This window comes from Akebia trifoliata, chromosome 11 (assembly GCF_017979445.1).
Source record: "Akebia trifoliata isolate Shusen 1 chromosome 11, ASM1797944v1, whole genome shotgun sequence".
NCBI classification, from domain to species: Eukaryota; Viridiplantae; Streptophyta; class Magnoliopsida; order Ranunculales; family Lardizabalaceae; genus Akebia; species Akebia trifoliata.
This window is the reverse complement of record NC_141385.1, coordinates 44,452,147-44,578,790: the sequence shown is the minus strand read 5'-3', so window position 1 is coordinate 44,578,790 and position 126,644 is coordinate 44,452,147. Positions and strand designations below refer to the sequence as shown.

The window sequence follows — 126,644 nt, the reverse complement described above, 5'->3', positions numbered from 1 at the left end:
AACATCTCTCCTCAACCGTTCAATATGCCCAGCAAACCATGTCCACCAATTTCTATATTCTGCCACGTGTAAACGAAGCTACTAATGCACTTGTAAGCACACACGTGTTGGAGCTTTATATCTGAGTAAGTAAGAGGTGTAGGGCCCACACCCACGTCTACAATGGGCCCAACCTTGGATTTATTTGCTGGGTAAACCAGAGAGTACATGAGCGATTGGGTGGGTCTGTACGCGTTAAAGTAATCTGACTTGACACTGACAGTGGGTACAACTTCTTAGTTGATCATTTACACATACCACCTCCACGTTTTGGTGACCCCTCCTTTTCCAAACAATCATAACATACCCTTGACCGTAGTCTTCTTTGAGAGAATTAAAAAAATACCCTAAATACCTCATATTTCAAGGCCTCTTGCAAAAAAAATTATATTCTTTCCTCAAGTAAATATGAAAATCTGACGCATGTTTCTCATCTCTTTTAAAGAAACACGTGCGGTATTTCTTTACAATTTTTAAAAAATGTACTCAATTTCATATGTGGCTAAGATCTCTTTATTAATTGGGGGAAGAATTCACATGAATCAGATTTTTTTTTTTTTAAAGGAACGTATCAAGAGAGAATTGGATTTAGTTACACAATGTGTGATTGGTAAATGAGGATTAAATTTTTTAGGAAGCTATGGAATGTATTGTCAAACATTCAACATAATTCCACAAGATCTATTTTCGTTATAATAACAGATTCTAGCCAATTGAAAGGATCTTGTGAAAGAATCTTCTAATCAATCCATAGATCATTTTGATTCCATTAGTAATGAAAATTCGGAATATCACACATAGATAAATTAAAAAGGGATTTAACAACTAATTAACAAAATCAACTTGGGACTTACCTAAAAGATATATGATGTATCCTGAGATGGGTTTTATTTTCATAGTTGGATTTCATATTTTAATAGTTAAGATTTCATGTTTTTCATGAATTATCGATACCAAGGATGGCACCTCGTAGGGATGAGTAACCACCCCTACCTCCCCGCCCCCCATTGAACTTTAAAAATGAAAAAAATTCAATGATCTATGCTCCCCATGTTTTGATTGATAGAGATAGCTCGTGTTTTTCAACTATATGCATCCCTTGTTGAGCGGAGCCATGTACGGATTGGGGTAGTTTAGTCCCCTAGGGGGCTTTTCAAATCGAGGACGTCCTTGGGAATGCAACTTTGAACCTACCAAGTGCCAAAACTTTGAGAAACCCTCCTTCACGATAGTGGCACTTTTATGTTTGCAAAATAATGATACATCCTTCAATGTTTTTATGAATATTTGATATACATTCTTATTTTCTTCAAATTGATGACATGCCTCTTGACTTTGTTGTTTCCCTATCAACTGATGAAAATAACTTGATGCCCTCATCGTCATCATCATTATCATCATCGTAATCATTACTATCACAACAATCATTACCATCGTCAACAACATCATATCACAAGTATCATCACCACCTTTATTATTTTCATCATATCATAGAGGTTATAGAGGACTAGTTTAGAGAAGAAAAATAATTGTTTTAAGGTATTTTCTTCTTTGGTTGATAAGTGAAGACCAAATTCAAGGCATATGTCACCAACATAAAAATATGGAATATCTGAAAATTTTACCAAAACGTGGAGTGAACAGATGTTATGTGAAGGGGAAGATTCCTTCAAAACTTTGAAGTGGGTTGGTTGCTTCAAAGTTGTTTCTTTGTAGGGGAGGAACCACGTAGGGCACAAAACATTAAAAAAATGTTTTCAATTTTGAGATTCTATCTTCTTCAACCTTCAAATCTCAAGTACAAGATTGAATTTTTGTGTGGCAAAATAAGAAGTTTCTAATTCTTTTCTCTTCTCTCCCCACCTAACAATCCAAATGAGAGAAATGGAGAGAAACTCATTTATTTTCTCTTCTCTTCTCTCCATTTCTCTAGATCCAAACATAGTGTAAGATTTTATCTCTTTCAACCTTCACACATGAAAAGCAAAATAAGATTTTTGTGAAAGGTGAAGAAGGTACTTTGGGGTAGAAAAATCAAGGCTTTTGCTTATCACACATTAAAAACCTTGTATTGAAGATAAGGTTGAATAAGTTCAACATACTTTATTCTATAAGTTAGCAACTTTATTATCGACTAATCATTCTTCATAGTGAGAAAGCTAACAAAAGAATAGAAGGAAACCATTATGTAGGTCGACCATCATTAATATTTAGCCCCCACTAACCAAACATCTTGGCTCCTGATGGGTACTACTCTTCGATTAATTATTTAATTTTTTGTATTTTTTTTTTTTTAGTTTTGAATCAATAAGAAGAAAATAAACATAATTATTATTGTTTACAATTTTACCAAATAAATCAACAATTAAAGATGATTGATTTTTACGAAAAAAAAATAAAGATTTTAAGGTAAAATAAAATCGATGATTGCCAAATAAATCAAAGGTTTTAAGTTAAATATCAAAACGTTGATAACACATTTTAGTCAATCATAAAAGACCGTAATCAAAGTATATGACACAACTTAGGTGTTGTGATAATCTAACTACCCCACGTGGCAAACTCAATCGTGACAAGTTTGGAACCATAGATCTGCCCTCCTCAGGATACACGGTTCCCTCGAGATTCAGTTTTTTATAATGAAGCGCAGCTGTGTATCTCGAGGAGCACAGATCTATAATTTCCGAAATTGTCACGTCAGGGTAGTCAGATCATCACGATTCTAAATGAAATGCAGACGAAATGAGCCACAAATGAAATGAAATGTAAGGCCTTGTGAGTTGTCAAATACTATAAATACATGACCTTCGGCTATGTTAAACATTTATAGAAGTAGTTTCTGTAGCATAGAATTCCGATGTGTGTCGTCAGATAACACCAGTTCTGGTGACCAGAATTTGATGATGCTGTAGAAATTCAAAGTGGATAAATGGCAAAAGGCCGGAAACTCGAGTCGAACCGACACGAACAATTACTAGAGAGTTTATGTTACAATCAAGGTCAAGTATCCGGTACAGAAGTATCGGAATTTAGTGAAGAAGAAGTCTGGTCAATGGTTGACCACGTTGTTGACCAAGATGATCACATGAGTTACGAAGTACTAAGTGATTGGAGCTCCCATGAGTCAGAAACTAATGAAGACCGTTCGATTCCATATCTGGGTGGTCTATCATTGGCGTTTAACGATGACGATGGGAAGAACTCATCATGGACGATCGTTAACATGGAATCTCCACGTCAGCAACATATGGCCACATCAGCACCGATGAACATATCTGATTGGCCCAAGATCCTTCATGTTGACTCGGTTGAATCGTTTGATGACTCGGAGGAGGATGACGAGTTGGAAAGAGTTCCGCCTCATGAGTACTTGGCAAGGGAGTATGCAAAGAACCATAAGATGGCGGCAACTTCGGTTCTTGAAGGGGTTGGTCGAACCCTTAAGGGGCGGGACATGAGCCGGGTTAGGGATGCTGTGTGGAGTCGGACCGGGTTTGATGGTTAACTATCAACCGTTTTAGTGAAACTTGTAATTATTGTAATTTTTTTCTTAGGCGTTGATTCGGTCGAGTGAACTCGCTCAAGTCGAGTCACGCTACAACCGTTGAGCCTAAACACAATTCCAATGTGTAGTCTCCCTGTATTATTATTAGTAGCATTTTAGTGAAATTGGTGCAATGTGCGTATGTTAGCAATGACCCCACCTTTTAATGCGAGGGTGATGATGTGATTGCTTATGAAAATTACAACATTAATTATATATCTTTTAAAAGAAAAATACGATTTTTAGATATATGATTGGACATTTCTCTAACTTCAATTTTTTCATTTAAAGTGATTTTTTTTTTTTTTTAGGGTTGATTTTGTAAATCAATTTGATAGGATAACTCAAAAACTAACTGACATAGATCTTTCCTCAAGATGCACAACTGCACATGTTTTATGGGGACGTGTAGTTGTGTATCCCGAGGGAAAAAATCTATGACTCTTACAAGATACATGTCAATTGAGTTATTGAGTTATCTTGTCAAGTTGAATTACAAAATCCTTACAATTTTTTTTTTATTTTTTTATATGACGAGTTATCTAAACTTATGTCTGATAATAGGACTAGAAGAGCTAAATGATAGGCTAAGGTGTGTGGGTCCCTTCTCTTGGGCACGAGCAACGGTCGCACATCACAATCATCAAGTAAGTGACGGTGCGCCCTCGCGAGTGGCCGCGAGGAATTAATGCTCTACTCATACTGGGTATCGAACTCACGACCTATGGACTTTTATCGCCTATCAATTCAAAATTGTCATTGAGCCAATCCCTCAGGATTCATTTAAAGTGATTTTCCACACTTAAGAAAAACGTTTTTCCCACTCCATTTTAAGGAAAATGAATTTTCCTCCTTCAAAAGTTATATTCCACCTTCCAAAACTAAAATCCAACTCTCCTTCATGACACTTTCATAGGTGCTATCAAATGATTGAATTTATTTTCATTTTCTCATGGAATTCATCTTCAATGAAAATATATTCTTTGTAATCATACAAACTTCTACTCTTTGTTGAAAAAGTTGAGCTTGTCATCTCAAACTTGGAAGTATTGAGCGAGATAGTCAATGTTCATTTTTCATGACAATGATTTGTTTTGAGATTCAAGATGCACGTATGAAATTTTGAAATTATTGGTCGATATTAAGTAAACTCGATCGAATCAATCATGTTTTTTATACATTAAATAATTAATTAAATATTTATAGAAGGATAATATTCTAAATAAATTTTTGTCTTATATAATTAAAAATTTTCAGAATGGGCTGATTTTTTGTGAGGATGATCTCTATGGTGAGGAGATCATCCTCACAAAAAATCAGCCCATTCCGAAACTTCTAACCCCATAAAAAATAGTTACAAACTAACAATAAAAATTAATAATCCACAATTTTTCAACTTATAAATTAGGATTAGAAATTTTAAAAAGGAGGATGATCTATTCATCACCCTCACAAAAATCAAATCATTCCAAAACTTTTAGTTCATATAAAATAAAACGTATTATCTACAATTTTATCTATCGAACCTGACCCTTTATCTAAAAATACGACTTTACGACTAAACATCTACCAATCCACTTAAGAATAATAAATAATTATGATCATTAAATATAAATATATCATAATAAATAATTAAAAATCCATTTAAACGATTTGACTCCTTCCTTCATCAATCATGATGCGCAAGATAGCACAAAATAATGAACAATGTGGGTCCCACAGCCAAAGAGGTGCTTTTAAGGGAAATTGATGGATAGTGTCAGAGGGGGAGGGAGAGGTTAGCTATTTGTATCAAGAAAGGGACATGGAGTTTTGTATATTAATGAGGACCCCACATCCATCAGCATCATACCATCACCATCATCACCATCATTCATGAATTTTCGATTTTCAGTGGGACCCACACATCAATCAGCATCAGCATACATCATCACACATCGATTTGACATAATTTGTTTTTTTTAGTTTTCTATTAAAACACGGGACCTACGTGAAGAAAATTGTGAAAGTTGTTTTTGACTTTTTTAACTTGCGCTTTTTCTTACATACACCGTACTCGTACAGCTTGTTACCTTAAACCAAGTGGAATGATGTAGTACGACTCTCACCCACCATAAACTATAGCCCACTGATTTATAAGCATTTAAAATAAAACATCTCTCCAATCATGATCAGAACTTGACAATACTGGGGTGTGGGACCAAGTAACATTTTGGACATTTAGCAAAAAAAAAATTCATAGGATTATGACAATCGTTAAAATAAAAAAAATTTTAATTCTAAAAAATATTCTATTTGTTAAAGTAACTCGTGCTTTTGAACAAAAATGCCCTTCACTTCATCTTTTCTATTAAATCTTTCGTAAATTACAACTTCCTCCCTCCTAATCATTTTCAGATTTTACAAAGGAGAGAATTCTCTATTCTTACTCCAAAACCTATCAAATAACTATTGGAATCAACAAAAAAGATCTGATTGTGAGGAACAACCAATATCTTGCTGATCTTGGTGAATCTGGTGTTCCATCCATGATTTATTGAATATTTTCATCAAATGTTATCCCTCTCTCTTTCTTTTAAAATTCTTTGTATAATTTTATCCTCATAGTTATATAAATGAAAAATGGTAGTAAAATTTGAATGATTTTGATAATTTTTTGAAGCATAGATCATAAATTTTATGTAGTGTCGAAACTCAACATTAGAATATAACAGTACTATCGTCAAAGTTCAACATTACCTATCATTGAACCTCGACGAATGACTAACATAACATTTCTTCTATAAATAAAAGTTGTTTACATCGTCGGATCTCAATGATTGTATATTAACTATAAGTTCAAATATAATAGTATTGAAGAGACTCAACACTAAATTCATAACAAAATATTATTATAAGTAAATAAAAATTTTGGAGCGTCAAACCTCAACGATTATATATTAAGTATAGGTTCGACAATAGTTCTATTACAGTCCAATGTCAAGCCTCGACATTGTAAAATTTTTAAGATCTATGCCCTAAAAAATTCGCAAAATCCTTCAGATTTTTTCTACCATTTTTCATTGTTTATTTTTCATTTGTATAACTATGATGATAAAATTATACAAGATTATACAAAGAATTTTAAAAGAAATGAAAGAAAAAGATGAGAGAGGATAACGTTTGATGAAAATGTCCAATAGATCATGGATGGAACACAAGATTCACCAAGATCAACAAGATGTTAGTCGTTCCTCACAGTCAAATATTTTTTGTTGATTCTAATAACTATTTGATAGATTTTGGAGAATGGAGAGTTCTCTCCTTTGCAGAATCTAAAAATAGTTAGGAGGAAGCAAGTTATAATTTACAAAAGGTTGAATAAAGAAGATGAAGTGAATGACATTTTTGTTCAAAAACACGAGTTACTATAGCAAATAGAATGTTTTTTAGTATAAAAAAAAAACGTAACCCTTTTTTTCCATTGTCATAAACCTATGGAACTTTTTTGCTAAATTTTCTAAAATATAATTATCTAATGAAGCAATTGATTATCACCACCATCATCAAACCTTCTCCTAAGGATTTGGGGTCAGATAAACGAATCTTGTTCATCCGTTTTACTCTAACATAACCTTATCTTTTGGGTATTAAAGGTGTGATCATATCATGGTTTTAAATCTCGTCCGGGCCGAAACGACTTATCCAATACATCTTAGGACCGTCCACCAACGAGATGGGGATAGACAAGTCAAACTTATTGGATGAGATTTAAAATCATGGTTCATTTGTCTCATTGTTGAACGAGACGACTCAAATATAGTATAAAACTCATTCGAGACAACTTAGTCTCATTCATGGATGAGACGAGACGTCAAAAATGAGTTTTAAAACCATTGATCATATCCTATTTCACTATTTCAATTTGCATGCATTTGGATCTTCCACTCGTTCTTTTAGAACTTCAACTTGAATATTTTCTTTTAAATAGGGTTGTGACTGTAATCAATCGACCGATAATAAAAAAAGATTGTAATGAACCTTCATTGACCATGCTCGAACCATCTGAGTCCGATTGGAGCTACTCCCACATTTTCTTAAAATGCATTAATTTATAGTTTTATCTAACCTAACATTTCCACTCATCCTCAATCTCAACATCCTCATCGCAGACACTCATTTTATTAACTACCTGACCATCCAACATTTAGCTTCATAAAGCATAACTAGTCTTATTGCAATCTAGTAAAATATTCTTTTAAATTTGATTGGTATATTTTAATATTTCGTTCGTAAAACACTCAAGAATCACACCACAATAACCATCCAACTTCGATTCTATGGGTAACACTTACCTCCAATCTCTCCATAAAGATAACAAAAGTGGTGGCTTCATGGTATTTTTGGATAATCAATTTTTATCGAACAAATCTATTCTAAGAGTATGTACTATATTTACACTCCACATCCTTGCTCTTGGTTCTACTTATTCTAAAACCCTCACCTCCAATCACCTTCATCAATAATTTTAGTTTAGTATTAACTCTTCTAATCTTATCAACTAAGATTTTATTGTACCAGAGATGTATCGATCTTGATTTTCAGGCAGTGACAGTGTGTAGTAATCCTTCCATCACTAAGAAAATACAAGGTAATGATGGGTCAAACAAAAAATGAGAGGCAAATCAGAGTTGTTTGTATCGTTCAATGGATTTGGAAAGAAAAATAGAGGATCATTCGATCCATTTTCATAAAAGGTAAATTGCAATCCACGTCTTGATGAACAACGATAATAAATAAATCCTCCACACAATAGTAAAACAGTTTCGCATTTTTATTGTATAAATGTGGTGTAGGTATGAAACATCATCATAAGCATTCTACAACAAGAATTCCAAAAGTAAACAAAGTTAATATATCATTCCCCCACCAATCCAATGAGATGAACCTTAATTATAGAATCAATCAACTAGCTATGCAAAGTAACTCACCAAAGAAATTATGGGTTCTCTCAGCTGTCTTTTTCATTTATATTCTTGAAAGTTGACATGGCCAGTTGCCTGTGCATGCTCCACAGCCTCCTGCATATTTTCAGACACAAATTTCAGGAAAGTCGGGGAAGAAAAGATGGGGTAGAAAACCGTTGCAATTATATATTTTTTTTTTAACTTACTTTTTGGCCGATGACACCGATTTGGCAAACCCCACATCGTAAAGTGAAGTTGGCAGTATCCGTGTAACTCCTCTTCCTGAGGTCAACAAATGCCAAGATACATTAAGGTTGAAATGCTGCTAACTAAAATTTGTAACATTTACTTAAGGGTTGGGATCCATTGACTCCTAAGAATGACTCATGAAAAAAACACATGATCTCAACCCTTTAAGCATAAAATCCAATGGTTAGAGATTTATGAGTATCTTGATAGCACAAATCTTGGAGATACTTATCCCGAGGATAAATCTCAACCATTGGATTTTGCTTTCAAAGTTTGGGATCATGTGGTTTTTTCATGAGTCATTCTTAGGAGTTGAGGGATCCTGACTCCTTTACTATATAGTGTCATTCATGTTCGAACTAAGGTCACTTAATAGATTTATCATTCGAGAAATCTCTTTTCATTGCATGTATACGTACAAGTACGCACACAACACAATATTTTCCTTGGTGTTTGGATCCCTTGGATTGTAAAAGTGATTACTGTATACAGATAGGGAAGCCATTTCTTCAATCGATGGAGAGAAGTTTACCTATGTGCATCCTTAACAAGATTAATAGTAAGCCCTTCAACTGGTCCGATGGTCCTATCCCTACGTACACTGAATACTGTTTGGTCGAACTCCTCCGGAGCTCCCTCAGAGGGAGACATCTAATAAATAAAAGATAAATGGAAATCAAGTAACAAGCAAGTATAAATAAAAAGTATCAGCTGTCGGAAAATCGACACTCCCTGCTTTGGTTCTTATTTGATAATGTATTGGGAAAAAAAAGATGTGGAAAAGCAACATACAGCTAATGCATCGTAATGAAGCCCATCATAAATCAGCATAACCCTTTCGGGATACTTCATTGCCTGTTGTAATTTTCAATAGGTAAAAGAAAGTCGTCAGTATTGCCCACAACAGCTAACATTGTTTGAACTTATAGATTCAATGGCATTACCAACACTGACCTGACCATACAAATCACATCGCGTGGTTTGGATATCATATGCTGCGATTTCACGTCCATAGTAATCTGCTAATATTGAAAGCTCAATGGCACCTTTAAACAAGATAAAACTTGTAATTAGAACACATAGCATCTCTACATTCTTATGTCTGTTAGTGACATACAAAAAACTTTGAGATCACACAATTCGTATATAGTATGTTAGTGAGAATATCAGGGAGACCCAAAAATGCCATGTAACATGCAGGATTTTTCTACATCAGTTGTAAAATGTAGGACTCAAAATTTCAAAGAGCATTTGAGAGTGGTTTTCTTTTTTTTCTTTTGCAAAGATTTTAAATAGAGAAGCTTTGTGTTTCAACGAGGTTTCCATAGGTTTAATGGGCTCAAGCTAACACATCCTAGCAACATATCAAGAGAATAGCAGTAATGGCAAGTAATGGGAATATTTCTTCTTTCCAATAATTTTTATTTTATCTGTTTTATAGGCAAATTGTGTTACAATTAAAAATGATCAATTAAAGAAAAAGTGAGAAGTAACAGCAGAAATATGGCAGGCATATATTCCCAGCAAAAACCTCAATTTAAACTAGTGAGTGGGAAGCCTTTTTGAAGAGATGATCCTTTACCAATAGGAGGTAGAGCATCTTATATATCTCAACCTTGCTAAGCAGTTAGCATGATACTGCGGCCTTTTTCAGTTGGTGCAGTCATTCAGTTCATGCTGGATCACCTACACTTCATTTGAACATTATTTATTTGATTTTGAAACATATCAAAGATGGCCCACAAAAGGATTCTTCGATCATTCGATTCTAGTGCTCAAAATCCTGATCTATATCGATTGCGACTGAGCAGGCTCTCTTCATGATACAAGTACAACAGGTAATTAGGGACCACAAGAGCAGTCCAAGCCATTGGAAGATGTAACCAATATACTCACTCCAGTTCTGAAGCCAAATATCCGGCACAGCCTCAGGTGCAAGTGAAATTATATGGCATGCTGCATAGATTGTTTATCTTTCATATTCTTTATGAATCATGAGAATCAAATACATCTCATACAGCACTGCTTCTGTTTTTAATTGAACTAACCAAACAAAATAAGAAAGAAAAAAAAAGTGCCAACTTAGCTAAGTTGGTAAGACATGTGAAATGTTGTTCCAACGTCCTAGGTTCAAACCACCTTGAACCCACTTTCACCTTCCTAGCCACTCCTTTATCTATGAAAGAAGAAGGAAAAGAGTTGTTTAGCACTTTGTAAGGATAAACAAGTAACATAGCTTTCCAGGCACCAGTTAAGGTAAATACTAGTATTTCAGTGTATACCAAACCTGCCATTAAGGATAAGTTCTTAAAAGTGGAACTTTGGAATGATTGGATTACATGGTTGCTTAAAGAGGGACTCTTGAACCGAATTTATCAATGTTACCTGCACCTAGACAAGGTCCACCGATGCTTGGTTTTTTCTATGAGAAAGGGTAATTTTTGGGAAACTCAAATTTGATGTACACTAGTTATATATTGTTTCTGATAATGAATAAAATGCAACATCAAATCAGAAAATTTCATCAATTAACTTCAAGTTGGACTTAAACAAAACATTTAGCTTTGTGGTATCAAAATTAGAAAGCCATCTGCTGAAACTAAACGTCAACAAAATTATTGGATTCTTCCAAAACAAAATTTTCATGCTTCAGATGCAGTACATAAAATGCAGCATTTGGATTGTCATTAGTGTAAATAATGATGAATTCCTTGAGTATTCACCTGCTAAAATGTAATGCCACCTTTTATTATTTTATGTCCCTAGCAATGGATAATCAATGATGAATTCATGACTTCAGTGCAACAATATAAATGGATGGGAGAGGTACTAGGAAGATTGATGATGTCGATTGTTGCCTCAAATATTTCAAGTTCCGGATTTGTTTGATCTATAATAGAAATGGGTCATGTCAATCGCTAGGTTTGTATCAAGGTTGAATGGAGAATCTCCTGAAATTTGGGCTTCAGAAGAGCCTTCAATGATTGGGAGATGGTTTTATTTGTCAGGTTGCTAGACAAGTTAGAAGCATATCCTATTAGTTGTTGGGTTGCCAGACAAGTTAGAAGCATATCCTATTTCAGCCATTTGGGGTCTGAAAGTCCTGTCAAAGGTATCCATTTTAATTTGACTTGCTCCTTTGGGAAGAATTACCACGTTGGATCTTATCATCGAAAGAGGTATGCCTATACCAAATTTTTATTGCCTCTGTAAACAAAACGGGAAATCGACTAAGCTCTTCTTATTCATAACAAGATTGCATGGAGATTTGGTCACATTTCTAGTCTTTGTTTGGCATTGTGGGCTATTTTCCTCGCCCATTAAAGCGTTATTTGAAGGTTGGTTACCGCAGGCGTTATTTGAAGGTTGGTTACCGCAGGGGTATGCTTTTTTGGCATCTAAGAAGAAAATGTGGAGTCTTATCTATTTGTTGGGGATTATAGAAAGAGAGAAATCTTAGGATATTTCTACACAAAGAGCATTATCCCTGGGAAATCATTATTTCTGTGTTGGGGCTCTATATTTTTGGTGTAAAATGTTCAAAGAAGTCAAAGGAGTCTTCTTTGAAGATTCGTGGGGGAGATGGGATTGGGTTTGTTCCTTAGAAGAAATTTAGGAATCTGTTAGGGGGTGGTGGTGTTGTGTTTCTTTATGTATTTTCCAGATTTTTGTGTAAGTTTGGTTGGTCACCTTGACGCCCTTCTAACAAAATTTGATCTTTATCAACGAGGAAAAAAAAAACATCACCACTGCAAGTAAGGACTCAAACCATCAGACAAATAACAGTCAATTAGGCATATCTTGAATCATTTATTTAGTGAAAAAAAGAAAGAAAGAAAAACAGATATTCGTCACACCTCCCCACTTTTCAGAGTCAAGAATCCAAGCACAGTACTCCTCATTTGGTTTTCCAAGAAACGCTTCAGAGTATTTTGTAGTGTCACTTGCCACCGTTGCAGCTATAACCTTCAGAAGTCAACAAAACAATAACCAAGTGATGTTTTCAGAAATATGGGTAAAGGCCATAAATATTCATGCATGAACATAATATAAGAATTTAGATAGAATTGAATGAACAAACGAGACTTCGTTCAGCTGACCCAGAATTTTTGGCATAAGGCTTCGATGATGATGGGTGGGGAAATTTTTCCGTGCATTCAAAGTCAATGAACAACACGTTTAATAACACACAAGAAAGGTAAGCAGCTTCTGCTGAATCACCTTACCGTTTCTCCAAAACATCTATGTACAAGTAACCTGAATATCATAATAAGAACTAATAGGAAGGACATGAAGCAATAGCAAAAACAATAAGCACTGATCCATTAAAAAAACAACAATAATTATCACATAGACCAACAGATGAAGACCACAATTGATCTTCCAAAACAAGTTCAAGTAAAATGTAATCTAAAATCTTCAATTACATAAAATGTAAATCATCATTTTGGTGGGAAAGTGGTCCGGCTAGAGGGTTGTTTGGGAGTGGGGTTTGGAAAGGAATCTTAAGAAGAATGCCATTATTTAGGAAAAAAAGTTAAGTTTAAGGTTGGGGGCGGGTCTAGGGTGAGATTTTAGGAAGATTGGTGGTGTGGGGATGGACCACTTTTGGAGCAATTTTTAGACCTTTTCGATTTGTCTATGAAGAAAGGCCAAGTAATTTCTCTATTTAGAACCATTGTGAATGGGGTAAGAAATTGGGATCTCTGGTTTAGGAGGACGTTCAATGATTGGGAGTTGGAGAGTTTGATTCATTTGGCGGAAAACATTCATATGGAGGTTGGAATGGACAATCGAAGATTGTGGGGTATGGTGAGGAATGGTAGTTTTTCTGCGACAACAATGTACTACGCCATCTCTCCAAGATGTTCTATGGATTTCCCCGATGTGCTTGTTTGGGGTGGGAAGGTACCTTGAAAATTTTCAGCTTTTATTTGGCTAGCGAGTTTGGGGAAGTTGTCAACTTTGGATCAATTAATTTTCATTTCTCCAAATCAAGTTGTCTTTGTAGATCTTGTGCAGAAACATCAAACCACTTGGTCCTTCATTGCCGGGTTGCCCATCAAATTTGGTCACATTTCTTATCTCTTTTTGGATTAATGGGTTGTTTGCCACTTTCATTCAAGTCGTTGTTCAAGCTTTGGCTAGATTGGGGAGGCTCCCTCTCCCTATCCAAGAGGATTCTTGGGTCCTTGGCCCCTTTTGTGATCTATTGGGGTATTTGGAAAGAACGCAATCTTCGTATTTTTTAGGGGAAGGAGTCCAACATTCATGACTTGATCTTATTTATTTTGGCTTTCTTGTTTTCTTGGAGCAAACTCTTTAAGGAGTTCCTAGGGATCTTCTTCGAAGACTTTATTGTTAATTGGGATAGGGTTTGTCGGATGACATTGGGGTAGTTTGTTGGGGTTTCTTTTTCAGCTTTTTTTTTTTTTTTCCTTCTGCTATTTTGGGTTGGTCCCCTCGACCCCCCGTTGTATCTTTCTTCTTATCAATAAATTCATCTTTATTGATAAAAAAAAATCATCATTATCTACTTTAGTTTTTCTTCTATCTTCATCTATGCTAAACTCATTCAATAAACATTTTGCTTCCTAGTTGCCTGATATCAGTTCCCTAAAGTTAGTTGTTCTTATTGTTGTATTATAAGAATTGTCCCTTGCATTTTGTTTGGCACATTTTGGTCATGTGACACTCTTTAAGGAGAATTCCACTTTAGCAACTCAGAACTTCATATAGAGTGTAATGCAATTTATAAGTGACATATATGTACACATGAGATATTTACTACATTAGAGAACTTCAACACCAAAACTTAACCCAATGGGGTGAGTGTAATCATCTGACCAATAACATTCTAAGGGAGAATAACAAATTACGAACACCACCCAGAGAAAAGTCTACATATATATATATATATATATATATATATATATATATATATATATATATATATATATGCTAGGTGGGGTTAGTGCTTGGCGTAAGAAGGGATTCAAGGGGTTTGAACCTAAGACCTTGGGAACAACCTCTACAAGGTCTAGCCACTTAGCTAAGTGGCCCTTCTTAGAAAAGTCTACATATCATGGTTCAAACAATCAAAATCTGGATGATTTTGAACTTAGATCCTTGATACCCCACGAAATGGTGGGCCCAGATCCCAGTGCATGCCACGTTTATGGTTATCACATTTACAAATCTTAGCTACAATCTATAATATCAGTCTATAGTCTGAGCTCTAGACTAAAGTATTACTCCATACCCCATAAAGAGTGATTGATACTTTAGGAAATAAAATATGTAGTAACAGACTAGGAGTGTTTGGGAGATATGAAACAAAATTCAAGTTTAACTCCTTGTATTCACATCCAACTCCCATAAGTGAGCTTTGGTAACATAGATAATATACAGCCTGAAAACATGCTTTCATTCTAAACAAATATCCATTTTCCTTCTATCAGAAGCTACTTAAATCACTAGAGTGAGGGGGTAGGTTGAGAGAAAAAAGAGCAAAGGAATGATACAAAAGAGCAAAGCCCTACAACAGAACAAAATATTAACAGAAATAACTTCTCTGAAAAATCTCTAGACAGACCAAACACTATCAAAATTGCCTCCCATGCAAAACTGAGTGATGAGAAACACTCTTCTACAACTGACAATGGCAAAGATCCCGGTTAAACCATATGAGAGAGCAATATTCATAAATAGGATGGTTATCAAAGTGAATACAAGCTTCCTATTTGAGTGTTCTTTCATGCCATGCAGCAATAAAAAGCCACAAGGAGCAAGTGAAAATTTGAAAGTTATTTATCAAAAAAAAAAAATTGAAGGTCACACTAATCACTACAAGACATGAAATACAACGAGTAACGTAGACAAAACTATCACATTTTCTTCCTATTTATCACATCAGTTGGGACTCAATTAAAAACTCCATCCACATCTTGGTTCACCAAGATGCTCTTCCTATTTGAGCTTTGAAAGAATTTCTAGTTCATTAGTCGTTGAAAATGTTATTTGGGCATAAATTCATGCTACAAGGTGTGCGGTTATGGTAGAATTAAGTATTACAACAATCCAATATTTAAATAACTAATCAAAGACATAAATACAACACCGCAATGATACGCTCCCGTCTACCTATTTAGGTTTACCTTTAGGGGCTCCGTATTGTAGTAAAAACATATGGGAGGGAGTTATCGAGAAAATGGAGAAGAAATTGAGTACTTGGAAGGCTAAATATCTCTCCAAGGGGGGTAAGGTTAATTTGATTAAGAGTACTTTAACGAGTATTCCGATTTACTTCTTATCCATGTTCTCATTGCCTAGGTCGGTGGAAGCTAAGATTGAAAGACTCGTGAGGAATTTTCTGTGGAATAATAATAGTAGTGGTAGAAAGTATTATTTGGTGAAGTGGAAGATGGTTTGCACTCCTAAGAAGAATGGAGGATTGGGGATTAGAGGGATAAGGTTAACTAATAAAGCTCTCTTAGGCAAGTGGCTTTGGAGATTCGGAGAAGAAAGAGACAACTTGTGGAAGAGAGTGATTCGGACTAAATATGGAGAGACGAGATTTGGTTGGTATACTGATGAGCCTAGAGGCACTTATGGGTGTAGTGTGTGGAGAGGTATTCTGAAAGGGGTTGATAAGTTTGATAGGGAGACTAGATTCAAAGTTGGGTTGGGGGACAAGGTCACATTTTGAGAGGATATTTGGTGCGGAACTTCATCTCTGTCTATCCAATTTCCATCTTTGTACGCTTGTTCTTTTAAAAAAAATAATTCGGTAAGGCGGTGTCTTATTCGAGACGGAAACATAAATTTTTGGGAGCTGGGATTCAGGAGGAATTTCAACGATTGGGAATTGATGGAGGTTACATCTCTTCTAGATCTCCTTGATCAAATCCAATTCAGAAAGAACGAGCAGGACAGAAGGAAATGGATCAAGACTAAGGATAAGAAGTTCTCGGTCAAGTCTTTTTATTATTGCTTGTTGTCGTCGGGTGAGGTATCTTTCTCTCCCTCTGTCATTTGGTCCACTCTTGTTCCTTCTAAGGTATCTTTCTTTTTATGCCTTGCTTCTTTGGGTAGAATCCTCACTTTGGATAATCTGATTTGTCGGGAATGGATTATCCCAAATTTTTGCTATCTTTGCTCGAAGGATGGGGTCTGTCAATCATGTTCTTATGCATTATTCTTTCTTCTATGTTATTTGGATGTTCTTCTTATCTCGGTTCCAGATAGAATGGGTGTTTCCTTTATCTTTTTTTGAGCTTTTAAAGGGATGGAGTTCCAATATCTTCTCTTCTAGAAACAAGTATCTCTGGGCTATCCTTCCATCCGCCATTGCTTGGGGTCTTTGGAGAGAACGCAACAACAGGATATTCCATAGCAAAGAGAGCTCATCTCACCAAGTGATTTTAGAGATTTTGGGACTACTTTTCCTTTGGTCAAAGATGAGTAGGGATTTTGAGAGAGTGTGCTTTCAAGATTTTGTATTTAATTGGGGAAACATTTGTGACTCGTAGCTTTCCGCCGGTTTTGTTTTTTTTGTGTTTTGTTGTTTTGGGACTATCTCAGCCTCCTCCTTTCCTTCTCTTCATTTATATGATTTACACTTACCAAAAAAAAAAAAAAAACACTAAATTTTTTATCGAATCTGATGCATAGAAAATATACAATCTTACTAATATATTAAACATGGTGCCCTAAATAGTAAATTATTAAGATTACCAGTGTTGTCAAATGCGGTCGCATATTCGCATATGCTACAGTCGCATATTCCAAATTATGCTATCTACTAATATGCGATGGCATATTCGATGGCATATGCTATTTATGCGATGGCATATATTTTTTTCATTTTTTTTTTTTTGTAGCATATGCCACCACATATGTGATGTGCGAAATCGTATATGCGAACAGCATGTGCTGATTGCACATAGTCGCATATGCTATTTAACAACATTGAAGATTACAATATTTACATTAAGACTATTTACAGCAAGATGCTTATTTCTCTCTCCTGATGACAAAATAAATAATTGTTTCGTTTAAATGTCACAAAAAAACAAGTGGTATCACATGATACAGATAAATTGCATCCAAAAAGTACCCATGAAGTTCCCATATGAGTATCAATGTCACATCATGGCATCAATTTTTTTTTGCTAGGTGTCACATCGTGGCATCAATGTTCCCTACACCTTATCCCAAATATAGGGGTCGCCAACATAAATTCTAATTTGCCATTCAACGTTATCTACACTATATCTTCCTCCAAGGAGCAGTTGTATCTCATTATTTTAGATAATACACTATATACGATAAACTTTCATGCAAATAATATGTACATATATATATGAGGCGAACATACGAACATACATAGCACTTGTGTAGTACTAATAGGTCAGAAAAGACAACATGGAAGTAATCTTCCTAGTCAAGAAAACTTAGATTGATAAACCAAGATTCGGAGTTTAATTTCGGGCCTATTTCTTCATGTTACCCAGTTTTTCCAAGACAAGATATGTATAATTTTGAATGACTTCAATATGCATTGGCGATCCTATTTACAGATAAGAGAGTTAACCTGTCTTAATTCCGGAGCTTTGTGTCTGTCATGTTCCATAACATATCTGTAAGGAAATATGAAAAAAAAAAAAAAAAAAAAAAACAAAGACGAAAAATCAGATCCAACAATTCTTACAATCACCATTTAATCACAAAACCCAAATATAAAATTTGAAAGCTCACCCGACCGCATTGAAGAGGCAACTATTGTCCGCAGGAATGACCCTTCTCACAACAATACCTTCCATTTTATTGTCAAATATACACCTGAAGATATAGTAACAATAAAATTCCTAAGGAGAGATGATTCAAATGCAAAGTGAAGTCCAGTATTTAACTAAATATATCCATTAATTCTACATTAACAAAAAAAAATAGAATTGTGGAGATACCAAACTATAGTTCTGATTTTTCTGAAAAAAGAAAAAAATAATAATGCAAATAGGGACCTAATAAACAAGCAATGTTAAGTCTAAAAGAGGGAAAAAAGAGATAATAACCAATTTCACCAAAAAATGTAAATAAATAAAAAATACCAATGAGAAAAAATTAAGGCAAATGAAACTAAAATCTGATTTCAGAACCCAACTTCACATACAAACAGATGAAAAGGAAAACCCACAAATCTAACTATGAAACCTTACAATTAAAACAGATATATTGGAAGAAAATTCTGTATATAAACACCAAAACCTAAAAACAGAAACAAAATAACCCAACACATAAGAACATAGGTTTTCTCATAAACAAGCTCAAATTCAAACCAAATAAGGAAAACCCACCAAACATGAACCAAACCCAGATCTAAAAACAACTTATAAATCAATTTAAAGAATACCCAGATCTAAAAACAAGTTTCATAAAACAAATTTAAAAGATTTTTACAGAATGAACTATGTAGCACCAACCCTTTGTTCGAAAGAAGATCTTGTATTGTTTTATGGAGAGAAAGAAACAGAGATTATCTGAGTTACAGAGCTTAAAATAAAGGTCTCGTTTCTTGCTTTATTTTTTCTCTCTCCTAACGCATCAACTTGTCTTGGAATCTACTTTTTGACGCATCTCTATCCGGTTAAATTCGAAGCGTGCGCCATTTTTATTTTGATTTGGATTCTGTCCCCACAAGTTATCCTAGTTTACTGTGAGTATAAATCTTGTACTTACGGGAGTTGATTAGCTATCCGACTCAAACTCAAACTCAAACTCAAACTTTTATACACTAAATATGATCTGATTGGTGATTTACATCCATTGATTCATAAAGGGCTTTCTCAACAGGCCCACAATTTAAAGTACCGAAATCTAATTTCTTTAAATTAGAGAAAATTACTTAAAGAACCTGCAAGGATTTATTTCTAAATAATCCCTAAATTTTGTGTTATAACTTGATAGGACATTTAGTAAATTTTTTATTTCTTAATGGTCTCTCATTATTGGCGAACTCAACATTTTTTATTTACTATTGAGTTCACAGCTTTTTAAATAAAAAGTGGTGAACTCGATACTGGTAAAACCTACCCTTTTTTTTCGACTAAAATACATGAAAAAATCGACTAAAAACTTGAGATAATGACTTGTTTAGATGATTTCAATCCTAAAGAACCATTCTTGATTGATTTTCATCTAAAAACTAATAAAAGAAGTGAAAAAAATCCTAATTTTTTACATGCATCTTCACAAAATTTTAAAAAAAAATCTTTGAAAATGACTTCTTCCTTCTTAAATCCTTTTTAACGAAATGGAGTCTGCAAAACTTAATTGAGATGCCAAAAATCCAATTTTTTTCTTATGAAAACGATGAATTCGAACAATTAAGGCATTCAATCGTGATAAATGTGGGAGATGAGGTCTAGCGACTCTTAGAAAATAAAATTTTATTGAATGGACTATTAAGAGACCATTTAAAATTTAGGGACTATTTAGAGGGAAAAAAAAGTTCATTCGAAAGGGTTCTTTAAGTAAATTTTCCATTAAATTATCAATTACACTAATTTTTAATGTTTAGATCAACCAGTAGAAGTCCGGAGTAGGTCTCCAAGAGCAATTCCAACACACAACCTATCTCACTACCCATCCATTTTAAACTGTTATTTTGGGTCGTGAAATTCAAAATAGGGGTATCCAACACACGATCAATCCCACTACCCATTTTGGGTCGTGGGATTTTCCCAATCCAAAATGGGTAGCTACATACAACTTCTCCATTTTTTTAGGGAAAAAAATCAGATAGTTACATAAAAAATATTACAATTTTAGACGTTTAAAATTTGGTTTGAACTAAAAAAAATATTCAAATATTGTTGGATAGCGAATTCACCATTTTTGTCCAACAAAATTAGATTTTTTGCATTCCACTTGAGTTTCAGAGACTACATTCTAACACAAAGGATTTAAGAAGAAAGAAGAAGCTATTTTCAAACATTTTGAAGACGTGGCCAACAAATTGCACACCATTCATTACCAATTGCACTCCATCACTTAAAAGTTCCCTTTACACTCCATTTAAATGATTAGACTCCAAAATAACTTTAAAAAGAATTGCACTCCTTTTTATTAAAAAATTTTCTGTTCTTCCTCAATTATGTCTAAAGAATTTATTGCTAGTTCAATAATTTTTGCAAGAAATATATTTTTTTTGTTTCGGAATCATATTTATAAAGTTACGTTTTCTTGAAATACATAGGTTCAGATTAAATTTTAAACGGAGATTAGAAAATTAGTGCTTTAATTAAATTGGAGACAAAGAGACACGAACAAAATCAATCACAAAACACAATCAAAGTAGAGCACAAGCAAAGGATAAAAAAAAACTTAAACCCTATAAAAGATTATGTATTTGAGTGCAAGCAATAGGTTAAAATAGAGGTCATAAAAATACAAAAAAACATATATGATTTTTTAAGGTCAATGGGCAACCAACCGTTAGTGGTGTGCAACTAATTGGTCCCTTTGAAGATGTATGTAAAAAAGTAAGGGTCTTTTCAAACTTTTGTATTTCATTTTTGGATGAAGATTGATAATGATGGTTCTTTTGGATTGAAGTTATCTAGCCAAGTCATTATGTCAAGTTTTCAATCGATATTTCCATTTATTTTAGTTGAAAAAACTCAAAAAACGAAAACGGGTAGACTTTACTAGCGCCGAGCTCACCACTTCTTTTATTATCGAGTTTAACATCTTCTAATAGTTGTTGAATTCAACAAAAAAAAATGTTGAACTCAACAATAAAAAGCTGGGAATTCGACAATAAATAAGGTGAGCTCAACATTGTATACAAATTTTGGGATCTCAACTTTATGATTCATTTTTTGTTATAAATCGTCAAAATAAATCAAAAAACACATCTAAATATTCAAAATTAGAAGTATATCATTTTCATTCGTCATTCATGATCAAAACTTGTCGAAAATGATTGCAATCTCCATTAGAAAACCTAAATATATGAAGAAGATGAGAAAAATGGCAGTTTGAGTATTTCAAGAATATTGTCAGGTGAGATAAAGTTGAGGGGCCATTCAAAAATAAAGAGTTTATTAAATGGACTATCAAGTTACCATCCAAAACTTAGAGACCATTCAGAAAGAAATCCCTCTACTAGGATTTCCTATATTTGACGTCTTGAAAGGCAAAATCATATTCCAATGGTTCGGTCTATTTACAATTTTGCACACTCCAAAATGGCCAATGGCACCCACTTAAGTGACTTTTCTTATAAGTAAAAAAGGTAAATTACCATTTTCCCTTTTAGTTTTACTCATTGCACACATCATAACCTGATAGAGATAAGGTGGATGCATTATAATAATGTGCACAAGATACACTATATCAATCACCACATATCTTGCAAATCTTAGATTTGTATCAATTATGATCAATTAGATATATTTTATTGGATTGATTGATTATCTTTTCATATTCTTAAATATTTTGGATCTATATAAATCCAATGAGATATGTAATCATCATTTAAGAATTATCAATAAAATCATTTTACTACATGATGTCAGAGCTCAAGCTTCTCTGAGCACATCAATCTTGGAGTGTCGTTTTTTGGCGATGACGCTATTGCCATCGCTGAACCCAAATCATTTTGTTTCTTTTATTAATATTTAGCTTCTTTTTTTCAATAAAAAATCCCACATTTCTCTATGTTTTTACAATTCTCCCTACTTTACAAGTTAATGCCTCACAATCTCGATTTTCATTTTATCTAAAAAAAATATGAAAAAATTAGAGCATGAAAATGTCGTTATACAGACAATACATCAAAGAAATGTTACAAAACCAAATAGCAAAGAAGAGAACAATACATAAAGCAAAACAAAAACTAAATCAAACAAATAAAACACTCAACTACTCATTTGTATACCATGAAACCCCAATTGAAAACCAACTTGTCAGAGATATCCCCTTAAACTCGATGGACCATTGAAACTTCTAGAGTTTAATGTTGATCAAAATACTATGAGTGACCTTTTCTCTACCTTCAAACTCTTTGGCATTTCTTTCCTTCCAAATCCCCACCCACCCAATCTCAAATGAAAGTCATAGAGAAATAAATCTAAATGGAACCTTTTTAGACAATATTACTTTAAAGGGATATTAGCTAAAGCAATTGAGGCGTCATCACTAAATCCTAGAAGAGGCTAAGAGTACATATAATTCAAGAAATAATGAAAAACACAAATTGTGCTTCTACAATGATCTATAACACCCTAGTTTGAGTTTTGATGTCCAAGAAGCACAGAATTAAACCATTTAACATTAACCAATTGAGAAATCTTGCGAAAAATCTTACAATCATGAAAGCACTAATTGCTAAAATTTATGGATATTAGCTAAGCAATCAAGAAGTCTTCACTAAATCCTAAAAGAGGCTAGGAGTAATTCAAGAAATAATGAGAAACACAATTTTTGATTCTATGATGATCTATTACACCAAAAAAATATATATATTTGTAACTTATGATCCACAACCTGATTTCTAAAAAAGATGAATTTTAGTAGAAAGCTCTTGACGATGTCATCCCGTTGATCACCATTATTTACACATCCAGGCACACAAGATATACATTTAATGACCAATGCAAGTTTATCACCTTGCTTCTTATTGAATGAACAAACAAAAGAATACAAAGTTCTGACAAAAGAATATAGAGACTTTCATTTACAAGTGAACTGAAGAAGAACAAACATTTTTCAAGATAGAAAATAAGCTTGGAGATCATGTACAAAAGAATACAAAGACTCTGATGAATGAACTGTGGTACTATCTTCACAGATATTGGCATATCCATTATTTCATGAGCATTGACAGTGATCTATTATCGCTGTACATCAAAGTAACTGAAAAACCATCAGCCAAAAAAATTCAATATTCTAAACAATCTAGGAGACCCATATAATTTCTGTAGACCGTCCCAAAATGAAGGCATGTATTTCAAACCAACTAGTGACTGTGTAGAGAATGGCAGACATCCCGCTCCAATTAAAAGAGCCACCTTGAACATATTCTTGTTGTTTCTTCACCAAACCAGAGAACAACGGAACAAAAGAAACACCAAAATGATTCCCCACTTTCCTGAGGCTTGAGTTAGACCCAATGACAATGCCTATATCAGCTTCAAGCAAGCAAAGTAAGTCACTCACCGAGTCTCCAATGTATACAGATAAGGTCGTGCCATCATTCTTCACAATGTTCTTAAGAAGTTGAACCTTGTCTATAGGTGTCTTCAGAATTGTAACAATTTCACCAGTAGAAATGGATTTTTTGTAAGTGAACTCGTTCGTGTGTAGACTCAAACGATCTAAACCTCCTGCTAAGATGAGAAATAAATTTCTACTTACTGATTACTACAAACAAATGAAACACATATGAAGGCTAAATCATGAGACTTCTAGAAAAATGATCAGTGAAACACCTTTTATAGTGAGAAAAACCGTTTTGCTTAAGAATGTTTTTATCTGATGAAACCATAGGCAATCCAAACAGGCCCTAAATCTCAGAGGAACAGACAATGAATTCAAGAAACCATCATTAACTAATTAAATTCTAACACAAATAGTGAAAATGTTCAATTTTTGGAAAAGCTGTGCTACATTACAAAGCAACTATTTACACAAATAGTGAAGGCTAACCTGATGAAAAAACTGATCTAACGAAATCTCCACACCAAAAATTTGAAAGTATATGGACATCTGCATTGTTTACAATCTTCTTAAAGAAGTCTATGCACCCATCTTGGAGCTTGAAACTTTTACCAGCTTCTTTTATAACTTCCAGATTTAAACCCTTCAGTACACCAGACTCAAACACTCTTGAATTTGCTTGTTTCTTGAACTCCGAATATTGCTCAAGTGCTAGGTATAGACCATCATAGCTAAAATTTTCTACTGCAAAAGCATTAGGTAGGAAGAATAAATACGGGATTTCAGTAAGTGATTAATTGCCCATGTCAGAGAAAAAAAAACTAATTGCATCTCTAAACCATAGAAATGTATGGACTGAATCTCAACTAAGAAATGAGCCTAATAGCCTTTTTACCTTTCTTCCAAGACACCATTCTGTAGATGCATTGCTCATACCCTTCGGTATACTGTGTTGTAAGAACATCCCATATATTATTTAGATCAGTTTTTGTTAAAGCGGCAGAGGATTCAGAAGTAGTGCATGTCATATCAAAATCAGAAAATATGATGAGATGACGCCCCTCAAGGTTACGCCTTCCACATAAAGGGACTACAGTTTCCTGAGGAATCGTTAGAGAAGAAAAAACATGCATCTCAAGGATCATAGCTTGATGGTAAATCTTTTCTAGGTATTCAAACTCTTCCTGTGTCAAAGAGCTACTTAGTTGATCAAGCAAGTTCTCAGTTTGACGAGTTGCCTCCTGTATTCATTCAGAAAGAAAATGATAAGTGAGACATTTGTGCAAATGAAGCTAATATATGCAAATAAAATACAAATGTGTGCCTGCATGTGAATCAGTTTAAATGACAAACCTCAAAACTTTGAGAGGAATAATGATCCCTCCATTTCTGGCAGAAACAAATTCTTTCATTAAGATCCAGAAGTACCCAGATGAGCTCTTTACTTAACAAATTATGGAGCTTCAAGCGAGGCATCACAGAACCTATTGTGTAAGCAACAATTTTCATCTTTTCATCAAGAGGTGCAGTAACAATCGCGGAAGCTGTTGCTAATAAGAAATGTGTGCACCTCTTTACTTCTGAGTTGGAACACTTCTCATGCCCCATATTAGAACCACATTCCTGCAAATTCAATAGGACCATATGAAATTTGGGTTCATCTAAGACTACTTCCAATCTCTTTAATTTTTAATCATTAAAGTTTCTGTAAATTTCCTTTGCAGTTAATTCATGAAACCCTCATGTAATAAAAATGGGAAAGTAGTCTTGAGAGTGACAAGAAATGCTCTCTATCATTCTCTCCTCTTAAACTGCTTCGAATGCAGATGTATTTTGTTGATGTGAAACCCAAATATCACTGCTAAATCCTCACCCAAATTATTCAAATAGAAGGTTTGAACAATTTGGTCAGATCTCAAAAAAAGATGAAGATAAGAGAATGAAAATGTCATTATAGGGACAATGCATCATCGAAATGTTAGAAAACCAAACTGCAAAGAAGAGACCAATGCGTCTCGGAGGTTCAGAAATTCAAGAAATTGAGACGTTAGCCTTTTCTTTACCTTCAAACACACCGGCATTTCTTTACCTTTTCATTAAGCAATTGAGACGTCATCTCTAAAGAGGCTAAGAGTACATATAATTCAAGAAATAAACCATTTAACACAACCAATTGAGAAATCTTGCAACAAAAAAAAAAAAAAATCTTACAACTAAGAAAGAATTAATCTCTAAAATTTATGGATATTAACTAAGCAATCAAGAAGTCTCCTGTAAATCCTAAAGGAAGCTAGGAGTAATCCAAGAAATAATGAGAACCACAATTTGCAATTCTACGATGATTTATAACACAAAAAAATCTTAATTTGCATTCGGATGCTCAAGAACCACTAACACAATTGAGAAATACTGCGAGAAATCTTACAATTAAAAAAGAATTGTATATGTTGCGCATGGTCTCCTTAACAACATTCCCCGCTAATCGAATCATATTTCTGTCATCTCTACTAACAGTCCATCTTTCCAGAATCTCAAACCTATAGAAAAGAGAGAGAGAGAGAGAGAGAGAGAATGAAACCAAACAACTTATGATCAAAAGAACTCTATATCATCCAAACCAAGACAATTTTAACTTGAAAGAAATGTGAGAAAAACTCACGCAGTCTGAATAGCTGTGATGAAAAACTGATCTTGGTCGGCGTAATTGCAGAATGTCTTCAAATCCAAAGTTCCGGAAGCTAAACAAATCATGAAAGGGGTGTACTTGGCAAACGCAGATTCGTTATTGAATTTGTCCCAGAGTCTCATGGCGACACCTTGTTCTTTGGGTTCCTGTACCATAGGTTCCATTGCAACTGTAGATTTCGATTCCATGGTTTCTTGTTCCAATCAAGAAATTCTGCAGAGGAGAGAGAGAGAGAGTAACAGAAGAATATAAGAAAGAAATAACAGAACAATGTCACAAAGAAAGATTTCGCGCGGAAAGTTGTTTGATTTCTTTCAAACATAAAAACTTCGTAATTTTGAAACACCCCTATGGTTTTGGTAAAAACTAGAGATACTCCCTGAGTTTTCAAATTTATTGTAATGGGACACTTATTGACTTTTTCTACTATGAGAGTCTAGATATCTTGACCATCTAATTTTACTACCAAAAATTATATTCTTCTATTTAATTTTATCCAAAATCATATTTTATGTTTGGGGCGGGCTATGTACACCCCACTTTTTTGCTGTATAAAGCTACTTAAAAGTTAAATGTCAATAATGTATAAGCGCATAAATACCATTTTGAGTTTTATTATGTTTTACTGCACACACCCAACAAACATAACTTTTCCCTCCTATCGAAAAATCCTATTAAAGTTCAATCGAATCTGAATTTTTTTTTTTTTTACCATTATTTGATATAATTAAGTATTTTGATAAATGGAAGTGAGTTTTTATCATCTTTTGTTCTTGAAATTTTTTTAATCGTTTTGCAAATGAACCATTAAAAATCGATTTTATCTTTTATTGTTTGCATCAATTTTGTTTTTTTTTTTTTTTTTCCAAAATTCCCAGTATGTTCGATAAGTCAAGACTAAACTAATCAACAATATTTCAGTAGGAACATACCAAACACATTTTTTCACATGAGATCCCCATGTAAAGAACTGTTTGGTGTGTTTCTACCGTATGATACCGTATTTTTTGAGTATGTTTCTATCGAATTTATCATTTTAGATTGGTAGTTAGATACTGAACAGATCTTTCCACGGGATCCCATTTGAAAAACGTTTGGTATGTATCTACCAAAAATTATTGAAACATTTAGTAGGTTACTATTAAGTTTTAAAATAAATTGGTGGGTGTAACTAGCCAACAAGTTTTTGCTACAATGGGTGTATATAGTGCGCCCTTATGTTATTTCAAGTGTTTCACACCCATTTTAATTATTTGTTTCATACCCATTTTAATTATTTCATTCCTTTGCATGTTGTGAGTGCCAAGGATTTGTATGGTCAACTTTTGTTCCTAGGGCCTTATAAAATCGATATTCTTTTTTAAATTCTTTTTCTAATGAGAAAATTGCTTACTAGTTGGATTTGGAGTTGGCCCTATTCATTGAGAGTGAAGGTGTGAATGATCAATTAAAAATAGATTTGATTAAGAACACTTTTTCTAAGGACAAATAACTCTAATAAAAATTAAACCTCAATGGAAAACCAAATTTTCGGAGAGATTGCAAATTACTATCCATCAAAGTCTTGGAATTTAAAAAATGTTATTTCACGATTACTGAATAGCATTGCTTTTTATGCATATTAGCTATACAATTGAGACGTTTTCGACTCAAACAAGAAACACTGAACTACTCCTCCGAAATAACAATGAAAGTCCATAGTTTCGGGGAATGTCTGCTTATGCTCAATGACATTCTTGGACCATTGAAACATCATTACTTTTTAGGGGCATTAATGAAAAAATGTGGTCAGAGAGATTGCTAATTTTCCATTGAAGTCTTGAAATTTACAAAACACTTAGCTACCGCAACGCAATTGAGACTGAGACGTCTCCACTAAATCAAGTATTTAAACAAATAGAACTCTATGCAAAAACTGATCTAACAAAAGCTCCACACCAACAATTTGAAACTATATGGACACGTGCATTGTTGTTTACAATCTTCTTAAATAAGTCTATGCAACCATCTTGGAGCATGATTTAAACCCTTCAGTATTCTCCGAATGATTCTCAAGTGCTATACATAGCCCATCATAGTTAAACTCTTCTATTGAAAAACCATTAGGAAGAATAAATCCAAGATTTCAATAAGTGCCGAGATGATGAGCTCTTTACTTAAGAAATTATGGAGCTTCAAGCGAGGCATCATAGCACCTACTTGGTAAGCAGAAACTTTGAGTCGACCATTTGCAGATTTAGATTAAGAATGTAGACTCAATGTAGAATCGTTCTTGGTTTGGGTCCTATGTCTTATTTTGATGCAAATACCATAGGAGATCATTTGAACAAGTCTACTTTAATGCCAAATTATCGGTAATGATGCATTGTAACGAGTTCCAAAAATGACCCACTTGTAAGTGTGTGGGAAGCACGTAAGTATTTTTATCACTTGTGAGTTTGGATTCCATTACTTTTTAAAATGTCTTTATTAGTAATTTTAAGATTATTATAAGTGTTTCAATCGAATTAGGAATTTTACTATTTTAGAGAAGTTTTCTATTTCAGGTAAATTGTGGACTATAAATGGACCATTTGTAATAGTTTAGATGGAATTTTTTAATTAATTGAATCCAGATTAGAGATGATTTTTTCTCTTTTTTTTTTTCGCGTTCTTTTTCCAATTGCTTTGTATTTTGTATGTATCAACAGGTTTTTGATGCCCAATTGTCAGCTATTCTCTTGAGAATCAACGGATTAATTGGAAACCATTTTCAGATGCATGATTTCATATTTTCGCTGGAAACCATTTTCATGGCCAAAGCAATTTCCCCTTGGGCACAAAAATGTTTTCCCACCCCAACCCCCAGGAAAATGATTTCCCGCACCATAATGTTATTCTCACGACTACCCTCACCCTCAAAACTAAAGTCCAACTCTCCTTTTGATATTTTCTCAGGTGCAATCAAACAATAGAATTCATTTTCCCAAGGAATTGATATTCCCTGGCACACAATTTACATTTCATGACACTTCTTATTGAATCAATAAGCAAAAGAATACAATGTTCTGAAAAAGAATACAGGGACTTCGATGTACACATGAACTCAAGAAAAACAGACATTTTTTAAGATGGAAATTAAGTTTTGAGATAATATACAAAAGAATACAAGGATTTTCATGAATCAATTGTAGTACCATCTTCAACAGACGTGGGCACATCCCTTATTTCATGAGCATTGACGATTTATGTTGTTTGGAGGATAAAGAAAATGTGCACGAGGAAAGACACTGGAGCAGGATTGATTTTCATGAACTTAACTGAAAAACTATGACGATTTAGGCTGTCCCAAAATGAAGGCATGTATTTCGGCCCAATTAGAGACAGTGTAGAGAATGCCAGAGAGCCCCTTCCAATTAAAAGAGTGGCCTTCAACATGTTCACGTTGTTTCTTCACCAAACCAGAGAACAACGGAACAAAAGAAACACCAAACTGATTCCCCATTTTCCTGATGTTTGAGTTCGACCCAATCACAATGCCAACATCAGCTTCGAGCAGGCAAAGCAAGTCACTCACAGAGTCTCCGATGTATACAGATAAGTACGTGTCACCTTTCTTTACAATGCTCTTGAAAACTTGAACCTTGTCTTTAGGAGATTCCACATTCGTAATAATTCCACCAGTAGAGATGGATTCTTTGTAAGTGAACTCGTTCGCATGTACACTCAAACAATCTAAACCAACTGCTGAACAAAACCAGTATAGTAGTGTTTAAGATACTATCTATTGAATGCAATAGAAAGAATAACAGGAAGGATGTGTGCTGCCAGAGCAAGCATAATTATGCTACATAGCACTATAAAGATGCAATGCGAGAATCAGTGTAGTATTTTTATAAGAAAACTTTTTTAGCCTAAACAGGTCCTTTGAAAAAATTTATTTCCAGAAAAAAGATCAGCCAAACAAATGTTATCCAAATGAGCCTTAAAACTCAGAGAATCAGAGAAGTATTCTCAAAAGAAACACAATCACAACCAATCCAAGAACACACCATTAACTAAATGACTTAATTTTTTTTTTTTAATATCAGAAGTTAGCATAATTTACATAAAGCAGCAAATCAGATTGTCACAATCTTAATTAATGAACACAAATAGCTTGGAAATATATCCTAATTAAAAATGCTATGAGAACATCAAGGGAACTAATGAGAGTACCTGATGAAAAAGCTGATCTAATGAGATCCCCACACCAACATTCTGAAAGCATATGGACATCTGCCTTGTTTACAATCCTCTGAAAGAAATCTATGCAACCATCTTGGAGCTTTAAATGTTCACCAGCTCGTCTTATATCTTCTAGACTTAAACCACTCAGAAACTTCGACCCAATCACTCCTGAATTCACTATTGTCTCAACACTTGAAAATTGTTCTAATGTTTTGCTTAGGCCCTCATAGTTAAATCCCTTGACTGAAAAAATCATTGAGAAGAATAAATAAGGCCTCTCAGTAAGATATTTCCCATTTCAGAGGGAAAAAAACAACTATTAAAATCTTTACCTTTCTCACCAGACAATATTTTGTCAATCCAATTCTCATACTCTCTTTTATACCATTCCCTAAGAGTATCCCATTTCTTATCAATACATATTATCATCTCTGCTAAAGTATCAGAGGATCCAACAGTAGTGCAAGTAAAATCAAAATCAGAAAATATAAGGAGACGACGCCCCTCAAGGTTAGGCTTTCCAGATAAGGGGACTACAGTTTCCTGAGTAATCTTTTGAGCAGAAAGAGCATTCATCTCAAATTGCATAGCTTGATGGTAAGTCTTTTCCAGGACTTCAAGCTCTTTCTGTGTAAAAGAGATACTTAGTTGATCAAGTAAGTTCTCAGTTTGAAGAGTTGCTACCTGTAGTTATTCAGAAAGAAAATGAGAAGTGAGACATTTGAGCAAATGAAGCCAATGTGTGCCTGTGTGTGATCAGCAAGTGAATCGGTTTAAACGTGAAATACAAAGAATAAAAAATAAAATTTTTTTTAAAAAGGATCAATGCCTAATAATAAAAAAAACCTCAAAACTTTCAGAGGAATAATTATTAATCCATTTCTGGCAGAGTTGATTTCTTTCATTAGGATCCAGAATTTCCCAGATGAGCTCTTTACTTAAGCAAATATGGAGCTTCAAGCAAGGCGTCATAGCACCTATTGTATAAGCAGCAGCTTTCATCTTTTCAGAAGGAGACGCATCATCATTCGGGGAAGCTGTTTCTAACAAGAAATTCTTGCAGTTATCTACTTCTGAGTCGGAAATATCAAAACTAAATCCCTGCAAATTCAATTCTTTTCAGAATATTTATAACTGTAAGATGATCTCTCACACATATACATGATGAATGAAGAAAAGAAAAAGTTTAATTCTAATTGTACTTCTATTAATGAAGCAAAGCTAACATGCTTTGTTTTTGGCATTTCTTTCCTTCCAAATCCCCCCAACAAATATCAAATGGAAGTAATACAGAAATAAATCTAAATGGAACTTTTTAAGATGATATTACTTTGTTTTGACGTCCAATTAAACCATTTAAGATAAAACCAATTGAGGAATCTTACAATTACTAAAGAACTGCATATGCTGAGCATTGTTGTCCTACTCTATTTAATCACTAAATTTATGGATCGTAGCTAAGAAATCAAGATGTCTTGCACTAAATCCTAAAAGAGGCTAGGAGTAATTCGAGAAATAATGAGAAACACAATTTGCGATTTGCCAATGATTTATAGCACCAAAAAACAAATATTAATTTGGGATTTGATGTCCAAGAACCACTAAATCAAACCATTTAACATAACCCAATTGAGAAATCTTGCAAGAAATCTTACATTACGAAAGAATTGTGTATGCTGAGCATTGCTGTCCTAACACTATTTAATCACTAAATTTGTGGATATTAGCTTAGCAATCAACAAATCTTCATTAAATCCTAAAAGAGGCTACAAGTAATTCAAGAAATAGCGAGAAACATAATTTGCGATTCAACAATGATTTATAACACCAAGAACCATAGAATCAAACCATTTAACATAACCCAATTGAGAAATCTTGCAAGAAATCTTACAGTTACAAAAGAATTGTGTATATTGACCATCATGGACTGAACACTATTCCTCAATGCCCCAAATCCAATCGCATATATGCCATCTTTACCAATCCATTCTTCGACCGTCTCCAACCTATAAAGAAAATAGAGAAAATTTGAGAAATTGAAATCAAACAAATATTAAAAGAAGAAAAATACTAAATCATCCAAAGCAAGACAAATTGAACTTGAGAGAAAATTTGAGAAAAAACTCACACTTCTGGAAAAGCTTCGATGAAAGAGGCATCTTGGACTTCGTAATTGCAGAAGGTATAATAATCCAAATCTCCTGAAGCAAGACAAATCATGAAAGGGGTGTACTTGGAGAACGCAGATTTGTTCTTGAATTTGTTCCAGAGTCGCACTGCGACACCTTGTTCTTGGGGTTCGTGTACGGTTGCTTCCATCACAACTGTTCACCAATCAAGAAAGTTGGAAGATCGAAAGCAGAGTTGCAGAAGAGAGAGAGAGAGAGAGAAAGTAACAGAAGAATATAAGAAAGAAATAACAGAACAATGTTACAAAGAAAGATTTCGCGCGGAAAGTTGTTTGATTTCTTTCAAACATAAAAGCTCTGTAATTTTGAAATGCCCCTCTGGTTTTGGTAAAAACTAGAGATACTCCCTGGGTTTTCAAATTTATTGCAATGGTACACTTATTGACTTTGGTATACTATGAAAGACTGATAGAATGACCAAAAATATCGTCATCTTTTACCTCTTGTCGAAAAAAAAATAAGTTGATGAATTTGAAACAATAAGTTGGTTTTGGGTTTTTTGGTAGATTTTTTTGCGAGCAAGCTGAACGAATCTTATTCTTCCATGTTCCGAGTGCCAAGGATGGATTTGAAATCGTTATTCTTTTTTAAGGCATCCGATTCTCCCCCACATTTTCCGTGATTACCCTTTTGAGAATTTAGATTAAGGACAAATAAGCTAAGCTAGAATCAACTTGGTTTTTCGCCTAGTAGAGCTAATGGAAGTCATGACTGTCTTTCATATAAAAGTGTTGAGTGCATATTTTCCTCCATTCTCGGGTGTGTCATACCCCACTTAAGCCCCGTGCCCTCTTATATATTCTAGTTATGAGTATCATTTTAAAGAACTCCACATCCCGATTTCTTAAAAAATGGATTTGGTAGAATGCTCTTGACGATTTCATCCCTTGAGCACCGTTATTTATACATGTCATGGCACACGATACACATATCATTGCCAATCAAGTGCCTCACTTTGCTATTTGTTGAATCAACAAGAAGTAGAATACAAATGTTCGGAGTACTATCTTGAGATCATATACAAAAGAATACAAGGACTCTGATGAATGAATTGTAGTAATATCTTCACATTATTCCACGAGCATTGACGATGATTATCTATTGTGTTCGGAGTTCTAACAGTTGAAAGAATATCAAAACACAAAAAGACCAACTAGTGACTGAAAAACCATGTATCAGCCAAAGAATTCAACATATTCTTGTGTGGAAGATCCATATAATCTTGTGTAGAGAATGCCAGACATCCCGCTCCAATTAAAAGAGTCCATGGTTTCTTGCTCCAATCAAGAAAATCGAAAGTAGAATTGCAGAATTGCAGAAGAGAGAGAGTTATAACAGAACAAGAGATACTGGTAGTAACAGAAGAACATATGAGAGAAATAACAGAACAATTTCGCAAAGAAAGATTTGGCGCCGAAAGTAGTTTGCTTTCAATCATAAAATTGTGTAATTTTGAGGTACCCCTCCTTATTTTGGTAAAAACTAGACATACTCCCTGGCTTTTCAAACTTATGGGAATGGGACACTTATTGACTTTGGTCTTCTATGAGAGAATAATAAAATGACCAAAATATCATCATCTTTAATCTCTTGTCAATAGATTTTAAGTGTGTCAATATGTACCCAATACCTGATATATTTTTACCAATAAGTTGGCTTTGACTTTGGTCTCCATCGAGTATTCATTGTATTGGCATATTTTCGTTGGAAACCATTTTCAAGGCCAAAGCAATTTCCCCTTGGGGTGCAAAAATGTTTTCCCACCCCACTCCCTGGAAAATAATTTCCCACACCATAATGTTATTCTCACGACTACCCTCACTCTTAAAACAAAAATCCAAATCTCCTTTTGACATTTTCTCAGGTGCAATCAAACAATAGAAGTCATTTTCCCAAGGAATTAATATTCCCTTGAAAATGAATTCCTTGCAATCAATATCGTCACTTGGAAGAGAGTCTCTTAAAATTTTCAAAATTTGTAACTTTTAATCCACATCACGATTTCTTAAGAAAAATGGATTTCTTAGAAAGCTCTTGCCAATACCATCCCATCGAGCACTGCTATTTATATTTCATGACCAATTCAAGTGCCACACCTCACTTCTTATTGAATCAATAAGCAAAATCTAACAAAGTTTTACTTTTGTTCTCTTAGAAATTTTGACGAACTCTACACTTTCTTCAAGATCTTTCGATTGAGCTAAAATGGGAGTTAACCCTTAAATTCACAGGACCTTGAAAAGGAATAAAGAAGGGATTGCACATGGAAAATGGTATTCCCTAGAAACACAATTACCCCAAATTTTCATTGGAAACCATTTTCATGGCCAAAGTGATTTCTCATAGGTGGGAAGATGTTTTTCCCATCCCAAATTTCTATTCTCACAACTACCCACACCATCAAATGGAAAAATTCATTTTCCCAAGGAGTTTATATTACCTTGGAAACAAATTCTTTTCAAAAGCTAACAACTTTTGATCCTCATCTTGATTTCCTAAAAAAAATTGGATTTATTACTAGAAAGAACTTACCCATATCATCCCATCGAGCGACGATTTACATTTCATGACCAATTCAAGTGCCACACCTCACTTCTTATTGAATCAACAAGGCAAAGAATACAAAGTTCTGACAAAGAATACAAAGACTTTCATGTACAAGTGAACTTGAGAAAGAACCAACATTTATCAAGATAGAAAATAAGCATTAGATCACATTCTCTATAGCATCTGATTTTAGCTAAAGTAAATTTACTCTGGCTGCCTCATTGACTATTATTAAATTAGAATATTTAATGTCCTTGTACATAATTTACAAGTTGATTCTCCTTGTACGCGGAAAATATTTTCCCTCCTGAAGTAATTATCTTTAGTCTATCCCCAACCCTCAAAACTGAAAACCAACTCCTTTTTTGTCATTTTCTTAGGTGCCACCAAATGGTAGAATTCATTTTCCCTTGAAACCAAATTCCTTGCATCCAAGTTAATTTAAGTTTGAGATGAAACTATTTTTATTACTTTCAAGCAAAGCCACCTTAGTTATACTAGTTACAAGTGTCATTTTAAAGAAAACAGTGCCTGTTAGAACACCATTATTTACACGTCCTGACACACGATATACATTTAATGATCAATGCAAGTTTCTCACTTTGATTCTTATTGAATGAAAAAACAAAAGAATACAAAGTTCTGACAAAAGAGTATAGAGACTTTCATGTACAAGTGAACTCAAGAAGAACAATCAGTTTTCAAGAAAGAAAATAATTGGCGTATCCATTATTCCATGAGTGTTGACGGTGATCTATCATTGCTGTACATCGAAGTAACTGAAAAACCATGAATCAGCTAATTTTCAATATTCTGAAAATCGAGAAGATCCGTATAATCTTGTGTGGACCATCCCAAAATGAAGGCATGTATTTCGAACCAACTAGTGACTGTGTAGAGAATACCAGATTTCCCACTCCAATTAAAAGAGCCACCTTGAACATATTCACGTTGTTTCTTCATCAAACCAGAGAACAACGGAACAAAAGAAACACCAAAATGATTCCCCACTTTCCTGAGGCTTGAGTTAGACCCGAAGACAATGCCTACATCAGCTTCAAGCAGGCAAAGCAAGTCGCTCACCGAGTCTCCAATGTATACAGACAAGGCCATGCCATCATTCTTCACAATGTTCTTGAGAAGTTGAACCTTGTCTGTATGTGTCTCCAGATTCATAACAATTTCACCAATAGAAATGGATTCTTTGTAAATGAACTCGTTTGTGTGTAGACTCAAATGATCTAAACCTCCTGTTGCTCAACAAAAGTACAGTGTCATTTTAAAACACACCGAATGAAATAGCTACAAAAGAAGAAAAAAGAAAAGAAAAAGAAAAATATATATAATACACTTACTGACTCCTACAGACAAATGAAACCCATACAAAGGCTAAATCTTAATAAAAGACCCATTAGAACTCTTGAGATTTCTACAAAAATAATCAGTAAAACACCTTTTATAGTCAGAAAACCATTTTTCTTGAAAAAAGTGTTTTTTTTCTTACTTCTGATGTAACTTTGGCTATCCAAACAGGTTCTAAATCTCAGAGAAACTCACACATAATCTAGGAAAACCATGACAATCGATTCAAGAAAACATCATTAACTAAAAAATATGATAGCATACAATCTTATTTAATAAACACCAATAGCTTGCAATTTGAAAATAAAACATAAATGACAGAATCGTTGGCTTTGGACTGATTGGAATGAAGGAACAAGATTCGTTTAGCCGACCCATATCTTTGGGATAAGACTTTGTTGTCGTTGTAGAATTATTATGAACCATTTTCCTACCATCATCATTTGGAACACTCCATTTTAGGAGTCTTAAGAAAATCTTGTTCTCCGTTACTTACCACCAAACTTATCTTAAAAAAAAACCTCACGAAATGCTTCTTGCAGCAAAGCAAACTTATAGAACCATGAATGACCAGGACCTACACAGCATTTGCCTGTCCTGTACTCCTGTAAACACTTCTCTCAAAGAATTCCACTTCTCTTTGGTGAGACCTTAACAATAAGTGGACCTTCCATCACTCATTTTAAATGAGTCACCTCAACCACTTATCAAAGATGGAGAACAAGCTTGACATGCTAAACACTCGATATTTGTGATTGTGACATTATTCATTTGACATCTTGTGTACGTATCTTCCCTGTACACTTTGGACCTGGGATCCTTGGAATGATAATGATTCAATTGCAATAGTCCATTTTCTTGATGGTGAGAATAAAGAAATAAGCACTTACATAAGTACACATTACAAAGCAAATATTAACACAAATAGCATGGTTTCTAATAATAAAAGGCTAACCTGATGAAAAAACTGATCTAACGAAATCTCCACACCAACAATTTGAAAGTAAATGGACTTGTGCATTGTTGTTTACAATCTTCTTAAAGAACTCTATGCAACCATCTTGGAGCTTGAAACTTTCACCAGCTTCTTTTATATCTTCAAGATTTAAACCCTTCAGTACTGCCGACTCAAACACTCTTGAATTTGATTGTTTCTTAAACTCCGAATGTTTCTCAAGTGCTATGCATAGATCATCATAGTTAAATTCTTCTACTGCAAAACCATTAGGTAGGAAGAATAAATACAGGATTTCAATAAGTGATTAATTGCCCACGTCAGAGAAAAACCATAGAAGTGTATGGATTGAAATTATTGAATCTCAATGTTTTACCTTTCTCACTAGATAATATGCTGTTGATGCATTGTTCATACTCTTGAGTATACTGTGTCTTAAGAGCACCCCATACATCCCCTAGATCTGCTCTTGTTGCAGAACATATTGTGATCTCTGCTAAAGTGGCAGAGGATTCAGCAGTAGTGCATGTCAAATCAAAATCAGAAAATATGGTGAGATGACGCCCCTCAAGGTTACGTGTTCCAGATAAAGGGACTACAGTTTCCTGCCTAATCATTTGAGCAGAAAAAAAATTCATCTCAAGTTTCATAGCTTGATGGTAAATCTTTTCTAGGACCGAAAACTCTTCCTGCGTCAAAGAGATACTTAGTTGATCAAGCAAATTCTCGGTTTGAAGAGTTGCCTCCTGTATTTATTCAGAAAGAAAACGATAAGTGAGACAAGACTTTTGAGCTAATAAAATACAAATGTGTCATTTTCAATCCATTAAACATGAAATAGAAAACGGAAAATGGATCAATGACTAACAATATCACAAACCTCAAAACTTTCTGAGGAACAATTATCAATCCATATCTGGCAGAGACGATTTCTTTCATTAGGATCCAGAAGTGCCGAGATATTAAACTCTTTACTTAAGAAATTATGGAGCTTCAAGAGAGGCGTCATAGCACCTATTGTGTAAGCAGCAACTTTCATCTTGTCAGGAGTCGCAGCAACAATCCCAACAGCTGTTGCTAACAAGAAATTTTTGCATTTATCTACTTCTGAGTTGGAACTAGTAGACCACCTGCCGTCCATATTAAAACCACATTCCTGCAAAATCAATTCTTTTCAGAATACGTGTAACTGTATGATGATCTCTCACGCATATGCATGATGAATGGAAAAATTTAAAAGACATACATTGAGTTTCAATCCTTATTAGGTTCTTCTATTAGAAATGGGCCAAGAAGATAATGGCAACAATTTCATCATGCCCACTGCTACAGTCTCATGACTAGAGAAACCAATATTAATAATGCAAAGCTTGATACAGAAGATTAAGGATGAAATCCAGCCCAATTGGATCACATGACCATATGAAATCTGGGTTCATCTAAGACTACTTCCAATCCGTTTAATTTTTAGTCATTAAAGTTTCTATTAATTCCCTTTGCAGTTAATTCATGAAACTCTCATGTAATATAAATGAGAAAGTAGGTGGAATCTATTTTTGAGAGTGACAAAACATGCTATCTCTCTCATTCTCCCCTCTTAAGCTGCTGTGAATGCTGATGTATTTTGTGGATAAGCCTATATATCGGTGCTAAATCCTCACCCAAGAACCTTGAGAATAATGATTGAACAATTTTGATGAAATTAAGCTGAGACTAACTAGATTAAATAAATGCTCTCTTCTTTTTGAGTATTACACAACACTTTTTTCTGTTAGTCTCCAATGAATGTGCTCCCACGTTCTACTATAAATGGGTGTGCATGTTGGGCACTTAGTTTGATCAAATCACAAAAAAAATATTTAAAAATATGAAGAAGATAGAGAATGAAAATGTCATTATAGGGACAATACATCAAAGAAATGTCAGGAAACCAAACTACAAAGAAGTGAACAATACATCTTGGAGGTTCAGAAAACCTACATAGAGCAAAACAAAAACCAAATCAAATAAAACAACACTCAACTACTCCTCTGTATTTACAATGAAACCCAAATAGAAAACCAACTTTTCAGAGAATATCCCCTTAAACTTGATGCTGTTCTTGAACCATTGGAACATTGAGGCTTTAATGTCAATCAAAATACTGTGAGTGACCTTTTGTTTTTTGTTCAAACACTTTGGCAAATGGAAGTAATCTCCAAAAGATACGACCTCTAGAAGAGAGACCTATAAAATACCAAATACGACATACATCCATAGTAGAATTGAAGAAGATAATCCAAATACTATGGGACAATAGAGAAATAAAGGGTTCACAGATTTTGCATTTCTCTTGCATAAGAAACATAAAATTTAAATAAAACTTTTTTAGACAAGATTACCTTACAGTTTAATGGGTATTAGCTAAGCAGTCGAGATGTCTTCACTAATCCCTAAAAGAGGCTGAGACTACAAATAATTCATGAAATAACGAAAAACAAAAATTGCCATTCTAAGATGATCTCTAACACCAATATATATATATATATATATATATCTATCTTTATTTGGGTTTTAATGTCCAAGAATCTCTGAATAAAAAATTAAAGAACTGTGTATGCTGAGCATCATCGTCCTAACACTATTGAGATGTCATCACTCAATCCTAAAAGAGGCTAAGAGTACATAAAATTCAAGAAATAATGAGAAACACATATTGCGATTCTGCGATGATCTATAACACCAAAAAAAATCTTAATTTTGGTTTTGATGCCCTAGAACTACAGAATTAAACCATTTAACAGAACCCCATTGAGAAATCTTACAGTTACAAAAGAACTGTGTATCTTGAGCATCGTCGACCAAACACTATTCCTCAAGGCTCCAATCGCATATCTGTCATCTTTACCAATCCATTCTTCCAACGTCTCAAACCTATAAAGAAATATGAGAAATTTAAATTTAAAAAAAAACCTAAATCATCCAAAGCAAGACAAATTAAACATGAGAGAAAATTTGAGGAAAAACTGACACTATCGGAAAAGCTCCAACGAAAGAAGCCTCTTGGGCAGCGTAATTGCAGAAGGTCTCCAAATCCAAATCTCCTGCAGCGAAACAAATCATGAAAGGAGCGTACTTGATGAACGCAGATTCGTTCTTGAATTTTTCCCAGAGTCGCATTGCGACACTTTGTTCTTCGGGTTCCTGTACGGTTGCTTCCATCGCAACTGCAGATTTTCAATGGTTTCTTGTTCCAATCAAGAAAGTTGGAAGATTGAAAGCAGAGTTGCAGAAGAGAGAGAGAGAGAGAGTATAACAGAGCAATGTAAGAAAGAAATAACAGAACGATGTCATAAAGAAAGATTTGGCGCCGAAGTTTGTTGCTTTGGAACATAAAAACTTTTTAATTTTGAGGTACCCTCTGATTTTGGCAAAAACTAGAGATACTCCCTGGATTTTCAAACTAATGGGAATGGGGCATCTACTGACTTTGGTCTTCTATGAGAGACTAATATCATCATCTTTAATCTCTCGTCAAAAACAAAAAACAAAATTTAGAGATTTTTCATCTTGGTTGTGGGTAGCCATCTTAAGTTGGGTACTCAATGTATTGACATGTGCATTCTCCTATAGATTTTTTTAGATAAAACTATTTTATTTTGGGAGTAAGCTGAACTATATTTGTTATTATTGAAGAATGTGTAAGGTAGTTGGCACACCATTCTCTCCCAATTAACATTTGGGGATTTAGATTAAGAACAGATAAGCTAAGTTAAAAGAGGTGGAAATATAGACTAAAGCTAGAATCATTCTTGGTTTAGGACAAATGTCTTATTTTAACACAACCCTATCAACCTTTCGAAGAGACCCTTTTGAACAAGTCTCTACTTTAATGCCAAATTATACATAATGATGCATTGTAATGAGTTCCAAATTAAAATGCAAAATGAACCACTTGTGAGTACGTGGGAAGCACGAAAATAACTATTTGCATGAGATGGTTGTTTGCTAGAATACATGAGGTTATCTCAACGAGAGAGAGAGAGAGATCACACATCATTTTATTGCCTTGAGGATGTAATATGAATGGTCAGGGCTCGCATCTTTGTAGGGAAGGGATATTTTTGTTTTCCTCTCCTTCAATTTTGTTTTTTGTTTTTTTTTGTTTCAACTTTCAAGGATTTCTGCAAGAGTTTGAAGTCAATAGCATTTCAGTCATTTTTTGTTAATCTATCAAAATTACCCAAAAAATCGATCAAAACTCTGTAAATTGCTACAGTGTGTGCCTAAAGTAATTTGGTCTTATAGCTCAACTTGACCAAACTCAAGATGAGTAGAATCAGTCTTCTAAATAAAAGAAAAGAAGAACATGAGCAAGGAGAAAATGAAAGTATTGACCCCAAGAGACAAAGGCATACAATTTCGCATCATTGTTGACGATATAGACATACATATAATCCTCTTATGTATGCTAGTTATGAATATCATTTTAAAGAAAAGCATCTCTTGGAGTTTTCAAAAACTCCACTTCCCGATTTCTAAAAAAAATGGATTTGGTAGAATGCTCTTGACGATTTCATCCCATTGAGCACTGTTATTTATACATGTCATGGCACACGATATACATTTCGTTGCCAATCCAAGTGCCTCACTTTGCTATTTATTGAATCAACAAGAAAAAGAATACAAATGTTTGGATGAAAGAATAGGGAGAGTCCCATGTACATGTGAACTCAAGAATGAACAAACATTTTTCAAGACAGAAAATAAGCTTGAGATCAAATACAAAAGAATACAAGGACTCTGATGAATGAATTGTATCTTCACATTATTCCACGAGCATTGATGATGATGATCTATTGTGTTCGGAGTTCTGACAGTAGAAAAAATATCAAAACACAAAAATACCCTGGAACCAACTCTTCCCAAATATAGAATGATTTGTACATCGACGTAACTGAAAAACCATGTATCAGCCAAAAAAAAAAAAATTCAATCTGAAAAATCTAGAAGATCCATATATTGTGTAGACCATCCCAAAATGAAGGCATGTATTTCGAACCAACTAGTGACTGTGTAGAGAATACCAGACATCCCACTCCAATTAAAAGAGCCACTTTGAACATATTCTTGCTGTTTCTTCACCAAAACAGAGAACAACGGAACAAAAGAAACACCAAAATGATACCCCACTTTCCTGAGGCTTGAGTTAGACCCAATGACAATGCCTATATCAGCTTCAAGCAAGCAAAGTAAGTCACTCACTGAGTCTCCAATGTATACAGATAAGGCCATGCCATCGTTCTTCACAATGTTCTTGAGAAGTTGAACCTTGTCTGTAGGTGTCTCCAGATTCATAACAATTTCACCAGTAGAAATGCCTTCTTTGTAAGTGACCTCATTGGTGTGTACACTCAAACGATCTAAACCTCGTGCTGCTCAACAAAAGTACATTGCTTTTAATAGGCCATTTTTGTGAGTAAAAGATCATATTAGCAACTGAAAAAAGAGAATATGATAACTTAGCATACTCTACATTTACGTAAAGCAGCCAAAGAAATTGCCGCAATCTTATTTGATGCAACTACCATAGGAAACATGATATGTACATGGAGTATAGGATAATTGTGAGGAAATAAAGTAAGGGTAGTTTCCAACATGGTTAGAAGTCTTAAGAGATAGTGAGTGGGTGGTTTTCAGTTTTCACAACTGTAGGGAAAATTATTGAGTCATATTTGGATTTGGAGATTGACCATCTCAAATTGGTCTAAAGGAGGTCCAAGCTCCCTTGAACGTGAAAAAATCTGTTTCAGGGCCAAATGCCAGAATAAGAATAACACCATCTGTAAGTCAGTGTATGGACTTTGAAAATTCTCAATTTTTGGAAAAGCTGTGCTACATTACAAAACAACTATTTACACAAATAGTGAAGGCTAACCTGATGAAAAAACTGATCCAACAAAATCTCCACACCAAAAATTTGAAAGTATATGGACATCTGCATTGTTTACAATCTTCTTAAAGAACTCTATGCAACCATCTTGGAGCTTGAAACTTTCACCAGCTTCTTTTATATCTTCCTGATTTAAACCCTTCAGTACACCCGACTCAAACACTCTTGAATTTGCTTGTTTCTTAAACTCCGAATGTTTCTCAAGGGCTATGCATAGACCATCATAGTTAAATTCTTCTACTGCAAAACCATTAGGTAGGAAGAATAAATACACAATAAGTGATTAATTGCCTAACTGCATCTCTAAACCATAGAGGTGTGTGGATTGAAATGATTGAATATCAACTAAGAAATGAACCTGCCTTCTTTCTCACCTTTCTCAATAGACATTATGCTGTCGATGCATTGCTCATACCCTTCGGTATACTGTGTCGTAAGAACATCCCATATATTCCTTAGATCAACTTTTGTTAAAGCGGCAGAGGATTCGTAAGTAGTGCATGTCATATCAAAATCAGAAAATATGATGAGATGACGCTCCTCAAGGTTACGTGTTCCACATAAAGGGACTACAGTTTCCTGAGTAATCGTTAGAGCAGAAAAAGCATTTATCTCAAGACTCATAGCCTGATGGTAAATCTTTTCTAGAAAGTCAAACTCTTCCTGTGTCAAAAACACACTTAGATGATCAAGCAAGTTCTCGGTTTGACGAATTGCCTCCTGTATTTATTCAGAAAGAAAATGATAAGTGAGACATTTGTGCAAATGAAGCTAATATATGCAAATAAAATACAGATGTGTGCCTGCATGTGAATTGGTTTAAATGACAAACCTCAAAACTTTCAGAGGAATAATTATCTCTCCATTTCTTGCAGAGACGCTTACTTTCACTAGGATCCAGAAGTACCCAGATGAGATCTTTACTTAAAAAATTATGGAGCTTCAAGCGAGACGTCACAGCACCTAGTGTGTAAGCAACAAATTTCATATTTTCAGAAGGAGTCGCAGCAATAATCCCGGAAGCTGTTGCTAACAAGAAATCTGTGCACTTCTCTACTTCTGAGTTGGAACTCTTGCCGTGCTCCATATCAGAACCACATTCCTGCAAATTCAATTCTCTTCAAAATATGTACAACTGCAAGATATCCATAATCAATGGAAAAAAAGGAAAATTGAGTCATGCCCACTGCTACAGTCTCATGACTAGAGAAACCAATATTAATAAAGCAAAGATCGATACAGAATATTAAGCCCAATTGGAGCATATGACCAGCAAACTAACACAAGCATTTTCGGGCTCGTGATCCATATGAAATCTGGGTTCATCTAAGACTACTTCCAATCTCTTCAATTTTTAGTCATTAAAGTTTCTGTAAATTTCCTTTCCAGTTAATTCATGAAACTCTCATGTAATATAAATGGGAAAGTAGTCTTGAGAGTGACAAGAATGGACCCCAAGTTCTACTATAAATGGCCAAGAATTGTAACTAATGTTAGGATGAGGTTACATACCTAATTTGATCAGATCACAAAAAGATGAAGATAAGAGAATGTAAATGTCATTATAGGGGCAATACATCAATGAAATGTTAGAAAACCAAACTGTAAAGAAGAGAGCCATACATCTTGGAGGTTCAGAAAACCTTCAGAGAGCAAAACAAAAACCAAATTTCCGAGGATATGCCCTTAAACACGATGATGTTCTGGGACTATTGAAAGTCGAAACATCAAGAATTTAATGCTGTCCAAAATACTGTGAATGACTTTTTCTTTACCTTCAAACACACTGACATTTCTTTCCTTCCAAATCCCCCCAACAAATAGCAAATGGAAGTAATAGAGAAATAAATCTATATAGAACTTCTTTAGACAAGATTACTTTATATGTATATTAGCTAAGCAATTGAAACGTCAAAAAAAAAGAGTTTTGATGTCCAAGAAGCACAGAATTAAACCATTTAACATAACCAATTGAGAAATCTTGCAAAGTATCTTACAATTACAAAAGAAGTAATTGCTAAAATTTATGGATATTAGCTAAGCAATCAAGAAGTCTTCAAGAAATAATGAGAAACACAATTTGCTATTCTACGATGTTATATAACACCAAAAAAATCTCAATTTGCATCCTGATGTTCAAGAACCACTAAATTAAATATAACCCAATTGAGAAATACTGCTATTCTTAATCTTACAATTAACAAAGAACGGTATATGTTGCGCATGGTCGTCTTAACTGTATTCCCCACACTTCGAATTGTATGTGCGCCATCTTTATAACAGAATTCCAGGATATCAAACCTATACAAAAAAGATAGAATAAAACCAAACAACTTATGATCAAAAGAACCGTAAATCATCCAACCAAAACAAATTGAACTTAAGAGAAAAACTCACACAATATCAAAAGCTCTGATGAAAGACTTATCTTGGCCGATATAATTGCAGATGGTCTTCATATCCAAAATTCCAGAAGCGAAACAAATCATGAAAGGGGTGTACTTGGCGAACGCAGATTGGCTTTTGAATTTGTCCCAGAGTCTAATGGAGACCCCTTGTTCTTCAGGTTCCAGTACGATAGGTTCCATCGCAACTGTAGATTTCGAGTCCATGGTTTCTTGTTCCAATCAAGAAATTCGAAAGTATAATTGCAGAATTGCAGACGAGAGAGATTCTGCAGAGAGAGAGAGAGAGAGAGAGAGAGAAAGAGTTATAACAGAACAAGAGATACTGTTTGTAACAGAAGAATATATGAGAGAAATAACAGAACAATGTCACAAAGAAAGATTTGGCGCGGAAAGTTGTTTGCTTTCAATCATAAAATTGTGTAATTTTGAGGTACCCCTCCTTATTTTGGTAAAAACTAGACATACTCCCTTGGTTTTCAAACTTATGGGAATGGGACATTTATTGACTTTGGTCTTCTATGAGAGAATGATAAAATAACCAAAATATCATCATCTTTAATCTCTTGTCAATAGATTTTAAGAGTGTCAATATGTACCCAATTACCTGATCTACTTTTACATACATAGATTTTTTTTCGGTGAAATTATTTTGTTTTGCTTTAATAACTAATTTTACAAATCTACTTATATCGATCTTCTAATTTAACTCCCAAGGATTGGGAGTAAGTTGAACGAATCTTATTCTTCCATTGAACGAAACACCAAAGTGATTCCCGATTGTCCTGGGGTTTGAGTTTGACCCGATCACAATGCCTACATCAGCTTCGAGCAAGCAAAGCAAGTCACTCACTGAGTCTCCAATGTATACAAATAAGTACGTGTCATCTTTATGTACAATGTTCTTGAAAACTTCAACCTTGTCTTTAGGTGATTCCACCTTCATAATAATTCCACCAGTAGAAATGGATTTATTTTAGAAAACTACATTTAAAAAGTAAAAATCCTTACTTTTTAAAAAGAAAGAGGAAACTATTTTCTACTTTCTAAAAGTTACTTTCTTCTTAGTTATTTTCTACTTTCTACTTCTTATCCAAACGGGCTCTTTGCAAGTTCAACTAATAGAAAGTAGAAATTGAAAAACAGACAAGTAAACATGTAAAATTCTTACAAAGAAACAAAGTAATGGAATAAAACTTGCTGAGTTTCTCAAATTTTGCGAGAATGAAGGAATCACTAGACATTTTACTGCAAGAGGAGGGTCACAAAAAAAAAAATAGTGTGGCAGAAATGTTGAACATGACTCTTTTAGGAAGAGCAAGAGGTACAAATCTGCAAGCAAGCATGCCAAAATGTTTTTGGGTTGAGACAATTAACACGTCATACTATATTATTAATAGATCACCAGCTTCAGCTATCAATACTAAAGTCCCTCGAGAGAATTGGTAAACCGGTTAATCATTAAAATCTAAAAATATTTGGTTGTCCAACCTATGTTCGTGTGAAGGAACAACAATGATCAAAATTGGATCCAAAGTCCAGACAATGCATGTTTATTGGCTATGAGAAAGGCATGAATGGATGTAAATTTTGAGATGCGATTGCGGATAAATTTGTGATCAATAGGGATATTGTCTTCAATGAAGAACATGTTTTGAATATGAATATGAAGTAGGTTGATACACAGGTATGGATATGAGACAGAACGACCTTTAAGAGAGGATGTTGCATCAAAATTTTCTCAAGGAGATATATTTGGCGAGAGTTTCAGGGTGCAAGAACTCACTAGCATAGTTGCAAGTAGAGAAAAAAGATCCCATAAATCACTTGTCAAGTATGGATATGAATATATGGTTTTCCTTTTTTTTTTTTTTTTTTAAATCTAGTTATTGAAATTGCAGATCATTTCTTGCTTTTAGGATGTAAGTAAATGGTGGCAAGCTGAGCCTTGATAAGCTCCTCAGGAAGGGTAGAGGTCAAGTGTTCGAAACCCCACAAAGCAATCAATACCTTGGGACCACCCTCCAGGGTCCGGTTTTTATTCTTGACTCAACCAGTTGCACATAGGACTTTCTGAGGGAAGACAATGAAAAGTGGATGGTAGCCATGACTGAAGAAAAGTAAAATTCATCATTTTTTTTGCTTTAATTATATTTTTTCTTTAGTTATTCTCATAATTACCCCATCGTAAAATTTGTTTTTCCATGACCATTATCCCAAGAATTTTTATTTCCTTGAAAATGGAGTCCTTGCAATCAAACATGTGCATAGAAGAACGTATTGTTTTGAATTTTCAAGAACTCGTAACATCTGATCAAAATCCCGATTTCCTGCAAAAATGGATTAGTAGAAAGCTCTTTCCAATATCTTCCCATTGAGAAACATTATTTATCCTTTCTGGAACACGATTTACAAATACTCACGAACAATGCAAGTTTCTCACCTTGCTTCTTATTGAATCAACAAGAAAAAGAATACAAAGTTATTACCAAGAATACAGAGACTTTTATATACAAGTGAACTCAAGGAGAACAAACACTTTTCAAGATACAAAGTAAGTTCCAAGATCATATACAAAAGAATTACAAGGACTTCCATGAACCAATTGTGTACTATTTTCACAGAGATGAGCACATCCTTTATTTCACGAGCGTTGATTATCTATGTTCTTCAGAGTTCTGACAATTGACGGGTAAAGAAAATGTGTACTAGCAAAGACACTGGAGCCAGAATTGTTTTTCATGAACGTAACTGAAAACCATGTATTCACTTAAATTGCCATCTTCTAAAAGCGTCTATCCAAAATTTCTTGTAGAGACCGTCCCAAAAGGAAGGCATGTATTTCGGCCCAATTAGAGACAGTGTAGAGACTGCCAAAGCCCCCCTTCCAATTATAAGAGCCAGCTTTAACATGTTCTCGTTGTCTCTTCACCACACCGGAGAACAATGGAACAAAAGAAACACCAAACTCATTTCCCACTTTCTTGAGGTTTGAGTCTGACCCGATCACAATGCCCACATCAGCTTCAAGCAGGCAAAGCAAGTCACTCACTGAGTCTCCGATGTATACAGATAAGTACTCACCATCGTTCTTCTCTACGTCCCTAAGAACTTGAACCTTATCTATTAGTGACTCCACCTTCTTAACAATTTCACCAGTAGAAATGGATCCTTCGTAAGTGAGTTCATTCATGTGCAAATTCAGAACATTTAAACCTCCTGCTCAACAAAACAAGTTCACATTGTTAAAAACCCATTTAAAACAGTATCTACTTTTTTTTTTTTTTTCCTTTTATAAGTAAAAGAAAAGATTATATTAACAGACAAAAAAAGAGAATATAAAGATTCCCTATCGTTGTCATATAGAAAACCTACTGACTCCTACAAACAACTGAAACCCATATGAAGGTTATAAATCTTCATAAAATAGCTAATTACACTCTTGAGAAACCAATAACGAGACATTCTTTACTTCTGAATAACTTATGAAAGCAATGCAAGACCTTAAAGGGGCTACATGGCTTTAGCATTAAAAAAAATAATTCTGTTTTCTCCTCCAAATTGAACTTCTTGTTGCTTCCTAATGAACCATTTGCGAAGTCGCCAATAGTTAGAACTAAAAGTCAATTACTAAAAATACTACAATCCTGGAAAGCATGAACTCAATCAGAAAGCTATGAAAAATCCTGGCACAGAGTACCACAATTAACAACCAAAACAAAATAACCAACTAATTTAACTACCAGGATTTATTGAGCACAATAGATTAAAAAAAAAAACATCTAATGATGATAATCTATAGATTCTATATCACAGGCCAAAAATGAATCCATTGATCTTGCATTATACTTTGTGAATAAAAAAAACTGTTTTGAGAATTTAGACATTGGGTATTTAAGGTCCCATTTGGAAATAGAAATATTTAAGTATGATAAAATACCACCCAAAAATATTTTTGAAAATGCATTTTTATTAAAAAGATTGCTTGGATTGGCAATAAAAAAAATGTTTTCGCCCATCCCTGGTTGTTCCCGTCACAATGATTGACAAGAATGACAATGCAAGAATTGAACTGGCAAACTTAAAAAAAAAAAAGTTATTTTTGACTTGGAACAACAGTACAGTATTTATTTAAGAAGATAAATAGGTCATTTGATAAAATATCAATCCAAGTAAACATCATTAGCTAAATGACGTAATTGGGTTTTTAAATATCAAAATATAGCATACTTTACATAAGGCAGCAAATGAGATTCCCACAATCTTGATTAATGATCACAAAATAGCTTGCAACTTGGCAAATATAGCCTAATTAAATATGTTATGAGAAACTCATGAACACTTCTGTTTCAGAACTATATGCTAGAACAAAAATAGCACCATCTTTTAAATCAGTCAGCTTAAAGGCAAGTCACCATCACGGAAACTGAACATTTAGGAAGTTCCGAGTTTGGACTTTGAAAGATTGCAGTTTTGGGAAAGCTGTGCTAATAAGTAATAACCCAAAGTGCAGTATAGGACAATTGGTGAGGAAAAAAAAAAAACAGCACTTACATGACCAAGCAATTTTATTATAGAGTATAGACCACAAATGGTACAGTTTGTAAAAGTAAAGGGTAATCGAGAAAACCTGATGAAAAAGCTGATCTAATGAGATCCCCACACCAACAATACGAAAGTATATGGGCAACGCCTTCATTCTCTATTATCCTTTGAAAGAACTCTATGCAACCATCTTGGAGCATTAAACGTTCACCAGCTCGTTTTATATCTTCCAGATTTAAACCCCTCAGTAGCCCCGAGTTAAACACTCTTGAATTTGCTCGTTTGTCTAACTCTGAAAGTTTCTCAAGTGCTTTGAATAGACCTTCAAAGTCAAATTCCTCTACTGCAAAATCATTAGTAAGTGATTGCCCACTTTAGAGAAAAAATTAATAACATTTCTAAACCATAGAATTTATTGGTTGAAATTATTTGAATATCAACTAAGCAATGATGTCTTTTTTTACCTTTCTCACCAGAAATTATGCTGTTGATGCATTGCTCATACTCTTCGGTATATTGTATTGTAAGAGCATCCCATATATTCCTTAGATCAGCTTTTGGTTCAGTCAATATTGCGATCTCTGCTAAAATGGCAGAGGAATCAACTGCAGAACATGTCAAATCAAAATCAGAAAATATAATGAGATTACGATTCCCTTGGTTATGCCTTCCATATAATGGGACTACTGTTTTTGGAAAACTTATTTGAGCACAAAAAGTATTCATCTCAAGTTTCATAGCGTGATGGTAAATCTTTTCTACAATCTCGAGCTCTTCCGTTGTCAAAGAGATACATAGATTATCAAGCAAGTCCTCAGTTTCAAGAGTTGCTGCCTGTATTTATTCAGAAAGAAAAAACAAAAAAACAAAAAGCGAGGCATTTGAGCAAATGAAGCCAATATATGCAAATAAGATACATACCTGTGCCTATGTGTGATCAACAATGCTTAATAATAAGACAAACCTCAAAGCTTTCAGAGGAATAACTATCAGTCCACTTCTTGTAAAGATGATTGCTTTCAGTAGGAACCACGAGTGCCCGGAGTGTTTTACTTAAGAAGGAATGAAGCCTCATGTGAGGAGTCAGAGCACTGAGTGTGTAAGCAGAAATTTTCGTCTTGTCAAGAGGAACTGCAGTGGAAGTCCCGGAAGCTATTTCTAATAAGAAATCCTTGTAGTTCTCTGATGCTGAGGTACCACTGTCATCCATACTATCTAAACCACATTCCTGCAAATTCAATGCTCTTCAGAATATGTATAACTGCCATGAATATAGAAGCCAATATTACTGAAGCAAGAGCTTGACACAGAAGATTGAAGCCCAAGCAAGGATACAAGACACCCTATATTACAGTACTTCTACTCAAACTTATTGGAACCTCATGGACAACAATGGTCATTAAAAATGTCCCCTTATACAATTGGAACCTCACCGTGGAGAGAAGCTACTTATTCTTCCAAACGATAAACAAAATGTTAGAAAGAATAAAACTGCAAAGAAGAGAGAACAATACAATCTTGGAGGTTCAGCATACCTACAACAAGCAAAACAAAACAAAACAAAAAACCAAATCAAACAAAAAGCACTCATCTACTCCTCCGAATTTACAATGCAACCTCAATTGAAAACCAACTTTTCGGAGAGATTGCTACTTATTTTCCAACGATGTCTTGAAATTTACAAAATCTTATTTCACGATTACAGAATAGGACTGCTTTCTATGCATATTAGCTACACAATTAAGATGTCTCCACTAAATCCAAGTCAAACAAGAAACACTGAACTACTACTCCGAAGCCCAAATTATAGGAGAATATTCCCTTACTCTCGATGATGTTCTTGGACCATAGAAACATCATTGCTTTTTAGGGGCATTCATGAAAAACCCGTGGTCAGAGAGATTGCTAATTTTCCATCTAATTCTTGGAAATTACAAAATGTTATTTCACGATTACAGAATCGGATTGCTTTCTATTCATATCAGCTAGACAATTGAGACATTTCCACTAAAACCAAAAGTACATATAATTCTCAAATACTGAAAAAACACAAACTGTGATTTGACAAAGAATTATTATTATTGACAAAGAGAATATTGTATAATCTTACTCGAACTAAAGAATCACGAATTCTGAGCAATGTCAGCATAACACTATTCCTCAGTTCACTAATCGCACACTTTTCATCATTATCGTCCGTCCGTTCTTCCGCCATCTCATACCTATAAAGAAAATGCATAATTAAAAAAGAAAAGAAATTAAACAACTTATGATCAAACCCTAATCAAATAAAAGATGAGAAATTTTGGAAACTCACGCCCGTGCAAAAGTTCCAAGGAAATAGAAATCTTGGGCAATGAAAGATTGGAAAGTCCGCAAATTCAACTTTTCCGAAGCCAGGGAAACAATGAAAGGGGAGTAGATGACGAATGCAGATTTGTTCTTGAATTTGTTCCAGAACCTCATTGCGACACCTTCTTGTTCCATCGAATCCGTAGCTTTCGATGGGTTCTTGATCCAATCAAGAGAGCTGTAGCTCAAAAGCAGAATTGCAAGAGAGGGAGGGAGAGAGAGAGGGGTTTGAAAGCAGAGAAGAAGATCAGAGAGAGGGAACTCTTTGATTTTGATACAGTTGGTTCATAACTGAAGTACCGAACTATCAAACAGTTAGTAAATAGTAATAGTAAGTGATTTTCTGGACTGCTCGTCCAATTGTTTTTGTCTGGACATGCGGCCTTTAAATTTGTGTAATTTTGAGGAAACCCTCTGGATTTTGTTAAAATCTAGAAATACCCCTGGGGTTTTAAACTGACCAAACCATTGACTTTGATCTTTTACGAGAGACCAACAAAATGACCAATTACTTTCCAAAAGTCTAGAGTCCCTAGAGCAAAATTTGTCAATCTCTTGGACAATTTTTTTTAAAGGAAATATCACTATATTCTATTTGTTACTCAAATATGGAATGTGTATACTGTTTTGTAGAAATATGTTATAAGGGCATTTGTGGTATTAAAATATTGTTTATTTCAAATTTTATTATTTTGGTAAAATGACTTATTTTCAAAAATAGTAAATTATCATTTTTGAAATTAAGATGAATAATGCACCGTTTTGATAATTTTTCAATTTTCGATCCACGTTTGGATAAATTACCCAGGTAAAAATGGTAAAATCTCCAAGATGGGTGGATTTTCTTAAAAGTGTATAATTTTTTTTTAAATTTAATTTTTAGAATCTTTTAATGTAAAAGGGGAAGGGGCTTCAAACAATTTTTTTTTAAACCTTGAAGTTTCAAGGTGGGTAGGATGAGAGATATAAATTTGTTTTTATTTTGTTGGAAACTACTAGTTTCACGTCCCAACTCGATTGTCTCAAAGTGAGGAGATCTCTAGAATGGGGCAAGCGTAAGCAATACAAAGCAAGAGATTTGACACAAAGATCTAAGGAATGAACAACTAACTCACAACCCGTTAAAGGGTCTAACCTAACATTTTTTTTTTTTTAATGTTTCAGTCGCATGGGGACAACATAAAAACAAAAAAACCCGTCTGCTAAGACTAGTTTGAAGTAGTACAACTTTAAGCATGTTTAGACTTTTGTAAAGGATCATACCGAACGTTCAAAAGGACTTTATTTAGCCAAAGCTAAAACTGAATGAAAGGCAACATAAGCACTTTAAGTCGAATGTGATGAAATAGAATCAAGGGATCTGTTATTTAAGCTTCTTCATCAGTTGAGCTAATTTTAGCAGTTGCATCAATATCAGGTTAGCTCAATTTTGATTCCAAAAAGAGTCTAAAAGAAGTACAAAATAACTGAAACGTCCATATCCAATAATTAATCTAGTTTTCTCAGTCAATCTAATTACATCTACAATTATGTTTGGATTGAGAGAAGTGAAAAGAAGAAAAACTCAATTTCTCTCCACCATGCATGGATTGACATAAAGAACTTATGACAATTTTAAAATTTTAAAATATCATAAAAAAGATTTAGGGGCAGAATTGGAATTATAAAATATTTTAAAAGGGTTTCTCTCCATTTCTCTCCTCCTCTCTTCTCTCCATTTATAGAGAAAAGGAAAATCAACATTTTTTCCTCTCAAATTATTTTCTCTTCTCTCCCCACTTAATAATCCAAACAAGAGAAATTATTTTGTCTTCTATTCTCTTCTCTCCATTTCTCTTAAGCCAAACATAGCCTTAGTGAGAATCGTATAGAATTTTTTTTCCTTCTGGGAGGGCCTTCTCTCAATTCAAACATCGAGATCAACAAATGACATTAGTTGATCTAAAAGGTTGTTAAAAAGCCAACTCGACAATTAAAAGGAGGGTCAAGGGGGAGAAAATGGGCTCCTAAACACATATATAGCTTACTGAAAGCCATAATACACCTCTAATCCCCGCGGACTTCAAATACAAAATAAAATTACAGTCAAGAATTACTGTTGAGATCCGAAAACATATAACATCGCAAGCCTCAGAGTTCATACTTCTAAGTTTCTATTAGAATCATCTCTATCTTTTACGACCTCGATCGCTCGAGTGAGGTACTTCGCTCTGTTAAAATCGCTGAATCTCACCTGAAAACCCTAAAAGAAAGTAATTCTTCTCCTTTTTTTTTCTTTTAATCCGATCCGTGCTCTTGCAGATTTTACTATGATTTAGTTTAAATCGAAAGCTTCTAGGTATTTTGGAGCATTTTGATATTCAATGACTGATTTAGGTTTTCTTTGTTTGGAAATCTTTTTAGTTCTGAAAATCCATGAAAATATTTATAGATGAGATTCTAGGCGTCGACTGATTTCATTTGTGGCAATTGTGAGGTTAATGAAACAAAGGGCTTATCAAGGAATTTGAATTCTAGGGTTATAAGTGAAATTAGGGTTTTGTGGATATTCTTTGGCTAACTTAGATGAAATTTTTTTGGTTTAGGTGAGAAATTTCTCTCACATAGCACCCACTTCATCTTCCATATAAAAAAGAAACCTTCTTTGTGCATAGTTCTTCACTTTTCTGTGTCGAGAGAACCCATACTTACGTGAGTGTGGACTTCAGGGCAACGCGTATAGTTTTGTTGTGGTAGTCGTTTCTTTTCTTCTTCTTTTTTTTTAATTCGTAGAATTAATTAGCATTGGTATTGAGTTCTGTCCCTCTTGATTGATTATTTTTTATGATAAATATAATGAGATAACCATCATAAATCTATTGTGAACTTTACTATTATTATATTAAAATAACTAATTTTTTTCTTCTATATGGTATTGGGTCCAAGAATCCTATTTTTTGGGTTTTGTTGAATCCGATGCTTTGTATCCATATCATATCCCATGCAATGACAAGAAATAATATATTTCATATTTATGACGCTAATGTCACCCCCAAAACTACGTTAATGAAATCTAGGTTTAATCATGTTGATTGGTCCATGGAGACCTTTCGATACCTCAAGTGGAATAACCCGCCAAATCTGTAAATTTGTTGTTTGAGTTATTGAAAAATTGTCAAGTTGATATATGGATTAAGTTTGGTAGTTTGATATATGGATTAAGTTTGGTAGTTTATCCTTTGCCAATCTTTTGCTTAAGGTACGAGTTCTATACGACATTCATGGGCTACTTCAGCCTAATTGGTATAGAGAATCAAAAGAAATTTAGGCAATAAGTCTATTGACATATAGATATTCCAATTTCCCATTGATTATGGAGGGATATTTGAATAATTGCACAACAGTGGATCATTTCCAAAGGTTTCTTGGAGGCTTGCCATGCATGAATAACATAAGAGAGGTTTCTATAGTGTCATTACCCATACTTATAGAATTTCCAATTATGGTGGCAACTCATTAGATTAAGAACAATGTTACGCTGACATGTGGCATGGGTGCCAAGTATTAAGGTGTTCGACACAACAATTTCCAGAAATTTCGATACAGCGGCACAGCCGTACAAATATAAATTTGTGTTTACAAATCTTCTAGGTGGTGATCTAGTAATTTGTAGAACATGAAGGAAACTTTGAGTTGGATTGCTACTCTGGGCCTGATTTACAAGCTTAACATTAATTCATTGTAGAGAAAAATTATGGAACACTGGTTCTACAATATGTATGGAAAGTGCCTACTCGACATTCCCATTTCTGGTGCTCTCAATTTATCAACATAATGCTTCTTGACTGTCCAACATTTAGCTTGTAAAGCATAGTTGATATCTAAATTTAACTTATGCTTAGCTGTAATTTCCTGATCTTTTTATCTAGCTTAATGGAGACTGAGTACCCATAAGCCTTAAGGTCATCCATAAAAATTAAAATAAACAGGGTTTCTTGTGGGATAATCTCTGCTGCTCTATTTTGCATTTGTAAGAGTTTGGTGTCTTAGTTAGAAGAACTATAAATTTTAGGGCTTGAGGGTAAAAACTCCCCACATTATCAAATATCCCAATTCAAAGGATTTCTGCTCACTATTCAGTTGAGACAGTGAAAATCAGAGAGCAGCAGCAAGAAAAACATACTTCACTAGTATGTAAAGTGGGACTATCTAGGGGAAACAACCTTAACGTCTCCTAATTCCTCACACCAATGAATAAAAAACTACTACAACTTATTTATTCTGAGCTCTAACGTCATTGCATAATACAAATTTAATTAGTTTGTATCTACTTAAAACATAAATTAGAAACTCCCATTGACTTCTTAAACTGTAAACTATCTTCTGCCCAAGACTACCACTGTAAGTCCGAAAAAAAAAGACACAAAAAGGGCGCTTAATCTAATTTAGAAACTATGGGAGTCCTGGACATTTTGTCTACCTCTCCAGCTTGTAGGACAGACTCTATGGCCTTTCATCCTTATCTTGTATGCTTCTCTTTGGGCATGACAGCGCGAGACTGGAAATTCTAAGGCTGTGTGAGCTATGGTCCATTTCAAAGGAAGTACTGTTCATTGGACCAAGGAATTTAAGTAAGGTTGAATTTTGTTTTCATTATAAAAAATAGCTTTTTTTTTTTGACATTTTCATTTGAACATAGATTTTATTATGCATCTTAAAAATAGAACGATAACAATAATCCAATTGTCTCTTTTTTTCTTTTGATAAATGAAAATAGCTTTATTGAACGCAGGAAGAGGAGACTGCGAAGCTTTTAATAATCCAGTTGTTTGTTAAGTTTTGTTGCATGCTCCCTTGGAGTTGCTAACAATGGTTTATATAATTAATCTTGGTTTTTTGTTTTGAAATTATAATTTTTATATGTAAACAGAAAATAGTTATTACATTTTCTTATTTGCTTTCATTCCTTCCTGATTTGGGCTTCTGGCAGGGATGGATTTGGGTTCTCCAAATAAGAATTTAGAAGAGATGAATGATCTCAACAACGATGACGACTCTTCTTCTGTTGGAAAATTAGACCTTAATCTTGCAGTGAGTAAAGAAGGGTCTGAAACATGGGGTGACAAGACTCAAGTGAATCGGAATCAGCAGGACCAAGGATCCTTGTTGTTGCCCTCTGATGTCAGGTCTGAAAGGCCTGAATCGCCTTATATTAGACCTAGTTCTCCTGCACAGTTTGAATTAGATCATGATCAGGAGAGGAGAAAAAACTTTGACTATAGTGGAGAGAGGTTACGGTCTCCCCCAGATGAGACCTTAGCCATAAGTGGCGGATGTTCTGATAAATCTTCCTCTCCGGTTCAGGCGGAAACTTTCCACACCGAATTAGAAATTGAAGATCCTGCTTGTTTCTCATTGAAGTCTCCTTCGACAGAGGATTTCACTTATCAGCAAGAAGATTTGGAGAAAGCCAATTCACCTCATGATGAACTGAAGAAAATTTCTGGCCATTTTTCAGGAAATTCACAAAATGTGCAATCACTATCTGACAATGGACAACTAGAGGACAAGAATGGTGATCCGCATTCACCTGGAAGAACCCCTAAAAGATCAGCATCACCAGTAAGGCAAATGTCTGTTTCTCCTGAGAGGGCTCCCGACATACAAGAATTTGCAGGCCAAAAGCTGTCTCCTGAAAGATCATCTAGGCAGAAACATTCACCTTCTCCTGAAAGGCCTGGTGGGGATAGTAAGAAAGTTGTCTCTCAGGATCATCTATCTCATTCTGCAAGACGGTCCTCTACTTCTCCCGGGAGACGGTCTCGGAAAGATTCTCCACACAGGAGTGATTCTGTTCGGAAACGTCGATCCACATCACCGAGAAGGCGCCATTCGCCACCAGATCTACGAAGACAGGATGGGTCAGTGTCACAATCCACTAGGCAAAAGGATTCTTATTCTGGCCATGGAAAAGACTATCGTGATAGATCTCGATCAAGGTCCCCAAATGCAAGGGACCATTACAGAAGATCCCCAAGGTGATTTCTCTTTAATTTGTGTTATTTATTTACGTATGACTTGTTATCTGTTACCTATGAAAAGTAGATGGATTGTATATGTTGACATTTAGGGCTCTATTTTGAAAAGTAGAAGGATATGGATGTTAGGATTTAGGCAGCATTTCCAGGTTTATGTTGATCTTGCTGTCATTTCTGCTTGTTCTGACGGAATAATATGTAGCGGTGGTTGTCACTTGTCAGCCGACACCAAATCGTTTGGATGAGGCTTCGATGATGATCACCTTTTTGGTGGTGTTGAGGCGGCATTCTTCTTTTCGGGGTTTTAAAAACAAGATGGGCTGGAATGTGGAGGCAAAATTTATGATGTGTTCTCCACATTTTTTTAGGTTCAGGGCATGTAATATTTCCCAGCATTTATTTCTCTCTTGTTGATCATGTTGGATTTTCATTTGTGTCATGTTTTCGATTGCTAGGAGGAGGTATTCCCCGAGACACAGGTCTCCACCTTCAGGGTATCATTCTCGTCGTCGCTCTCCTAGAAGGAGACCTTGGTCACCACCTCCCAACCGGAGCACTGGAATTGGGAGACCTGGGAACAATTTATTTGTTGCTGGCTTTAGCTTTCTGACCACAGAGAGAGATCTTGAAAGGAAATTTTCAAGGTTCGGCCGTGTGAGAGATGTTCGCATAGTTCGAGATAAGAGGTGACTATGTCTTGCAATATATTGAGTATAATTTATGGATGATCTTTGAGCCAGTACCAACATTTTGCTTATCTCCTTTTCTTTTTCCAAGATTTTCCTTTATGTCTTCCATTCTAACATCTATGGTAAGTCTCACTGTTCATTCCCGCTTTTTTATGTTGGTTTATGAAGTATGTGCTGTATATTCCCACCTGTTCTATGACCATGGGATCGTTAGTTTATGAAGACAGTTATCGGGGTTAACCAAAGTACTGCTGACCTACTATATAAGGAAATTGGGAGGTGCCTTCTCTTCTTAACGAGCCCAACTGCAAAACCAAAATCTGGTCTGGTACATAACATTGCATACATAAAGCTTCCTACTGCATGAGCATAAGTTATTCTAGACATAATATCCTCTAGATATTCATCAGTCTTTGGGCATTTGGCATGGGAAGAAGTGGCATTTGGGCATTTGTGAACTGGAACATTAATTCCCATCTGGAGAGAACTTAGCTACAGTCGTACAAAACTAAACATCAGTCTTACCTCTTCTTTCCCTTCCAACATTTTTCTTTATCTAAAAGATCTTGCCTGTTTATTGGTGATTTTGGTTGTGAATTTTTCTGTAACATGGCCTCAAATCGCAGTCAGCTGCTTGGCTAATTCCTTCATGTATGTTACTTGGTGAGATGAAGAGGGTGGAGTGGAGTATCCTAGTGATAATTTGTCATTTTAATCTTATTATATGTCTTGTGCTTTAAATCCTTACTTTTTCTGTATGTAAGGTCTGGGGATTCTCGCGGTTTTGGCTTTTTATCCTTGGAAAGAGATGAAGATGCAGATGCAGCAATCCGAGCTCTTGACCAGACTGAATGGAATGGTCGGGTTGTCCTGGTGGAGAAATCGAAGTCCCGCTGAAGCTTATATGCCTTTGACATGGTTACAGCATAGTCCAAGCTAGTTTCTGAGTTTGAACTTGGTGGGGATTTTGTATGTCTTCCTAATATCTATGCTTTCTGCAACAATGTGTCCTAGGTTCTTGGTACATGGCAAGTAATGGTTGGAAAGAGATTCTTGACACTTATTGAACTCATTTTATATTTGATGTTGTGAAACTTCTAGCAATGTGTTTGTCACATTTATTAGAACAAGATTGATTTTTTTTAAATTATGGTAGTCACTTAAAGTTATTATGTGCCAACCACTTAAATTTTAACATGATTGTGGACACCCGCCTTGGTTGAGCTATGCATTTTGTAAGATCTTTCTCATGATTGATTGTTTGTATCTTTTTCTCAAATGACAATTTGCATAAAATCCTCTTTCAGGGTTCACTGGTGATTAGAAATGAAAGTTCGCTAGCTTCTTTTGTGCCTAAGAACCTCTACCTGGAGTACTTCGTACCCTCCAACTTTGGCCTTGAACATTATTGAACAATTTGACAATTCCAAACTGATCCCTTTTGGAGTTTGTGTGCATCACCAAATTTCTGTACGTTGCTTGGATGGGTGCATTGGTGAAAATCATACTCTTAATGCATTCTATATTTTCCAGCTGTTCTTTACGAACCCTCTCATCATATTTCTAGAGATTTTTCTCTTATGCTGCAGGCATTCTGAGGACTTATTCTTTCTCAACATGTAGAAAATGGAGCCTAATCGCCAGTACTATAGTTAAGTCTGGCAACACATCTACCTGGAAATTCTGGAATTGAACATGATTGGTTGTGAACTTGTGGTTAATGTACCTTGGCTTCCTAGGTCGAATGAATGCATAGTGAAGACATGATCTCAATCATTGTGATTCTTCTAGTTTTTATTTTTTTATATTTAAAGTTCGTTATACATATCTGGAGGTTCTCTCTTGTGCTGCAGGCTGTGTGACATGTTCTTAACAATAAAAGGTAAGTCAAAATTGATGGTCTGAACCCTACTTTTGGTCAAAGCACCACCTTACGCACCTGGAACTTCTGGAGAAGAACATCATTGCCATTTGCCATTTCATAACTGATCCATGTGGAGTTAGTTTACAGTTCTGATTTCTCATCTTGGTATCTGAAACCAATCAGTGAAATATTGCTTCCATGGCTGGGTGAATGAATTGTGCCAACATCCCACTCTGCAATGTGACATTGAGGTCAATGGTTTTTCTTTGGTTTCAGTCTTGTTTTTCCAAGTGTAATAGGGAATTTATGTTTATATGGACTCTTTAAAAATCTAATTCTTAGTGAATTGTTGTCTTGGAACTTCTTTTTGAAGTTAGTATCTTTGTTCTTTAATGTCCGTCCATTATTCTTGTGGAAACTTCGGTTATGATTCAGTACTTTACTTTTGTGTTTGAGGTTCTGTTGCTCTTTAGGTTGGTTAAGTAGTGCTGATCTGGGACTCATTGGTAGGCTTTGCTGGATATTTGATGTTTTAGAAGAAAATTCCAGAAGTTAAGAGTTGGATCACCTGCATTGACAGGAAGGTAACAAGCTTTACTTTTTGTTGCTAGTGTTTATTTCTCATGTCAATATTGAATGTTTGTCCTGTGACTTGGTGTGAATGCCATTAAATTTAGGTGGGGCATGCATATATTTCTCACAAGGCTATAGATGATTTCCCTTAGGATGCCATTGTTTTAGTATTTATGAGCTACATCTCTGTACAGAGTAACATGTAAGCCTAGACTTTTTTGAGTTGCTATATAAAAATTCTGAAGGAGCTTTGGTTAAGGGTTGCTAAATTATGAAGTTGTCTATTTTCAAATGAATACAGTTATTTGAGTATGGGATTGAGAGCAAAGGGGATTATCTGTAAAATTGTCATGGAAAAAGCGTATGACCATATTAATTGGGAGTTTCTTAGGTATTTGATGGGTAGGATGGCCTTTGGAGCTATTTAATCAATGGAAGTTCAGAAGGCTACTTTAGAGGGTCTAGAGGCCTTTGACAAGGTGACCCACTTTCTCTGTTTTTGTTCAACATTGTAATGAGGAGAGCAGTAGAAATAAGGAAGCTATCTGGGTTTGGGATCAGTAGAGAGCGCCGTTTGTTGCCACACTTGCAATTTGCAGATGAGTTACTTCTTGTCTTGGACGCATCAATGGATCAGGTCCGTCTTTTGAGTGGCCTTTTAGTGTGTTTGCTGTTTTCAGATTGAGTATTAACATGCTTAAGAGTAAATTTTTGGTGTGAGAATGATCCCCAATATTCATATGTTAGCGGGGAATGCTTGGTTTGTCAGGTGGATTCATTCCAAACATTGTAGCTTGGTCTCCCACTTGGGTTCCCAAATAGAAGTTAAGAGTACCTTAGCAAGTATGCCCATGTATTTCCCTTTTTTATCCTCTATGCCAAGGTTTATTGAACTTCATTTGGAAAAAAATGTTTCACAACTTTCTTTGGAATGACAAGGATGGGATCAGGAAATATTACGTTATAAATTGGAAATTTATTTGATCTTCAAAGACATTGGGTGGTTTGGGGTTCATGAAACGTAGGTGAATGAATTGGGCACTCCTTGGAAAATGGATTTGGAGACAATGAGGATGTGTTGTAGAAATATGTTATCAAAGAAAATATGGGTTGAGTAGGAATGGGTCGGAAACTGGGGTAATGAGTTCATCGTATGAGTGCAAAGTGGGGATGGGAAATGAGACTTTAGAGAAGACTTGCCGCACCAGACATCCTCCCAATAGAAAATCTTGTTCCCTCTTCCCAGTTCGAAAGCAAATCCTCCTATGGAATTTTGGAATGATCTTAAGCACTCATTTCCAAACCCCACATCGATACGGGCCTATAATGACCCCTCTTTCCCATTCTTTACTGTCCAAGCCATAATTGGATTGAACAAATTGCTTCCACAGGCTATGAGTTCCAATCTGAATCTCCACAACCAATTTTTCCAACAAAGCCTCATTTATTTTCTTCAAATTCTGTAGACCTAATCCTCTGTCGTTTTTAATAGTGTAAATCAATTACCAGTTCACTAAATGAAATTTGCCCTTCCCTTATCTATCATTCCATCAGACATCTCAAAAGCAGCTTTTAAGAGAGGTAGTAAAGCGGTTTACTGGAGAGTAGTTTCGACGAGGATATGTACCCCCTTTTGGATAAGAAACTGATTTCCCTCGATCCCTACCCCTTCTGTTCACCTTCTCAGTCACCGGGCGACAAATTGATTTGTTCCTGTAGGAGGGTGGTGTCCCCAAGGGTAAATCAAGGTATGATGCGAGCAATGAATCTACCACGTGCCCAAGAGTTTTGGTCAGAATGTTGATGTTGCACAATATGGTTGAAGACTGGTTTATATGCAACTTTCCTTGATTGTCTCGATATGTTGTCGATAGCGTGGAGTATACCCACAGCCTCATGGTTTGCATTGATGTCTGCCAATTAGAATAGTTGACTCAATCTATGAGGAACACCAAATGTGCATGTGTTGGATGAATTATACTTGTAGCGCTTATTTCTGGATCTAAAACCTCAAACAATAGTATCCATTGCTTTTATGTTTTTTTTTTCTTTAAATATTTTATTATTATATGGTGAAGCATGTGTTCAGATGTTATGTGAATCCCTGGCTATTTTGGTGAACTTGATTCAAAGATTGCAGAATCCAATCGAAAAACGCAACCCTCAGTCATTTTTATGATCAATGGACGGCTACTGAACTTCAACAGAACTCTCAAATTTAAAATCAAAATTCCAACAGTGAAAAATATATTAAAATTTTTTTAATTAAAAGTTTGTAGAATTTTGTCCTCTACAACCATGTGGCATTGAATCATGTTTTTGAAAGCCACAATGTGAGCTACACAACCCTTAGTAAGATTTTAGTAGGATTAGTCTTACTTTTTTTAATATAAAATAATCAATTTTTAATCACTTAAATATTTATGGTCTATATAAATTAAGAATTTATAATTGAATATCTAATGATTTAGGTCATAACTGAAAATAATAATAATTGTTGATTATTATTTTTTTCCTTCTATTAGTAAAGAAAATTTTATAAGAAAAGAGATGGAAATCAAGGAGGCCTACCTGTAGCTGCAACAAAGAGAAACAAAGAAAGGGATTAGTGTCTGTGTCAATCATACAAATGTAATTTCATCTAAATCAAAAAAATCTTCAAAAGAACAAATCTTTGATATATATACAAGTTTTCCATAAATAGAAGAGCAAGCTGACCAATTGAAAAAGAGAGCAATCCAATGATGCCGATTATAGCATATTGGAGGGTATACTCCATGGTTTTAAAACTCGTTTTGACGTCTTGTCCATGAACGAGACTGAGTCGTCTGGAAGAATTTTCCGATATGTTTATGAGTCATCTAAATTGATATTTTTCTGGAATCAAAGAAAGATATTCAAAAAATAGACGGCTCTTGTGTTGTGACTCGGAATAAACGTTTCTCTTTATAGGAACGGAATAACAATTTATTCCTATGGAGCATCCAGGAACAAGAAGATTTAATCGGAAATATCGACAAATTCTTGCGTAGTCCAAGGAAATGAAATAAGAAAAAAAGGTCCGCTGCTACAATTCCATCTCTATCGAATTTGAATATCAGAATAGCTGATCTAGTCATGATTCAATGGGTCAGGTCCACTTATTTATTTATTTATTTGTGTTGATTTCTTATCTTTACGGTGGATTTGATTGGGTTATTCCTAGCATTACTATACCTTTCTCTATTCATTGCGGGTTGGTTATTCGTCAATACAGGTTTAGCTTACGCTGTGTTTGGAATCCCTCGCCCAAAGAGTCGACAAGGAATTCCATTAATAATTAGTTGTTTTGAATTTTTGACACAACTCGATGAATTTATTAGATTCTTTTAAGAGGCCTAATGACTATAGATCAAACCTATCCCATTTTTACGGTAAGATGGTTGGTTGTTCACGGACTAGCTCTCGTTCAATAATGAGAAAAAATAAAATAAAATCCGATATGTTAAACTATATCGAGACAAATCGGACTAGTCGTCGTGGTCTCAGCCGCCCGCCACCCCCCCCCCCCCCCGGCCCCGCCCGGGGACCAGCAACACCCCACCTTTTAGATGGTCTATTATTTATCTTTCCAAGTCCTCCCACTAATCACGGAAAGGTAATCAATGTATTTGGTTTTGGGTGCTGGACTCCAAAAGAAGGAAGAATAAATGGCTGAGATGGGATACATTCCTAAGGATTTAAAAAAAAAAGTGGGTTGCCTTGAAATCTTGTAAATTAGTGGTGATTTGAAGATTTATCATATGAGGAAAAATGTTACTTATACCATTTTTTATTACACTCGAATGTTGTCCAACTTTGTTGTAATCAACATTGAAAAAATGGACAGCATTTGAACATCATGAGAGTAGATCCTCTGTAGTGTTTTTTTCGTGTTGTTTTTATTTATTTATTTATTTATTTTTATATTTTATGATTTTGGATAATTGAGAGGTTTCCACCTTAATAAAATAATAAATACCTACGATTTAAATTTGGGAGTTCAGTGGTCGTCGATTTTAAAATCAGTGATCATGATTAAATTATTATTATTTTTAATCTGATCAATGTGGGAAAAGTATGGGAGACAATCTGCTCTCGAACAACACCCTTTCACATCAAAAGTGTTGACTTTGTTGGGTGTTGACCATATATATATCATACTTGATGCATGTGAACATTAAAAGTAGAGTCCCCATGTATGTATTTTTTTTCATGTTTCCCTAATCTACTTCAAACCTTAAGAACGAGATAAGGTTTTTGGAGAAATTCACACATAGAATTTCAAGACAAGATAAGATTTGTATATAATTTCAATCCACACTAAGATTGATATTTTGGGTTGAGACAATGTTTTAAAAGCCGGACCGGTCATTGACCCGTATGACTGAACGGGTTGATCTAACCAATTGGATCCAAATATGAAATATTTAATAAATAATTTAGAATTCTTCCTAAAATCAGGTAACTTTTACTTCAAAAATATAACCCAATTTCACATGATGTAGGGTTATAAGGTTTGGAGAATTTAAAAAAAAAATAATAATAATAATAATAATAAATAAGAAAATTTCCTCGTAGATTTGAATTTTAATGTGAATTTGAAATTTAAATTTAAAAAATTAGTGGATGTACATTTTCAAAACATGGATCAAACCTAAAAATAATAAATTTATTTATTTATTTTAAATTTGGTGTAGACATGAATTTTAAAGGTTGTCTTACTAAGCATGTGAATCCAACAATTAAAATCTTAATGAGTTTGATCATGTTCCATTAGTTTGTAAGAGAATACTTATAATCAAGGGGGCATGATATCAATTTTAAAACACACGAGATATCTCAAATATTCACTAAATTGAATAATTTGGTAGAAGAGATACTAACGTCTACAATTTCACTGGATTATTACAAGTAGGGCTGGCAGTGATCCGAAATATACCTGATGTTTGAATTGATTCGATTTGTACAAAAACTTAAAACATCTGAATTTCTGATGTACTTGAATCCACTCTTCAAAAAATTTGTTTCGCATATATATTTTTTTTATTCTTAATTTTATATAAATACAAAGAGATAAAACGTTTTAGTCTTTTTGATTTCCCTCTATATTTGTAGTTGGATAGTAGATTTTTCAAAATTTTATAGTTTTAAATTTTTTTCGAACATTGATAAATTGAAAATAAGGCATGTGTTTGGATCAGATTGATTTTGAATTAAGGATGAAATGAAGCAGATCAAATTCGATTTACATATTCATTAATCTGATTGGATTGGGTACATGTTTAAAAAATTTCGGATCAATATTGAAGAGGTATTGATCTGATACCGAATCGATCCGTTGCCAACCCAAATTACAAGTACTAGAGTTATTATTTATTCTTTCTCATGTATTTCTAAAAAGGGAAATTATTAAAAAAAAACATTAATTCATAAAAATAAAAATAAAAAACCAGATTTAAAAAAAAAATTTATAAACACAAATCTTTTTCGGCCCTTTAAGAGTCGAAAATGTTCAGGAGGAGAGAGAAAATAAAGGGCCAAAAATTTCTCTCATCTTGTATATTTTTTCTCCTACTTTCACTTCTTTTCTCTCATTCGATTTCATTCTTCTCTCTCTTTCTTCATTTTCTCTCTTACTTTCACTTTTTTTTTTTTTTTTTTCATATATTGAAATTTTGATTATAATCAACGTGATCATGATCAAGATCGTAATCATGATTATAATCGCAATGAAAATAGTGATCCGCATCTTATGATAATCATAATCACGTTGATTAAGATCAAGATCGTAATCGTAATCATAATTCGTATTGTAATACAATCATGATCACGTTGATTAAGATCACGATCATGACCGTGTTGTTGTTATAATCGATCAACAAATAAATTGAAGAGAGAGAAATATGAGAGATATCATGATCTTCATCACGATTTTGATATTGATTTTAATCAACATGATCATGATTGTCCTACAATGCGGATCACTATCACGATCACGATCTCATGATATTGATTATGATTTGGATCATAATCTTGATCATCATTACGTTGATTAAGATCAAGATTTTACGATTACGATCTTAATCATGATCAATATCTCAATATAAGAAAGAAAAGATGTAAAACTAAGATAGAGAAAATGAAGAAAGAGAGAGAGAAGAATAAAATTGAGGGAAAGAGAAAAGAAGTGAAAATAAAAGAGAAAATAAAAAGGGTCGAAAATTTTTCTCTTATATTTTCTCTCTCCTCTTGTACATTTTCGACCCTTAAAGGGCCAAAAAAGATTTGTATTTATATCTTTTAAAAATCTGATTTTTTTTAAGGAATTAATTAATTCTTTTTAATAATTTTCCCTTTCTTAAAAAAAAAGTAAATATGAACAGTAAGAATTTTATCACCACTATACTATAGTTTTTTGATATTTACAAAATCTCCAGTACAATGATTTAGGTCAACGATCAAAAAGGGCAAGTCAACTAAGGACCATGGTCAATTTGTGTTTCTATTTCTTTTTTGAGCTTTAGAAAACAGAACAAATCCTGATCTGGATTTATTATCTTTATAAAATCAGGTTAAAGCCTGTAACAACTTTTTATGGTTTTTGTCTAAACTCCATATAATCAGAATCCCAAGTGTTCTTTCACAGATATTCTGCAGAGATTCTCTAATTTTTCTTAAAGGTATCTTCTCTCTAAATCATTATTTGATATTTGTTCTCTCTAAAAAATCATCTTCAGCTGAAAATTTGATCTGGTTTTCTCTAATTTTGTTTTTCTTCTAAGAATCATACAAATCTCAAGTTGGGTTCTTTCACTTAATTTCTGCACCATCTCTCCAAATCCAAATCTTGATTTTCTGTTTTTGAGCAACATTTTTTGTTTTTTCTGACTTGGTTACTGTGGCGGTAGTAAGATATTGTTTACTGTTCTCTCTCAATCATTATCTGGGTTTTCTTCTCTCTCAGAAAAATCATTTTCAGAACCAAAAATCTGATCTGGGTTTTCTCTAAATTTTTTCTAGAACCCATAAAACCGCCAAAGTTGGCACCTTTCACTGAAATCCAGCACTATCTCCCCAAATCTTAATCTGGGTTTTCTCTCTTGAAGCAGACAATTTTTTGTATTTTTTGCTTGGTTACTGTAGCAGTAGTAAGATATTGTTCACTGTTCTCTCTAAATCATCATCTGGGTTTTGTTCTCTCTCTGAAAAATCATCTTCAGCACTAAAAATCTGATCTGGGTTTCTCTAAATTTTTTCTAAAAACCATAAAACCCCAAAGTTGGCACCTTTCACTGAAATCCAGCACTGTCTCCCAAAATCTTGATCTGGATTTTCGCTTAAAGTAGACAATTTTGTGTATTTTCACTTGGTTACTGTAGGAGAGATGGGTCATTGCTTTAGCAAGAGTAATGTTTCAGAAACAGATGCTAAGAAGTATACAGCAGGTGGAGGTGGTGCTGCAAGGCATCACCAAAGAGCTCAAGAACCTGTGATTCATCATCCCAGACCTCCAACTTATCAGACCCAACCACCACCTGCAAGGCAACCAGCCCCGCCGGAGGTTCCCGTGCCCTTAAAGCCATCTCCATTAGCCCCAAACTCTAGGCCGGTTCACACGCCCGATACAATTCTCGGAAAGCCATTTGAAGATGTTAAGGCCCACTACACTCTTGGAAAAGAATTGGGTAGAGGCCAGTTTGGGGTAACTTATCTTTGTACTGAGAATTCGACTGGTCATTCTTATGCTTGTAAATCGATATTGAAGAGGAAACTTGTTAGTAAAAATGATAAGGAGGATGTGAAGAGGGAAATTCAGATCATGCAACATTTAACTGGGCAAAATAATATAGTAGAATTCAAGGGAGCTTATGAGGATAAGCAGTCTGTGCATCTTGTGATGGAACTTTGTGCCGGTGGGGAACTCTTTGATCGGATAATTGCTAAGGGGATTTACTCTGAGAGGGCAGCCGCTTCAATGTGTAGGGCTATTGTGAATGTTGTTCACATTTGTCATTTCATGGGTGTGTTGCATCGGGATCTCAAACCTGAGAATTTCTTACTCTTGACGGAGGACGAAGGAGCGCTATTAAAGGCGACTGATTTTGGATTGTCAGTCTTCATTGAGGAAGGTAAGGTTTCTGATCTCCCTTTTTTTTGGGTGTTTTTATTAATTGAATAAGTTTTAGACTTCATTGGTTTATGCCTTTATCATCTCATCTGAAGTTGTTGGATGCAGTAGCCATACATCACGAACTTCTAGTATCAGACTCTTTTGATTTGTAATTTGTGTTGATTTCTGCTTATGTTATAGCATCCTTAAACTTAAGCTATCTATGTTTCATCATAATCATATTGCCTATCCTGAATATTGGTGTTAGCATCACGCAGGGGCGGAGCTAGTAAGGAGTTGGTGGGGGCAATTGTCCCCACAGAACTTTGAGACACCCCTATATTTTCAACTAATTACATGCCCCATTTGTCTCCACTCCCTCACCTCTCTCCCCATTTGCCCCCACACCCTCATCTCCCTCCAATTTTTGTCCCCAAACCCTCACCTCCCTCCATTCAAGTTCTTCAACTATAAAACTAATCATAGTTTGTCCCCACTACAAGAAAATCCTGGCTCCGCCCCTGGCATCACGAATCCTATTTCTTCATTCCACCCTATGTCGTTTGTGTGAACGTCCTAGCATGAGTCAGAATCAATGAATTTCGATCGATAGTTAAGGGTTTGGCCATTATGCCGGCAGTCAACCTGACGTAACCTCCGGTTGGAGTAATTGAAGGGTTAATCAATAAATGATTTATTTTACGATGTTCAAGAGGTGAAGAGTTTCTAATGATGTTGTAGCTGTTTAATTTACTAGATGATGAATGACTAGAAGGGGCTCTGTGATTTTGCTAATATTGAAGAGCTAGTGCACCTTCAATATTAATTTACCGAGGCATGTATAGCTTTCCCAAGGATCCCTGTGAAGAAAGGCATTTTCTTCTTTTTAATAGATAGCAAATCAAGACATTTGCTGATAGCTTATTAGTTAAATCTCAGTTTCCTCTATGTTATTATGTTTTCAATACTTGATAAGGAGTGTTTATTTCTTTGATGTTGTGTTGACTTAGACAAAAACATTTCTGAGGGCTTTAGTTTTAAGTGCATGTTTAGCAACTATGTCCTCCTACTGATTTGACTTGCTACAGCGGCGGTCCTGCTTTCTTGGTTGTTGAATTTAGGTAGATTATAAACAGTTATCCAAGTAATAACTATAGTGGTATCCCATCATCATGTTGTAAAAGTCTTGTGTTGCTCATAATATGCCTATAACAAACTTTTGTTGATTGATCAGTTATGGAATTTGTGCCAGGTAAGGTATTTCGTGATATTGTAGGGAGTGCATACTATGTTGCTCCTGAAGTACTACGACGTAGTTACGGGAAAGAAATAGATGTTTGGAGTGCAGGGGTTATCTTGTATATTCTTCTCAGTGGAGTACCTCCTTTCTGGGCTGGTAAGGACAAAGCTATAAACCAACCAACTTTTGAAAAAAAGTGTACTTACTCTTGGCACATCCAATAAAGATTCTCTTCTCTTTGTCCCCCCACTGGAAAACATGAGCTTTATGTATTTGGATGACTGGATTTTACAGAGACGGAGAAGGGTATATTTGATGCTATACTACAAGGAGAACTCGACTTTGAAAGTGCACCATGGCCAACAATATCAAGGAGTGCCAAAGATCTGGTTAGAAAGATGCTCACACAAGACCCAAAAAAACGGATTACCTCTGCACAAGTTCTTGGTATGCTCTCTTTTTTATTCTCCTTTGTTGACATGAGTGCCAACTTAACTAAGTGGTAAGATGCTTGGAGTGTTGTTCCCACATCCTAGGTTCAAACCCCCTTGAACCTAACTTTATTGCTAATCACTAACTCTATACCTATAAAAAAAAAAGGATTTTGTTGACATATTATCAATTAGATATTTTTTGTGAGGAATTTATTGATAACCATCTTTTTTAATCGAAATTGCTACAAAGAAGATGAAATGGCATCTAAAAGCTACATGCACATGAAATTTAAGTACATACATGCCTTTTTCCAGCATGAATTCTATTTCACCATTAAATACTCTATCTAGAACCATATATTTAGTCGAGGTAGGACTCTTCTGATATTTTCTTACCACATCGATGTCGTTTTCGGTATTCCTTTCATGTTTTTAGAGCCTTCAAATAGACCAAATAGTTTTCTTTTTCTAATGAAAATTAATTCTTGTGAATACAATTTAATGTTATTGCTAAAAAATTCTCTCTTGGCGTAGTGGTGCTATATACATAAGTTGTGTTTTATAATAGTAATGGTGTTTTCCATTGACATCATATCAAATCGTCACTTTTTAATTGTAAAATAATATGAGGGAAACGGAAACCTATCGTGTTAATGTTTTGTGAAATTTACGTTATCAAAGATAATTTTTATTTTTGGAATGAAATCATTGGATAACTTTTTCTAGACAACTCATCTCAAATAATTCATGTTAAGTTGGTGCAATGCTGATAATGGTACTTAGCTTTACGTTATTACCTGTGTGCTTCTGACTGAGATGCTGTTTTTGGGGATTTGGGTGACTTACGATCCAGAGCACCCATGGCTTATAGAAGATATGCTGATAATGGTTACTTAGCTTTATGTTCTTACTTGTGTGCTTCTGACTGAGATGCTGTTTTTGGGGACTTGGGTGACTTATGATCCAGAGCACCCATGGCTTAGAGAAGATGGAGAGGCATCAGACAAACCAATAGATAGTGCAGTTCTCTCTAGGTTGAAGCAATTCAGGGCAATGAACAAACTCAAGAAGCTTGCACTGAAGGTAAGGCATCTAACTGTTATAATGAAAAAAAGATGTGTCTGACATGTTTCAAGATACTAGTCAACATTTATCTCAACCGGACTTTATTTTAATATAATTGATCTACTTATCAAAAAAAATACTTGGAATGGCTCTCTCATATTGAGAAATTCTGTCTAGTGGCATTCGATCACAGAAGCCCTTGACAGCTGCATAAATGACTAGAATTTGTTTTTCAATTGGAAGTGGTGCATATTGTGGTTGTTTCGGTACTTCTGTAAGCCTTGCACCTCTATTGGGTAATGCCTGAGTAGCAGCATCAAGGTCTGACCCAAATTGAGCAAGGGCGGCCACTTCGCGATATTGTGCCAATTCTAGTTTTGAACTACCGCGGACTTGTTTCATAGCTTTCAACTGAGCGGCAGACCCGACGCGACTGACAGATGAGCCGACGTTAATAGCTGGTCTAATTCCACGAGGTGGTTATGAGTAACCCGCTGCTTCAACGAAGGATCTACTGAGCGAACTACAAAATCAACAAGATCAATTGTCTTTGCGAAAAAAAAAAAAAAAACGCACGCTGCTGGAAAGGAAGTAGAGGGTGGTTGTAGATCAAATGGAAGTAGACCCCGCTAAGGTGCCAGGACAGTATTCCAATTACCACCAGGCAGATACTAGTCAACATGTGTCAAGACACTAGCCAACATGTGTCTTGACTCTTGAGATAGAAATTAAGTTGCCATCCATGTTTATATACTAATATATATCGATTTGTTTTTCTGACCCCCTATGTTTATAGTTCTTATGAGTTATTTAGTCAGCTTAGGAAGAGCTCATATTTCTTGCCATTGATGGTTGTGATTAATTATCTAGATCTGTGAATTGAACTCGCTGGATGATTTTAAGAGTGGGATCTATCACATTCTTTTGTGACAGTTTGAAATTAATAGCAAATGGTTCATAAAAAACAAGTCCATACATTTGACTTCATTGTTTGTAAAATCATCCAATGGAAACCAAATTTTAACCTAAAATGACTCCTTTATGAGGAGTCCGATTTATGCATGTCTAGACATGTGTCACATGTTGTCAGGGAAGGAGGAATGAGTAACTTTGTCCCATCCACCTCTGCTGGAGTGTGTACTCCTAAAGTTCTCATTATTCATCGAGTTAAATTGATATAATTGTATGTTTCTAATATCATCATACATTTTCATGGATTCAAGGACATGATCATGTCATGCCTCGTTTTCTTGTTTACTGTGTATGTACTGGCATATCTCTATGTCAAAGTTAAATGGGTTTAGATTCTTTTGATGTTTATTTTTCTAATAATCTTGGTGATGTTTGGAAAACTCATTCAGGTTATAGCAGAAAATCTTTCTGAAGAAGAAATCAAAGGTCTAAAAGCAATGTTCACAAACATGGACACTGACAAGAGTGGTACAATCACCTACGAAGAACTGAAGTTGGGATTGGCTCGTCTTGGCTCGAAGCTCTCAGAAGCTGAAGTCATGCAACTACTGGAAGCTGTAAGATACAAGTGGACTCCACAATCATTTATATGTCCTCTTTTACCTCATATTCGAATGGCATTATTGCCTAATCCATGATTTTCATTTCAGGCTGATGTGGATGGAAGCGGGACCATCGATTACATTGAATTCATCACTGCAACAATGCATAGACACAGGCTAGAAAGAGATGAACATCTATATAAAGCCTTTCAGTATTTTGATAAAGATAAAAGTGGGTGAGTCTTCTATTTTTTGCTCTGATTCATGGTAACACTCTCGTCTATCCTTCATGTTTCGCTCTGATTCTTGGGACGCATACCAACTACCATATCTGGAAAAAAAATTGTTGTTTTCTTTTGTGGGTTATTGTTTTAATGTGTGTCTGTTTACCTAGGAGGCTAGAACCATGTTCTTGAATGTAGTGAATGTGCATAAACTAATGGGTTGTGTTCCGTTGACTGAAGAAAAATGACTTGAGAAAACATACAAGATCCCAACTGTGTAAGCATGAAATCCAACATTCGGGATTTATACATGTGCGATAATATATATCCTACTGATACTTATCTCAGGGATAACTCCCGACCCTTGGATTTAGCGAACATAGTCGGGATTGTGTGTTTTTTCAGGAGTTTTTTTTTCGTGAATCTATGGAACCCAAGCCTAAACTAATATATTCTAATGTCATCAAATGAACCCTATGGATGTGTCATATATGCAATGTCCTGAGGTCTTTGTCTTATATTATGTTGGCCTCAATATGTCATATTAAGGCATGTATGATTTTATTGATTTAAGAATGGTTGAATTTGGCTAGTCAATTTTTGATTTGGACAAGTTGAACCATTATTTCGGCCTCTACTGAATCAACCAAGCTTAAAAAGTTGCCTTAACAACCTTATATTTTTCTGGACTCGCACATAATTTGGTGATGCCTGAGTTGACCAAAAGCCATTACAAGTTCTATAGGTCATAATATAAAGACTGGGGACCTGTTTGGATTTTCTATTTGGCACCCCAAAAGGGTAACTGTTAGAATTGTTTTGCAAAAAGAATATTGCGTTAAAAGAGTGATTCAAACAGACCCTACTATATATAAAGAAGGATAAAAAGTAATGATTGCTTATTGGAGACTTCGGGAATATCCTTGACAGGTTTATTACGAAGGATGAGCTACAAACAGCCATGAAGGATCATGGAATGGGTGATGAAACCAGTATTAGAGAAATAATATCGGAGGTGGACGCAGATAATGTGAGTTGTCTTTGAATCAAAACTTGAAGCTTTCTCTGCTAAAAAAATAAAAATCATGCAATGATACTGATTGTATTGAACCTTTAGGATGGGAGGATCGACTATGAGGAGTTCTGTACAATGATGAGAAGTGGAATGCAGCCTGGGAAGCTCCTTTAATATCTCGGAGGGTCACTCTGTGTTGCAACTAATAACTTGTTGAGACTTAGAGTCTCAGGACTCATAGCTATCTTGTTGAAGGTCTGAGGTATGTATGCCTAATTTGTTTTGATTGCCTTTTCTTTCAAGATCTTTGTCACCATTATTGTACTGAAAACATGACTCCAGCACTTAAGAGTATGCAAGTTTATTAGTTTGGAACATTTGTAGTTTTAGTCTTTGTGCATGTTTAGTTTGTTTTTGGAGGAATTTGTACTTATGGTTCTTTTATCATGCCTGAAAATGACAATTAGATTAACATTTTGAATTTATACTTCGAGGTTATTAATATCTGGTGAGAAATTTTTTTATTTTGTTTTGTCGTTCGATGGAAGATTTGATTTTGGGCTATCTGTAGAAAAATAAAAGATGAAAGGAGGATAGTAGAGAGAGAGTGTAGGTTTATTCAAAAGAGCAAAGACTTTACTCACCTCTAGCTCTATCACTATAATAAATAAGGGGAATATTATGGAAATAACCTTAAAGGGTTGTAAAAAAATAAAATATTAATTGGACCAAACTACCCTCACAAATACAAATAAATCCGTAAAATGGCACTAGTTTTACCTTCTCAGCATCTCTCATGTATCAAACGTCAGTCCAAGAACCCTTCACAAGGCAAACTGTCAAACAAATTCATACTGTTTTTTTTTTTTTCGAAAGTTATAATGTATAGAAACAAAATCCAGTGTTGAGATGATCAGCCAATGCAATACAAGAGCCTTAACCATTAGTCCCATCTACATATGAAATCTTCAATGAAAACCCTCTAACGTACTCAAACATTTACAACAAAAAAAACACACGCCCAATGATGGAAATAATTTCTTGAAGCATGTCTCCTTTCGAAAAACTAGATTATTTCTTTCCTTCCAAAGATTCCAAAACAGATTATCCTTCTTCCTGAAATGTTTCAAGAATGCTAACTTTTGAACACGGATGAAATTGATCTCGTAAAGCATCCAAAATAATGGAATGGAAACATAAAATGAGACCAAGCACAATGATTAAGTGCAACCTTAGCTGACATAGTACAAGCGTTGCATGTGCTACGTAAATTGACAGACATGATACAATGAGCCATATGGCATTATTCAAGGGTTAGTATTATTTTCAAGGCCATCAACCAAGTGAAAAAAAAAAAAAAAATCCAAATCATGGGTACCAAGTATTTCACTTGCACATAACCCTACCTTAAAGCTTTGAAGAATGATTTGATAAAAAAAAATCTTTTTACGAGAGGAGTGCTCATCCCATAGCATGTGATCCTTGTCTGATGGGAAAATAGTTACCATTGAAAATTGCCTTTTTAGATTGTTAACCAACCAACTACTCCAAAAGACCGATTTGTTGGAGAAGGGGAGAACTATGAATATAAGAGGGTCATCAGACTTAACTGGAGAATGACATACCTGAGAGTGGAGGAAAATATACACTTAATACTCCCCCTCACCCATAAGGGTGGAAAGATTTGAACCCGTGACCTATACGAACCTAGCGCTCTGATATCATGTTAACCAACCAACTACTCCAAAAGACTGATCTGTTTGAGAAGGGGAGAACTATGAATATAAGAGGGTTATAGGGCTTAACTGGGGTATGTACGACACACCCACACCCAAGAGTGGATGAAAATATACACTCAACATAGATCAACTATTAATGAGATTTTTCAATTTTCCCGAAGTGCAGGTTACCTTACTATAATGAAGAAATATAAATTCAATGAATCTAGAAAACCTGTCCTTTAATACAATTTCAGTTCTTATGATTATGGCAATTTATGTTTTCCTGTTCAATCACTTTTGATGGTATTAGAAGTTTTAGATGAGACTGATGTTTTTAAGCCATATAGGACAAATTTGGCCTCCCTAATGTTGTATGTCGAACGCTAGCCATCTATATATATATATATATATATATATATATATATATATATGTGGGGGAAAATTCTTGAGCACAGACACGTGGCTCGAATAAGGGCCAGGATTAATGATTTTGAGGTCGGGCGAACCACGACTCTTGCTCGGTTTATTAACCCCGACGAATGCGTGTGTTCGCAGCTCGGAACTAAGCCATCAGCCGGTGAAGTGGTCCGGGCAACTGCCTCATAGGTCGGTAGGACAGATTTGACAGGTGTGCCAGTGATAGACTGCCAGTCCTGACAACCCACGTCATGTCAGACCAACTCCGATTTTTTCAGAAGTGATAGGGCAGTTGCAACAACTCCTGCAGCTGACATGTCAGAGAGTAGGCAAACTACCCTAGGTCACCTCAAAGGGTGGCACAGAAAACGATCAAGTTGAACGCCTATATAAAGAAGAAAACTATGAGTAAAAGAGGTTCGAATTCTTCTTCTCTTAAAAATTACACTGATCGATTTGTCTAACTTGATCGTCGGAGTGGGCTGATTTGCAGGTCCCCCGAGCTTAAAGAGGAGGAAAGTGTAGAGCGATTTCGTGCATCTACAATATATATATATATATATATAATTTTTTTCAATTTAACATATATGTTACTTCTAAGAAAGTTCATAGAATATTGACAACTCATCTAATTGAACCAAACCGACGACCTTAGTTCAGTTTGGGTTGGTTTGATTCTATTGGTATTTCGATTCGGCTCTAGTTCTTATTTAGTGGAACCAACCTATATTGATTTGGTTCCAATTTGGCTTCAAGCCGAACCAAGTTGCATTGCTATTGGAAATGGTCCTTTAAAGTCTATATAGGACTTGAAGGTTTGAAGACAATGCTTTGATGAAAATAGAATAGAAAAATGTGATTTGTTCAGCCAACCTGAAATTTTTGGAGTAAGGCATCGATGATGCCGATGACTGCTCTTTGAGAAAATACTATGATTATAGTTCCTAGACTTAATTTGGAAAAGAAATCTCTTCTCTTCCATTCTTACATATTTTACATCTTATTGCACACAATTTTTCTTTTCTTTTTAGCTTTTCCTAAAGTAGACCCATTTGATGAACCTAAGATAATTACTGAATCATTCCATCGGATGACTCTACATCCAACTCGGGTCACTATTGTTTTCGTTCCCTTGATGTAGAAGATCTTGAAGTCCAGTACTTTTCGATCTCTTTTGTTGTTTTTCCACGGATTCTCCCAGCAATTATAGACCACCTGATCCATAAAGAAAATCAGACTAAATTGAATCAAGTATTATTATAAAGCAAAACAAAAAAGGAAAGAAATTAGAGACCATGGTTTTAAATCTTGTCTAATACCGACATGACTTGCCCGAGTCATCTCATTATTGTCCATGAACGAGATGGATAGACAAGACGTCTTAATCGCGTGGAATCTTGCAAGATAAATGGGATGAATTGGTTGAATAAATAAAAGTTGGCTAAATCAACTAGGATTTTGTATATCTTAATTACAATTTCTTTTTTTTTAATTTAAAATTTTAATAAATATTATCTAAATAAAATATGATTTTATGATTAAATGTCTTCTAATCAATCTTGTTTTGTCAAAAAAATTATAATTATATTCATATAAATATACATGAATAAATAATTATAAATCAAGTTAAAAGGGTTTATCTCATCCCATGGCAAGACGAGACATCAAATCGAGATTCGAAATCATGGTTGAGACAAATCTCTCTCCAACCAGATTAAACATCCTAGCAATGAGTGAGACCTCATCCTCTGAGACTCCACCTTAGAATCCTGATTTGTTACCTCTGAAACAAAAACATCCCAAGATTATTAGAGGAAAAAAAAGAAAGATTAAATGCTGTTATTTTGAAATGGGTACCTACCTTTAGAAGCCTTAGAAATATCTTTAGAATGTTCAAAGTCACCCATTTTTCCGTCATTATCTCTAGTTCAATTTTTTTTATTGAAGTAAAAAAAGGTAAGTAAGAAGGTGGCTTGATTAGTGGAATTTATATGGAGAGTGAGATATTCTTAAATGTTGAGAAGAATGGGTGGTAGGGAAAGATAGTAGGACATTTTGTTCTTAGCTTTAATGGTTGGTTGAATGATTAGTTTGTTGAGTTTTGTCTTTCTATGTATGTGCAGACAAAGCACAAATGTCCCCACATGTGCACAGCAACATCTCATAATTTAACTCCTTTTTTACCTGTCCTCGGAGAGATTTGTTGGCTTCTGTAGCTTCAGAAGTTCATGTGCTTTGCAGCTGTCGTGTTTATGGCGGCCCAATAATTTTTATTTATTATTAGAGTAAATGTTTAAATGACTCCTCCACGTGGTATATTCCACCAACTCTTCTGACTTGACATCATGATTTTTAAACTCATCCAAGACTAAGACGTATCGTCTGAGTTAACTTGGTATTAGAATTAAACGAGACCAACTCATAAAATCATTTTTTGAATGAAATTTACGAGTCACGTTCAATTTTTTGTTTCATCTCACAAGACGTCTCAAACATATCGAAAAATTCATCTGAGATAATTTGATATCGGAGCTGAACGAGACGAAACGTGATACAGAGTTTAAAAATTATGCTTGACATGTGTTAGAATCATTATTATATACTCATCGGGATACACAACTACACATCTCCATAAATATGTATAATTTGTATATCCCGAAGAGTATAAATCTACAATTCACATGTCACGTTGAGGGAGTTGATTGAGTATGTCACGTGGAGAGTCATTTTATCACCACTCTTATTATTATTACAGTAATGATAATTTGACTCCCTCACGTGGCATACTCAAGATATTCACCTGACGTGGGGTCTATCGAAATCATAGATTTTCTTGTCATCGGGATACATAAGTACACAGATTTATGGGGATGTGCAGTTATGTATCCTATGGCATAAAGTTCATGGTTACGGCATTGGCACACCTCAACGTCAAGCGAGTATTTTGAATATGCCATGTAGGTGAGTCAATTTATCACAACTCATCATTCGGCGCACCGAGTAACATCCCATATAAATCCTTTAGGGTGGCTCGTAAGGGACGATTTGAACTCAAGATTTCCGTTTCTTGAGACATGGTCTTGGCCATCTCGCCAAGCCTTTGGTGGTTGGGCCTGACATATTTCTTGGTTGAAACTAAACAAACCCATGGGCCCATTCATCTAGATTCTTTATAGGACCATAGAAAAGGATCCAATCAATTGGATGGCTGAATCATTGGAACCAAATGGTCCATAGCTCTATCCTACCTAATTGGATAGTCTTTGAAATTTGCAGGACATGAATCACGGCGATTAATAGAAGAGTCGTGCCGGAGTGACCTCAAGATTGGACCTCATATCGCACATCTTGATGTGAAAGTGGATAGGAACCATAGATGCTTTTTCACTGGTATCTCGAGGAAAGCATCTTTGGTTCCCATACACTTTCACGTCAGGGTGTCCGATGTGAGGTCCAATCTTGAGTTGACTTCAGTGTTATTCTTAATAAAATGACGTGAATCACAGAGTATGGTTGGACTCATTATTCTTGATTAATAAAATTACCTAAATTTCTTCATCTTCAACTACTGATTTTTTTATTTTGGGGGTAACATAACAATTTATTTAGTAATTTTTATTTTTAAAACTAGCTTCAAAAAATATATATACTAAATTGTCCCTCACACGATCGTCTCTCTTACCTTACTTAGGATTATCATCTACAATCAACGATGAAACCTCAAGATCTTTCTCGAGTCTCCAAATGAATATTAGTTATTTATCATTTATTTATTTTTAAATATCTCATTTTAGTAGTGAAATACTAGCAACAATTTCACTTATTTTTGTTAAAAAGCGACGAATTTATTGCTGATCTGTTTTGAAAAGGTGAATTTACTTGTATTTTCAAAGCGGCGTATTTGTTGCATTGTAAGCTTTGAATTTATTACTTACAAAGCTTAAGAGCAACAAAAACTTTATATAATTTAGTGAAAATGGAATTTAATGCAAGAATGAAACCATTCATATTCTCTGAAAACATCTTATTCAGCCAAAAACCATATAAAAGAGGCTAATCTATTATATAAAATAAGATTTTTATCTCAGTTGTAAACACCATCCACGGTGTGAATTGTGTTGAAAAGATCCAAGGGTTGAGATCAATTTTCTCTAAAACTGATGCTACTGTGTGAAACTACCCACTATGTAAAATCATCCCCCACAAAGATATTTCATGATGACAGATTGTGTTGGATACATCCAATGGTGGAAAATACTTCTTACTATAATAAATCTAACTACCACCCAACTTCCTAAAATCACCATTTTCCATTTCTCCCTCTCTCTCTCTCTCTCTTCTAACAGTTTTGGTTTGAGACTCCAAATAGAATTGGACCCTTTTGTACAATATTTGTCATTTTTAATTATTGTGTATGTTATGTTTCTTCCTTATTACGTCAAAGAGAGAAGAAAAAAAAAGGATTATTTGATATTTTATTGATTCACTTAAAATTTCAGGAATATTCAACATATAAGGAACACATGCATGTGTCACAAATGTTATAGGCTAGTATCATATAAGCTATACAAGTTAATACATAACCCCATAACTACATGATCTCATGATAGCATTATGATACAATAATAATATAATACAACCTATTATACTACTCTAAGAGCTAATACACCTAATTTGAACTAAAGTAATTTGGATTTGTCATTCTTATAAAGTTTGTTTTTGTGAAGAATTTGTCTTTGTATCTAAAAGTGATTTTTGTTAAAAACGACTAATAGTGATTTGAAAATTAATGAATTTGGTAGTTGGAATTGATAAATTTGTTGCTTGAAAAAGAAATAAAAATTGAATTATCTGCTTGGAAACAAATCAATTAAGCAGATAATTCATAGCATATATATAAATCACACAACAAATTAATTTGTTGCTTTGAAACAAATCTAATGGTGAATATGACAATTTTCTATTTAAAATAAACCAAACAGTGAATTTGTTACTTGGAAATAGATTAAGCAGTGAGATCGTCACTTCCAAATAGCAAATATGACAATATTTCAAATGAGTCGTGATAATTTGATGCCCCCCCCTTTGACATACACCCCCATCAAGAACAATACATCATTTGCCTCGGGATACAAAAGAAAAGATTTATGATTCTGCGTATCCCAAACCAAATGATCTACAATTCTGTGATTAGGGCTGGCAAACAGGCCGGGTAAGACTTTTACCAAATCCATACCCAAATTGAAACATACACACTTGTACCCGATTTCTTATCCGAATTTTAAGATAATACCCAAATTCAAATTCTTATCCACGTTTTTAGGTGGATAACCATACCCAATTTTTTAATCAATTCTCAGGTCACCCAAAACTTTACCCCCTCGTCTCATTTTTATTATTATTATTTTAATAATAAAAATTATATATAATAAAAAAATTTAATTATTTACATATATTTATATATAGAATATGAAATTATATTTTTGTTGTCGGGTAAACTGGTAATCGAGTAGGATATGACGTATATTCATACCCAACCTTACAAAACTTTTGGGTAAATGGGTATTAGGTAATATTACTCGAATTCTTAATCGGGTAGAAAACTTTGCCCATATCCGATTTATTCAGGTCGGATGAGTCAAGTAGATAGGTATTATCCGACCTATTGCTAGCCCTATCTGATGAGGGTGTCCGAAAATCATTTGCCTTTGCGAATTATTCAAGAAAAATATGACTGATTACCAAAAATTACAGTGTGTGAGAGTTTGGGGGGAGGGGACTACTCATGCCTTGAGGATATTGGGAAGCGTCGTCAAGGTTAATTTTGCAAAAAAAAAAAAAAAAAAAAAAAAAAACCTCTGCAAAAAGAGGATCATGAACCTAGCTTGAAATAAAAATACATCAAGGTCCTCAACAATAATCTCTTCGAAGATAGGTAAATTAGGAGACGATGAAAAATCTTAGAAGCAAAGATTGATGATAGTTAGTAGAACAATACACAAAAGTTTGTATGCCCTTTTTTCCCATAGTTTTTGGCCATCCTTTCAAGTTGGAAAATGGTGTATATACCACTAAGATTATACTCGTTCGAATTGTTGTCTGAAAGGATTGTACTTGTAACTTTTGATTATCAATGAAGAATTTGTCTTTGCAGCTAAATTTCGTGAAACAATTACATAAAAATGGCAAAATCACTTTTATTAGACAAAGTTCAACCACGAATTCATATCTTTTTTTTGTTTTGTTTTGATGATAGGGTTCTGAGCCTATAAGTCTGAGGCAACTAGCCTCTTAGAGCACCATATCTTGTCCAAATCCCCAAGTACATGCAATACCTCACAAACCACACGTACCAACAAATTCATAACTTTGAAATAAATAAAGAGTTGTGATAATATGACACCCCCTTTAGACAAATGCCCCCATCATAGAACCATAGATAACTTGTCTTGGGATATTTAGAACCATAAATATTTTTCTTGTGTATTCCAAGGCATTTGATCTACAGTTCTATGATGGGGTCGTAAGAGGCCATACTATCAAGGTTCATAAATAAAACAAGGAAATTGTTGTTTTGTAATAGAAAAACATCGACAAAGTTGCTCGTGGTTCACAATTAGGACGATGCTTTTTTTTTTTCTTTTAAAAATTTAATTAGTAAATTAGCTTCATGGAGACCCCATAAATAATTTGAAGCTTCACCGTTGCTCATCGTTTTTGGCCTAGAAAAATTATTGGAGTGTTATAGTCCCAAATAGGGGTGCACATGATTCGGATTTTGACAAAATTGGAACCGAATCAAGTATGATCGGTTCTACAAATTTGGAATTGAACCAATTCAATTACCCTATAGAACCGAACCAATCCAAACCAACCTTGGTTCAGATTGGTTCGGATCGGATCTCGGTTCTCATACTTATTATTTTCAATACTAAAATTAAAATACTTAAAACTTAAAACTAAGCAAAATAAATATAAAACAAAGCATCACGTATAACACATAGCACGCATAAACAAAACATTAACATACTTATTATTTCAACATAAACAAAGCATCACACATAACACAAAAATAGCAAACCCTTAGTCTGATCTTACATCGGTCTACCTATTCACTAAAAAATACTGGAATTTATTTAAAAAAATGAAAATTCCATGAATATTTCAAGTGGGGGAGTGATTGATAAAGAAATTCTTATAATTCAAAGATTCGTAATTAATGAAAAGGGAAATAAAATAAATATTAGAATCATATTCAAATATGAGTATGACACAAAACACTCATAAAATGAAATAGAAAGGAAGTTAAAATTCATTAGGAGAAAATCGTTCTTTTTTGAAATCTATTGTTAAAGCGTATAAAAATTAGTACAAAATATATATATATATATTGTAATGGATACTTCGGATTAGTTCGGTTCTCGGATTAGTTCGATTCTATTATACCCCTAATCCGGGACTGAACCAAATCAATCGGATTTTTTTTTTATACAATCTGCACCCGAATTAAGCCATACTCAATCCGAACCAATCCAATCCAAAAGGTTCTGGATTGATTCGGTTCTCAGATTTACCCAATCCAGTGTGCACCCCTAGTCCCAGATAGACAATCGTGTAAGAGATGTGCTTAATTGAAAGGGTATTTTGGACAATTTACATTTTGATGAGAAGATGAAGGTAAAGGGCATTTAAGTCAGTTTTCCGTGTCTAGTATAGACGACGATGGTCAAGCAGTATAATATCAGTCCAAAAAAAAAAAAAAAGAGGGTATCTTACATATTACCCAAACTCCAGAGGGGTACATCTAAATTACCTAAAAAACCTATTTTTCGTTGATTTTCGAGTTTCGACTGTTTGTTCTTCAATCTTCAACTTCGAAATTGCTGATTCCCTCTCTGATGGAAAAAGGGTTTTCTCCGGCCTTGACTTCGTCGTTACAGAAGCTCAATCTCAAAGAAGAAGAGCTCGAGACCAATACATCACATAGTACGTAAACGTATCCCTGTTTTCGATTCCTTCAAATTTACATCGATTACTAAAATAAAAAAAATGAAATTGATAATTGTTTTTCATAATCTCCGTTGACCCTTTTTTATTTGATCGATTTCCTATAAAACCCATGTTTTTGATTTGTGTTTAAAGAACCCTACTTCCTAATTTAGACTTTTCCCCATGTTGTTCATTGAATTATATCTGTTTAGTGAGAAAGTTACAATTTTTTTCGAAGAATTTATGTATTTTTATGATTGCCCATGTTGAATTTGGTCGTTTTTATTCAAAACCCATGACTGAATTAAAATTCCCATGTTGAACCCAGGTCTGTATTTGGATCCTCATGTTGAAATTAGTTTATTTATTTATTTTTATTTTCTGGAAAGCCATGATTTTGAATTCTTTAGTTCAATGTAGTTTCGCTGCCTGTATTTGAATCTCAAGGGAAAAGTTGATAATTTAATACAGAAACATCAACATGGATAGAGTCGCTAGAGAGTGCCTCCTCTATTTCTTAAAGCAGCTTATCCCTATATTGATAGTTTCTGGATGATTAGTGTGTTAAGCGAAATTCTCTTCGATAAGAGAATTCTCATAGAAAATTCTCTTGGGTCCGTCAAAGTTTTTCCGACACTTTGCTAGATAAAATAAATTAGTAATCTCGTATGAGTATCCCTGGTTTAAATAATCTATTAGTAGAAAGGTGGAGAAGGAGGGGAAGTATGGTGAAGGAATGTGGAGAGTTCTAGTTGAAGTCCAATACATTTCACATAATTTAATTGCTATTTTATCAGTTGGGTTGCATGTGAATTAGACAAGTCGCTTTCATGTGGTTTTGATTAAGAAGAACAATTTCACATTTTTGGGCATTCAAAAGCAAATTAAAATTCTGTTGGAAAAATTATATAGTAAGTTTAAGGAATGTTAGAAAGATGGACCGATTTGTATTAGCTAATGCCACTAATTTACAGTACCAGACCATATATAATTCATATTTACGTGCCATATATGTTGGCCATTTCACTTACTAATTATACGTAACTGTGTTTTGTAAAATTTAAAATTTTTCTCTATGAAAAAAATGAGCTGAACATTGTTTTTGTGTTATTATATCCATCACTTTAACTTGTTGAAAATGTCCATTGAAGGATCACCCCCTGATATGACCATACGTCGAAGTTTAGTTGGTTTGCGTGAAAAGATTAAAAAGCGAAGTCTAGTCAGTTTATGTCTTGGAGTTCTTGGACAACACTTTGAGGATATCATTGAGGACTTGAGCGAGATTGCTGTAAACTTTCCACCAGATAATAAGGTACTGTGATGTAGCGACTGAAAAAGCCTTCATTCTGTATTTATAACTTCTTTTATCTTTTGATTTATCAGAACTAACTCAAGGTCTTTAAACGGAAACTCTGTTTCATCGGGTATTTGTCATGAAACTGGTCTAAATATGATTAATATCTATGAGTATGATCTTTTGACCATATGGTGTTCTTGAACCTGTTCATAGGGCCATTATCCCATGTGAATTTGGTTGGACTAATACTTCTTCAAGAGTGTCTATACTTAGTTCCTTTACTAATAATCTGGGGGGACAGTGTTTGAGTCGTTGCATTGTTGAAAACTTGAAGTTTCTCCAAGATGAGAATGTATATTGTCTTTGTGGTTTGGCCTTTCCCTAACTAGATGGGGTGGTGGGTGCATAGAAGTCCAATATCCAAAATAGGTATAAAGTCTAAATGGAACCAATGTTATTTTATAGACATTTCACATTAACATTACGTATAAATAGGATTTATTATAATCTTATTAAAACATTCAACACTTAATAATGGTATCCACCATGGAATCATGCAGTACTAGCACCAAACATTTGAGCACTTGATGAACTTTCACTCTTGTGTCTGTCAAAAACTGCCCTGTTTATCTAGATCCTATTGTCCTCTTGAAATACTTGTCAATTCTCCATATTGGTGAAACCATCTGCCAAATGTTGCTTCAACCGGGAGATCCCACCATTCATGACCACCATCCCACACTAGTTACACTTTACCTTTTTTTATCCCATACTATTGAAGATCATATTATTCCAAATCTATTCCATCTTTCTCAGAAAAAAGAGATTCCAGTTAATGATTTTATAATACATTTTGGAAATCAAATTTCATGGGAATTTGGCTTCTGTGAAAACTTTAATGATTGGGAAATTCAGGAGGTATCCAGACTAATTGATAGAATTTCCTTGGTCCAAATCAATACTTTTGCAGAGGATACTCGTATTTAGGAAGCTAGCCAAGACAAAGTTCTTTTGTGAAGTCTTTTTGCAAATCAAGGAATTCTTTGTTCAGTTATCCCTTTCTTGATGTGTTCAAAAAATTCTCCTTCATTTGCTCCACTGTTCGTGGGAAAATTCTCACAATGGATGACCTCATGGTTAGGGGAAGCTTTTAAGCCAACTTCTGCTTTTTGTGCAAATCGAACTGGGGATTAGTTAACCACCTTCTTATTCATCGCTCCTTTTCAAGAGAGGTATAGGTTCATTAGTAATTTGTTCCAACCCAAGGCGTAAATAGTGATGGTGAGAATCTTTCTAAAAAAGGATTCTCTAAAGGATCTAATGTACAAATAAAGGATTTGTTTGTACATGAAATGGATTTATACGTATATCCTTGACTCATATTTATGAGATTATAAAATATGGCAAAACCTATATGAAGAATTGATTCACGTAGGAATGGAGGATATTGTTCACGTAAGAATGGACTAAGAATACCAAAGGGAGTTATTTATGAGCAAGTTTCCACAATATTATTGTGATGGTTACAGAAGTACGGGGTCGGCTGGTTTCATGGATCTCTGCACGTACTTGTAATTCAGGGGCACCAGATTTGCTGCTCAAACAGCAGTAGGCAGCGCCATTGGAACTTAGGTCTCGTAAGAAATTTGAATAACTAGGACAGGCCATCCCTGCATTGAAGGAGCATATTTCTTCTTTCTACATTTTCTCAACGACAGAAGACAAAAGGATATGACTCAAGTGTCAGGACCAGAAGTTTTCTGTAATATCTGTAATACCTTTTATTTGGGGTTCTCAAATCATATCTAAGATGTCATTCCTTGCATAGTCAGCTGCCTTAGAAAAAATTTACCTGTTGCCAAGCTGATAACTTGTCAAAAATCTTTGTTGATTTCTGCGTGACATGTAAGAAGAATGGAGAGAACATTAATCATCTTTTTAGCCATTGTCCAATTGTTTTTTCAGTTCGACCCTACTTCTTTCTATCCGTTAATGTTGTGTGATTCTTCTTTCTAGATCCACCCAGGTTCTCTTTTCATCCTGATCTTATCATGTATGTAGAATCCTTTCGAATCTTCTGCCTTTGACAGTTTATTGGGGGGATTTGGAGAGAAAAAAACAGTGACAGCTAGTTGTGCGTTTTTGTTGGACGATCAAAAGGGTTGCCCGACATGTCTTTTTTTTGGGCAAACAAAGAATCCACTATGAGTGCATACTTCTCCGTCACGGGGGGTTGGGGTGGGGGGATAGACACTTAATTTCTTTCTGGATTTTCTGTTTGAGCTCAAGCTACTTGTGTACATGTTGTGTAACGGTGGGATTTATACCAGGAAGTTCATGCGGGTCGCTTTCGTGGTGCGAGGAATTTCAAGGTAAGGAGAGGAGCATCAAGACATCATTATGGATATTAAATCCAATATGTTTTACTGATCAGGAGTCTTTGAAGAATTCAAAGGCACCTATTTTTGTTGATTTTGTATTTATTTGGGATTCATAATATATTGCCATGGATATTCATTTTCACACTACAGATAGTTTTTATGTCCTGGGTAATTGCATTCATGACATAGCCGAGTTTACTAGTTTCATTGAATTTTCCACATTCATAAAATTAGGCCAGGCCTGTTTTGACTGCAATTATCAAGTCATTTATCTGATATCTCTGAAGAACTGAAGGGATAAAAACCATATCATATTGTGCGATAAAGACAATTTAATATATGTATGTACTTATCAAATTTTGTTCTAATGTTCTAAACTTGTATACTTGATCAATAGATGGCAATGGTGGCAATTGCTAGGAGAAGAAAGTTACTGAATGATGACATCCTCATTTCACTGGCGGATGGTTCCTTTGACATCCTGGATATCTCGGGGTCTGATGTTTCTGACTTTGGCCTGACAAAAGCCGCAAGGATGTGTAAATCTCTCCGAGCTGTTGATATAAGGTATAGTAGCATGAATTTGCATCTAGTTTCAACTAGAGGAAATCTAAGTTCCTGTCATGTGAGCCGCAAAACCTAGGTGTTACAGTTTCATGTCGCACACATGTAGGCTGGACGCTCGTGGGACCCATTGATTGAATGGGTCTCCCCTGGGGATAGATGTTCGATCATCGGAAAAAACAAATGGTAAACAATCAAGACAAATTCTATGGGAGTGATGGTCTCAATAGTAGGAGATCTGCCAGACGAACCGTTGTTGGTAGGCTCAACCTCCTACGGTCTGTCACATTTATCAGTATGCCATTGATAAACTGTCCTGAATGGTCTAATCAATGCGCACCTTCTATTTACTCTTTTAGCTCTATACTTTGTTTTACACTTTATAGTATCTTCTCACCTATTCTATAAAACTTCAATTCGGTTCTTAATTTTCCCAATTATCATAGAGATGTTTCTTATGCAGCCGTTGCAGCAAAATTACTGCACTTGGTGTTTCAGAGCTTGTATGCCATTGCCGTTCATTGGAGATACTGAGATGTGGGTATGCTTTCTTCCTCTAAACTTTTTCGGGATCCAATTTTTTTATTTTTTAACTTTTTTACACATTTCCTAAACATTTTTCAAAAGCAAAACTTTTTAAAACCTATCCTTAAAAGGGTGCCTCATATTGATTTTCACACTTCCAACCTTTTGGGAGTCCTATGCTTTCTTCCTCATATTGCTTCAGGAATTTCCAAATACTTGAATACCATGCAATCATCTCATGAATGAAAAGTCTTATTTAGTCTATCCCATTTTGGTGAACCCCTCATTGCGATTGTAATGGGCTACTAATTGGTTAAAATCCAATTGGTTGCAGTGGGTGCCCGAGGAGTGACAGTACCGCACGCAGATGCTTAGGTATCTTGAAGCCAAAATTGAATGATGTGGGGGGAGAGTCGTGGGAGGAACTCGATAGCACGGATATTTCTGATGGTGCAGAATCACTGCGTTGGCTTGTATGGGTATGCACTTCTTAACAAGAAAATTCCTTTTCTTGCATCGTATATGAATACAGTGTGAAATGTCTAGTTTCCCTTTTAATTTGTTCATGAGGTTAACTATTTAGGTATACTTTCATAAAAAATTTCAGCCAAAGATCGATGAGGATTCACAGGAGACCTTGGTCACTGAATGCCCACGCATCATAGTGAACCCACAACCATCACCATTTGGTTTCCGAGGAGTAGTAGTACCCAATGAGGCATTACCAAATCTAACATTGGATGATCATGTTGTCATGGACATTGATCCCAAGACATGGGCAGTATGCGGAGTTGCTCCAAGGATCATAGCTCCATCTGTTTCAGGCTCTACTGAATTGCCCATGGCCGAGAGATTCAGGCTTGCATTTGTAGAGAGGGACACACGATTAGCACCAAAGAGAGCAAAGAATGCAAGGCAACATAGGCGACGTGCTGAGAGGGAGTGGGTGATGACAAATACAGATGCAAAGTCGGTAGTTCTTGCCTCGCAACTAAGCAAGTCCGTACACAGTCGGAGCTGATCATGGGATTTGTTTGTTATTGATCATGTAGCACATTTTTTAATGTTTGTACTTGTAAAAGCAAAATGTGTGTATAACCAATGAGTGTTGGGGGTAGTGGCCAGTTGGCCACCCACACGGATTTATCCCGGCTTACCTGGTATGTGTGGTTTGTGGGGTATTTCATGTACCCGAGGTTTGGGCGAGATATGATGCTCTAAGATGCCAGTTGCCTCACCCTGCTAGTTGGGTCCACTTGTCTTGACACCCGTCATCAAAAGAGAAAAATGTGTGTATAATGAACTTCAGTATGTAAGCATTATAAAAGGAAATGTGAAGTTTTGGATAACTTGAATTTTCACATTTTGGCTCTGACATTAACACACATGAAGAATTGAATGGAAGAATAAGATTTGTTCTGCGGACACCAAATTTTTGGAATGGTGATGTCAATTATATTTTGGCTCTAACAGTGTAGCGGGTTATTGAATACTTGGAGACCCAACAGCCCGAAAATACCATGGTTGTGGAAGCTGGTTCGCCTAGTGTTTGTTTGCATTTTGTTTTTTAATTCCCAAATAGACTTAAAATAAAAGGAGCTTTTGTTTAGAGAGGTGTCTATAAAATCATTTGTTCCTCTTTATATTTTCTAGAATCTAAAATTTTGGAAATAAATCTCTGCAATAATTGAGTACATGAAACAAAATCAATGTTAAAAGACCATACATCCAACAACAATTGCAGGACCTTGAATCATTGACATATATAAATCTAGAGTTCCATCCTGATTGATAATTTAGTCTCCATTAAAATACTCCAAATGCAAAAATGACCAGTTCCAAACATTATTATGTTCATCTTCACCAAAGGGTCTAATTTTCTTTAGCCAAGGTACTTTATCAACCTCAATAACCCCACTAAACAAGCCTATTAAGCATAGGACATTTCTGTGATTTGGAGAAATTATGGAGGGCAATTCAGACATTAAAACAACAAAAAAAATCCCAGTCACATAACCCTCTTCAGAGTTTAGATTGAGTATGAATCCACACCCTCACTCAAAAGCCCATAATCTCCAACGGTCAAAATCCTATCCCCAAACCCAATCCAAACCTTCACTCTCCCTCCACCTCTCATTTCCCTCCACTCATTTCTTTCCAAAGAAACTCACAAAATAACTCTGCTTCTCTTTCTCTCCCTCTCCCTCTCTCTGTATCTCTGCAGCGCAAAAAACACCCATCAAAACCATGTCTTGCTCCAATCTAACAATGTGGGTCTCCTCAAAACCTTCTCCATCTGATCCTTCTTCACTCTCCTTCAGATCTTTTCTCAACCCATGTCGTCTACCTTCCTATAATTCAACAACAACCATCACCCCCTCTCGCTTATCCTCATCGAATCCAATTCAATGCGGTCTTCGTGAGCTTCGAGAACGTATCGATTCAGTCAAGAATACCCAAAAGATCACGGAAGCAATGAAGCTTGTCGCGGCAGCTAAGGTTCGAAGAGCCCAAGAAGCTGTCGTTAATGCCCGACCTTTCTCGGAGACTCTTGTCGAGGTTCTCTACAACATCAATGAGCAACTCCAGACTGAAGACATTGATGTACCTCTCACGAATGTTCGGACGGTCAAGAAAGTAGGCCTTGTCGTTGTAACCGGTGATCGTGGTCTATGTGGTGGTTTCAACAATGCAATTATTAAAAAGGCTGAGTCCCGGATAGCTGAATTGAAGGGTCTTGGTCTAGAGTACACTGTTATTAGTATAGGTAAAAAGGGTAATTCATATTTCCTCCGTCGGCCTTATATTCCGGTCGATAAGTTTTTCGAAGGTGGGAACCTCCCCACCACAAGAGAAGCTCAAGCTATTGCGGATGATGTGTTCTCACTCTTCGTTAGTGAAGAGGTTGATAAGGTGGAACTATTGTACACCAAATTCGTCTCCTTGGTTAAATCGGATCCCGTAATTCACACTTTACTTCCCCTCTCGCCGAAGGGAGAGATTTGTGATATAAATGGTAATTGTGTGGATGCTGCGGAGGACGAGTTGTTCAGATTGACGACCAAGGAAGGGAAATTGACGGTCGAGAGGGACACGGTTATGACCAAGACAGTTGAATTCTCCCCAATTTTGCAATTTGAACAAGACCCAGTTCAGATCCTTGATGCTTTATTGCCTCTGTATTTAAACAGCCAAATTTTAAGGGCGTTGCAAGAATCGCTTGCAAGTGAGCTCGCTGCAAGGATGAGTGCGATGAGCAATGCATCAGATAATGCAAGTGAGTTGAAGAAATCCCTCTCCATGCAGTTCAATCGGCAACGTCAGGCTAAGATCACTGGTGAAATATTGGAGATTGTTGCTGGGGCTGATGCTCTTGTATAATTTGATTGGGTATGGTTATTACATCCCCATTATCGTTTTTCTCTGTACGTCTTTTTTGTTCTCTTTTTTATGTGTATTTTCTAATTCCTTGAAATATGCTTCTATAAGAACAGTTATAATTGTAATTCATAGCTGTGTCGAGCTTCTTGTATGGTGAGTTATGTTTTTCTTACCCTACTCTCTCTCTCTCTCTATATATATATATATACACACACACTTGTATCATTTTAGAGTTCTTCTCTTCATGGATTTATTCAGTTTATATTTTGAATAATTGGGTATAAACAATTTAAGAGCATTGTTCATCTGTGGATTCTTTACTGAGAATTCAAAGCTGTTCATCAGTTAATTTGATCCTAAGTGAGATGGAGATTCATGTTTCTTACAACTATACTTGTTCTTTGGCACCAATATATCATCTGAATCTGTGGTACTTTGTAGATTGAATTGGTTTCATATCTGTGATGAATACTAGATGAAGTTATTTTGGATTATATATATAATAGCTCTGAATTGAGTTTTTAGGCCAATTTGATTAGGCCTTTGAGAAGAGTGTATCTAGTATGAAGGACAGATTAGTATACAACTTTTGATGTCTTTTTAGAATTTTTGGGTTAGATGTCTTGAATTAAGATCTTGTTGGGTACTGTTCACCACGAGAAATTATGTGGGTCCAGCTCCACGCTGAGTTGGCAATGGGGTTGTAAGGGGGCAGTGCGTCCCCTGCCCCGGGTTACTATGGGGGAGACTTTTTCGGTTTTCTAAGAGGAAGTGAGATAGGTATTGTGAGCATGCATGAGGCACTTGTTTCTCCGTTTAATGCTGTCTAAAGTCATGTATTCTGTTAATTCAAATGCAATCGTATTCGTTCTCACTACCTCAATCCACTTTTTTTTTTTGGTCTTCCTCTCGTTCATTTCAAACCTTCAATTTTTCTCATCATTCTAATCTTGTCCTCTTAGAATCGCAGTTTTGCGAAATTGCCAGCTTCATTACATATTTATTGCTTTATTTGGAAACATCTGTCCCCAGCTTCAGAAAATTCTGAACTCTATTATGTAATATTAACAAACAAAACTGATCCCAATTAGGCAAAAAACAGTCCATGTATTGGATAGTTCTTACATAACAAATGTGATAAAAACAAATGAACTTCATCCAAGAGTTTGAGTCTCTGGCTTTGAAGTTCTAGTTGTCCAATGATGAGATCGAGTCATTGGGCCTACGCAGACCTTAGTGAGGGTAAGAAAAAGGTCGAGATTTTTTGCAAAATTATGCACTAGAGATTTTTGCTGACCCCTTTTGGATACTACATAACTGATCCCCAAATTTTTATGATAAAGCTTTGATGATGATGATGATGATGATGACGATGATGACGAGGACTAACATTTCATTTATCTAATTAGGTTGGAATATTCTAGCCTTCAATGTCGTTAGAGGCTAGAAAAGTCCAATCAAGCTTGATATTTTATTGGAAGGAGCCAACTTAGCGAAGTTGACAAGGTTCGTGAGTGTTGATATCATGACATGGGTTCTAAAACCACCTTCACCCACTAATTGTTGACCACTAACTCGCTTGCCTAGCACCAAAAAAATAGAAGTTCGATATTTTACCATGTAGGTTCACCGAAAAATGGGTCAAATGTTTTACTGAGTACCACGTGGACTACTAAGAGTGTCTCATTTGGAAATTATTAAGGTTGAGGGGTCATTTTTTTGAGACATTTTCCACCATAGTGCTTGCTACAACCAAAGCCAACCCACCAAAAGGTAGCATTTTTTCTATTTTTTTGTTCTCTGATTCATGTTGAAATAGCTATAATCATCTTCTTAGGGCATGTTTTAATTTCTCCATTCGGGTGACAAGCGATTGAAGTTCCTGTTAAACTGCTTCCCACTACTCTGTTGGCTGTCTGGTGTTCCCAGCTCACTTCCTCCATATGTTCCTCCACCCCCATATTGTTGCACTACCAACACCGACATAGTTGCACTGAAGTCCGAAGATGCCAACATGTCTCCAATCACACCCAACTCTGGACACTCACTCCACTCATTCAGCCCCACTATGAGCTCAATAGACATCGTCTGCCCCCTCCCAACTATGTACAAGTCATGAATACTATCTAAGGACCTTATAGCTTCAACCGTATCCTCCACACTGTTCACCACCGTTTCTTTGAATACAATTTTCTCATCTAAAGCACTCTTCATCCTAAACTTCCTTATAAACTCATCGTCGCTATGTTTTTCTCTATCCTTCTCGGTGATCATGCTTAAACTTGTTTGTTGATAAGAGTCTTCCACCTTTAGGTCATCCCCCGGAAGGAACCGAAGAACAGTTAGGCTGATGTCGGGCTGTTCGGCCATCCTTTTAGCATAAGATAGCGCTTCTCGATCGTCTGGGCCTCCGAAGAAGAGCATGGCAATGTAGTGGGATGTGTTGTTGTTAGTAAGGCCTCGGTCTAGGAGAATTCCAACGGAACAAGGTGCGTTAGCCAAGACGTTTTGGTTGATGGTGCGGAAGGCCAGGTTGAGTTCCTGATAAAGAATATACAAGTATTATTTAGGCATATATCAGAGATGTATTGTTGCATTGTAGTAATGTGTATATGATGTATGACAACATTGTTAATGCATCTCATCACATATATTTAAGATTTAGATTAGCATCAATCAAGACTAAATAAATAGATTAGATTGGATTGAATTGAATATCTTTCCATTTTAATGGACTTTTTGAGTCCATATAAACTAAATAGGGCTAATATAAGAGAATTTCTATGGCCACACCAAAATTCTTATAGCAGCTCAATTTTTTTGGCACTCCAATGAAGAATGAGAACACCCGTGGTTTTTTTTCTAGTCTTTTTCTAGGATTTTCAAGAATTCATAGAGAGAAAAGAGAAGTAGAACGATGGTGACATGCGCCTCTTCTCCTTCTCCCTCTCCATTTTCTTCTCCATAGCAACTAATGCCATAGGCGATGGCGGTTGGTGGCACTCTCCCTTTCTCCTCTCCCTCTCCTTGATTTAGTTGAAGAGAGAAAAAAATGGGGTCTCATGATGAAACTTTTTAAAAAGGTAGTCCCAAATCATTAAAACCTATTTAATTTAGGGTGAGATTCAATCTATATAATAAAACACAACCCTGAATCCCACTCCACTACAGTTATGCATATAAACGTCCCTCTCTAGTTATAGTGGAGTGGGGTCCATGCTACCCCCACCTTATTGTCTTTTCTCTTCAACCCTTTCAACTTTATTATATTTCCTTCTCAAAATCTAATTTAATTTTACTATCTTCCCTCTTTTACCCCTTTTTTCAATAATACCCTTTTAACTTTAATATATATCTTTCCTCTTTTTATTCCTTTAACTCCAAAGAGGATGCTCGGGCAAACTCTAGTAGACTTCTAAAAACGAATTAATAAACAAACATGAAATCCAATGGTTAGGATAAAACACATATCCTAAGAATACATCACGTATCTGGAATCCCTAAGAGATATCTTAACTATTGGATTTATCAATTCCACGGTCTGGATTGTGTATTTGTTTATGGGTTTCTTATAATGAGTCAATAGATCACAACCCTTATTTTTTATGAGTCGTGCTGGAGTAACATTGAAATTCACGAGGTTTGGGACATTGGTGTGGATAGAACCATAGATGCTTCTCACTTATATCTCGATGAAAAACGTCTATGGTTCTATAGACACATCCACGTCAGTAATGTTTGAAACGATGTCAATTTCAATGTTATTTAAGCATTTACCATGTTTTTATTTCAAGAATCCATTAAATTCTATCATTGGAGTATTACAAACAAATGTTGGCGTGACAACAGAATTTTTCTAAAATAAGCATATCAATAACTTCAATAAATAAAAGACTTATGATAAATTGACTGGAAAAAAGCCACTCAAAATTCACTTGTTGACATGAATGTGTGTATGGAACCAATGATCTTTTCCTTGTCGTATCCCAAAGAAAAATATCTATGGTTTTCTGTGCACATGCCACATCAGCGAATGAATTTCGAGTGGCTTTTTTCGAGTTAGGTTATTGCTGACTCTAAATAAAATTCAATTTCTCTATTACCTCCATGCCACCATCTATGGTTTGTTGCTTGTGAAAAGGAAGAACAATGAAGGTCACACGCTTATCCTCAGCCAAGGTGCAAACATCTTCATGTATAGTAGTGTAAGAAGAGATAGAAGTGAGGGTCTGCACATACACATTACTAGTGTTTTGCTGGTAATTTTGGAACGCGTTATGGATGATCTGGTCGGACTGGTTTTGGGTTTGGTTATTGGAGTTTCGAGTATCATTGTTGTGGACGACAAGCATGGCGGATGTACAGTCGGTCAACTCTACCAAGTGGAGACCGTACACCGAAATGGGCGAGTCCTTGTTTGGGTGGGAGGACTCTAAGAGGTTTATAATCGTAGGTACGTTTCTTGGGGTGTGAACGCAAGCTAATATACGGAGCTCCACATTACCCTTTGCAAGCTTTTGAAATGTTCTGTGCCTGTATGTTGTGAAACTCCTGGCTGACTTGTAGATCATGGTTAAGATTGGTGATACAATGGCCGTCATCACCAACAACTCAATCACCAACACTGTGAATGTCTCTTGATCCAATATCTGTCCCTCCATTCACACATATGTCACAAACAACATTAGTATGTAAATCATAGTTTTGAATCTCAAATACTCAACTCAACTTGACTTGGGTGCCCATTGAGTCGAGCCAAGTCAACTAGATGATTCATCCACAATTAGGACAGATATAACGTATTACAATGTACTAGGAATGAGATATATTATACATTTGCTGCTAGGATAAAGATCCTCAAAACCCATTTTGTATTTTGTTAGAGAGCTCTTCCTTGACCATGTTAGTCAGGTTAGAAGTCTTACTAAGACTTTTGGACGCGTTATGTCTCACGCGTTCCAGAAGCCTTACTAAGATTGGGAGTCTGACTATGACAGTGTGGGCACACTCTAGAGTTATGCCAGTTTGGCTCACTGGTCCGCCCAAAAAAAGAAAGAAAGTTTAGGGCCTTGATATTGAGCCCAAAAATGTGGGGTTAGGGCTCAAAATTTTCTAGTCCCTTAAATCCAGGTTAGGTTTTGGCTTAACAATGTTCAGTCTGTCCCAACCCATTATTATATTGTATGTATGTATATCATATATGGCTCGATGTATGATTTTGTAAATAAAAAATTATCAGAGAATATCATAGAATAACAAGTTTACTCATCACTAACCATTTTGCAACTAGGATGGAGATTGTACCCTGTTTTGATGAAAAGTAGCATCAAATAGTTCCAAATGACTTCAAAATGTACATGAATATAACATTTTTATAAAATTCAAAAATCAAACTGAGCTCATAAGGGTTAGGTTTGGACTTAGCTGACTAAGGCTCGATGAGGGTTTATGCTGCTATAGTTAAAATCCGTCTCCTTAGGGCCGGATTCGGGCTCAGCAATGACCGGCATGAATTTGCCCATTGACAACCTTAGTACATGTGCCACATGCAAGTATAAGAATGTCTTTTTCCAATCTTCTCTTAAATTCCCATCCTGACCTTTGACACAGTGTCCAACATACAACTGAGATTGGGAGGAAAAATATTGGTCCTTGGGATCCATTTTTTAGGGAATTCCTAAGAATATCTTCTCATCTCAGTAGTACACTAGATATTATACCTCAAATGTCATTAGAAACTTGAATTTTACTTGTATAATTCATCAAAAGCCTTATGTTTTTCGCCGCATCAATAAATGAAAGAGAGTGATATAGATACTGGTTAAGAAAGAACCTGTTCGTCCATCGCCAAATTGAGGACAACAATTGTTAGAACACCTTTAGTATTCAAGAGCAATCCGAGAGTAATTCCATCGTGAAATTTCATATTTTTGAAGAGGCCAATGAGGAAAATGACAGCCACCTTGATGGCTGAGGTCCCCATAGCCGTGGCTAATAAGTACTTCCAATGGTAGTGTTTCGATGACAAGCTCCAAATATCAGTTCTAAGACCACTTACAAGGAAGTAGAGTGGGAGAAATAATTCAGTCACAAACTCAACTTTCTCAACCAAAGGTGGTACAAGTTTACCCTTGGGGATAACGAGTCCGAACACAAACGGGCCAAAGATAGAGCGAAAGCCAATGACTTCAGAGATGAAGGAGCACAACAAAACAATTGTAAGAATGACACATAAGAGGTAATTGTTAAAGCTATCACCTTTGGGTTGGTCAACAAGCCGTACTAGTATGGGACGAATAACATAGATAACAAAGAAGACGAAGCATAAACCAGATATGATCACCAACAAGGATACATAACTGTGGGTTTGTTGATCAATCTCTTCCCACGACTTGATATTATCGGTCAGGGGAAGGGCGGTAACCAAGATGATCCAACATGACATTTCGATAAGGATGGCTGAGGCCATGGATAACTTCCCAACTTCGGTACCAAGGAGTTTAAGGTCAGTGAGGATACTAACGATAACTGGGAAGGCTGTAATGGAAAAGGCAACACCAAGGACAAGGACCTGCGCAAGGGAGGAGAAAATCTGACTTGGTTCATATGAGCCAATGAAAGTATGTATTTTGAGATTAACTGAGAAGTTGTAGGCAATAAGAATTGGCAAGCTAATACAAATGAGAGCAAGGATGACGGCTTTTAATCCGGTGGCTTTAATGATGCTGATGTCCATCTTCACTGCAACCAAGAAGATGTGGTAAAGGAGCCCAACATGAGATAGGGTTTCGAGCACCGACACGCCTCCCTCGGGGAAGTAAGTCAACCCAAAATCCGAGACTCTACTCATCATAGAAGGACCCAACAATATGCCAGCCTATTTTATGAAAATAAAAGGTGAATGTTAACTTCATGATTTCAATGCGACATTACTAACATTTACAATCATGTTTCTTAAGAAATTTTTTTTTACACGAAAGTCGATCCAGGATTTTACAGAATCTCAGATAGACCAATCGCACGAAGCTGCGTGTATTGAGGGCATCCCCAATTTATAAAAATTACGCATGTTAGTTGTTGTGCTATTAGTCAATGGAGATTTTGTGAAATCCCTTATCGACTTTCTTGTGAGAAAAAAATTTCACATGTTTCTTTCGTAAATATTCTTAAAATGAAGTATGTTTATATTGCCGTTATAGTATGAAAGAGTAAGGGGCTTTTCTAGCCGAAAACCCAGATTTTTCTTTTCGAAATCAATCATCTTCAACCTCTTTTGGATAAAAATTTTTAACTCTAATTATCAAACTTATGATATTATGTACTTCAACCTTCATCTTCAAATCTCGAGGTAAGACATGATTTTTGTGAAAGTATAAACAACAAAATGTTGGATAAAAAAAATCTAGGGTTTTCTACTAACGAAGTATGGTAGAAAATGATGGATAAAATAAGGTTGAGTGGATTAAAGTTGAAGAGCTTGAAGATTATTTGGTTCGGGAAGAAAAAGAAATAGGATTTTTGGGAACTTGAAAAAGATGTGATTTTGAAAGAAAATCTAGGATTTTCTATAATGAGTTAATTTTTTTTTTTTTTTTGAAACAATGAATTAAATATAAACTTTGGGATTATATTTTTAAAAAAACATATAACAGGGAGGTCAAAGAACTTGAAGATGATTGGTTTTGGGAAGAAAAATCAAGGATTTTTCATAAGAAGTTAAAGATAAGGGCATTTGGGTCTTTTTTCACTAGTCTTTTAAAAAGACTGAAGTCAAAAGAAGCATGTCCATCACTCATCAGCTCAAAGCACAAAAATGTCTAATATGCACCAAAACGTTCAAAAAAAAAAAAAAAAAAAAAAAATTTGAAAATTTTGAAGCTTGGGAAATGTGAGAGACTTACCAAGACTTCAGCTATAATTGTGGGTTGGCGTAAGGGTTTGAGAACAAAGACAAGTAATTGTTTGGTTAGAGTAACCATTAATAACTGTGTGAAGAAGAGAACAAGAGAGAACTGTAATGGCTTTTTCTCCTGCCATATTCCATTGGTAGGCATCAGCTTTGGTTGAAAGCAATTTATTGCTTCGAAAGGTCTTGTCCCTCTCACGTAGGAAGGATTAGATGGATTTCCTAATCCTTCCACTACACTCGTCGCCATTTTAACACTGAAACCACACCACACCACGCCACACGGCCCTTTCTTTTTTTTTTTCCTCCCCTCCTTTTTACGGAGGAGAGGAAGAAGAAGTAGTGCAACACAGAAAAAAAAAGAACAAAAAAAAACTTAAATTAAAAGTTATAAGAGAGTTTTTAAGTTGGGTATGAATTGGTCCAGCTGGTCAAACATTTTGGTTCATGAATTGTCAAGATCGTTTTTGGACCATTTGATTGATTTATGATCTATGGTTGTGATGAAATGATAGATTTGACCGTTTTAGACGTTTGAACGACTGGAAGAGAAAGAAAGGCGAAAGACAATGGTTGGTCGGATGTTTAGGAGGAGAAATGAAACTGATTGGCCTTTTATAGTTTTATTTTGGTAATTCGTAGAATCGGAAACTATACGAAATGTGGAGTAATTTTTTGCTCAAAACCTAACAACCATTTGACATGTGGAGCAAATGACATTAACAATGAGAGAGAAAGTTTCTCTCCACTGCCACTGTAAATAAAAAATAAAAAAATAAAAAAAGAAAGAAAATTTTCTTATCTAATCACCTTACTACATTAAAAAATATGATCCGAGGAAATAGGGTTGTAGAGTACAAAATTAGTTGAATTTTAAAAATAAAAAATAAAAATATAGTTATTTTTCATAGTTCAATTTTATTTTAAAATTTAGGTGCTTGGTAGCCATCTATTTTCAACACCTTAGATCAAGTTCGAAAAATAATTTTTAATTATTATTATTTAATATGAATATTTTCGTGAAATCCAGAAGACTGTATTATTTGATTGTCAATGTGATAATCAATGTAGGCTCAATGACCCTTTTTAAGATTTAAAATCTTAAAAAATAAATTTGTGGGCAGAAGACGTGCGAGCAAGAGAGAAACTTTCTCTCTATTGCTGATTTCATTCGCACCACATGTCAAACGACTATGGGATATAAGCAAAAAATCACTCGTCAAATTACTCAAAAATGTGTGAGGGTATTGACGAGTGATTTTTTGCTCACATCCCAACATGTGCTTGACATGTGGCGTGAATGACGTTAGCAATGACAAAGAAAGTTTCTCTCTCCTGCCCATAATGATAAAAAGAAAATTTTCTAATTTGATCACATTGTGATATTCAAAAACATGATTGATCTGATGCAATGAGACCATTAATGACAAAATTATATGTACTTTTAAAAAAAAAAAAATTATTTTTCACTGTTTAATTTTATTTCAAAATTTTGGTGCTCATTGGCCATCCATTTTCAATACCTTTGATTAAGTTTCAAAAATAACTATTTTAATTTTTTGAATATGAATATTTTCATGAAAGCTAAAAGGTTGTGTTATTGTTATATTAATAAAAAAAAAAAAGAAGGTTGTGTAGTTGGATTGTCAATGTGATAATCAATGTGGGCCAAGGATTTTTTTAAGATTTGAAATCTTAAAAAGGCAAGAGTGAAACTTTCTCTTTATTACTGACGTCATTCATGCCACATGTCAAATGGCTGTTAGGATGTGAGCAAAAAAATCACTCGGGATTGACACATCTGATAGAATAATGTGTTAGAAATTTGTTGTGTTCTTCGCGCATCGGATTTTTGGGTGGTATACAAATATGGGTGAAAGTAAAGAAAAAAAATCCATTAATTAAGTGGCTAGGATCATTTGGTAATGATACACGGCCAAGTTATAGTTCACTTTACCCACCCTTGGCCCAATGATTGGTATGGATGATGTGTAGGTAGGTCCGTTACGCGTGTAGTAGATGTCCATCCTCTAAAATTCTTTTTTTTTTTTCTCAAGAAAAACTAATTTCTTGAGAATCTTCTCCAAAAAAAAGATTTCTCCATGGCCAATAGAGTCCCATTAGCCTTACTAGCATAATGATAAAAAAAAAAAGAAAAAGACTCGTGATACTACTAGATTCAAGGAAAAAAGTGAATCCGAAACCCTCCATTTTTTAATCAATATTAGGCTATGTTTGGTAACAGTTATGAAGGCTGAAGGTTGAAGTCTGGAAAGTAGAAATTAGACCGAATATGTTTCATCCAAAGTCCCCTCATCACTAGTTCAAAATTTCTGAATGTTAGTTTTGAAGTCTAAAATCTAAAATGAAATAAATGGAAATAGAGCTTTTGAAGTTTGAATTTTAAAGGCGGACCACCTCCTTTCGGACTTCAGAAGTGTTACCAAACACACTTAGTAATATCCTCACACTTGGGTTAATATAAGAGATACCCCATGTTTTGGGTTTTAGTTAATTTTAGAGAATCCCCCGTATTTTCAAAACGATGACATGTTGTCTTGACTCAAGTCTTCTTCCTCGAGACTATCATAAACGTTTTCTACTGAACTACCTTTACGAATTACTTGATTCATTTTAGTGTGGTTAATTACAAATCCAAATTTGACATGAGCAGGCCAACGAACATGTGAACATAGGGTTGGAGAATGTTTTTAAATTTGTTTATGTGAAATGCAAAATGGTACACATGGATGCACAAATCACTTTTTCTTCAGAAAATCAGTTTTTAGTTGTGCCTAGCTATTTTTTAGGTTATATTTATTGTGAACTATTGTACGAATATATTAGGGTTTGTGGAGCTTGATGGTACTGGTCAGTAAGAACTGTCAATTATTCAACAATTTTTCGTTGGTTGAAAGGATTTTCCATAATTTCATTGTAATATGTAAAACCTAGGTACCATACTTTGTGGGGTATATATTTATCTTTATGTAGTGAAAGAATATTGTAATATATATAACACAAAGTTTTTTAGATAGTGGAGGATGTACCTCAATCGTAAGATAACCACGTAGCTCTTTGTGTTTTCTTTGTGTTCTTGCATCTTTAAATTTTCTTTATATTGTTCTTGGATCAATTTCATTATCATGCAAAACTTATTTGATCAAAAGTTTGATTGCTGGTAGTCTAATGGGTGGGGCTGTGGTTGGAGTAGATTAATTTTAACAAATTGATTAGAGCTGAAATTCAATGTTTATGTAGTCCTCAAATGTTTTTCATCTCCTAGGAAATTCATTTATCAAAAAATGGTTAGTGACAATAATTTTCTTGGCAAAATCTGAAACAAAGGTAGGAAAATATGCATTTCCTAGGGAAATTTTGTTTGAGGGTCTCCTACCTTACCTATACTTAGCTTAGAAACTATATATATATCTCTTTTCTTTTTTCATTTTTAACAAAAAATAATTTCTTGAGAAAAGGGGCATGAGAAAAATGAATTTCCTTAGAAAATTTTTGCCCGATGTATAATTGCACCTAGGAAAATGTCATAAGTTAAAGAGTTGGTTTTTAGTTTTGGAGGTTGTTAGTAACATATGTTTTTATGTTCTTGATGAGAAAACATTTGGGGGGGGGGATGAATGTAATTTCTATTGCAAAAAGGTGTCTTGTCTTCAGTTTGTGATTAAGAGTTTGTGATTAAGATCTCAATACATAAATTATTGAGAGTGTAAAAAGGTGTCTTGTCTTCAGTTTGTGATTAAGATCTCAATACATAAATTATTGAGAGTGTTTATGTAATATTAGGTTGAAGCATAAAGATATAGAGAAGCCAAAAGCAAAATCTCTAGGTTGCTTACTTTTGGAGGCTCTCCCCTTTGTGAGATAAAGACCACTTACGACATAATCTTGATTATATACTTTAGTAATTCTTAAGCGTTCAGTGAATTGCTTGTAAGGGCACACGTTAAAGTGCTATAAATACACTTTGGAAATTCGAATCTAAGGGTATTTTGGTATATATATAGATGGGTGGCATTCAAGGGCCAACTTTTTGGCAAAATATTTTTCAAAACATGAGTTAGAAGTTTTGGAATGGACTAATTTTTGGTGAGGATGGATGATCTCTACGGTGAGGAGATCATCCTCACCAAAAATCAGCCCATTCCAAAACTTCTAACCCTATCAAAAATAGTTTACAAAAAATGGACGGTCCACGATTTTTCAACTTGTAAACATGGGTTAGAAGTTTTGGAATGGGCTGATTTTTGGTGAGGATGATCTCCTCACCGTAGAGATCATCCTCACCAAAAATCAGCCCATTCCAAAACTTCTAATTCATGTTTTGAAAAATGTTTCGCCAAAAAGTTGGCCCTTGAACGTGACCCTATATATATATATATATATATATGGGTCCCGTTCAGCAACAAACATTTTTCAAAACATGGGTTAGAGGTTTTGGAATTGACTGATTTTTTGTGAAGATGATCTCTACGGTGAGGAGATCATCCTCACCAAAAATCAGCCCATTGCAAAACTTCTAACCCCTGTTTACAAGTTGAAAAATCGTGGACCGTTCATTTTTGTAAGCCATTTTTGATGGGGTTAGAAGTTTTAGAATGGGCTGATTTTTGGTGATGATGATCACCTCACCGTAGAGATCATCCTCACCAAAAATCAGCCCATTCCAAAACCTCTAATGCATGTTTTGAAAAATGTTTTGCCAAAATGTTTGTTGCTGAACATTTCCCTATATATATATATATATATATATATATATATATATATGGGTCACGTTCCTACGACCCCCATTTCGACCCTCATCGCGACACACGAAATCAGCCGTCAGATTTTGCGCAGATCAGCGGTCCAGATCGGGTGTAGCGGTACAATCGATTGTAAAATAACAAAGTTTGCATATTTGCAAGCGCCTCCCCGTTAAAAAAAACCCAAATCTAAATATCAAAACAGATCTTCGTCTTCTTCGGTTCTGCGTTCGAAGACACACAGATTCAGCTCCTTCCTCTTCTAACAGATCTTCGTCTTACACAGACTTCTCTTCGTTTTCTTCCTCTTCGTCTTCTGCCCTTTGCGTTCGAAGGAATTACAAACTTCTCTTCGTCTTCTTCCTCTTCGACAACGGCGACGAAACCCTCTTTCGTCTTCTTCCTTCATCTTCTTCTTCTGCCCTCTGCGTTCGGACGACACACAGACACACGTCTTCCTCGACAGACTTCGATCTTCATCTTCACTCTCTCTCTCTCTCTCAGGTAAGAAATCAGCAACCCTTAATTACTTTTCTTTTTCTTTTTTTTTAATTTTTTTAATTTTAAATTTTATAGCTATGAAATTATCACCTTTAAACATTTCTTGTTTTTTTTTTTTCCATCATAGTTTATATTTTTGATGTATTTTCTATGCCTTTTTATTAATGTTTATGATTTTATTTATGTTTATTTGAAGAAGGAAAAACAGATTTATTATGCAGAAATTTATTCACTTTGTGTTTGAAGAAAAAGCTCAAAGGTGTTACATGTTAAGCATCTGTTGCTTACGACCCAATAAAATAAATAGGCTTGTTCACTGGATGTTTGAAGAAAATCCCCAAAGGGATTTCTTGTTAAGCATGTGATATTCCTAGAAAGCCATACTCTATCTAATGGGTTTTGGTTGTGGTACATTGTTCATTTTAAATGTGTTCGTACGACACATATGGGTTTTGGTTTTGTTACATTGTACATGGTATGATACTGCAAATGGGTTTTGGTTTTGGTACATTGTTCATTTTAAATCCCAAAACATGTTTTTCCAGCAAATTCATCATGTTTAGTATCAACTAATTCATTCAAAAATTACCAGTGAAATCGCTGGTAAGGCAAAATTGCTGGTATTTTATCAATGAATTCATAGACTATAAAACTGACAGCATTCATGAATTCGTACATTATAAAAGTGACGAATTAACTATAAAAACATGTTTTGGGAGTTAAAATGAACACTGTACCGAATCCGAAATTTTGTCATATTCAGGGTACGAAATGGAGATTCACCCCTTAAAAAAAAAGTCATCATTGAGAATAAGTGAAAATTGAGGTGCCAATAGAAACACACTCTCAAATTTTTTGTTTTGTTTTAGATTTCTATTTGTTAGATTTAAGATTTTATATGGGCCTAAGCCTAATTGTAATTAACTGTTGAAGTTGTTTCAATGTGTTATAACACTTTGTAATGTTGAGAATAGGTAAAAGTTGGGGTGCCAATAGAAACACACACTCTCATTATTTTGTCTTTTTTATTTATTTATAAAGATTTCTATTTATTAGATTTAGGATTTTATATAAGCCTAATCCTAATTGTAAATGACTGCTAAAGTTGTTTCAATGTGTTATGACGCTTTGTAATGTTGAAATAATTAGTTGAACCAAGCTTTTGTAATGTTTGGATTGTGTGTTTTAATATTTAACTAGGGTGTGATAAATTATTTATGAAATTGGGGATGTAATAAGTAAATGTAGATCACTTACTCATTCATTACAAGTGGCCTTAGAGATTTGGTCATATTTTCTAAGGCTTTTCGGGGTAAGTTAACTAGCTATTTGACACACATGCCACTAATCCTTTTGAGGATTTTAGAAATGGCTTTCCATTTATTCTTTTAGATAGCTTCGAGTATTATTGATTTGAATGTAAGAAACATGAGTTGGCAACTACTTTTGTATTATTATTTAGATGTTGAATAAATACAAATTTCAATATATTTTAGTTAACCTTAACTGGGACTTTGTTAATTTGTTTTAGATAATTCTTCATGGATACGATTGACGTTGACAAGTGTGGGAGTGTACATGTGAATGAAAATGTGGGATCATCTTCGATTATGGAAGTAGAACGTGTTGATTGCCTCAGTCCTAACAAAGATGTTCGAAAGTTAAATGCACCATATGTTGGGATGGTTTTTGATTCAACTGAGGAAACAAAAAAATACTATGAAGAATACGGATGTCAAGAAGGGTTTTGCATTCGTGTACGAAGTAGTTCTAGGACGATAAGAGGTTCAAATGCGGTGACTGGGATAAGATATATTTGCATACATGAAGGCAAATATACATCGAGGATAAAAGAAGATGCGATAACAGATGAGAATGAAAAGGGGAAAAAGAGAATTGTAAGAAGTTGTTCTACTTTTAAATGTGGATGTGAAGCAAACATGCGCATTGTATTCGACCAACGTACAGTAAAATGGAGTGTCGGTTTTCAACGATGATCATAATCACAAGGTTGTCACGCCATCGAGGAGAATGAAAATGAAGTTGAATCGAAATATGCCGAGCGTAGCTAAGGATCTAACAGAAACATTTCATAATCAAAACATTCAAATTAATAAAGTTCCATCAATTCTTCGTGGAGATATGATCGGTTTTGATGTTAGAGACTGTTACAATCACCTTCGAAATGTTAGGCGACAGGATTTAGAAAGAGGCGATGCACAATGTGTACTTGAGTACTTTATTGAAAAACAGAATGAAAATCCACAATTTTTCTATGGGATACAATGTGATGAAGATGGGAGAGCAGTTAATTTTTTTTGGGTGGATGCGAGGTCAAGATTGTCATATGAATATTTCGGTGATGTGGTTACATTTGACACAACTTATAAGACAAATAAGTACAAGATGCCGTTCGCCCCGTTTACTGGAGTCAATCATCATTTTCAATCTATCCAATTTGGATGCGCTCTTCTAGGAGATGAGACAGAGACTACTTTTGTATGGTTGTTCGAGATGTGGCTTAAAGCTATGAGGGGAAAACATCCAATTTCAATAATCACAGACCAGGACTTGGCAATGAGGAATGCAATTGCCAAAATTTTTCCCAACAGTCGTCATCGTCTATGTATTTGCACATTCGGAAGAAATTTGCAGAGAAATTGTCTCATAAATACTTTGAAAATTCTACTTTCAGAAGTAGGATAGAAAAATGTATTTGGTCGACATATTCTGGGGAAGAGTTCGAAAAATAGTGGCATAACGTGATTCAGGAAAATGGATTAGAAAAAAATGAATGGTTGCAACACCTGTTTGAAATACGGGAATCTTGGGTGCCTACTTATAATCGAACAACTTTTTTTGCTGGTATGAATACCACTGGGCGTAGCGAAAGCATCAATGCATTTTTTGATGGATTTGTTAATTCGACAACAAATCTCAGAGAATTTGTTGTGAAGTATGAAGAAGCTTTGAAGAATATTTTGAAAAAGGAGAGTGATGAAGATTATGAGACAGAGCACAAGTTTCGATGTGTCAATGACAACGACTTGCTTTTGAAACATGCAGCAACAGTTTATACGAGAAGTATATTTGAAAAATTAAAGGAAGAATGGGTCCAAGTTTTCCGATATAAAGTTGAAAGAAGGGAGATGGAAGAAGGAATTCAGACATTTTTTGTAAAAACAAAGTTTGGCGAGCCTGATGACTTTATTTTGAAAATAAATGTGGATACCTACGAGGGTACATGCGGGTGTAAAAAATTTGAGTTTCTTGGAATTGTTTGTCGGCATTTTTTAAAGGTGTTCACACATCTTGACATTGATGTTATACCATCACACTTTATTATTGAGAGATGGAGACAAGGGGCCAATAAATTTAGGGTGATGGATGTACAAGTAACAATCGATGGTTATGAACCTTCCGAAGCATTAAGATATGGCAATATGTGTAAACAGGCAACTACATTAGCCAATTATGCATCATCTTCAATGAAAACATACGCATTTTTCACGAATGCCGTAAATGATTTGTCGAAACAAATTTATGCAATTAAAATGGAAGAAATGACAGAAATTGTTGCTCAACCGAATGAAGAGGCACATGAAAAAGGAAAATGTAACCTATCTCAATTACTTTTAGACCCGAATGTCACGCAAACAAAGGGTAGAAAGAAGGATGACAAGGGAAAAGAAAAAGTTGATACTACGGGTCGGTTGAAAAGCAATATTGAGTTGAGCCAACAAAAGAAGAAAAGAAAATATGCATTCTGTCATAAACTTGGACACGATAAGCGAATATGTCCTGTGAATCCAAATAGAAAGAAAAAAGATTGTATTCAAGGTAATTATAAGTATCTTTATAAACTAATGACTTCATTTAATGCATTTAATTGAATAAATTTTAAGTAATGTCTTATTTATTTATTTATGAATTTTTTCTCAGAAATTGATGATATACAAGAATTGGGCAAAGACATGGAGAGCGATCACGAGGCCTTTCATTTGGAATGAGGGTATGTTATGTTTTCCTTTGAATTTACATTTTTGTTTTCTTGTGAGTTGGAATCTGATGTAGTTTTCCTTCACTTTGATCACAGAGTATAGTTTCTTACTACTGTTAACTATTTGGTGTTGATTTATAGGGAGATTGTACCCTCACCTACAGTTGAAAATGAGAATATCGAAGCAGTTTCACAAGAATTAACTCCATCTGTGATTGATCCAAATAAACCTATTGATGACATTAATTCAGTATCTAGTGTACATGTCGATACTGCTTCTGATGAGTTGCAGCAGAGAAAGTCCTCGGACAGTGGCATTCAAGCAACACTTTCTCCTGTTAGACCTCAATGGGCATGTCACAGAGATTATCTACAAGGGAAAGCATGATCATGCTAGACCTCAGCTTAGCAGTCAAATGGCAATTGAAACATCTAATCATACCAAGCCAAATGGTACCCCCGAACTTTCTCCTGTTGTAGCAAGTGGAGATGATGTCGAAGGTCCAAGTTCAAAGTTGAAAAGGATTCACGATGAGGTTGAGGATCACGATGATCTAGATTCTAAACGTAGATTACTTCAGTTGAATACCGAGACCCCCAACAATGCTTCTACGAAAGAACAAGGTCAGTGTGTAACTCAAACATTTGTATATGCAAATCTTCAATTAAAAATGATAATGCTTTAGACTACTTACAAGAATTGACTCTATCTGTAACTGTTCCAAACCCCACCAGTTTACAAGGTTACAGGGTCTGTTGAAGTTGACTGTGATGAGTTGCAGCAAAGACAGGACTCAGACAGTCGGGTTAATGCAACTCGATACAATCATAAGGGTAGTCTTTCATTAGTAACTGAGAGATTTTGTGGAGATGGGTACAACAGATGCACACATCCTGACTGTCCAGTGAAAATGAAACTGGAACAATCTCATAATACCTGCTAAACAGATGCACACATCCTAGCTGCGAAAAGTCCATTCTTCTATAAGGTAAAAATATTAATGCTACTGAAGCAATTTTCTTTGCTTGCCGTAATTACTCATTGCCCTGTCTTCTGTTTAGTAGCTCTTCTCAAATGGAGAATCTTAAGAAATAGGAGAGAAATGGAGCTCCTGCACATATTATTTCAGAATTCATTCAGTTACTGCAGTTCCATATAGCTACTTATTTTGATAATGAGTTGCCGGGTCAGCCAAGGGTAAGTGTGCATGACTAAGAGCATCCAATAAAATCTTGATGTTTGCTTTTGGAGGTCAACTAAGAGGGGTTTTTACTGTGCAGGCTACTCAACGTTCAGGGCGACCCATCAAATCCATATGCAGTAGGCTTAAGGCTAAGGAAGGTCGGATTAGAGGTAACTTGATGGGGAAGCGGGTGGATTTTTCAGCTCGAACCGTCATCACACCAGATCCAACTATAAACATTGACGAACTTGGAGTGCCATGGAGTATTGCTTTAAACTTAACTTAGCCAGAAACTGTGACACCATATAACATTGAAAGGTATTACATTTGATTTATTTATTTTTATTTTTAGCTCTTCTTAATTGATCCTCCGTATCTGTCAGGTTGAAGGAGCTTGTTGAATATGGGCCTCATCCTCCCCCTGGAAAAACTGGTGCCAAGTACATCATAAGGGAAGATGGTCAGAGGCTTGATCTTCGGTACTTGAAGAAAAGCAGTGATCACCATTTGGAGTTCGGATACAAGGCTGGTTTCCCTCAAGTTTGCAGCTCTTGATTCAGTCTTCACACATTTACTATGTCTGAACTTTTTCCATATTGGTTGCAGGTGGAGGGACACTTGAATGATGGGGACTATGTCCTCTTTAACCGGCAACCTAGTCTTCATAAGATGTCTATTATGGAGCATAGAATCAAAATTATGCCGTACTCAACTTTCCGTTTGAATTTGTCTGTCACTTCCCCATGCAATACTGATTTTGACAGAGATGAAATGAACATGCATGTTCCTTAGTCATTTGAAACCAGAACGGAAGTCTTGGAGCTCATGATGGTACCAAAATGCATAGTTTCACCTCAATCAAATCGGCCTGTTATGGGTATTGTGCAGGATACACTGTTAGGATGTCGTAAAATCACCAAAAGAGATACATTCATTGAGAAGGTGATGTCATCCATAATCTTACTACATTGTTTTCCTTTGTTGTATCATCGTAATATAGTTGTTTCCTTCTAGGAATTTTGAGATTCTAATTTATTCTTGAATTGTCATAGGATGTCTTTATGAATATTTTGATGTGGTGGGAAGATTTTGACGGGAAAATACCTACTCCAGCAATTTTGAAGCCTAGACCTGTTTGGACGGGAAAACAAGTGTTTAATCTTATCATTCCTAAGCAGATAAATCTCATTAGAACCTCGGCATGGCACTTGGAATCTGAAACAGGTTTTCTAACCCCGGGAGATACACAAGTTCGAATAGAGAGAAGGGATGTCCTTTCAGGCACTCTTATTCATGTCATCTGGTATGCATTGTATGAACACACTGATTTTCAGATTCACTTGTTATTGCTAAAATGCATGTTCATATGCACAGTGAAGAGGTTGGTCCAGATGCAGCCCGTAAGTTTTTAGGTCACACACAGTGGCTTGTTAATTATTGGCTTTTACAGAATGGTTTTAGTATTGGAATTGAGGACATGATTGCTGATGTGGAAACCATGGAAAAAATTAATGAAACAATTTCTAAAGCAAAGAATGAAGTGAAAGGACTTATTAGGGTTGCCCAAGAAAAGAATTGAGGCTGAACCTGGATGAACTATGATGGAGTCATTTGAGAACAGAGTAAACCAGGTTTGCAATTACTATATTCTGATTGTTTTAGACCTACCTTGACTTTTAGCTTGTATGTGTTAATTTTTCTAACTTAGGAACCACATCCAGGTGTTAAATAAGGCTCGTGATGATGCTGGAAGTAGTGCCCAGAAGAGTTTATCTGAAAGTAACAATCTCAAAGCAATGGTGACAGCAAGTTCAAAAGGTAGTTTTATCAACATTTCGCAGATGACTGCTTGTGTTGGACAACAGAATGTTGAGGGTAAACGAATCCCCTATGGTTTCATTGATCGAACATTGCCACATTTTACTAAAGATGACTATGGGCCCGAAAGTCGTGGTTTTGTGGAGAACTCATATCTACGTGGGTTGACTCCACAAGAGTTCTTCTTTCATGCTATGGGTGGTAGGGAAGGTCTTATTGATACTGCCGTGAAAACTTCTGAGACTGGATATATACAAAGGCGTCTTGTGAAGGCTATGGAGGATATTATACATTGCATGATTGAAACACAGGTTTAACATTTTATCCCATCAACTTGGCTACATTTTTTTTCTGATAAATTCTTTGCTTTTCAGAGATATTGTTAGGTTTCAAAAAGAGATTTTCTTAACTTCATTTGCATTCATGTTTGTTTGCATCAAGTTTCTTATGTAGTAGAAATTGAAATGCCTTGATTCTATTTAATTGATTCCAAAATTCATAAATCTGTCATTATGGAATTGATCCCAGTTTTTTTTCAAAATTATTTGTTGTAATGATAAGGTTTTTTTGCTTTTTTTCTATGTTGTTTATATAACACAGCAGCCGTCAAGGCGTTGATTTCTCCCAACGAATTCAGACATTATTTCAATGAAGAGCCATTCTAAGGGCACCCTGTTGCTAACATGATTAGAATCAAGGTGTATGGGTACATTAGTACATTAGGGGGCCAGCAGCAATTCCCTTCCTCCTTTTTCAGAGGATGGACTTAATCATATATGTTTGATGAAGCAGCGTCGGCTTCCATTTCTTCAGTCAAATGTGATGTACAAGGTACCCCATTATCTTTCCTTTGACGAAAATTTAAATGGGTGTGAGTTTGTTGTAATGTTTCCTTACAAGATTACTGATAATTTGTAGATACAAGTAAAAGTAACCCAAATAGATGGAAATGAATTCTGCATCGAAGTTTTATGCAAGCACAAACCCATCATATACAAGAGATCAAATGCTTGCAATGGTCTGCATCTTCAGATTTTCCGTTTTATTACCATTATTTTTTTCTTAATGATGAAATAAACTGGCATCCCTTTTCAGGATAAGCTAATTCTTAAGAAGTTGATGTTCCGATTGAACTCACCAACCCCATATGTGTTCATGCTAAGGTTTCTCAAGGCTGCTCAATCTGACACAAAGGTATATATGTGTAATGCTTTCAAAATGAATAAGATTTCCAATCACTAACAATCTTAATATTTCTTCTCTTTGTGGGATTTTGTACCAGCTTGAACATCTATCTTTCTACCTCATTGAGTTGTGCTTGGTTGAATATGAGGCTTTGAAGTTCAAACCGTCCTTGCTATGTGCATTGGCAATCTATGTTGCGAGATGTACCCTGAAGATGACTCCAACTTGGACCCCACTGCTTTGCAAACACACACGCTATGAAGAATCTCAACTCAGGCATGTACTTCATTTCCTAATTGTTTTTCGATTTATCATCATACCTTATATGTCAACATACTTCAACTAGATTAATTTGCTATCCCTGATTCGATCTCACTATCCCGGGATAAGGCTATCCTTAAGAAAATGTCCAAAAATGCTGAGCATTGAGGATTGGATGGGTAGAAGTTGGTGAGGTTAGGTGAGAAACCCAGTAGCTTACGTGAACCAACAAACTCCTTGTCTTCTCATAGTTTAAGAGCATTAAACATTCGAGATATTGAGCTAGGACAAACAAAAACTAAGTACTTAGATTTTCAATTCAAATCACAGAGTTCAATTTTTTGGATGAAGTTCAAGTTCCACCCCATTAGGTCTTTGGATAATATTAGAGAAACCCCCTGTATTTTAAACTGTTGGCATGATCCCTTTGTCATTTTTGACCCCACACCCCCACATGCTATGAAGAAAAGCCCAAGTACATAAAACCTTCCTGGGCAATAAGTATGCTCATTAACCTTAATAAATTAATAAATAATGTGTTTTTTTTATTCATCTTCTTGTTCTTTCTAGTAGGACAAACATGTGATCCTCAACACACTCTAATTTACCTATGGACTCCTCCAGTCCAGCCACTTAAATCCTATTAAACTTCTTAAATTGTGAATCCCCGCAATGAAGCCATAGTTTTTGATATTGCAATTAATTTATTTACATTAAGATGTATTTGATCGTTGTTTCAAATGCAGGGCGTGTGCGAATATGATCTTGAGCTTCCAGAAATCTGTCAAAACTGGGCCTTTGAAAGTTAGTTATGAGAAATACTTGCAGCCTGAACTCAGTTGTGTTGCAGAGATAAAAGCCATGAATCAGCTTCCTCATTGATCTAACTTTCTTTAAACAAGCTTGCAATCTCACTGTAAATTTTGTCCTCCATTCGAACCACACACTAACACTAGTGCTCATGTGGTGGTAAATCCGTGGTATCAAACATTCATGAAGAAAGATCCTGTGTCATTTTGTGCATATAATATACTTCAAGAAGTCCCTTATATTGTTGTTGATGGTTACTCTTCTCTGTTATAGTTTGGAATTAGGATACTAAGGAAAAGTGATTTTTTTTGTAATTCAGTCACTATTACTATTCACTTAATTTCAAATTCAAGTACTCTCCTAAGACTTGTGTAAAAAAAAAAAAATGGTACCAGAAATTGGGCTATGATGTATTGTTGTTGTTGACATTTTGCTTGAAGAAAATGGGTATTTGGAATTATAGGAAAGTTGTGGGGTACTGAGGTGGCACGAGAAGTAGGACCATCTTACCTTGCCTTCCACAGTTGAGAAAACCTTGCAAAATTCTTAGTTTATCCCTTATTCAGACATGGAAAGATTTATAGGACTTGAAGCAGCAATTTGGCATGGACAAGTATGAGTATTTGGTGAGAACGAGTGCAGCCATTCATCTAGACAACAATAAATATTTTTTTATTATCTCTAATTGGATTTGGTTCAACTCATATCATCACCACAAGTGCAACTCATAAAAAACAGAATGAGCGTATTGAACTCTTTACGGATAGAAATTATGAAACTTGGAGTAAAAATGAAATAAGCTTTGGCGGTACTAAGGTTCCTAGACCATGAATGTGGTCATACATGAAGATTGGAAACTGATAATCATCTCCAAGCTATTAAAAAGTCATAATGGTAACAAATCATCCTCGACTATACTATTTAGAAGTGGAATGCATTAGCAAAAGTGGTGAAGTTCCACTATAAAGTGTATCAGTCTTATAATATATTGTTCAAAATAGAGCTGAAGATAATAAACAATGCATCACTCCACACAAAATTGAAATTTTACATCAGTAGTTGAAGTTTCCCAAAATAAATTCAAATGGTACAACAATCAGGAGAAAATATCATCCAAGTTAAAGAGGTAATATATCATTTAACCAACAACAATTTTATAAATAAATTACATAACACACAATTATATAATGGAATGAAGGAATGTGATTCATTTAACCATAATTTGGGGTCTCATAAGAAAATTATTGAAAATTTTGGTGATATTACAAGATTCCTTAGATGGATCCATACAGAAAATACAAATTACAAATGTCTATTCTAGTCCTCAATTTCTAATTTATCTAAATTTTATTTCAAATTATTACAAAGATTTACAATATGTTTGTACAACAGTGAATCCTTCCACCAGTTTGAGCCGCGGCCGTTGATGATACCTTCACCTTGAATTGTAATCCCTCTCAGCTTTGTGAATTCAAGCCATTGAAACAATTCTGAACCCCAAGCTTTGAAGCTTGTTGGAGCAATGATGGTACCATCCAACTGCAAGAGATCTAACATTTCAATACTAAAACACCAAATAAAGATATTGGTACACAATTTAGATGTTATTTGTAATTCAACATTATCCTATCCTTGCAAAAAATTACCAATTGCAACGTCAATAGCCACAAGCACAGCTTTCATCTTTCCCAACACTCTCTCTTATAATCACTAATGAACAAACCAATGAGGGAGGCAAACATGAACTATTTTATTTTAGTATTTGATTTGTAACAATATACAAAATTCAGTCACACAAACACTTGTCAGGCCTTAATATTAAAAAAAACACAACTATGGTAACAATTGAATCACACTTATACTGTTTTCCTAGCTAATCTCCTCTCTTTGTCAATAACAATCTGTTATACTTTAAGAACAAAAATTAGTAAACTTTAGGCTACATCGAGGCCTTATTACCCTGTTTGATTCTGTAGTAACGGACATACAAATTTACCAATACCTGCAAACTTAAGAAAATGATAACCGTATAATGATGTTCAATTAACTAAATTACCTGGTAACTCTTATTGGTGGTGGTGATAATGTTGTCACGGGTCAAAAGACCCAACTCCTCATCCCACTTTCATGTTTTCCCTCACTGAAGGCAATATCAAATCCACACACTTTTTCTCTTGCAAACTACAACATATTTCCATATCTTTTAAGGAATAAACTTCCTCTTCACATGTTTAGGAACAGATGCTTCAAGTAAGCCATTTTCCCCTAAATAAAATCCTAATTCTCCCAAAAATCCCCACTAAACTCTACAATGAGACATGAATTAAGTGAATTCGAACCAAGAACACAATTTCAACACATACCCAAATAAAAAATATGAACTTTTGATAATTTTAGGGAAATTTTTTCACAAAATACATGCTCATCTAGCAGAATTGAATTATAGTTAAAGTAAAACCAATTTATAAATAACCCTTTTAATTCTCAAATACAGAACTAAAGGGGGTGCCTCAAGAACGATCCCAATTCCATAAATAAAATCAGGAAAAAAAACTCTAAATGAGAGAGAGAACAAACCAAGGGGGTGTTCCAACTTGAAGGAGCTTTTGGTCGTCATAGAGAGTCTTCTATTGCGACTTTTCTCTGCGATTTTCAAACATCGAAAGAACATATAAGAGATAAAGATCACCAACAAAGAATATTGACTCAGAAACAAGAGAAACGCCACATCACTATTTCTTACACCAAGTATACATAAAAAAGAGAAGAATACAAATTGAAAAAAGAATTAAAGTTGTAGCCATTGATCTCCATCTATGAAATTTCTATCTAGAAAAGGTCTTGCTTCATCTAGAGAACATCCATCAGCAGTGCAAACAAAGGTTGAAGTTGGTAGCAACAATGGATGTAGCAGTGGCAGTGGGGGGTGATTGATGTTCTCATTATGATATTTAAACATCATAATGGTAATTCAAACCTTACGAAAAGAATGAACTTGCTCTGAAATCAAAATCAAGACGGTGGAGCAAATTCCACATCATGGTGTGGCCTTGATGAAATCGACATAACTATGATAAGGGGAATTGGAATCCCTCAGCCGAGACAAAGTCATCCATTTTAAAAACTTGGATATCTCACCCAAGAAAACCCCAAAATTGTATTCGTCAACTCCCTCTCACAATTACATCCCAATTTATAAACTTCTCTAATACTAGATTTCCTAATTCTAAGAAAATCAAAATAAGGAAGATCCAAATGCAAATGAACAACTTCCTAAAATTATTTAATAACAACAAAATCCTATTTCCATTTAAGATATATATTCTACTAAAAGAAAATAAATCTAAGATAACTTGCTTTCATCACCTTGGATTTCCATTATTAAGGGACTAGGACAGTACAAAACTCCAAGATTAGAGAGAGGGAGAGGAACTTACAAAAAGAACAACTTCTAAACTATAAGGTGATGCCCGTCGTGCAAGACTAAAAGCGTGATCAGCTTCTAAGTAATCTACCAGCTCAAAATATGCTTTTCCAACCTGTATCCAAATGTTAAAATCTTAAATGCTCCAATTCTAATAGAATTATATGGAAAAAGGGAAATTTATAGAACTAGAATCATGCAAACAACTAATCAAAATTATTCATTACTTAACTGATTTTAAACAATTTCTTGGTAAATTACATGTTAGAGTGAGATAATGGAGGGAGGGATGGACGAGTTGGGTTTCTGTCGAGCTGGGGTTCGGCCTAGCTCTTCGTTTCTTCGCAACGAATTAGAGAGAGAGAGAGATGAGGAAGACGGTGATGTGAGTTTGAAGAGGAAGAAGACGACGAAGATGGAGATCGGTTAGAAACGAAGAAGAGGAAGAAGAAGACGAAGATGGTTCACTCTCTGTCGAAGAGGAAGAGAGTGAAGAAGAAGACGAAGATGGAGATCTCAGCCGTTCGAACGCAGGGCAGAGAGTGAAGAAGCAGACGAAGATCGATCTCAGATCTGTTTTTTTTTTTTTTTTTTTTTTTACGGGGAGGCGTTTGCAAATAACGAAAATTCGTTATTTTACAATCGATTGTATCGCTACACCCGATTTGGACCGCTGATTTGCACAAAATCTGACGGCTGATTTCGTGTGTCGCGATGAGGGTCGAAATGGGGGTCGTAGGAACGCGACCCTATATATATATATATATATATGGGACGGTTCAACAACCCTAAAGTTTGCCAAGTTTGGTGCCAAACATTTTTCAAAATATGGGTTAGAAGCTTTGGGGTGAGCTGATTTTTTGTGAGGATGATCTCTCTGATGAGAGATCATTTTCACAAAAAATCAGCCTATTCCAAAACTTCTAATCCCATCAAAAGTGATTTACAAAAATTGGACGGTCCACAATTCTTCAACTTGTAAATTAGGGTTAAAAGTTTCAAAATGAGCTGATTTTTTGTGAAGATGATCTCTTCACCGTAGAGATCATCCTTTGAAGAGATCATCCTCACAAAAAATTAGTCTATTCCAAAACTTCTAACTCCATCAAAAGTGATTTACGAAAAATGTTTGGCACTAAACTTGGCAAACTTGGGGGCAGTTCAAGGGACATATATAAAAACATATGTAAAAATAATGGTTTTTCAAAATATGGGTTAGAGGTTTTGGATTGAATTGATTTTTTGTGAAGATGGTCACTATGATGAGAAGATCATCCTCACAAAAAATCAGTTCAATTTGAAACTTCTAAATCCATCAAACATGATTTACAAATTATTGAAAAAAATTGACAAAAAATCGACGGTCCACATTCTAAATCACTTTTAATGGGGTTAGAAGTTTCAGATTGGACTGATTTTTTTTTTCTAAATGATCTTTCCATCATAGAGATCATCTTCACAAAAAATCAGCTCAATCCAAAACTTCTAACCCATATTTTAAAAATTTATTAATGTTACATTGTTTTTACATATGTTTTTTCATATGGCCCTTGAACATGACCCCATATATATATATGGGAACGGATCAAGGGACATCTGTAAAAACAATGTAACATTAATAAAATTTTAAAATATGGGTTAGAAGTTTCGGATTGAGCTGATTTTTGTGAGGATGATCTTTATGATGGGAAGATCATATGAACAAAAATAATCAGTCCAATATGAAACTTCTAACCCCATTAAAAGTGATTTAGAATGTGAATCGTCGAATTTTTACCAATTTTTGTCAATAATTTGTAAATCACTTTTGATGGATTTAGAAGTTTCAGATTGAGTTGATTTTTTGTGATGATGATCTTCTCATCATAGTGATCATTCTCGCAAAAAATCAGCTCAATTCAAAAATTCTAACCCATATTTTGAAAATCCATTGTTTTTATATGTTTCCCATCAACTGCCCCATATATAGATTAAGGACATTTTCGATACAAAATCCAATTTCCAAAGTGTATTTATTGCACTTTAACGTGTGTCCTAAGGGCACATGTTAACAAAATCCACATTAGTTATTGATGAGTCCTTTGAAATCGGGCCATTCTTATTCCAATGTAAAGAAAATTCAACAATTATGTATATTTATTTGGAGTGCATTTGATTTTGAATAAATGTTGAAGTGACCTCAAGATTGTACCTCATATCGCACGTCCTTACACGAGTCAAAAAACATCTATGGTTACTACACACTTTCATGTTAGGATGTTTGACATGAGCCACAATCATGAGGTCATTCCTGCACGACTCTTTAATTTTGTACTTTAACATATGTTTACACTATTATTTCTATCCACTTGCTATACCTGAATACTTCTGATAAACTTTATCTAAATCAACCTTATTTATCACTTAATTTCCAAACTTGATACAACTTGAAGAACTATTCGTATTTATTAGAATGTAGTAGATATATGCCATATTTGAAGAACTAGTATTTATTGCATGATCCAACCACTCAAACTCCTTGAAAATGGCTATTTCTTAAAAATAAATAAATAAATAATAATAATAATAATAATTCAATTCCATCCTTCTTTTGTTGGTCAATTGAAGAGTTGGGACTACTTGATTTTTTTTTTTTTCTCAAAAGCCATCATAGTGATGATTTATTTGGTAAAGTCATAAAAAATCATTTTCTCTCATATATTGATTCAAAAGATGAAATAATAGAATATTCAAGTAATTAATCAAATTATGCTGAAAATCAGTAATGGTTTTGTCATCAAAACCCAAGGTTTAGGATGGAAGAATTTGGAGAAAAAATTCAACGATTTTTTACAAAAGATTGAAGATAATGTATTTCATCATTTATATTACTCTCTCATTGAATACTAAAGAGGCTATGCCATGAGTTTAGAAGTGTAGAATGCTTAAAATGGTTCAATCAACAATTCTATTATTAAAGATTAATATTGTAATGACCTTAGTGCACATGCCCATAGATGCATTTTTTTCGAGATACGAATAAAACACATCTACGGACATGTGCGTGCCACCATGTCAAGGTATCCCCTATTGAGGTCACTCTAGCACAACTCATTATTAAAACATGTGAAATCCTTTCTTACTAATATAATAATTAGATTTTGACTTTTACTAATGGTCATTTTGCTCAAATGGATTACCACATTAGCAATCCAAACACCACAACAAAAATTCAAATCCAACAAAAAATTTTAAAAATAATTTTTTTTAATTAAATCCAAGATTTTGAAAATGGATAACTACTCAACTTTAATATAATTCTCAAACTTAAAAATGAAATTCAATGGTGAAATATATATATATAAATATTTTTTTCAAATATAAAATTTCATTCTCTATAACTCTGAAGCATCGGATCATGTTTTTGGATGCGTAAGAGGTGAGCCCAATTACCCTTATCAAGGGTGAAATCCTTACTAACTTTGTAAGGCTAAGGACTCTTAAAGCATTGGTCTCCTTTTCTTTAAGGAAAATGCTGTAACGACACAAGGAGACACAATGGTGACACAGATGATGTGGTGGCGCGCACATAACCGTAGATGCTTTTTACGTCCATCAGACCTCTCAACGAGAATTTCACAAAACCAAAGGGTTTGCACCGACGGCCACGAACACAGGAACACTATACTATCATCATAGAGTCTATACTTTAAACAGTTCTAAAAGGTCTCTTGAGTCTACTCTTGAAATGAGTAACAGAGGTATCTCTGTTTCTCACTGAATTATTCGTACAAAATTAGTTCGGTTGGATAAGGATACGGAAATCAGAAATAGTCAGATCAGACCAATCCCTCTTCTCCACTTATCCCAATCAAAGTCAGACTTGTCAGAGAAGAGAAGATATGATTTGAAACGCATTTTGAAGAAACAAATAAACAAAATCTCTCCAAAACTCTAAACCAAGGTCTTCTTCTTAAAGAAGGAATACTTATCCTTCTGTTTCTATGGGTTTTTGAGATGATGCTCCATCTTTGAAACCGTTCTTAAACTTTTCAAGGTAAGATGGGATGAGAGAAGAAACTGGTTTCCCATCACTTTCGGTATATATTTTTTTTTAATCTTCTATACAAGCCCAGATCAAAAACGTGTTTTTTTTTTTTACTTCTTGTTTTGATTTTGTAGGTTTTGGAGATTACCCATTTGAGAAAACTGTGAACAGCTGTGGTTTTTGGAGCTTTTCAATCAAAGGAAAGGTAGATTCTGGTTTTTGAGAGGCTCTCTTTTCTTTGTTTTCTAAGTGGGTTTTGGCTTTTGTGAAGTGGGAAGCTGTTAGTTTTGGAGGTTTTCAATTAAAGAAAAGGTATATTCTTCATTTCCTTCAGAGAAGACAACCTATCTCTTCAAATCAAAAGTCAACCCTATAACATCTTTTTTCTTTTTTCTTTTTTTTTTCCAAATACTCACTTTCAAAAGTCCAGCAAAAGTTGTAAGTTTTGTGTCTTTAGGGAACAATCATCAATGGAAGAGAAGAATGGGTTTTTCAACAAGGTTAGTAATGATGGGAGAACAAACAGAGAGGAAGATTTTGATGAAGAAGATGTGTGGGGTAGTGTAATGGAGAAGACTGATATCAGTCCAAATCTCAGAAATTCTAAAGACTCTACTCCAAAATGCCTCACTACTGATTCAAGAATGACTTCAAGAGACAATAGTTCTACTCATGAAGTCATGGGTCTTCAACAATCATCATCACCTGTAAACATTCCTGACTGGTCAAAGATTTATAGTTATAAGAATTCAAACAAGGGCTGTGGTAGCCATGCTTTTAAGGATGGTTCAGTGATTGATGATGGTCATGGTGATGTTGTTAATAATGATGATGTGGGAAATGATGATGATGATGATGATATGGTCCCTCCTCATGAATGGATTGCAAAGAAACTTGCTAGTAGTCAGATTTCTTCTTTTTCTGTGTGTGAAGGTGTTGGAAGGACACTCAAAGGGAGAGATCTAAGCAAGGTGAGGAATGTTGTTCTTAGTAGAACTGGGTTCTTGGAATAACTTAACATCATCACCATAGATTGCCCATGATACCTTTTCCTTTGTGTCTTTTGTTTTTTGATTTCATATAATGTTTTTTGGGTAGTTGGAACTGAGATATTATGTAATAGTGGTGAGAGCTTTTTTTTTTTTAAAAGGGGGAGACTTACTGCAATTTTTTTTCCAGGGCAATCTGAGATTTTGGTCTTGTGGGGCTTGTGTGCTGTTGCAGAGATATAGAAAAAAAATCATTTTAGTTTCCTTTTCTTGTGTTTATAATTAAGTATAAAACAAGTAATGTGAGTTTGTTTTGTTTTTCCAAACCTTACCTTATAGTAAAAGAGATTGAATCAATCAAGCTAATAATGCTATAAATAATGCAGGTGTTAGATTAATTGGTAAAGTCTTTGGGAAATGATATCAGAAATCGATTTTTTTCTAAGTAGTCCCTAAGTTTTAGGCGGTCTCAGTGGTTCATTTAGCAAACTTCTCTTTTCTTAATAGTCCTTGGGCCTCATCTCCAACATTTATCATGGTTGAATGTCCTAATTGTTCGAACTCATCATTTTCTCAAGAAAAAAAAAGGATCTTTGGTATCTTAATCGACTTTTGGAGATTCCATTCCGTTGGAAAAGTTTTAAGAAGGAAGAAAAAACCATTTTCAAGGGTTTTTTCGAACATTTTGAAACTGTATGTAAAAAAAGGGTATCTTCATTTTTTCTTAGTTCTTAAATGAAAATTGATCAAAAACGTTTCTTTTGGGTTGAAATCATCTAAAGAAGTCGTTATCTCAAGTTTTTAATCGATCTTTCCATGTACTTTAGTTGAAAAAATTAGAAATTTGAAAATGGGTGGGTTTTACCAGTGTTGAACGTAAATTATAAATATCGAGTACAACAGTAAATAAAGTGGTTAATTCAACAATAAATAGTGGTGAGTATGATAGTAAAAATTGTGAACTCCACACTAAATAAAAAATCGTTGAGTTCGACAATAAATAAAAAGTGTTGAACTCGACAGTAAATAAAAAAGTGGTATTGAGTTTGCTAATAATAAGAGACCATTAAAAAAATAAAAAATCTACTAAATGTCTTATCAAGCTACCACGCAAAACTTAGGGACTATTTAAAAATAAATTCCTCCACCAAGGTCTTTTAAGTAATTTGCCCCTTTTTTTTTTTTTTACATTCCCTTCACAAAACCGTATAAAACCATAAATATATGTCCTTGTGTATCCAGAAGTAATGGATCTACATTATGTGAAAAGAGCGTTAAAAAAGAGTAAATAATAAAATTAAAGTGACCTCAAGATTGCACCTTATATTACACAGTTTAATGGATCTACATTCTATGGTTTTTACACACTTTCATGTTAAGACGTGCGATATGAGGTCCAATCTTGAGGTAACTCCGGCACGACTCAATTTAAAATTATAATTCAATTGGTAAAAAAAAAGAAAATTTCTGACATGGCATGCATGTGTTGGTGGTATTGAGTTAACTCGGTAGATCTAGTCCCCTTGGCGAAAAAACTTGGTTGCCTC

General features: G+C 34.9%; 14 protein-coding genes, 2 long non-coding RNA genes and 1 pseudogene across 28 annotated transcripts; 8 read left to right on the top strand and 9 right to left on the bottom strand.

Annotated features, from left to right (window-relative positions):
- Nucleotides 1-2,857: 2,857 nt before the first annotated feature.
- On the top strand, nucleotides 2,858-3,737 carry LOC147391975 (protein S40-6-like). The gene has a single exon (XM_086457305.1). The coding sequence runs from the start codon at nucleotides 2,969-2,971 to the stop codon at nucleotides 3,542-3,544; it is 576 nt and encodes a 191-aa protein (XP_086313431.1). The 5' UTR covers nucleotides 2,858-2,968; the 3' UTR covers nucleotides 3,545-3,737.
- Nucleotides 3,738-8,375: 4,638 nt separating this feature from the next.
- Nucleotides 8,376-19,425, bottom strand: LOC147391974 (OTU-like cysteine protease family protein). Of its 3 annotated transcripts, XM_086458274.1 has the most exons (10): nucleotides 19,263-19,424; nucleotides 18,538-18,621; nucleotides 18,374-18,419; nucleotides 12,636-12,744; nucleotides 9,733-9,824; nucleotides 9,571-9,633; nucleotides 9,311-9,429; nucleotides 8,736-8,811; nucleotides 8,554-8,643; nucleotides 8,376-8,442 (listed from the first exon to the last, which is right to left on the bottom strand). In XM_086458274.1, the coding sequence occupies exons 2-9, from the start codon at nucleotides 18,600-18,602 to the stop codon at nucleotides 8,587-8,589; spliced, it is 627 nt and encodes a 208-aa protein (XP_086314400.1). In that variant the 5' UTR covers nucleotides 18,603-18,621; nucleotides 19,263-19,424; the 3' UTR covers nucleotides 8,376-8,442; nucleotides 8,554-8,586. The 3 variants fall into 3 exon arrangements, with proteins under 3 accessions (XP_086314400.1, XP_086314401.1, XP_086314399.1); XM_086458275.1 differs by having other exon boundaries at nucleotides 8,376-8,643; nucleotides 19,240-19,425; XM_086458273.1 differs by having other exon boundaries at nucleotides 8,376-8,643.
- A 4,317-nt stretch (nucleotides 19,426-23,742) lies between these two features.
- Nucleotides 23,743-26,119, bottom strand: LOC147391973 (bifunctional TH2 protein, mitochondrial-like). Its single transcript, XM_086459126.1, has 5 exons — nucleotides 26,093-26,119; nucleotides 25,357-25,626; nucleotides 24,899-25,244; nucleotides 24,493-24,747; nucleotides 23,743-24,170 (listed from the first exon to the last, which is right to left on the bottom strand). Exons 1-5 carry the CDS (start codon nucleotides 26,117-26,119, stop codon nucleotides 23,743-23,745), a joined length of 1,326 nt encoding a protein of 441 aa, XP_086315252.1.
- Nucleotides 26,120-29,996: 3,877 nt separating this feature from the next.
- On the bottom strand, nucleotides 29,997-33,217 carry LOC147391972 (bifunctional TH2 protein, mitochondrial-like). The gene is made up of 6 exons (XM_086459125.1): nucleotides 33,027-33,217; nucleotides 32,790-32,904; nucleotides 31,745-31,999; nucleotides 31,231-31,582; nucleotides 30,887-31,141; nucleotides 29,997-30,415 (listed from the first exon to the last, which is right to left on the bottom strand). The coding sequence occupies exons 1-6, from the start codon at nucleotides 33,215-33,217 to the stop codon at nucleotides 29,997-29,999; spliced, it is 1,587 nt and encodes a 528-aa protein (XP_086315251.1).
- Nucleotides 33,218-36,198: 2,981 nt separating this feature from the next.
- On the bottom strand, nucleotides 36,199-41,338 carry LOC147391971 (bifunctional TH2 protein, mitochondrial-like). The gene is made up of 6 exons (XM_086459417.1): nucleotides 40,962-41,338; nucleotides 40,756-40,864; nucleotides 38,832-39,107; nucleotides 38,328-38,697; nucleotides 37,952-38,209; nucleotides 36,199-36,884 (listed from the first exon to the last, which is right to left on the bottom strand). The coding sequence occupies exons 1-6, from the start codon at nucleotides 41,150-41,152 to the stop codon at nucleotides 36,433-36,435; spliced, it is 1,656 nt and encodes a 551-aa protein (XP_086315543.1). The 5' UTR covers nucleotides 41,153-41,338; the 3' UTR covers nucleotides 36,199-36,432.
- A 1,400-nt stretch (nucleotides 41,339-42,738) lies between these two features.
- On the bottom strand, nucleotides 42,739-44,692 carry LOC147391970 (bifunctional TH2 protein, mitochondrial-like). The gene is made up of 4 exons (XM_086459124.1): nucleotides 44,687-44,692; nucleotides 44,258-44,603; nucleotides 43,869-44,123; nucleotides 42,739-43,365 (listed from the first exon to the last, which is right to left on the bottom strand). The coding sequence occupies exons 1-4, from the start codon at nucleotides 44,690-44,692 to the stop codon at nucleotides 42,923-42,925; spliced, it is 1,050 nt and encodes a 349-aa protein (XP_086315250.1). The 3' UTR covers nucleotides 42,739-42,922.
- A 4,050-nt stretch (nucleotides 44,693-48,742) lies between these two features.
- LOC147391969 (bifunctional TH2 protein, mitochondrial-like) lies at nucleotides 48,743-53,467 on the bottom strand (the record flags this gene model as incomplete). The annotated part of the gene is made up of 6 exons (XM_086459123.1): nucleotides 48,743-49,507; nucleotides 50,919-51,176; nucleotides 51,298-51,667; nucleotides 51,798-52,061; nucleotides 52,944-53,055; nucleotides 53,151-53,467. Coding segments are annotated over 6 exons (1,755 nt in total), but the record flags the coding sequence as incomplete, so codon positions are not given.
- Nucleotides 53,468-55,237: 1,770 nt separating this feature from the next.
- LOC147391968 (uncharacterized) lies at nucleotides 55,238-62,110 on the top strand. Of its 11 annotated transcripts, none has more exons than XR_015182643.1 (6): nucleotides 55,249-55,437; nucleotides 58,155-59,202; nucleotides 59,658-59,888; nucleotides 60,656-61,361; nucleotides 61,481-61,542; nucleotides 61,745-62,110. XR_015182643.1 is itself a non-coding variant. In XM_086457863.1 (4 exons), exons 2-4 carry the CDS (start codon nucleotides 58,157-58,159, stop codon nucleotides 60,786-60,788), a joined length of 1,410 nt encoding a protein of 469 aa, XP_086313989.1. In that variant the 5' UTR covers nucleotides 55,238-55,385; nucleotides 58,155-58,156; the 3' UTR covers nucleotides 60,789-62,110. The 11 variants fall into 11 exon arrangements, 3 of the variants coding, with proteins under 3 accessions (XP_086313989.1, XP_086313990.1, XP_086313988.1); XR_015182642.1 differs by having other exon boundaries at nucleotides 60,656-61,386; XR_015182641.1 differs by having other exon boundaries at nucleotides 60,656-60,849; nucleotides 61,199-62,110.
- A 6,763-nt stretch (nucleotides 62,111-68,873) lies between these two features.
- LOC147391967 (calcium-dependent protein kinase 2-like) lies at nucleotides 68,874-76,436 on the top strand. Its single transcript, XM_086417415.1, has 9 exons — nucleotides 68,874-69,029; nucleotides 69,729-70,483; nucleotides 71,717-71,855; nucleotides 71,994-72,146; nucleotides 73,101-73,216; nucleotides 74,560-74,727; nucleotides 74,821-74,948; nucleotides 75,867-75,966; nucleotides 76,054-76,436. Exons 2-9 carry the CDS (start codon nucleotides 69,734-69,736, stop codon nucleotides 76,123-76,125), a joined length of 1,626 nt encoding a protein of 541 aa, XP_086273541.1. The 5' UTR covers nucleotides 68,874-69,029; nucleotides 69,729-69,733; the 3' UTR covers nucleotides 76,126-76,436.
- Nucleotides 76,437-79,172: 2,736 nt separating this feature from the next.
- Nucleotides 79,173-80,080, bottom strand: LOC147391966 (uncharacterized). The gene is made up of 3 exons (XR_015183151.1): nucleotides 79,951-80,080; nucleotides 79,830-79,872; nucleotides 79,173-79,304 (listed from the first exon to the last, which is right to left on the bottom strand). It is a non-coding gene; the product is annotated as an uncharacterized LOC147391966 (long non-coding RNA).
- A 5,807-nt stretch (nucleotides 80,081-85,887) lies between these two features.
- On the top strand, nucleotides 85,888-92,197 carry LOC147391965 (RNI-like superfamily protein). Its single transcript, XM_086457650.1, has 6 exons — nucleotides 85,888-86,075; nucleotides 87,230-87,393; nucleotides 90,157-90,326; nucleotides 90,787-90,864; nucleotides 91,183-91,327; nucleotides 91,456-92,197. Exons 1-6 carry the CDS (start codon nucleotides 85,988-85,990, stop codon nucleotides 91,867-91,869), a joined length of 1,059 nt encoding a protein of 352 aa, XP_086313776.1. The 5' UTR covers nucleotides 85,888-85,987; the 3' UTR covers nucleotides 91,870-92,197.
- Nucleotides 92,198-92,938: 741 nt separating this feature from the next.
- Nucleotides 92,939-94,401, top strand: ATPC1 (ATPase, F1 complex, gamma subunit protein). Its single transcript, XM_086457649.1, has one exon. It carries the CDS (start codon nucleotides 93,096-93,098, stop codon nucleotides 94,227-94,229), a length of 1,134 nt encoding a protein of 377 aa, XP_086313775.1. The 5' UTR covers nucleotides 92,939-93,095; the 3' UTR covers nucleotides 94,230-94,401.
- Nucleotides 94,402-96,074: 1,673 nt separating this feature from the next.
- On the bottom strand, nucleotides 96,075-102,434 carry LOC147391963 (cation/H(+) antiporter 15-like). Its single transcript, XM_086459122.1, has 4 exons — nucleotides 102,131-102,434; nucleotides 100,063-101,106; nucleotides 98,333-98,878; nucleotides 96,075-96,770 (listed from the first exon to the last, which is right to left on the bottom strand). The coding sequence occupies exons 1-4, from the start codon at nucleotides 102,383-102,385 to the stop codon at nucleotides 96,075-96,077; spliced, it is 2,541 nt and encodes an 846-aa protein (XP_086315248.1). The 5' UTR covers nucleotides 102,386-102,434.
- A 10,040-nt stretch (nucleotides 102,435-112,474) lies between these two features.
- Nucleotides 112,475-114,718, top strand: LOC147391962 (DNA-directed RNA polymerase II subunit RPB1-like; annotated as a pseudogene).
- A 290-nt stretch (nucleotides 114,719-115,008) lies between these two features.
- Nucleotides 115,009-115,950, top strand: LOC147391961 (putative cyclin-B3-1). Its single transcript, XM_086417110.1, has 3 exons — nucleotides 115,009-115,232; nucleotides 115,497-115,595; nucleotides 115,684-115,950. Exons 1-3 carry the CDS (start codon nucleotides 115,185-115,187, stop codon nucleotides 115,930-115,932), a joined length of 396 nt encoding a protein of 131 aa, XP_086273236.1. The 5' UTR covers nucleotides 115,009-115,184; the 3' UTR covers nucleotides 115,933-115,950.
- Nucleotides 115,951-118,026: 2,076 nt separating this feature from the next.
- Nucleotides 118,027-120,640, bottom strand: LOC147391960 (uncharacterized). The gene is made up of 4 exons (XR_015183155.1): nucleotides 120,314-120,640; nucleotides 120,095-120,196; nucleotides 119,235-119,300; nucleotides 118,027-118,196 (listed from the first exon to the last, which is right to left on the bottom strand). It is a non-coding gene; the product is annotated as an uncharacterized LOC147391960 (long non-coding RNA).
- Nucleotides 120,641-123,775: 3,135 nt separating this feature from the next.
- Nucleotides 123,776-125,592, top strand: LOC147391959 (uncharacterized). The gene is made up of 2 exons (XM_086459315.1): nucleotides 123,776-124,117; nucleotides 124,243-125,592. Exon 2 carries the CDS (start codon nucleotides 124,579-124,581, stop codon nucleotides 125,119-125,121), a length of 543 nt encoding a protein of 180 aa, XP_086315441.1. The 5' UTR covers nucleotides 123,776-124,117; nucleotides 124,243-124,578; the 3' UTR covers nucleotides 125,122-125,592.
- Nucleotides 125,593-126,644: the final 1,052 nt, after the last annotated feature.

What these genes read in the sequence shown, in the direction of transcription:
- LOC147391972 (XM_086459125.1), bottom strand. Translation starts at nt 33,217, where the DNA reads ATGGAAGCAACCGTACACGAACCCCAAGAACAAGGTGTCGCAGTGCGA. An exon ending in ATCGAAGCTTTTCCAGAAGT is followed by an intron (nt 32,905 to 33,026) that starts GTGAGTTTTTTC and finishes TTTTCTTTATAG; the next exon opens with GTTGGAGACGGTCGAAGAAT. An exon ending in TAGATCAGCTTTTTCATCAG is followed by an intron (nt 30,416 to 30,886) that starts GTACTCTCATTA and finishes GGTTTTGTTCAG; the next exon opens with CAGTTGGTTTAGATTGTTTG.
- LOC147391971 (XM_086459417.1), bottom strand. Translation starts at nt 41,152, where the DNA reads ATGGAAGCAACCGTACAGGAACCCGAAGAACAAAGTGTCGCAATGCGA. An exon ending in GTTCCTCAGAAAGTTTTGAG is followed by an intron (nt 38,698 to 38,831) that starts GTTTGTGATATT and finishes GAATAAATACAG; the next exon opens with GAGGCAACTCTTCAAACCGA. An exon ending in TAGATCAGTTTTTTCATCAG is followed by an intron (nt 36,885 to 37,951) that starts GTTAGCCTTTTA and finishes GTTGAGCAACAG; the next exon opens with GAGGTTTAGATCATTTGAGT.
- LOC147391963 (XM_086459122.1), bottom strand. Translation starts at nt 102,385, where the DNA reads ATGGCGACGAGTGTAGTGGAAGGATTAGGAAATCCATCTAATCCTTCC. An exon ending in CAATTATAGCTGAAGTCTTG is followed by an intron (nt 101,107 to 102,130) that starts GTAAGTCTCTCA and finishes TTCATAAAATAG; the next exon opens with GCTGGCATATTGTTGGGTCC. An exon ending in CCATAGATGGTGGCATGGAG is followed by an intron (nt 96,771 to 98,332) that starts GTAATAGAGAAA and finishes ATTCTTTATCAG; the next exon opens with GAACTCAACCTGGCCTTCCG.
- LOC147391961 (XM_086417110.1), top strand. Translation starts at nt 115,185, where the DNA reads ATGAAGCAGCGTCGGCTTCCATTTCTTCAGTCAAATGTGATGTACAAG. An exon ending in AGTCAAATGTGATGTACAAG is followed by an intron (nt 115,233 to 115,496) that starts GTACCCCATTAT and finishes ATCCCTTTTCAG; the next exon opens with GATAAGCTAATTCTTAAGAA. An exon ending in CTGCTCAATCTGACACAAAG is followed by an intron (nt 115,596 to 115,683) that starts GTATATATGTGT and finishes ATTTTGTACCAG; the next exon opens with CTTGAACATCTATCTTTCTA.
- LOC147391975 (XM_086457305.1), top strand. Translation starts at nt 2,969, where the DNA reads ATGGCAAAAGGCCGGAAACTCGAGTCGAACCGACACGAACAATTACTA.
- LOC147391959 (XM_086459315.1), top strand. Translation starts at nt 124,579, where the DNA reads ATGGAAGAGAAGAATGGGTTTTTCAACAAGGTTAGTAATGATGGGAGA.
- LOC147391967 (XM_086417415.1), top strand. Translation starts at nt 69,734, where the DNA reads ATGGGTCATTGCTTTAGCAAGAGTAATGTTTCAGAAACAGATGCTAAG. An exon ending in TCATGCAACTACTGGAAGCT is followed by an intron (nt 74,728 to 74,820) that starts GTAAGATACAAG and finishes TTTTCATTTCAG; the next exon opens with GCTGATGTGGATGGAAGCGG. An exon ending in TTTGATAAAGATAAAAGTGG is followed by an intron (nt 74,949 to 75,866) that starts GTGAGTCTTCTA and finishes TATCCTTGACAG; the next exon opens with GTTTATTACGAAGGATGAGC.
- LOC147391973 (XM_086459126.1), bottom strand. Translation starts at nt 26,119, where the DNA reads ATGACGTCTCAATTGCTTAATGAAAAG. An exon ending in CTCAATTGCTTAATGAAAAG is followed by an intron (nt 25,627 to 26,092) that starts GTAAAGAAATGC and finishes TTGAATTTGCAG; the next exon opens with GAATGTGGTTCTAATATGGG. An exon ending in ATTCCTCTCAAAGTTTTGAG is followed by an intron (nt 25,245 to 25,356) that starts GTTTGTCATTTA and finishes GAATGAATACAG; the next exon opens with GAGGCAACTCGTCAAACTGA.
- LOC147391965 (XM_086457650.1), top strand. Translation starts at nt 85,988, where the DNA reads ATGGAAAAAGGGTTTTCTCCGGCCTTGACTTCGTCGTTACAGAAGCTC. An exon ending in CGAGACCAATACATCACATA is followed by an intron (nt 86,076 to 87,229) that starts GTACGTAAACGT and finishes TGTCCATTGAAG; the next exon opens with GATCACCCCCTGATATGACC. An exon ending in CACTGCGTTGGCTTGTATGG is followed by an intron (nt 91,328 to 91,455) that starts GTATGCACTTCT and finishes AAAAAATTTCAG; the next exon opens with CCAAAGATCGATGAGGATTC.
- LOC147391974 (XM_086458275.1), bottom strand. Translation starts at nt 18,602, where the DNA reads ATGGAAGGTATTGTTGTGAGAAGGGTCATTCCTGCGGACAATAGTTGC. An exon ending in AAGCTCCGGAATTAAGACAG is followed by an intron (nt 12,745 to 18,373) that starts GTTAACTCTCTT and finishes TGACTTCTGAAG; the next exon opens with GTTATAGCTGCAACGGTGGC. An exon ending in GATGTGATTTGTATGGTCAG is followed by an intron (nt 9,634 to 9,732) that starts GTCAGTGTTGGT and finishes AAATTACAACAG; the next exon opens with GCAATGAAGTATCCCGAAAG.
- LOC147391970 (XM_086459124.1), bottom strand. An exon ending in CATAATGTCTATTGAGAAAG is followed by an intron (nt 44,124 to 44,257) that starts GTGAGAAAGAAG and finishes ATGGTTTTGCAG; the next exon opens with TAGAAGAATTTAACTATGAT. An exon ending in TGGATCAGTTTTTTCATCAG is followed by an intron (nt 43,366 to 43,868) that starts GTTAGCCTTCAC and finishes TTTGTTGAGCAG; the next exon opens with CACGAGGTTTAGATCGTTTG.
- ATPC1 (XM_086457649.1), top strand. Translation starts at nt 93,096, where the DNA reads ATGTCTTGCTCCAATCTAACAATGTGGGTCTCCTCAAAACCTTCTCCA.
- LOC147391968 (XM_086457863.1), top strand. Translation starts at nt 58,157, where the DNA reads ATGGATTTGGGTTCTCCAAATAAGAATTTAGAAGAGATGAATGATCTC. An exon ending in CATTACAGAAGATCCCCAAG is followed by an intron (nt 59,203 to 59,657) that starts GTGATTTCTCTT and finishes TTCGATTGCTAG; the next exon opens with GAGGAGGTATTCCCCGAGAC. An exon ending in CGCATAGTTCGAGATAAGAG is followed by an intron (nt 59,889 to 60,655) that starts GTGACTATGTCT and finishes TCTGTATGTAAG; the next exon opens with GTCTGGGGATTCTCGCGGTT.